Source organism: Mustela erminea, chromosome 1 (genome assembly GCF_009829155.1).
Source record: "Mustela erminea isolate mMusErm1 chromosome 1, mMusErm1.Pri, whole genome shotgun sequence".
Classification (NCBI taxonomy): domain Eukaryota; kingdom Metazoa; phylum Chordata; class Mammalia; order Carnivora; family Mustelidae; genus Mustela; species Mustela erminea.
Genome location: NC_045614.1, coordinates 5,028,734 through 5,135,097, shown reverse-complemented (window position 1 = coordinate 5,135,097; position 106,364 = coordinate 5,028,734). Strand labels below are relative to the sequence as shown.

General features: G+C 50.0%; 6 protein-coding genes and 1 long non-coding RNA gene across 26 annotated transcripts in view; 5 read left to right on the top strand and 2 right to left on the bottom strand.

Moving 5' to 3' along the window:
* LOC116571131 overlaps positions 1–1,195 on the top strand; it is a 12,924-nt gene extending 11,729 nt beyond the window's left edge. The window contains exon 5 of the long non-coding RNA XR_004277729.1: positions 642–1,195. This is a non-coding gene — a long non-coding RNA (uncharacterized LOC116571131). The remainder of the gene's footprint in view (positions 1–641) is intronic.
* ADAMTS10 (ADAM metallopeptidase with thrombospondin type 1 motif 10) overlaps positions 1–3,437 on the bottom strand; it is a 19,252-nt gene extending 15,815 nt beyond the window's left edge. For 4 of the 10 annotated variants that reach the window (XM_032308618.1, XM_032308598.1, XM_032308608.1 and 1 more), the window contains exon 1: positions 1–642. This exon is cut by the window's left edge. The gene's annotated coding sequence lies outside the window, so the exon portion shown is untranslated. Of the gene's footprint in view, positions 643–856; positions 949–3,238 lie in introns of those variants that run through there. The other 6 variants (XM_032308583.1, XM_032308623.1, XM_032308588.1 and 3 more) reach the window with 5 other exon arrangements.
* A 13,476-nt stretch (positions 3,438–16,913) lies between these two features.
* On the top strand, positions 16,914–18,940 carry LOC116567886. Its single transcript, XM_032303264.1, has 3 exons — positions 16,914–16,988; positions 17,181–17,270; positions 18,189–18,940. Exons 1-3 carry the CDS (start codon positions 16,914–16,916, stop codon positions 18,885–18,887), a joined length of 864 nt encoding a protein of 287 aa, XP_032159155.1. The 3' UTR covers positions 18,888–18,940.
* A 14,377-nt stretch (positions 18,941–33,317) lies between these two features.
* On the top strand, positions 33,318–63,964 carry LOC116570916 (nuclear factor interleukin-3-regulated protein). 6 transcript variants are annotated; one of them, XM_032308547.1, is made up of 5 exons: positions 33,863–34,060; positions 45,335–45,596; positions 49,414–49,511; positions 49,841–50,961; positions 63,954–63,964. In XM_032308547.1, the coding sequence occupies exon 4, from the start codon at positions 49,856–49,858 to the stop codon at positions 50,714–50,716; it is 861 nt and encodes a 286-aa protein (XP_032164438.1). In that variant the 5' UTR covers positions 33,863–34,060; positions 45,335–45,596; positions 49,414–49,511; positions 49,841–49,855; the 3' UTR covers positions 50,717–50,961; positions 63,954–63,964. The 6 variants fall into 6 exon arrangements, with proteins under 6 accessions (XP_032164448.1, XP_032164431.1, XP_032164438.1 ...); XM_032308557.1 differs by lacking the exons at positions 33,863–34,060; positions 45,335–45,596 and adding an exon at positions 33,318–33,437; XM_032308540.1 differs by lacking the exons at positions 33,863–34,060; positions 45,335–45,596 and adding an exon at positions 33,780–33,856.
* Positions 63,965–69,286: 5,322 nt separating this feature from the next.
* Positions 69,287–70,625, bottom strand: ACTL9 (actin like 9). Its single transcript, XM_032308462.1, has one exon. The coding sequence runs from the start codon at positions 70,599–70,601 to the stop codon at positions 69,351–69,353; it is 1,251 nt and encodes a 416-aa protein (XP_032164353.1). The 5' UTR covers positions 70,602–70,625; the 3' UTR covers positions 69,287–69,350.
* Positions 70,626–70,650: 25 nt separating this feature from the next.
* LOC116570885 (putative methyl-CpG-binding domain protein 3-like 5) lies at positions 70,651–105,995 on the top strand. Of its 6 annotated transcripts, none has more exons than XM_032308505.1 (5): positions 70,651–70,914; positions 71,186–71,319; positions 83,706–83,849; positions 100,202–100,312; positions 105,181–105,993. In XM_032308505.1, exons 3-5 carry the CDS (start codon positions 83,793–83,795, stop codon positions 105,748–105,750), a joined length of 738 nt encoding a protein of 245 aa, XP_032164396.1. In that variant the 5' UTR covers positions 70,651–70,914; positions 71,186–71,319; positions 83,706–83,792; the 3' UTR covers positions 105,751–105,993. The 6 variants fall into 6 exon arrangements, with proteins under 6 accessions (XP_032164396.1, XP_032164385.1, XP_032164403.1 ...); XM_032308494.1 differs by having other exon boundaries at positions 70,651–70,969; XM_032308512.1 differs by lacking the exon at positions 71,186–71,319.
* On the top strand, positions 90,810–91,849 carry LOC116570877 (olfactory receptor 2Z1). Its single transcript, XM_032308475.1, has one exon. It carries the CDS (start codon positions 90,872–90,874, stop codon positions 91,811–91,813), a length of 942 nt encoding a protein of 313 aa, XP_032164366.1. The 5' UTR covers positions 90,810–90,871; the 3' UTR covers positions 91,814–91,849.
* Positions 105,996–106,364: the final 369 nt, after the last annotated feature.

The window sequence follows — 106,364 nt, the reverse complement described above, 5'->3', positions numbered from 1 at the left end:
ACGGGGAGGCTCAGAAACTGAGGCCTGGAGGATGAGAAGAAACTCCTCACGAAGAGACAGGAGCAGGTGCCCGGGGAGAAGAGCAGCAGAGGCAAAGGCCCAGAGGCAGGGAGGACCTGGGTGTGGACCCAGGAGCACAAGGGCTAGTGTGGCTGGGCAGAGTGCCCGTGGGGAGGCAGGAGCGCAGCAAGGGGAGGCTGGAGTGGAACACATCTGAAGGCTGTGCTGGTCAGTGGGCATTTTCAGCCCAGATTAAGCCACAAGTGATTGGCTCCTCCTACCAACCCTGTCTGATTTAGGCGCTGCCATTGGGTCCCCGGCCACAGGGAGCATTATTCACACCTACAGGTGGCATCTGTCCCTCTGACCTCTCCTCCACCCTCTGTTTCCAGCCTCGCCCCTGGTTCGACTCCTTCGCCTTTCAGATTCTTCTTTCTGGAAGCTCTAGGGTTGTCCGGGAGAGCTCGGTTTCTCTGGCATCTGCCCCAGGCCAGCCTGCTGCGCACAGACACCACTTTGGGCCACTACCCTGTGCCAAACCCTCCTCCCCACTGCAGTCTCCACGCCCCTCCTCCTCCTCCTCCTCCTCCTCCCCTGTGCCGTTTCCCCCTTAATCACACACTGTCTTGTTTTCTTTGCAGCCTGGCCAAGTCTGAGAGTTGATCTCCAAACAGGGCAGTTCAGCACACGAGGGAGGGAGCCAGGTTTTCAACAAGATGCAGACTTAGAAGCTGACATTACCCGCTTCTGCTTGGACCCCTCCAGGGACGGGGAGCTCACTCCAAGACACTCTGTGACCCTACTGGTCCCTTCAGCTGGGCTAATGATTATCCCTTGTTTTTTGGTTTGTTTTTACCTTTTGGGGGTGGCAGTGGGCGGCCTGGGGTCGGACACCTGTGCGTGAGCCCCTCTGTGCCTCAGCCTCTGCGTTAGTGCCTAGACAGGGAGGGGCAGGGAGGAGGAGCTGGCCTGGGTCTGAAGTTCAGGGGCGGCTGAGAATACTCTGCCCTTCCCCCTGACCCTGACAAGCCTCCTCTTGGATTTCATCCTCCCTCAGCTCCTGGGCCCCCACCAAACTCCCTCCTCCCCCACTGCTCCTCCCCCTGCCCTGATCTCCTCTTGCCTCCTCTCCTGTATTCCATCCTGGAGACCTTGACCGGTTCTGATTAAACCCCTTCCTGGTCAGTTCCCCCGACCCTCCCCTGGCCTTAACCACCCTCCCCTCCCATGCCAAGGTGGCAACTTTCTCATTGCAGAGTGAGGCTGGAGCTCCCTTCCCCCAGTCCTGTCTCTCTCCTTCTTTCCTGCACGGCCAGGCCTGGTGCAGAATCTCCCCGCAGCGGTTCTGTGGCTCTGGTCCCCGCTGCAGTGTCTTTGAGTCTCTCTGCTCCGCACCCCTGAAGTCCTCACCACTGTCCTCTGAGGCTGGGCCCCTCGACCTCACAGCAGGGGTGGGGGGTGTGTGGAAGGAGCCACATAGGTGGGGGGGATGGAGGGAGGGCTGCAGGGAGGGGCAGGTGTCCCTCCAGGGCTGGGGGGGTGGGTGTGGGGGGGGCGGGGGGGGGAGGATCTGGGATAGTGGCCCCCCTGCAGGGTGGTAGCCAGGGGTGACCTGCCATGGGGGTACTGGGAACAGGTCAGTGGGTCTGGGGAGAAAGTGATACTGAGGGTAGGGAGGTTAGGGGGTTCCCGGGCTGAGCCCGGCTGGGGGCAGCCGCAGGGGTCTCCACTAGGATGTGTGCGGGACTGCATGTGTGTGACTCTGCGTGTCTCTGGGTGTGTGACTGTATAAGTAGACTGTATGTACGTAGGTAACTTTGTGTGTGGTGCGTGTGCCCATGTGACCCTGTGTGTGGCCCTGTGTGTGCCCGAGTGGCTTGTGTGCACGGGCGCGCACGCACGCACGAGCGCGCGTGCCCGGGCTTGGCCATAGCTCCCAGCCCCTCCTCCCAGAAGGCAGGAGGGAGGCGGCCAGCACCGGGACGGCGCCAGCGCCGGAGGAGGAAATGCCGCGGAAGCGGCCCGGAAACAGCGGAGGCTCCATCGCATCCCAGCGATCGGGACGGACCCGCCGCTCCACGCTCAGACCTCCTGGGCCGGGCCGGGGAGATCCGGCCGCTCCGTGGAGGCCAAGGCTCAGGCCGCCCGGGCAGAGGCCTTCTCCAGGCGCCGCACATCTGGCTGGGCGGGAGGCAGACTCTGCCGGGAGAGCAGACAAAGGCCCGCCCGCGGCCTGCGGGAGGAGCGGGAGGAGGGGGCCGGCGCCCCGGCGGGTCCCGCTCGACTACCACTAATTAAAGGCCCTGAGCCCGACGGCCTGGAGACACTTGAAGACAGACGGCTGTGGCCTCCGTGACCGACTCAAGGGAAGTGGGAGGTGCCACTCCCACACCCAGACACACAAACACACACTGGTAGCAAATGCACACACTCGAGGGTGACCACACCTGCGCCGCTGGGTACCCACAACTGGACACCGCAGACCCACAAAAGGCTCGCATCCCAACACACCGACACGCTCAGAACACACACATCGGGAGGCAAACGCAGGAGACACACAACCACACACTCCCCAGACCTATGTGCACACACACGTACACACTCAATTCACAGGAGACAACCTAGAGACCCACACTTGGGCCTACACACACGGACATGTACACACTCGTTCACACACTCCCACCAGACAACGGACAGAGTCCCGCAGAACTTGACATACACACCAGACGCACTCACATACAGGCATTTACACACTTGTTACACTCAGACACACCCGGAGACAGCGTAGAGACACGCACACACTCACCTAGACATCAACACACACAGCACTTAACTATGTCAGTTTACACTCACACCTATGCATACACACCCCACCCCACACGATGGCACACAAACACACCCAGACCCTCATGGACATGTTCCTGCGGACACACACAGGCAGCTGCACTCACACATACGTGGATGCCCACACGCACCCCGACACACATACACGCACGCAGCGAACACACCCAGACAGGCGCCCGCATGACCTCAGTGTCGCGCACACTCGGGGACATCACACACCGTCACAACCCCCGCCCCGCGGCTGGACGGTCCGACAGACCCGGGCCCGCGGCCGTCCCCGGCCGACGCGGACACACAAGGTCACCCGCGGCCGCCCGGCGCCGGCCGCCCCCCCCCCGCGGGCGCCCGCCGGCCCCGCCGAGCCCGCTCCCCGCCGCGCCGCCCGCGCCGTTACCTGCGGCCGCCCGCCCGCCCGGGGCCTCCGTCCGCCGTCTCCGCCGCCGTCTCGCCGCCCAGCGCAGGAAGGGAGGGAGCGAGCGCGGCGGCGTGGCCGGGGGAGGGGGCGCGGGGAAGGCACTTCCTGAGCCGCCTGCCAGGGTTATAAAAAAACCCCCAAACCGCGCGCGGCCAGAACCCCGCCCGCCGCCGCCGCCGCCGCCGCCGCCGCCGCCCGGCCTGGGCCGCGGGCTGGACCCGAGCCAGGGACCCGGGAACTCGGGCGGCCCCGCCCGGACCGGGCCCGCCGTGGGGGCTGGGTGGATGGGTGGGTTGGGGGGGGGAATGGCAGGCGAAGGAGGGGGGCGGGAGTAAGGTGGCAGGTGGGGGAGGGGAGGGAGGCAGGGTGGGGGGAGGGGAGGGAGGAAGAATTGGGTAGGGGTAAGGGGAAAAGGAGGGAGAGGAGTCGGGGTGGTGGGGGGAAGGGAGATGGACTGGAAAGAGGCGGGAGGAGGTGGGGGGTGGAGGAGGAGGCACCGTCGTGTGGGGAGGTGACGGGAAGGAATGGGGCGCGGAGGGGAGGAGGGAGCGGGGAGCGGGCGGAGGGTGGGGGAGGGGAGAGCCCACTCTCTCGCCGGCACCACCGCCAGCATCGACAACAGCTGTTATTTATTGAGGGCTAGTCCTGCTCAAACAAGCATTTATTGGGCGCCACCCGTGAATAAATCTCAGCCCGCCCCTGCCCTCCCGGAGCTCCCTTCTGGGGGCTTGACCTGCCAAGGGCCTGGTGGGTCCCATTTCACAGAAGAGAAAACCGAGGCTAGAGACGGGGAGAGTGACAGTTTCCTGAGCGCAGGGGCCTGGGGGTTTTATTTATTCCTGAGGGGGCGGTGGTTCTCAGTAGATGTGGCGCTAACACAAGGATGGGGCCGACCTGCATAGTCAGGGCAGGAGTGAAAATCCATCCCAAGGTGGCGGGTTGCGTCCTAGGCCCTGGGTGCGGGACTGTGACCCCCAACCTCACAGCCCCAGGCATTTTCCAGGCCTGACCCCCAGGGAACTAGGGTCACACCCTCTGGAGTCTCCCTGCAGGGTGGGTGATAACCTTACAGGCCGCTGTGGGGAGGGGTTCATTCAACAGCAAACATTTGTTCCTTTTGTCCTGAATTTGGAAAGTTAGGTCAGGGCCCAGGTATACAGCAGGTACTCTATAAATACCAGACTGCTCCTGGAGCGCCCACCACATTGTGGCCAGACCAGATGGACAGCCTGCCCTTGGGTGTGCTTACCCCCACCCTCCATTGCCCACATCCCCATTTGAGGAACAAGTCCAAGTAAGCCAGCGCTGGCCTCTGTCAGCAGTGCCTCCGTTTCACGGGGGCCCCCTGGGAGCCCACCCGGCCTTCCGTTTACCTCTTTCTCTAAAGAGCGGGCTGCCCTGGCATTCTCAATTTCCCTAATGATGAACCCTCCCACCTTTAGCCCAGGGGCTCCTATAGCCCCTGGGTCTTTAGCCTGATGCTAGGTGGCCACCAGGCATAGCTGGAAATTTCAGGGCTGCTTTGAGCCAGGAGCTCCCAGGCTCTGCCACTTCCTACTTTACTAACCTTCTTATAATCATTCTGTGAAACTGGCTCTTTGGATCCATTTCTCCTTCTTACCACCCTGCAACCCCCAGATGTCCCCTGGGGGTCTCCCTCTCCCCCTGGGGGTGTGGTCTGGGTAGTGCATGTGACTCAGCCTTAAGCCACTCCCACATACCCATCTCTGGGCCTCAAGGTTTGGCCGGGGGATGGGCATGTCCATGATTTGCAGGGAACTCTGGAAACCTTGGAAGCTAGAGTAGCATTTGCAGCAGAGTCCCCATAAAGGAAAGGCAACTTGTAAGAACAAAGCCACGAGGTGGAGGAGGGTTATGGCCCCAGGGCCATTGTTTAAGCCTTGAGCAAGCTGTTCCTGAAGCCCACAACTGGGATTTCATTCATGAAATCTTTTTTGAGTACCATTTTGTGCACCAGGTGCTGGTCCAGGTACTGGGGACATGGTCAGCATCAGCAACACAGCAACCCCATTGAGGTCACCACCCTGTCTCTTCCCCCTGATGTTGCCTTGACCACCCCACTTGTCCTTCAAGTTTCATCTCACACATCAACCCCCCTTCCCCCACTTCCAGATTACATCCACACACCTTCTCTCCCATTTCCTGATTTATTTTACTCTTAGCAGGAGTCACCACCTAACACTCTGGAATGCTTATTTTTGTTGGTTCTTTCTCCCTCACCACAATGGAAGCTCTGAGGGAAGAGGTTTCCATCTGTGTGGTCCACAGCAGTATCCCCAGTGCCTAGAACAGGGTCTGGCACGCGGGTGACAGTACGCAGTATTGAGTAACTAGGGAGCCAGCCAAAGGCTCCTGGGGACATGCCTCAACACTTGAATGTTAAGAAGGAGGGTGAAGATGTGAGAGCATTCTAGGGGAAAATCACAGCAAATGCAATGTCTGTTACGGCCATCACATTCTCTTTTGACTTAAAGAAGCTTGGACGGGCTTAAAAAGTTTTTTTGTTTTTTTTGTTTTTCTGTAACTTTGGAACTTTTAGAATCCAGAGTGATGCAGGGCGTGCCTGGACGGATGCAGTACTCAGTGCGGCCACAGGAGGGCAGAGGCACCCTCCCACCCCCACCCCGCCCCCCGCCCCCCGCCCCCCGGAATCCCGTTGCTGCCCCTGGGACGGTCCGGACTGAGGAAATCAGAGACAATGATAAGCACGTGACCCAATGATGGAGCACCTTTGAGGCGCGAGCTCATGACGGAGGCACCGTTATCATACTCATTTCCCAAATGAGAAAACCGAGGCACAGAGTGGCTGAGTAACTTGCTCAAGGAAGCTCAGCAGCAGGTGGCAGAATCAGAAAAGAACCACCAAGGCAAACCACTCAAAGGGAAGGCAGGTGAGCTTGAGGGTGAAGACATGGGATCATTGCACTGAAGTGTGGGGGGGACCCCCTTCCTCAGGGGCTGGAACCCCCACCTCCAGCCTCCATGCTTGATGTTTCCCCCTTAAATATTGAGATGAACCTTGCTTGTCCCAGGCCAGGTGAAATGGACAGCCCCCCCCCCCATCTCTCTCCAGTAGTGGTCAGGGAGGGCTCCTCCTTGGAAGGCACGTTTAATTACAGGTCTGAGGGATCGGTAGGAATCAGGCAGTGGGAGGGGTGAGGAAGGGTTTCATGGCACACGCGTGTGTGGAGTGAGTTTTGTCTCAAACTCCGCCAGGCACGGCAGAGGGGGACAGACAAACACTGTGTGGCGTGGCTTATATGGGGCATCTGATAGAGCCCAGCTCATGGAAACAGACGCTGGAATGGTGGTTACCGGGGGCTGCGGGGTTGGGGGAGGTGGGGAGATGTTGGTCAGAGGGTACCGACTTCCAGTAGGAGAGCGAGTTCTGCAGATCTCCTGGACAGCCAACAGCGTGGGGAGTGTAGTTAGCAATGCTGTATTGATACCTGCAAGCGGCCAAGAGAGCAGAACGTCAGTGTTCTCAGCACAGAGACTCGTGGCTTGAGGAGCAGGTGCTTGCTAATGGGACTGTGGTTAACATTTTGCCATGTATCAGTGCCCCAAATCAATATATTGCGTGCCTTAAATTTACAGCATGCTCTGCGTCAGTTCTAGCTCAATAAAGCTGGGGATCAAAGGTAAAACCAAAAAGCCCAACTCTGCCTGGCAAATACAACACAACCCTCCCACCTGCCCCCGGGTTCCAGAGCCCTGAAGATTCCTCCCTCCCGCAGCCATCCGCCAGTCCTCTCTTCCGGCACCCCTCCCCTCCCCAGCTTTGGGGCTAGGATGGCTTCTGGGCACATCACTCCGGATCTCAGAGTGATGATGGGATGGCTGGCCTCACAGTTTCTTTCCTGCTGCTGGGGCAGATGTGCTACATCTGCTACAACCCTGAGCGTGGGACCAGCCATTTCCCCCCAGCCCCATGCTTCGTGATACAGATTTTAGACGTGGCTCCTTTCTTGTCCTGCCCCACCTGGATCTCTGTGCTGCCCCTGGCACGTCCAGGCGAGTGGCCCAACCTCCCGTCTTCTCTTGTTCAGCCATGCTTGGTAGAGGATGAATAAAATCCCCCTCTCCTTCCAATGGGGGACCCCTGGGGGTGGTGACCTCCTTGCATCTTGCCCATGGGTGTGATGGGGTGGGGGTGGCGAGTGAGCGGGGCGGGGAGTGCTCTCAGGTTGGGAATGTGGCTTTGGCAAAGTCCAAGTTGGCTAAGAACAAGCTCTTAGCATTGGGGACCATCTCCCGTCACCAGGGTGGGGGGAGTCATGCCCAGATAGAGCAGCACGTCCCACCCCCTTCTTCAGGGTGGCCCAGGTCCAGCAGACGGGGGCCAGAGTGTTGCGCCGAGGGGGTAGCGTGCAGAGGACGCCTGGTTTCTGGGTTTCTGCTGGGCCCCATCAGGGCTGCAGCCTCAGTCCTGGGGAGCAGGGAGACCTCTAGAGAAAGCAAATGCGTGCTCTGGTTCTTAGACCCTGTGGACACCAGGACGCTTCAGCGGGACTGTGGATCTGAAGAACAGAATGCTGATGATCCCTGGCGGGGGCTCCCGAGGACGGGGGCGCTCTGAAGCCTCCTGACTCCTGCTTAATTGCTGTGTGTCCCTGGCAAGTTGCTTGGGCTCTCTGAGCCTCAATGTGAATGCAGATATGGGCGCTCAGTCTGGGCTTAGCGCCCGGCTGTCAGCTGAGAGGCTGGTACGGGTACTGCAGGTAGAATCTTGGCAGGGAGGTGAATAGCTCAAGACTAGTTTTGTTGCTCTTTTCTCGTCCAGGACGATGCAGCACAACTGTAAATGCCTAGTGAAAGCTTGCCAGGCTGTTAGGGCCCAAGACTCCTGGGATGGAGGGTCCTTAGGTGCCCCCTGCTGACTCAGAGCCTTTTTTCCTTTTCCAGCTTGTCCCCCAGCCTCAGCTGGGCGGCCCTGGTGGGGCCAGTGGGCAGGCAAACGTGGTGTTTAAGATCCTGAGATCTTGAGGTCACCACCGAGCCAAAACCAAGAGCCAGAGGCTCAACCGGCTGCGCCACGCGGGCATCCCCCAACACTGATTATTATTGCTAGCTTGGGTTTCAGGCTCCAGACTCTTCTGGGGGCTCCAGCAAGCAGACTTCTCCATGCGGATCACCCCCTGCCCCATCTGAGACTGTAGAGTCAAGGCAGCGTTTTCAACCAGGGGCACTTCTGACCCCCCTCTCCCCAGGGGACCTCTGGCAATGTCTGGGGACATTTTTGGTGATCATGCCCTGGGAAGATGGTACTGGCTTCTGGTGGGTAGAATTCGGGGTGTTACCAAACACCCTACAGGGCCCAGGAGCTTCCCCAACACCAAGATAATCTGGACCCAAAGGCAAAGAGTATGGAGGTGGAAAAACTTGGGGTTAAGAGCAGGCGCTCTGAGTCACATCTCCTACTGCCTGGCCCAGGGCAGGTGGCTCTCCCCTCTGAACCTGCTTCCCCATCTGTCTGATGGGGATCATAGATAGTATCGCTTGCACAGGACTCTTGGGATCGTAAGCGGGTTAGGGATGGAGGGGGTTTAGGACATGACCTGGGTCCTAGCACGTGTTCAGTTAGTGTGGGACAGTTGCCACCGATGAGTTATTATTAGTGACAGGAAGGATAATGGTGGCAGTGGCGGCCCATGTTGTCCACTGTTCTGACCTCTGATTTCTGAACTCCTGCCCGGAATAACCAGCCCCTGTTTGCCCGGACCCCGGTGACCCTACAGCCAAGCAGATTTACTTCTGATACCAGAACAGGAAGAGCTCAGCTTCCCACTGCTGGAGAGAATGTCCCGTCAGCACGTCCGCTCAGAGAGGCATGTGGATCTGAGCACTGGAGAAACAGAATTTGATATATATATATATATATATATTTTAAATTTTATTCTGACAGAAAGAGATCACAAGTAGGCAGAGAGGCAGGCAGAGAGAGAGAGGAGGAAGCAGGCTCCCCATGGAGCAGAGAACCCGATGCGGGGCTCGATCCCAGGACCCTGGGACTATGACCTAGAGCCGAAGGCAGAGGCTTTAACCCACTGAGCCACCCAGGCAGCCCCAGAATTTGATATTTCATAACCCATCTTAACCAGCCTTTACTTTGGGCCGTCATCCGGCTATGGGGGAGAGAAAGCGTGATCGGAAGGGGTTCAGGCTCCCCTCTCCCACCTCGGGGTTGGTGGGGGTGGGTGGGTTAGGAGACGGATCAGGAGTCAGGCAGCCTGGGTTAGAATCTGGCTTTGCCATTTTTACTGGCTGTGTGACCTTGGGACAGCTATTTAACCTTTCTGAACACAGGGACAATAATAGTACCCACCTTACAAAGAGATCGTTATGAGAATACAGTGGCCAACGTGTATAAAGCCCTGAGAGCAGGACTGAGTACCCTTTGAGTACACACGAAAGCCCATCGGTAAGATGGTGACGGTCCCTAGCGTGGCAGGTGACTGATCCAGGATCCCTCCCGCTTAGCGCTCCTGACATTTTGCTCTGGAGACGTCTTGGTTCTGGGGGGCTGTCCTATGCACTAGAGGGCGTTTAACGGCATCTCTGGCCTCTACCCGCCAGATGCCAGGAGCACCCCCAATTCTGAAAGCCAAAACCATCTCCAGATGTTGCCCAATGTCCCCTGAGTGTGGGGTAGGGGCAGAATTGGTTGGGCGACCGCGACCGGCCTGATCCCCGGCTGTCTTCTGCCCACACTGGCAGCCACCGGCACGCGCTGCCTCCCTCCCAGCCCCCACTGTTCCCTGACTTGCAACCCCCTCCCCCCCCTTTTTTTTTTAATGAGACAGTGTCTCTCGAAGACAGCAAAATTTAACTCACTGTCCTGGGCATGTACAGCTGCTTGGGGCTGATCCCTGATTCCAGTCCTCACCCATCTGTCCCCCACCTCGGGTCAGAAATAATACACAAGAGCGCCCATCACTGTCCACGGAGCGTCGCGTCGGTGAACTCCGGTCATTGGTCTTTCTGACGTCATCACATTGTGGGCTGACAATGCCCGTGATGTCCCTGTGATGGCTCCGTTGATGGGCCACAGTGGCTCCCCGGCATGGCCAGGGGGATGGAGCAGGGGCGGGGTGGGGTGGGGTTTGAGGTCTTGGGTGAAGGGTTGGGGGGTTTGGTCTGAGAGCCAGGAGTGGGGGCAAGGAGCGGTGGCAACAGAGAAGGCTGAATCCCCTTTCCAGGCTCTTGGGGACATTTCTGGTCCCTGAGGTGGCACGCGAGGTCCCCAGGCCCGGCTTGTGTCCCTCTTGTCTGTACCTTCCCTCCAGTCAAACTGACTCACTCCCTCTGCAGCTTGACCTCCCCCGTCGCCCCTCTGGGCTCTCACCGTGGGCATTTAATTGGGGCCTTGGATGCTCAGAGGACGTTCCGTGGAACCGTGGCCAGACCGGGGGATTAAGCAAAGCTCAGTGGGGTTGATCCGCGCAGGTCATCTCAGAGGTTTTCCTGTGCTCATGGGTTTTGCTCAGCTTTCCAGAATGTATCTGCCCCCTTGACATTTCTGGTCCTCTGAAGCCCTCTCGGGGTGCTCGGCTTCCTGGAAGAGATAAAGGAAACACCGCTTTAGCCCAAAGGGGAAATTGGAATGGAAGAATTTCAGGCCGAGGCTCTTGGCCAAGTATCAAAGCTTTCTTCCACCTCCTCTTCCCGGGACCTGGGCACTGAGAGCAAGGCTGGTGTCCCACGGCTCTCTCTGGGGTGGCCCAGTGGGGTTGCAAACTCTGGGCCGCCAAATTAGGAGCTCAGAATGAGGCTGGAAGGGGCCGGGCCGGGCGGGACTGGGGGCTGGGCTGGTGGGAGGAACGGACAGATGCGGGGCGGTGGAGAGGCAGGATTCCTGGGCCCGATAGTGTCCCTGGACCTCCGGGGGTTCTTGAGGTGGGCGTGGCTTCTGGGAAAGCTTGTGGAGTCCCCTGGGATGAAGCCCAGAGTTTAGCTCAGGAGAGAAACATCTGATCACCCCTGGGGCCCCAGTCCAGGGTCACAGTGGGAAGCTGAAGTTTGGCCCTGATCTTCCGACAGTAAACATGGGCCGCCGGCCTGGCTTCCCCTCGGTCTAGCTGCCCAGCCTTGGCCCAGCCCCCTCCTGCGGTCTCCCAGCTTCCACCTCCTCTGTCCCCCCCCCCCCCTTCCCGTTCCAGCCTCCCCCAGCGCCTCTGGTTGTGGTGACCCCGGGGATGTGGTCACTCCAGGCCTCGGCCCCTGGGTGTCCCTGATGGGCACAGGCTGTCAAGACCCAGGGAGGCGGAGGCAGATGGGGTCTGGCTGGCCTTGAGCTGGCTGCAGTGTGGTTGTTGTTATGACTGCTGTCCTTGGCATTGCCAGTGGGATGGGGAAACCAGGACAACATGGAGAAAGCAGAGGAAATGCATGGTCTCCAAGACACCTTGACCTCAGGCCCGTGACGGGGCTCCCAGGCTCGCCCCCTGCCATTCTCTCTCCTCATCCTCCTCCAGCTGCTCCAGCTGCACCTGCCTGTGCCATGGGGGGTCGGGGCGGGGTGGGGAGAGCGCTCCGAACTGCAGCCACTTCCATCTTCTCCGAACCACAGCTACTCCCCTCCCCTCGCTGTTCCTGGGACCAGCCCCCACTGCACTGCCTTGTCCTGGTCTCTGCGGGGAGTAGCTCTGCCAGTCTGAAGGGCAGGGCTGGAGGATTTGGGGGGACAGGAGTGGAGATGGTGCACCCAGGGGAGGGCACAGCGTGACAGAAGGGTGGAGGTGTGCCCGGAGGAAGGTGCCGAGCCCAGGCTGGCTGGTGCGGGGGGGGGGGGGGGGGAAGAGGAGGGTCGTGGCTTCAGGGAGGTCGGCAAGAGGGAGCCATGGCAGGTTCTTGTTCGGCTTTCAATTGTGGTAGAATTACATAACACAAAACTTACCATTTTAACCATTTTTTAGAAAAGATTTTATTTATTTATTTGACACAGATCACAAGTAGGCAGAGAGGCAGGCAGAGAGAGAGAGGAGGAAGCAGGCTTCCTGCTGAGCAGAGAGCCCGATGCGGGGCTCGATCCCAGGACCCCAGGATGCTGACCTGAGCTGAAGGCAGATGTTTAACCGACTGAGCCACCCGGGTGCACCCCCCCCAACCATTCTTAAGTGTATGGCTCTTAAGTGACATTGAGTCATTCACAATGTTGTGCAACCATGGCCGCTGTCTGTCTCCTGAACTTGTTCATCTTCCCAAACAGAAACTCTGTCCCCATGAAGCCCTGAGTCCCCAGCCCCCCTCCTCACCCCCAGCTCCCTCCATTTCCTCTCGGTCTCTGTGGACGGGACTCCTCTGGGAGCCTCCTGGGAGTGGGGTCCAGTGGGATGGGTCCTCCTGGGACCTGTCTGGCTTCTTTCACTTCACATATAATCCAGGTTCGTCCATGTCATAGCGTGCATCAGAGTGTTACTCTTTTTTCTCTCCCCCCAAAGATTTTTATTTATTTATTTGAGAGGGAAAGAGGGGAGGGGGAGGAGCCGAGGGAGAGGGGCAGGCCAGCTCCTCACTGAGCACAGAGCCTGGTGCGGGCTGGAGCCCGTGATCCGGTGACCTGAGCCGAAATCGCGTGTCGGATGCTTCACTGACGGAGCCCCCCAGGCGCCCCCCAGGCGCCCCCAGAGTGCCACTGGTTTTAAGGCTGGGTAGCAGACGTTCCCTCGTCTGGACAGACCACATTTCTTGGATCCGTTCACCCGTCAGTGGACACGGAGTTGTTGCCACCTTTTTGTGAAGGGTGTGCTGTGAACCACCGTGTACAGATACGTCTTGGACTACCTGTTGTGTACAAAAGTCCCCTTCGGGTAGATCCCCGGGCGTGGAGTGGCCGGGTCGTATGGTCGCTCCCAGCGCGGTGTTGGGGAGAACTGCCCAGCTGTTCTCTGCAACAGCTTCACTTCCCACCAGCCGTGCGCCGGGCTCCGGTTTCTCCACATCCTCCCCAACACCGGGCAGGTTCCTTTTTTTTTTTTTTCCTTTTTTCTTTCTTTCTTTTTTTTTTTTAAATAGCTCTCATAGTAGATGTGAAGTGGTTTGGGTTTGCATTTCCTTCATGATTTACAACGTTGTGCATCTTTTCATGTGCTCGTTGGCCATGTGCACATCGTCTTTGGACAAATTCAAGTCTTTGGTCAAGTTTTGGATGGATTTCGTTGCTGTTGGATTATAGTTTATTATATATTCTGGATATTAACCCCTTATCAGACACATGATTTGCAAATATGTTATCCCATTCTACAGGTTGTCTTTTTTCTCTTTCTTTCTTTCTCTCCCCCCTTCCTTCCTTCCTTCCTTTCCTTCCTTTCTTCCCCTTTTCTTTCTTTTTTTCAGCCTTTATTTATTTACTTTTCAGAGAGAGAGAGAGAGAGAGAGAGAGGGTACAGGCAGGGGGAGCGGCCGGCAGAGGGAGAGGGAGAAGCAGGCTCCTTGTTGCGCAGGGAGTCCGCTGAAGTGGGACTCGATCCCAGGACTCTGGGATCATGACCTGAGCCAAAGGAAGGCCCTTAACCAACTGAGCCACCCAGGTGTTCCTCTTTTTTTTTTTTTTTTTAAAGATTTATGTGTTTATTTTAGAGAGCACAAGCAGGAGGGGCAGAGGGAGAGGGAGAGGGAATCTTAAGCAGACTGAGCCTGATGCAGGGCTCAGTCTCACAATCTTGAGACCATGACCTGAGCCAAAAGCAAGGGATGCTTAGTGGACGGAGCTACCCAGGTGCCCTGATTAACTTATTCTAAGTAAGCTCTATGCAGGGCCTGAGCTCGCCACCTGAGATCAAGATCACATGCTCCACCGACTGACCTAGCCAGGCTCCTCTCTCTCTCTCTCTTTCTTTCTTTCTTTCTTTCTTTCTCCCCCATCCCTTTTGTAAAGATTTTATTTATATATATTCAGAGAGAGAGAGAGAGAGAGAGAGAGCGAGCATGTGCGGGAAGACGGGCAGAGGGAGAGGGAGGGGGACAAGCAGACTCTTGCTGAGTGCAGAGCCTGCCACGGGGCTCAATCTCAGGACCCTGAGATCATGACCTGAGCTGAAACCAGGAGTCGATCACTTAACGGACTGAGCCACCCAGGTGCCCCTTTCATAGTGTCTTTTTGATGCAAAAATTCTTAACCTGATGAAGTCCATTTTATCTATTTTGTGTTTTGTTGACTGTGCTTTTGATGTTAAATGCATGAAATCCTTGCCAAGTTCAATGTCATGAAGATTTCCCGTAATGTTTTAAGGGTCTTGTAGTTTTAGCTCTTAAGGCTAGGGTGGTTCTACCACCTCTTACCAGCTCGTTTGTTGAGGGGCATTTGAGTTGTTTCCAAAATTTGGAAATTATCAGTACAGCAGCTATAAACATCTGTATGCAGGTTTTTGTAGGAGCTTAGAGTTTTCATTTCTTCTGGATGAATATCTAGGAGTCCTGACTCTCGCCCCCGCCCCCAGCTTTGGAATATAATTTGCACACCATGTAATTCACCCACTTCAAGTGCACAATTCACACAGTTGGGCAACCATTCCCACTATCAAATTTTAGAGTATTTTCATCTCCATAAAGAGAAACCCCGTGCTTGTTAATAACTGCCTTCTATTCCCTGTCCCCTAGCTCTAGCTTTTCCATCTCTATAGATCTGCCTATTTTGAATATTTCATGTAAATGGAATCACAGGACATGTGACCTTCTGTGGCAGGCTTCTTCCACCACGCACAGCTTTTCGACGTTTATCAACGTGTTGTAATGTGTATCAGAGTCTTCTTTTCATGGTTGGGTAGTATTCTATTGTATGTCTGTAACACACTTTGTCCATTCATCCGTTGATGGTCTTTGGCTTGGTTCTACCTTTGGCTGCTGTGAATAGTGCTGCTGTGAACATTCCTGTACAAGTATTTTTTTTTTTTTTAATACTTGTTTTCAGTTCTTTTTGGTAGCTACCTAGGAGCAGAATTTCCAGGTCATATGGAAACTCTATGTTGAACACTTTGACACGGCCAAACAGGTTTGGGGCACCTGCAAACAGAGCTCACCACTTTGCATGTCCATCCGCAGTGTAGGAGGGTTATGACTTCTCCATATCCTTGGCAACACCTGCTATCGGACTTTTGGGCTCCAGCCATCCTAGTGGATGTAAAGTGCTGTCCCACTGAGCTTTTGATTTGCACTCTGAGGACTAGTGATGCTGAGCACCTTTTCATGATGGCTGTTTGTAGATCTTTGGAGAAGTGTCTGTTCAGGTCCTTTTCCCATTTTTTTTTTTTTTTTTAAATTTGTAGATCTGGCTAGAATGAAGATTCTGGTTCCTCTTCTAGCCATTCTGACCTAAACCTCATCTAATTCCAATTCCTTCTCTTCCCCACCCCCCTCCCCGCGTCCTAGCCCCCCCACCCCCGCATGTCCCTGTGCACCCAGGGGACCAGAGTCTACCTCAATCTATGAAGACTTCCTCATACTCCCATTGAACAGCAAAGAAAGACCTCGAGGACCCCTTCTCAACGCAGATCTGCACCCCGCTGGGCTCACCCTGGTAGACAAATAATGGGGGGCTAATGTGGGGACGCGAATGGTCTCAACATTACAACAACTTTCAAACATACAGAGGAATGGGAAGAATTGTGCACCGGGCAGCCCACCAGTGAGCGCGTTGCTGTGTTCACGTTATCACGAATCTCTCCCGCCATCCCTCCCTGCCCCTTTCCTTCCACCTGCCCGTCAGTGGTGTTTTCCATCAGTATCCGTCACCCCCAAACACTTCAGTATGCAACACTGCTACCTAGAGCTCAAGATTTTCTGTTTCTTTGTTATTGGGGAGGGGGTGAAATTTCCCTGCTAGAAACAGACACATCTTCAGTGTATTTCTCCCTGTATTTTGAGACACCTGTGTAACTCTGTCTAGATCTGTCTGTCTAGATCAAGACAGAGAACATCAGCAGGATGCCCAGAGAGCGGGAGGTAGGCAGTTTTCAGTTAGCGATCTTGCCAGGTTATCTACTTGGATGGCCAAGTGTGTTTGATCACCTCGCCCTCAGATGGGATCCTACAAGTTTCCTGTTGCTCTCCCGTGAGTAGATGAGGGCCTGTTTCCATGCCAGCCCTCAGTGTCACGTCTCACTCCAACCCGCTGTTGATGGACATTGAGTTTAGCTCATGGTTTCTAGAAACCTGGCCATCGTGGGGAAGGAGTAGGGCAAGGAAGAGGTTTTCAGGATGAGGGAATTTCTAAGGCCGAGGGGGAAGAAGGCACGGCCGTGGAGAGCAAAGCCCAGTGGTGGGCAAGGACTGCTCTCTGCCTGGTCCGCTCTCCCCTGGCTGTGTGAACGCCAGCTCCTCCATCCTTCTGATCAGAGCCCACATGCCGCCTCCTCAACAAGGTGACGGTCCCAGCCATAGGCGCCCGCCTTCTCTCTCACTGGTCTCTGTTTATTTCCTTTATAGCACTTACCTCCAACCGTCAGGATTACTTTTTGGCTCTAACTTGTGCCTCACACTCTGTTCTTCCACCTGAGGTGTTGCTTCCAGAGGACAGAGGCCGCGAGCACTTTCTCTCCGCCCCGCCACACCTCCCCAGCTTCAATACCGGGTCTAAAACACAGTGAGAGTTCAACAAGTGTCTGTGCAGGGAGCAGACGGTTCCGGGTGCTGGGGAATGGGGACCAGCACGGGTGTCCCGGAGCTCCGTACAAGCTCTCCAAATAGTCAGAGGGGAGCTTGCGAGTCTCGGGTCTGAGTCCAGCAGACCGCGGCTCTTCTCCAAATCCGCTCGGGCTTAAAGCAGGCTCTCCACCACCAGCTCGTTCAGCTCTGCTACTTCTGCTCCGGATGGACGGGGCTCAGGAGGGGGACCAGAGGGCTTCACGTACCCCATAGCCTCTACTCTCCCCTCAGGGGTCAGTGAGGCTCATACTGCGCGCAGGAAGGCGGCGGGGACGCGGGGCTCGCACCTGCTCTACTTCCTCCTCCGCATCTCGCGCGCGTGGAGGCCCAGAAGCACCTGAGCTGGCAGGTAAGGCCCGCCAGCTCTTCCCCAGAGATGCAGGCCCTCCAGGCGCGGGGCGGGGAGGTGCTCTTGGGCTTGCAGGGTGTGCGCTCCCAGCGCTTCCTAGTGGAGCGCCCGCTCAGCGGCACCGGCCGGCTTCTCCAGCCACCGGACCGTGCCAGCACCCTGAGCAAGGCGTGCACCCCAGTTTCCTGGGAGGCCAGCCGAGGGAGAGGTCTGGGTTGGGGCGGGGACTGGGAGGGTGGCCGAGAGGCTGAGGGGCTGAAGAGACCTACAGGGGCGCCAGGAACCCTGATGGCCCCGGGGAACCCGGCGTCTTCGCCAGTGGACGCCACGAGGCCGTGAGCCACCACGTGCCTGGTACTAGAAAACCCAAGAGGAGGCGGGTCCGGAGGGCGGGGCCTGGGCGGGCGTGGGGGCGGGGCGAGGTGGCGGAGGGGCCGTAGTGCGCCCTCCCAGGAGACAGGGGACCCCGCCTTCCAGGAGGCCTAGGAGGCGTGGGCTCCAGGGTTGGGGGTCCCCTCCCACCGCCTGGGCCATGTCTTGGTGCTGACTTTCTGCACCCGCCCAGGAAGCTGAGGGAGGCCCGGAGGGGGCGGGGCTCGGGCTGAGGGAGGAGCCTGAGGGTTCCCCCGGGGTTAAGGGAGATGGGAGGCAAAAGGGGGTGTGCGGTGAGGGGAGGCTGTGCTCTTCTGCAGCCTGAGCCGTGCCACGGTGCGCGGTACCTGGAAGCTGGAGAAGTGCGGGGTCGGGCTGGGGTGCAGGTGCCACTGGGTGGGGGAAGGGTCACGGAGACGGCGGGGACTGTCCCCAATAGTTGGCGCCACGCACCCTAGGGAGACTGAGAGCCGGGAGATGGGGAGGGGCTTCGCGTCGTTGTGCCCTTGGCCACGCCATCGACTCTCCCCAACCTTCCTTCCCCAGGGCTCCGCGCTGGACCTGGCCATCATCAGCCCAGACCCCAGGGCCCTCGAGCGGATACCCCGGTACCACCACAGCCCGACGCAAGAGAAGGATGAGCTCCCATTAGCCCAGGGTGCAGACCAAGGCCTGGTTCCTGCCTGGGGTCTGGGGGCCTGGCGGGGGAGGGCTGGGGCCAGGAGCTTGGGGGCTGTGTGTGCAGCAGAGGGACTGTGTGTGTCTGGGGCGAGTCTGCGCCCCTCCTTCTGGCTGCCGGGAATTGCCTGCGTTTACGAGTGTGTGCCCGTGTCCCAGTGGCTAGTCTCTGTGTGCGTTTGTCCCCCGATGTGTTCAGGGGAAAGGAGCAGGGTGGTCGGAAGGACTGCAGAGTCAGGATGCGCCGGCTGGGAGTCTGGCTTCTGCCACTTAAGACCCTGTGCCTTGGATGAGTTTCCCAGTTTTTTCCTGCCTCGGTGTCCTTGTTCCTGGTGGATGCATTCATCTACCAAATATTTATCGAGCATCTGCAGTATGCTAGGCACTAGCCCAGGCCTTGGAGGCCGCAGCAGTGAGCAAAAGTCGCAGATCCTGGCTCTGGTGAGCCAGGCCAACAATAAAGAAAGAATTGAGTACACAATATGTCACACGGTGGTGAGTGTGGTGTGTGTGTACATGGGAAGTTTTAGACTGAGAGGCCTTCCCAGGAAGGTGACCCTTGGATAGAGTCCTGTGAAGTGAGGAGCGAGGACTTAAGTGGAGGAAGAGCATCAGCCTGTGCAAAGGTCCCGGGGTAGGGTCAGGCCTGGCTTGATGGAGGCACAGGGAGGAGGCCTGGGGAGGTGTGTGGGGCTGGAGCACAGTGAGCTAGGGGGAGAGACAGAGGAGAGGGCAGGGAGGTGACTGGGCCAGAGCTGCAGGGCCTTATAGGCTGTGGGGCAGGGCTTGGCGGTTCCCCACGGAAGGGTGTGGAAGCAGCTCCCTCTAGCTTCATGGGGATTATAATAGCATTTACCCCAAGGATTTGTTATAGGAATTATATGAATTAATATGTGTAAAGTGATAATACAGTGTCTGGGGCTTACTAAACATACGTGACACAGTAGGTTATTATTATGTGTGGTAGACATGTGGAACTTGGGGTGTGTCCGAACTACAGCTGAGCAGGCTGGCTGCTAGCGGGGCGGCTGTTGTTGCGAAAGAGTCTCTCTAAAGCTATTTAAAAAACTCTGCTGGGTGTTTGAAAGCCCTGCTGGGGTTAGTGCTTTCTGGCTTGGACAGGCCCTTTTGTATAACAGATGTTATCCAGATGTCAGCTGGGGTCACTCGGGCCTCCGAGATTTGGCGCCTGCCTCTCTCCCACGACCTGCGGGAAGCCCAGTGCCCTCCCCGAGATGTCTGCAAATTCCCAGGGCCTCTGTTCCCATGGTTCCTTCTTGGCCTGAGCTGCTGCCCGATGAACCCTTGCTCTCACTCACCTAGCTTGGCCTGCCCTTTGGAGAAACTGTCCCGTGTTCCCGATTCCTCCAGACCACCGGCATGGGATCCTCGCCCACATACCCCACCGCCTGCAGGTCCTGTGCAAGGTGCTACGTCCTCCCTAAGATTCTGCTGTCCTGGCGGTTTTAATGTGGTCTGAGCTTCCGCGATGAGCTTTTGCAAGACGTTGCTCGACAAAAATTCCACCCTGCAAAGGAAAAGTTTGCATTCCTCTTGTCCAGCCCTGCAGAGTTTGCGACCAGCTGAAAGTGAACTGGGTTGTCATATGAAGCGGCATCTCAGACACCCAGAGCCATGCCTGGAGCAGCCATAGGTGTTTTTGGCATCCGGGTGGCTTGAAGACTTGGAGGCAGGTGGGAGAACCAGGGTTGGTTGCGGGAAGTCGAGGCAGGGGGAGATAGGAGCTGACGCAGAACCGACAGCGGGGCTGGTGGTGAGCAGTTGTGAAAGACAGTGACGCTTCCCTCCAGGGAAACTTCGAGACCAGAAACAGTTATGGTGATGAGCCAGACTCCTGGAAAACTGGGCCAGGGTTGCTCCAGACGGAATCTGCTGTGGTTGCTTCTGGCCGTTCCTGTAATAACCCCTGACTGTTCTTTCAGGCTGTGGATAGTCAGGGCTCAGGGGTCAAAGCTGAATCAGTAGAATCTCTCACAGGGCAGGGGTAAGAAGACCCTCCCGGGGCCGGTCACGACATGCTGGGAAAAGCCCAGAACTGGGCTAGGTCCAAGACTGGGGTGCAGGCTTGTCAGAAAGGTGCGTTCTGCTCAAGCCTGGAGTTGAGGTCAGGGTCCGGTTTAACTGTGACAATTCACTGTGGCTGTGACGTGGACCGAGTCAGACCCTGGGCTGTTCTCTGTGAGGCTCGCTTGGTTTCCGCGTAATTGTAATCGTCGCATTTGGTGTGGGCTTGAAGAGCAACTTGACCCTCGGAATGGGCTTTCAAAACCGAATGGTCTGGTATGTCTTCACCTCTCCTGGATCACAGACTCGTTGGGCAATCTAACAAAATTTACAGACCACCTCTGACTCAGGGCCTGCCCGCCCCCGGCCCCAAATATATTTCCCCAGATGATTTTTTGGCCAGTGGTACGGGCCCATGGTAGCCCGGTATGGTAGCACAGTACAGGTTGAGCATCTCTGATTTCACTCTGGGTCTCTCGTTTGATGTGAGGGGAAAAAGTTTCAATAGCATAGCTCCTTGCTCGGAGTGACGCAGGAGGTGATGGGGCTTGGCATCAGTCCAACATAGCAACTGACCATGGAGTCAGAACTGGATGCAAACTCTGGCTCCACCCCTTAACCAGCAAGAGATGTAATCGCCCTGTGCCTCAGTTTCCCCATCTTCAAAAATCGAGCTAATAATATATATATATATTTTAAAGATTTTATTGATTTATTTGACAAAGAGAGAGATCACAAGTAGGCAGAGAGGCAGGCAGAGAGAGAGGAGGAAGCAGGCTTCCTGCTGAGCAGAGAGCCTGATGCAGGGCTTGATCCCAGGACCCTGAGATGATGACTTGACCTGAAGGCAGAGGGTCAACCCACCAAGCCACCCAGGCGCCCCAATAATATATATTTTTAAAGGTTTGTTTCTTTATTTTGATGAGAAAGAGATAGTAGGGGGAACGGCAGAAGGAGAGGGAGAGCCAGAACCCCGAGCAGACTGCAGGCTGAGTGCGGAGCCTGATGTGGGGCTTGATCCCCTGATGCCAAGATCACAACCCAAGCTGAAATCAAGAGTGGGACACTCGGGCGCCTGGGTGGCTCAGTGGGTTAAGCCGCTGCCTTCGGCTCAGGTCATGATCTCAGGGTCCTGGGATTGAGGCCCGCATCGGGCTCTCTGGCTCAGCCGGGAGCCTGATTCCTTCTCTCTCTCTCTGCCTGCCTCTCTGCCTGCTTGTGATCTCTCTCTGTCAAATAAATAAATAAAATCTTTAAAAAAAAAAAAAAAAGAGTGGGACACTCAACGGGGTGAGCCACCCAGGTGTCCCAATAATAGTTTTTTTTCTAGGTGGAGGCACAGGTTGATTTCTTAGCCTGTACTTCTAGCTTATGTAGAAGTTTGAGCTAAAGAATTCTTGCCACCTAGTGCTTTTGTGACAAGTAAAGTAGACCTTGTGGCACTGAGCGCACCAGTGTCTGTCCGGGCGGTTATGGTTGGGGATCTCGTGGCTGTTCTTTCATGAGGGGGTGTGTCTCCTTCTAAAGAGACCGTGTTTGAACATTGTATCCGTTCGCCTTAGCTGGGTAACAAACCACCTAGAATGTAGTAGCTTAAAGCAATAAGCTTTTAGGAACACCTGATTCTGTGGGTTGGCAATTTGGGCTCTGCGGGGTGGTTCTTCTGCTGGGCGTGCCCGTGTTCCCTCAGGGGAGTGTGGCTAGCTGGGGGGTCAGCGGGGGCTGCACAGTCTTGGAGGCCTCATGCACCTGCCTGGCAGTCAGCAGGTTCTTGGCTGCGGCGCCATGTTCTCTGCTGCGTGGTCTCTCTAGCAGGTGAGCTCCGGCTTGTCCCCATGGCGACTGCAGAGTTGCCTGGAAAAGCAGAGAGTGCAACCTTGCATCTCAACCTTCCCCATGTGGCATGTTTGCTAATGTTTCATTGGCCAAAGCAAGTCACATGATCAAGCTCAGATTCAGAAAGCAGAAAACCAGAATCCGTTTCTTTCTTTCTTTTTTTTTTTTTTTTTAAATTTTTAAGATTTTATTTATTTATTTGACAGAGAGAAATCACAAGTAGACGGAGAGGCAGGTAGAGAGAGAGGAAGGGAAGCAGGCTCCCTGCTGAGCAGAGAGCCCGATGCGGGACTCGATCCCAGGACCCAGAGATCATGACCTGAGCTGAAGGCAGCGGCCCAACCCACTGAGCCACCCAGGTGCCCCAGAATCCGTTTCTTGATGGAGGAGCTGCCAAAGGTCATGGCTGGTTTTTTTTTGTTGTTGTTCTTTTTTTCTCATGGTGCCCCATACCTGTTTGCTGGTGAGTGGCTGGGTCTTGAGTTATCAACTTAAAACCTGGAGAATTTTGACCCTAATGGTTGTTTCTACGTCTCAAAAGAAGAGAACTTATAATCGGAGACTATAACCTCCAGGTTAGCCCACACCGGTCTAGTTAGGGAAAGTGACCTCTTCTGTATGGGACACTTGCATTTCTTTGTCATGGGGTTCCCTTCCCCCCCACTGGGATTCCCCCATCTTTCCTTTCCCCTTCCATGCCCTTCTACCTATCACCTTCTTCAGGTTCGAGCAGATGATTGTGGGTAGCCTGGGAACTGTAGAGTCTTTCCCTGTCCTGTTCTCAGTGAAAATGCTGTCTAGGGATGGATGGGATGGTCATGGCCACCCTCTTGTCCCCTGTCACGGCAATTTGGGTGATATTTCTCTGTCCTTTGGCTTAAGATAGGGCCCCCTGGAAAGACGGGCTCATACCTGTCTTGTCTCCCATTGGCCTTCATACAGTGCCTGGGATGGGCTAACCCTTGGTGGCTATTAGGGCAGAGGATGAACGTTTACAGGCAGAGCCCAAGGGCTGTTGGAGGTTTTGCATTCTGGGATTGTGTGCCTCTAAGTGGTTACTTCCTGTTGTCTACCGTCCACCAGCCTTCTGGAACCCTGAGTGTGACCCCTCAGTGACTGTGGCCAGCTGTCCACAAAGCCCCCAGACCCTCCCAGGGTGAGCTGTCCTTCTTCCTCTGCTGGACATCTTCCCTGAACCCTAGGCTTCAGCCTTGCACTAATGACTCAAAAGAAAACTCTCTGGTGGGAGACGGCCACTGGTTTCACTGCAGGACAGGAGGCCATAGGCGAGCGTCTCTAAGTCTGTCTGTGTGTGTGTTTTGGGCGAGGGTCCAAATTTTCTTTGCCCCAGGGCCCCATCTTTGAGGGGCTTCCTTCACATCTGAGACAGGGTGAATTTGTACATTTATTTTGATGAGGGTGGTCAAGGGTCTCATTCAAGTCAGTCTGCGCTGATGACTTCGAAGTGGACTGCAATGACAAGGTGACTGGTTCTGATTTGCATGGAGGTCCCCTGTGAGCTCGCCATGGGGCCCTGTCTGCCTTTGTGGTTTCCGTGTGTGTGTGTGTGGCAGCCAGAAAAAAAAACCAAACTGTGCATGGACTCCCCGGAAACTTGAATATGTTCCCCTCCATGTTCATGGCCAAAGGAATTCTGTATCTGTGATCACAGCTCTGCGTTCTGGGATGAGGGGGTGATCCTGAGTCATCTGGGTCTCAGTCTAACCGTCGGGACCTTTAAAATTGGAGAACCCTCCCCAGCTGGGAGAGAAGCGACACAGACGAAGGGGAGGGGAGGAGATTTGAAGGGTGACAGGGATTTGGCAAGCCGCTGTGGGCTTTGATGCTGAGGAAGGGGTCATGAGCCAAGAAACGCAGGTGCTTCTAAAAGCTGGGACTGGCTCTCCGGGGACAGTCAGCAAGGAAATGGGACCCGAGTCCCCACAACCGTAAGGAACTGAAATTTGCCAACAACCCTAATGAGCAGGGAAACGGATCCTTCCCCGGAGCCCCTGGAAAGGAGCACAGCCCCTAGACACCTCTCCAGCCTGGCGAGCCCTGGGAGGGACTTCTGCCATGTAGAACGGTCACAAATGGTCACAAGACACTGATGGTATGGAAATGACTCTCTCCCTTTCTCCAAGAGAGAGGTTTCAAGCCCGCCCAATGGAAGCGAGTGGCTCAGGGCCTGCCGTGGATGGCCAGTGACCACCGTGGACAAGCGAATGTTTGCCTGGGAGCACTGTCATTCCCTTGCCCCCCCCCCTTTTTCTCCACGTGTTACTTGGAGGTCTGGAGGCTGGATGGAGCCCCCCTGCTTCCCACAGTCCCTGTTGCTTGGTTCTGGTGTGTGGAACCCACAGCTGTGCTTGGGAAACTAAGGCCCAGAAGTGGGGTACCACAGGAGGGGGTCTAGGTGGCTGCAGGGGTTACATCCCCTCCCTTATTCCTCCACCCAGAAAGAGCAGGACGCGCCTGTGCTGCCCCTGGTCGATGGGGGAAAGCTCATCGAGGACCAGGTGGGCATGTAGTGGATTCCCGAGGGGCCACGTTGCCCACTGTCTCGTCTGTCCAGCGCTGGGGGAGGGGCGTGCTGTGATGGGAGGGCAGGAGCCCCTGTCCGACTCTCCTGCTCCCAGAAGGGCAAGGCCTGCCTGAGGATGGTGCCTCGGCCAATTCACGTGAGTAGCCAGGGGCTCGGTGAGGGAGACCCTGTTCCCCACACCAGTCACTGTCCCTTTTGTCTCCCCCAGGACTGCTCCTCTCAGACTCCTGGCTCTTCTCAGACTCTACAGTGGTCCCCATGGGTCTGGTGGGCATCTCAGAGGTGGGGGGTCCCAGATGGAACTGGGTGGCTGGGAGATGGAGCCTGAGCCCACAGGCACTGGGACGGAGGCGAGGGGTCCTCTGTGGAGCAGAAGAGGGCCTCTTCCCAGGGCCATCCCTTAGAGTTCTCCAAAGACTGTGGGTGTCATGGAGGCCACAGGGGGTCCCCTCAGCTGGGGCTTTGCTGACCCCTGACCTTTCGCTTCAGAGATGGATGGACAGCCTCAACTCAGATGAAAGATCCACTCCCCAACCAGGTGAGCTGGTGGAGGTGGGGCGTGGTGGGGCCCATGCCAGGACTGGAGTGGGGTCCTTGGGCACTGGGTCTGCATGGGGCTCGGCCTGGCCGGTGGCGGTTGACTTGATTTACTTCCGTGTGCGTGCCCTACCTGTAGGTAGACACACAGGTGTGTATCACTTTGCAAGCCCAGCACTGTGTGAGCTCATTGACTGGAAGGATCCCCACGGGACATGAGAAACTTGCTGGAGGTCCTACCTGGAGGGCAGGGGTGAAGGTGGGGTCTGATCCCAGGCAACGGGGTCTGTTGGAGACATGGGATGCACAGAGAGGAGCCGTCCCTGCCCTCCTAGGGCTGGCATTATAATGGCAGAGACAAACACTACCCAAATCAGTAAGTAATAAGTGGGAGATAGCGATCAGGGCCCTGAATTGACACAGAGCAAGATAAGAAGGAGAGAGAATGAATCAGAGGAGGGATGTGGTTATGTAGCTCGGGGGCCAGAGGAGGCCTTTCTGAGGAGTTGATGTTTGAGGAGCTATGAAGGAGGTGACAGAGGGAGCCTGCTGATTTCTGGGGGAACAGGGGTCCAGGCATGGGAACAGCCCGTGCAAAGGCCGTGGGGCAGTGCTGCGCCTGGAAGCTGGAGGAGCAACGGGGAGGTCCATGTGGCTGGAGCAGAGTGAGTGAAGGGGAGAGAGGGAGACAGGGAAGGGGTTAGAATTTGGGTTTTCATTGAATACCGCATCAATGAAGTACTCTACAGTGGCTAACTGAACAAAATTAAAAAAATCCGAAAAAAAGGTCCTTCAAAAAAAAAAAAAAAAAAAAAAGAAAGAAAGAAGGGAGGAAGGAAGGAGGAAAAAGAATTTGGGTTTTTAACTCTGAAAAAGTGGGAGCCCTGGAGGGCTGCGGACCTGGCGCTGGCGTTCACGGGCGCCCTCTGCTGGCCGATGCGGGGAGGACAGACTGCGGGGGCAAGGGTGGCCGAGAGGACCAGGACTGGTCCACGTAGACCATGATAGGATGGACCAGGGGCCAGTAAGGAGGAGAAAAGTGGGTTGATTCTGCCTCGGAGCTGAGGGTCTCGCTGTGCTCCTGGCGTGAGCGATTGAAGAATGGATGTGTCTTGAACGGAGCCGATGAAAACAGCCGCGTCACACACCTTTGAGACGTCTCCAGGGATCACCTAGGTTGTAAACAGGTGTCAGTGTGGGAATCATGGCCTAAGGGGATTTTTAAAAAAGTTTCAACTTGGTCTTAATAATTCCTCAGTCAGATTTCTCCCATTCTTCCAAATGCTCAAATAGTTCCAAGCTATAAACTGTGTCAAGCTAGTCAGTGCATTTAGTTTTTTTTTTTTTTCTGCAAACATCAGAAGTAACCTCTGCCAACGATTGTTAACAGTGTCATCGTTGTGACCATTAAATATTCCTTTGGCAGCTGTAGCAGGGGACACATTGAAGGGGGAAAAGTCTATCGCAAATACTTAGAGGTGTTGGAAAAGATCCTCAGCCCGACACAAAACTGTTTCAATATCAGAACGTGGTCCATCCCTTACTATCGTAGTTCAGGAAAGCACCTGAAACTGGTAGTCTTTTGCTAAACGCTGGGCTACATCACAGCGAATTTTTAAGTTGCATCCTTGGTAATTAATCATAAGATCCCATTTTGTCAATCAGAGTGAACGCTAAAGCCGTACCCAGAAATCTTATCATCCCTTTCTCCGAAAGGGACTCGGGCACTGCTTCCCAATAGCTTAGCTGGGAGTTCTTCACACTAGGCAAGTAGGTGATTCTGGGAGTAAGAAATTGTTATTATTATTATTTGAAGATTTAATTCATGTATTTGACAGAGAGAGGCACAGTGAGAGAGGGAACATAAGCAGGGGAAGTGGGAGAGGAAGAAGCAGGCTTCCCGCTGAGCAGGGAGCCAGATGGGAGGGCTCGAGCTCAGGACTCTGGGATCATGACCTGAGCCGAAGGCTCAGCTGCTTAACAACTGAGCCACCCAGGAGCTTCTATTATAATTACTTTTTTTATTAACATATAATGTATTATTAGTCCCAGGGGTACAGGTCTGTGAATCGCCAGGTTTACACTTCACAGCACTCACCATAGCACATACCTTCCCCAATGGCCATACCCAGCTACCTTCTCCCTACCCCCCTCCTCCCGGCAACCCTCAGTTCTATTATTATTATTTTTATTTTATTTTATTTTTTTTATAAATTTTTTTTAAATTTTATTTATTTATTTGACAGAGAGAGATGACAAGCAGGCAGAGAGGCAGGCAGAGAGAGAGGAGGAAGCAGGCTTCTTGCTGAGCAGAGAGCCCGATGTGGGGCTCGATCCCAGGACCCTGAGATCATGACCTGAGCCGAAGGCAGCGGCTTAACCCACTGAGCCACCCAGGTGCCCCTATTATTATTATTTTTAAAACATTTTTATTTCTTTGTTTATTTTGAGAGAGAGGGGCAGAAAGAGTGTGTGAGCGAGTGAGTGGGGGAGGGGCAGAGAGAGAGAGAAAGAAAATTCTGGGCAGACTCTGCACTGAGTACAGAGCCAAGGTGGGTCTCGATCCTATGACCCTGAGATCATGACCTGATCTGAAATCCGGAGTCGGAAGTTCAACCAACTGAGGTACTCAGGTGCCTCCAATTTATTTTTTTATTACAAATATTTTTTGGATGGATGGTTCAGTTTATTTAACCCACCAGCAACTCTTAGGCATTTACATTCCCCCCTGAATGTAATCTGTGCCCATTCTTTATCCCCTCAGCTTTGAAATCACTGACCTCTAATGTTGTGTAAGTTTAAGGTGTACAGTGGGAAGCTTGGAGACCCGTGTATGTTGCAGAATGATTTCCACGATCACCACCATAACATTTGTGGTGAAAACATCTAGAATTTACTCTCCTAGAAGTCCCAAGTGTCCTGCTTGTCATCCAGGCAATGCCAAGGTCATTCTGGCCTCTCCCAGGCACTGGGTGCTGACACAGGTGCACCTGTGTCCCATCCTAGCCACAACCCCCATCCCTGGGGAGGTGGAGATGGGCTGGTCCATTGGTGTGCACCAGAGTGCATGAACTGTCCCCCATTCTCCAGCCTTTGTGGCATTTGGACTTCTTGAGTCACCATAGGTGAGGTTTCCTTTATGGCTGGAAGCCCTACACAGCAGGCGAGGGCTGGGTGGGAAGGGTAGGTAAAGGTGTAGGTCCCAAACACTAACATTCATGGGCAGCTGCTGGGTCTACACATTGGGGAAAGGGGCTTGCTGAATCCACCCCCCGACCTGGGGCGGGAGGTCCAAGGCTACTCTCCCCAGTACCTGGTGCCCGATCCGTTCTTATGTCCATGCTCAACTCTGCAGCTCTCTGCTGGGCCAAGACCCACACACCCAAACTACGGGCACTTCCAGAACCTTGGTGTGCCAGCGTCTGTGGTCTTGGGCCCCCAAGAGCTGGCATCCAATATGTGGACCCCGCGGTACTCGGACAAGTCAGCATCCCGTTGTCCAACACATGGTGCCAACACTCGGGGCAGAGGAGAATGTTCTAGCATCTCAGACCCCACTTTCCCATCAGTCAGTGCCAATACCTCGTTACTCAGGCCAATACTGAAGCACCCCAACACTCAGTGCCTGCAGACTCCCCACCTCTGGCTGGTCAAAACCCAACATACGAGTGTCCCAACTGCTGTCAGCACCCCAACTTCTCTCAGGCAACAGGCTCTGTGCTCCCCCAAACAGGCCGCTGCGCTGTCCCTTTCATGTGACGTGCTCCCTTTCATGTCCCAGGTGCCGGCTGCCATTGAGGTCTGGCAGCCAAATACCAAAATGGTTCAACAAAGGGATACCCTGATGGACAGTATGCCCCTCGTCTAGCATCTGCCAACCAGCCACAGTCGGAAAACACCCGGCACACCGCAATACCCAGGGGGTCTGCCTCCAACACCCCGCATGGTTCATGGAGATCCACAGCCTGTTTCTTTAATCGCCGAGCTCCCCCCTGGCCAAGCTCGCTGAGCTTCCACCAGACAAGGGACAGGGCAGACCCGCACCCAGCCCTCCGTGTGTATTCTTGAGTCCAGCGCTCAGTGGCTCCCCCCGCCCCGCCACCGTGGGTGTTGCCCTGACACTGGTGAGTTCTGTTCCCCAGTCCTCACCAGCCAACATCCCACCATCTGTGTCAACAGCTGTACTTCTGCTACGTTGACAAAGCAACGCCCAGTGCTTTCACACCTAAGAGTCCCTTTGTCACCCAGTAACTCATACCCCCTACGGGCTGTGTTTGCTGACACCCTGCCTGTGGTTGGGTTCTGGGAGTGTGGACCGTGGCCTGACTTGACTGTCTTGCCCTCCACAGGTGGGGGGATCACTCAGACTTCCTGATGGTGGAGGGGTACTCCTTGGCCAGCGAGACCAAGGAGCCCAAGGGGCTTGGACAGGCGGCCAAGAGTGTCTGAGCTTCTGCCTGCCTGGGGCTGGAGACCTTCATGCCCCAGCTCTAACTTCTGCCTCCCCTTGATGCCCAGAGCCTTCAGGTTGGCTGGGGTCAACTCCTCCTCTCTCCCAAGCATGGCAGTGGTAAGGGAGATGGTCTCTCTATCAGTCAAGGCTCTCCAGGGAGGCAGAACCAACAGCATATGTGTGTGTGTGTGTGTGTGTGTATACATATATACGTACATATTCATATATATATACACACATATATATATGTATATATATATACACACACATATATATATATGTGTGTATATATATATATAAAACAAGATTTATTTTGAGCAATTGGCTGAAGCAGTTGTGGGGACTGGCAAGTCTGACATTTGCAGGGCAGGCTGGAAACTCCCGCAGGAGTTCATGCTGCAGTCTGGAGGCAGAGTTCCTCCTTCTCAGGGAAACCAGTTTTGGTTCCTAAGGCCTTCAACTGATTGGACGAGGCCCACTCACATAGCGAAGGGAATCTGCTTCGCTTAAAGTCAAGGGACTGAAAATGGGAACCACATTTACAAAATGCCTTCGCAGCAGCTCTTAGGTTAGCGTTGGAATGGCCCAGTACTTTAGCCTAGCCAAGTGGGCACGAAACTAGCCTTCGCGTCCCCTCTTCTGTCCTCTCTGCTTGAGGGAGGGGGGGTGTGGGTGGAGGAAGACCCGGAGAAGATGGGTCCTCTTAGACTCACACAGACTGCGTAGACTGGTCCCGTCCTGGTGTTTTCTCGTCCCTCTGGGGCTGAGGGCATGTTCCTTATTCTGACAAACCCCCTTCCTCTGGCTACTGAAGGAAGACCGTACAACCCCCGGACAGAAGTTCTCAATGCCAAAATAAACTCAGCTTCTGTCCTGCGTGAGTTGCCTCATTGTCCCCCCGGGGCAGGAAGGATGAGGGCGGAAAACGGGAAAGGGGGTGGGTCCTTGGGGGGTATCGAGAATAAATGCCCCAAAGTGGCCCCCCTCCCTGGGAGGGTGAGGCTGGTTCCCCCACTTCTCTGCTCTGGAATCAACCTGATGTGAAGTGTAGGGGCAGGAGGAGAGTGGGGAAACTGAGCCAAGTTGGGAGACTCTCCAGGACTCTAGCAGAGAACCCATCAGGGCAGGTGCAGTAGAGCTCGGACCCTGAATTTCTTTTCTGACCGTGCACCCTCCTCCCCTGCCCGCCCCCCCATTCTCCACTGTGATTGGCTCCAACCCCAGCTCCGGCCACTACCTCATCCTTCTGGCCACAGCGATTGGCTCAAGGGTGGGCATGTAACCCCTTCAGAGCCAATGAGAGGCTAGGAGACTTGCTGGGGATTCTGGGGCCTCAGGTTCCTCCCCCTCCTGCCTTTTTCTCCTTCTTTGTGTCAGGCAGAAGAGACCCTCAATCTGGCCCTAGACAGTGGTTTGAGGATGAGAGAAATGGCAGTGACCATGTTGTGGACCTCAGGGCTGGGAATGGAGCTTTAACTGCTGTGTGAAATCAGGACATAAAGCCCAGGCAGCCTGGGATAGCTGAGGGGAGACACCAGAGTCTTGAGGATAGCATGTGAGCACCTGGATCAAACCTCACCTGCAGCCATCAGACTTTCATCTTTACTGTGAAGAAGAAGATGAAGATAATGCTATGTGACCTTTACTACAGCCATCCTTATTCTAACCTCTTGATACGTGCTAACCTATTTAATTCTCCCAGCAACCCTCTGAGTTAAGTCCTGGTATTATCCCCGTTGCAGAGATGAGGAAACCAAAGCGGAGAAAGGGGAACACAATTCTCCCGAGGCCACATAGCTGGAGTGGCAGAGCCAGGATGTCTGGACCCCTCATCCTGTCTGAGATCCAGCCTCTCGCTCCTGTCACTTATACCCAAAGGGGCCCTGACTGATTCCGGGTGATGCTAGAGGGTTCACCGCTGGAGAATGGAAACCAGAGTCATTCCTTTCTTGGGCAGAGCCTTAGTGGGTCTCCGAGGCTCTACGCGAGGCAGCCCCTGTTGCTTTCTCTTCCTTATTTCAGCCTCTGCTGTCCCCACGTCACTCAGCTCCAGCCCCATAGGCTTCCCCTCTGTTCTTCCAAATCACTGAATTTACTCCCACTCTGCCCCCCCCGCCCCCCCGCGCTGTTCCCTTTGCCTGAAATCCTCATCTCCTCTTCTTCCTGGTTAACTGGATCGTGTCCCATGTCCTCGGGGCAGTGGTCCCTGACCACCCTCCTCCTGACTTCAGTCTAGGACAATAAAGCCCAAACTTCAAGAACACACGCCCTGCAGGCTCGTATCTTGGTCCAACCCTTCCAAAGCTGTGTGACCTTGAGCCATTATCTTGATCCCCTTGTGTTTCATTTTCCCCCTCTGTAAGTTGGGGTCATGATAGTACCTGCCTCACAGGTTTGGGTGAAGAATAAAGGTTATTATTTGTAAAGTGATTAGAACAGTGCAGAGCACTTAGTAATCACGCAGGCAGCACATAATAATAATAATAATAATAATAATAATAATAATTTTGTATTATTCTGTGACCACTTGGAGATTTTATTCATATTTATTAAAACAGCAAAGGATTGCAAACCATGAGACACAATATTTTTCATTGGCAAGTAAGTGTAAATATTATTTCATACATGAACTATAGTGCTGAGTTTGAGTGATGTCTTAGAAAGGGAAATTTAGGTTTTTTTTTTTTTAAAGATTTTATTTATTTATTTGACAGAGAGAGATTACAAGTAGGCAGAGAGGCAGGCAGAGAGAGAAAGGAGGAAGCAGGCTCCCTGCTGAGCAGAGAGCCCGATGCGGGACTCGATCCCTGGACCTTGAGATCATGACCTGAGCCAAAGGCAGCGGCTTAACCCACTGAGCCACCCAGGCGCCCGGAAATTTAGTTTTTTTACTTGTTTAATTTTTCAGCTTTATTGAGGTATAATTGACAAAATTCTAAGGTAAAGTGTAGAAAACTTATTTTTTTAATTGTTCTTTGTTTTAACGCTAATGAATGAATCAAGAAAGTAAAATGGTACTTCAGGGACACGACTTAGTGGCTTCCCGAACTACTGTCTGCTGTTTTGTTAAAATTCACTTAGTTACTGGCCGCTTTTTATGTAAAGTATTTTTCTACTGGACACCAAATTTTCACCAAATTTACACTTACTTGCCATTCTTCACCATCCGTATTCATTTTGTGGCTATTATAATTTTTTCACTTCATGATTCTTGCTGAAGGTGAGTTTATTCTACGGGAAGGGGGAGTTAAAAGATGACCCCATCTGGGTGTCAGATACCCCGGGAATGGGCCCCGGGTTTGCAGCACGGTCGGCAGAATGAACCCACGAAGGAGGGCGCAGTTCCACGCCGTGACCACCAGGTGCCGCTGTCCCCAAATCAAGGCCTGCTCAATCCCAACTCCGCGTCAATCTTCCTCAAATCCCGCGGGGGGAAGGGGTGGGATGCCGGTGGGGACCGGGGTGGGGGGGGGGCATAGCACATGAGGCGTGCCTCAGGCTCCTCCTCACCTCCAGCCCCCCATCCTGCCCGTGCAGGCTGTTCACGTCCAGGGACCAAGTGCGAGGGCTCTCCTCCAAGCAGCTCCGACCATCTCTCGCAGGATCCGCCTGAGCACATCCTTGCGGTTCTGACCTCCAAGCCTTTGCATGTGCTGTTCCCTCTGCCTGGAATACCTTCCATCCTCATTTCCTGATGTCCACTCAGAAAACTCATATTGCAGTTAAGGACTGGGCCTCACTTTCCCCTGTGTGCACATTCCAAAGTGCTCTGGGCTTGTTTCCTCTGCTGCGTAGACTGGGGAGAGAGGGTATGTCCAGGGCAAGGAATTAGAAAACCTGGAGGCAACGAGGAGCTACAGAAGGCGTCTGAGCAGGAGAGCATCCTCACGGGGAAGGGGAGAAAGGGACCCTTCCTTTTGCTCCTCTGATCTTTCCGGAAGGGCTTTAGTGGGATGGAATGAGATGTTCCAGCTTTGGCCACCCAGACCCCCCACCCCACCCCCGCGCCTTGCTGGGCCCCCAGTGGTGAGGCCAGCAGGTCCGCCTCCCTTTAAAACCTCCTGCTGGGGCTGTTTGCACCCCAGTGACCCCCTTGAGTTGGAGCCAGCCCACAGCACCTGCTCCCCGGGCAGACATCAGGTGTGTGTGTGTGTGGGGGACAGCTCTGCAGGGAAAGCCACGAACTACAGACTGGGGGCCGGGGTGTCGCTTCTGCGGAAGCGCTGGTGACTCCCTCCACCGCGGAGGCGTCTGGAGGCCCCGCGCAGCTGACGTGTGGCGGCTCGTGGCTCACGCAGGACTTACTGGGGAAACAGCGATCTGGGAAGTGAGCCCCGTGTGCAGGTAGAGGCCCGCCTGGGCTGCCCGACAGCCAGGGCTCCAGGGGACCCTCGGGGACCCTCGCCCAGACATCCACCCCCTCCCCCACCTGTCTCCCGTGTCCTTGTAGCTCTCACGCGGTCTCTGAGTCTTTTCTGCTCCCTCCAGCTTTCCTGCCCCAGCTCTCTCTGTGTGTCTCTCCCCGTGTCTCAGGGTCTCTGGCTCTCTTTGGGATTCTCTCTGTGTGTCTCCCTACCTGTGTGTCTCTTTGTCTCTGTCTGTCACATCTCTGTGGCCTCATCCAAGCTCCGGTCCGGGTTGGACGAGGGAGAACAGATCTCTGTCTGACTCGGAAGGGCCTGTCCTCTCCCCTCTTGGGCTCTGTCTCCTCGGACCCCCCTGCCCTGAGGGAGACCCCGCGTGGCCCTGGGGATGGGACAGGAAGGGCTGCGTACCGGGGTGGTGGCCAGGGTCAGTCTCACACAGCGGTGGGTGGGAGTATCTGGCTTCGGCCCCCAATGCCTGCATCTATTTTGGGGGCCCCTCCAGCAACTGCCTTCTCTCTGCAGCCCACTGCCTGCAAAGCCCACCTTCGCTGTGCACCCCAGCTCTGCTGCCTTCTCTCCTGGCTTCCGCCCTCCTCTCTGCTCCTTCTTTGGGTGTTGCGTCCGTACCTGGCCCCATCCCCTACATCAGGAGGCTGAGGACAACTGCTGTTGCCTGGTCAGCACTTAGGGGTGAAAAGCTCAGGCTTTCTGGAACCCGAAAATGGCCTTGATAGTGCCTGTCGTTATGGGTGACTACACTCACTGGGGGGTGTGTGTGTGGGGGGGCACTGGATGGAAGGCTGAGGTCTCAGAATAGGGTGCATGGGGACCTGGGCGGGTCTGCTGTGGTGTGGTCGTCTAGGGGTCTGTCTGTAGGGGAGGGCTGGGTTCGTCACGGGAGGGGGGTCCCACAGTGTTCCGGGATGTGGTGGTTAGATGGGTCCAGCAGCTGCGCAGACCTTGCGTGTTTGTCCTCAGGTCTGTGTGTTGTGGGGCCTGACTATTGTGGGGTGAACTGGAGGTAAAGATTTGGGGGTTGTTGGGATCCACTGTAAGTGCTGTGAGGTCCCAGGGGCCCTGAGGATGGGAGTGAGCATTTGCTGCAGACAGTGGTGGTTACAGACGCTGCCGTTCATGGGTTAGGGGCAATCTGCTCTCTCTCTCTCTCCCTCTGCTGGCCTCTCTCTCTCTCGTTCCCTGTCTGCTCTTCCTGCCTTTTCTGTTTCTGTCTGTATCTCTTTCTCTTCTCTGTCCCTCCAGAATGCACTTTTACTCATGTGTTTATTGAACAATTGCTTTGTGCCCACCATCTGGTGGCAGCAGGTGCCTGGGGGCCTCTGGGCCATGCTCAGATGGGAAGAGCAGGGGAGATACCCCAGTGTCTCAGAGACTACCCACTGTCTATGTCAGGCCTTGCTCCCCAAACTTCAAGTCTGATGTGGATTGGTTGGGTGGCTGCAAAAACTCTGTCTTTCATAGAGGCCGATGGTCATTGACAGAGGGGATCGGCCATGCAGATATTGAAATGGGAGAGCACATCCTGTGCAAAGGCCCTGGGGTAAGACTGGGTCAGGTGTGTTGGAGGAAGAATAAGGAGGCCCTTGTGGCCCAAGTGGAGTGAAGAGCGGGAGACAGGAAGGCAGGAGGGCAGGGAGGGAATGGGGCAGGTTGTGTAGGACCTTTTGGGTTTTGGGAAGGACTTGGGCTTTTACCCCATGGGAGACGGGGGCCCTGGTGGCCTGGACGTGTCTTGGGTTCTGCAGGCATGCCAGCCCATGCTTCAGACAGGGCCACTTGCACAGAGTTTTCTTTTTTCCACTTTGGTAAAATATACATAACATAAAATTTGCCATCTTAACCATGTTTGGGTATACAGCCCAGGGGTATTAAATACAGCCATAATGTTGTGTGACTGTCACCAGCATCTGTCTCCAGAACTTTCTCACCTTTCCAAACTGAATCTCTGTCCCCCTTAAATCCTAACTCCCAGTCCCCCCAAACCCCCAGCCCCTGGTGTCCACCATCTACCTTCTGTCCATGTCTCCACATTGGGGACCTCATATCAGCGGGTTTATACAGCATTTGTCTTTTTGTGGCTGGCTTATTTCACTGAGCAAAAGGTCCTCAAGGCCCATCTGTGTCGTAGCAGGTGTCAGAATGACCCTCCTTTTTAGGCTGAATGTTCCATTGTATAGACGGAGCACATTGTGTTGATCTGTTCATGTCCTGATGGATGCTGTGGCTGCTTCCATGCTGTAGCTGCTGTGAATCATTCTGCTGTGAACATGGGTGTGCCCACACCTCTTTGAGTCCCTGCTTTCCGGGACTTGTGTAGACCCACAAATGGAACTGCTGGATGATATGGTAGTTTCATTTTTAAGTTTTTGAGGAATCCCCATCCTGTTTTCCATAGTGAAGGGCTGTGCCATTTTATATTTCTGCCAACAGTGTGTGAAGATTCCAGTTTCACCACATGCTTGCCAGCATTGTTGATTTTCTGGTTTTGTTTTGTTTTTGCTTTTATTTTGTTTTTCCTTTTTTTTTTTTTTTGATAGTAATGTCCTCATGTGTGTGAGGCTGTATCTCATTGTACTGTTGATTCTTGAACACGGGGACTGGGGGCACAAACCCCTGCAAGTCAAAAATCTGCACATCACCTTTGGCTCTCCAAAACCTACGACCAGCCTGCTGTTGACCGGCAGCCTTCATGAGGACGTGAACCGTCGAGGAAAGACTATTTTGTGTGTTTACATGGATCATGGGCTGTTTTCTGACAGTGAGGTCAGCCAGAGAGAAGGCAGTGTTGTTAAGGAAATCACGAGGAAGAGAAAATGCACTGACTGTCCTGGATGGTGTTTATGAAGGAACCCGTGTGTGAGGGGGCCTGTATAGTCCAAACCTGCGCTGTTCGAGGGCCAGTTGTCCTCCCGAGTGATGAGTGATATTGAACCTCTTGTCATTGGTTTATTGGCTGATTAGATATCTTCTTTGGAGAATTGTCTGTTCAAGCTTTTCACTCAATTTTAATTAAGGTTTTCGTTTGTTTGTTTGTTTTTTTGGTCTTTATTGCTGAGCTGTAGGTATTTTTTATATATTCTGGATATTAATCCCTTATGAGATCTATGATTTGCTGATATTTTTTTCCATTCTGTTGGTCACCTTTTTGCTTTGTGGTTAGTGTCTTTTGATGGTGCCTTTTTTTTTTTTTTTTTTTTAATAGCTGAAACAGGGGCAGCTGGATCCAGGTGAAATCTAACATGGGATCTCATGTCACCGCACCCACTGATTCTGATTACAGGGCCCCCTGGGACCAGGCCTAGCTGGTCCTTATCAATCGGGCTAGGATGTGGGCACTTCTCCTAAAGCAGGGTTTCTCCTCTGCACGCTGGGTAATCCTTTGTTCCAGGCACTGGATGTGTGGGCAGCATCCCTGGGCTTTACCCACTAGATGCCAGTAATCTGCTCCCCTTGCCATGACAACTGAGTGTGTCCCCAAACATTAACAAACATCCGAACCAGTGCCCTAGGGCTGGAGGTGGGGTAGGAGGCTGGTTGGGGGACATCGGGGACAGGCAGTGCAGAACAGGAGTCGGGAGCTAGCCTCAGTTTCCTCACCTGTAGAATGGGAGACTGCGGGTGATATGAGATCCAAAACAACCATTCATTCAAACATTTATTGAGCATCTACTACGTGCCAGGCCCTGGCGTGGAACTATACTGGGGAGGAGAAACACAGGTCTTGGCCTCACTGGAGAAAGAGAGATGTTAGTCACTGAGTTACATGAGTGAATGTAAAATTTCTTGGTTAATAAATGCTCAGAAGTGGAAACACCTGATGTTCAGTAAGTGCAGAGTAGGGCACCTGGGGAGTTCTGGAGGGCTTCTCAGAGGAGTTGAAATCAGAGGATGAGAATGAGGAACCCAGGGGAGGGGGCAGGTCTGTAGGTACAAGGGCCCTGTGGTGAGTCCCAGTGGTTGGAGCACAGAGGGGACCAGACCTGTGGGAACTGTGCGGGGTGGGGGGCTCCATGAGTTGGGCAAAGGAGCATGGTCTTGATCTGCTGAGGGTTTGGGGCGGGAACGTGGCATAATCTATGTGGTGAAAAGATCCTTCTGGTAGATAGTGTCTGTAAAGTGCTTGGCACAGGCAGAGCTGGGAACCCAGAAGAGGTTTGGGTGAGGCCACTGGAGGTTTCAGGTCCCTAAAGAAATCACAGGGTCCAGGCCCTGCCTTGCTCCAGGAACCGTGGTATATTCCAGGAGTGGGGTGGGGGCAGGGAAAGTGGGATGTTTCTTTAAGTGCATTTCCGGGGGACGGAGGAGGGACAGCCACCCCTGGGGTGGAGGGCAGGGGTCCCACAGCCGGAAGCTCTTTCTCTCAGTGCCCTGGGCCTATTTCACGGAAAGAAGCCCGAGGCCCTGGGGCTCCCTGGGCGCAGAATCTGGAGCTGTGAGCTGTGTCCTGCTGTCCAGGTGCCTTTAAGACCTGGCCGTATCTCAGGTCTTCAGAGGGCAGACTCTGGGCCCAGCTGCCCAGGTTGTAAGCCCACCTGTGGCCAGCTGGGTGGTCAGCTGTGGGACCTCCCTGAGCCTCTGTGGCAAAAGGGGACGGACCTGCCTTCCAGGGAAGTTGTGAGAATTGACATTGTTCACATACATTTCTTCACTCGTTCACTCAATGAATAGTTATTAAGCACCTACTGTGTGTCAGGTACTGCTCTAGGCACGGGGGACACAGACAGCGGCTGTCCCTGCCCTCAGGGGCTAGCATTCTGGTAGCAGAGACAGCGTCAAGCAAACCAATCAGTCAGTCTCTAAAAAGTAAGGGGGTGGTACGTGTCCTGAATGAAACACTAAGCAGGGTCAGGAGAGACAATGGAGGGTTGTGTGTGTGGGTGGGGATTCAGCCTCCGGGTCAGGACAGACCTTGCCAAGGAGGAGAGACCTGGAGATGGTGAGGAAGGGACCAATCATACGTGAGTATCAGGAGGAACAGCATTCCATGGGGGTGGGAACAGCCTGTGCAAAAGCCAGAAGCTGGACCGTGTCTGGAGTGTTGGGAGGGCAGAGAGGAGATGCTTTGGGGACTCAGGTCCTTGGAAGAGAGACCCAGGGCCTGAGTGGGAATAGGGCCTGGCTGGGTCCTGGACTTGGCTGGATAGGGGACACCTCTGAACTGTTTTCCTTGGCGTGGGTGGTGGTTGGTGCCAGATGCTCTTACTCCTACCTGGTGACACTACCCCCAGACTGGTTAGGGGGCCTCGAATGTCCCCCAGGCAGTTGGGCCCCAGTCTGCCGGGGCTCCCAAGGATCTGAGGCTCTTCTCATTTGGGGGTTGTGCTGGTGTGGGCTGGATAGAGGGGGAGGTGGAGCCTGAGGGGTGTTCGTGGCCGGGAGCTGAGGACTTAAGGTTCCTGGAGATGAATTTTGTTCCTGGTCAGTTTCAGGAGGTCAATTTTCATTAGCTCAGGGAATTCAAGAACAAAACACCTGCTGTGTTTTGGGACTAAGCATGTACCTGGGCTCCTTACCGACCCAGGCTCCAATCTTGTACCTATTTGAAGATGGGAGAGCATCTGACCCCTGTCTAAGGTCATGCAGTGTGTCATTATCACAGCCGGGACGGTGGACAACCTGTGGCCTGCCGCACCCCCTTTCTGCCTATCAGTCTGAACCGGGATCTGGGACTCTAGCTGGGCTTGTGGGTTGGGCACAGAGGTACCAACGGCTTCCTCTCCATGGGCCCCGGGGCGGGGGCACGGCCTGCCACAGTCCCAGAGTGCCTTGCATTTTCCCCTTGAAATCTGAGTTCCCACAGAGGGTTCTCGGTTTTAGAGGTCGGTTTCACTGGGGCTTTTATGAGGCAGGGGTTTTCTCAGAGTGAGAGGGCCCGAAGCCTCCATCAGGCTCCCCCAGCCCCGTGAGAGTGTAGCCTCTTGGGACTCTGTGGCCTTTCTGAGGAATGGGCTGGGCTGTACCAGCTCCGTGGGAACAGCCTCTGTGGGTCCACAGACCTCACTGGGCAGTCTTCTGAGTCAGAAGAAAGCCACATAGAACAGCTTGGGGAGAAGGGCAACTTCTTTATCCCGGGCCCCCTGAATCTGGACAGAGAGGAGTGGAGAAGTCAGAGCAAGAGAAGTGGTTTCCAACCACCTTCTTGCACACCTCCTGTGATGGGCAGCTTATTACTTCATGAGGTGGTTTCTGCTGGGTTAGTGAGCTGGAATTCCTAGGAAATTCATTAGTATTAGTATTAGTATTCTGAGAGAGAGAGAGAGAGAGAGAGAGAACAAAAGAGCTCACAAGTAGGGGCGATGGGGCAGAGAGAGAGAGAGAGAGAGAATCCTAAGCAGGTTCCATGCTCAGCCTGGAGACTGATGTGGAGCTAATCTCATGGCCCCAAGATCATGACTTGAGTTGGACACCTAACCAACTAAGCCACCTAAGCAGCTCTAGAAAATTTCAGACCCTTACTACAACCTGCCTCTCTGTCCCCTAATCTGTGGTCCTGGCTCAACCTTCTGGGACCACACAGAGCACACCCTCTTCTTCAAATATTTCATTCCTGTTGTTCATCAAGTACCTATTTTGGAGATCTGTGGATGAGGGGACACAGATCCAGAGTGATCACTGAATTGATGGAGGAAACCCACAGGCTGCTGGAAGCCCAGAAGAGGCTCCTGGCCTAGCTGAGAGGGGTCAGTTTGGTGGGCTTGCTGTAGGAGGTAACATTTACACCCAGTCCTGAAGAATGAGTAAAATTTGGTTGGGGAAGGTGAGAGAAGAGGAAGAATCTTCAAGACAGAAGGGACAGCATGTGGAGGTGAGAGAACATCGCTTCAGGAAACAAAAGAGGCTGGAACGCTGTGTTTGAGGAGGGACACGGGGGCTCCTGAGGCCAGATTAACGAGATGGCTGGAACAATGATCCGGGTGGGAGAGAAGTGTGTTATTGTCATTCCTCAAACAAGGTGTGAGTCTAACTTTGTTTCATTTTGCCTAATTGCTTTTCCAGGAAGCAGTTTACACCTTCACCCTCTAGATACACAAGTGCCCATCTCACTGTATCCTTGCTAGCATTAGGTTTTATTATTTTTAAATCTTTGCCTATTTCAGCCAGAAAAAAATTTGTATCTCATTGTGTAGATGAAAACAAATGAGTATTTCTCTTGTCAGCGAAGGGGGTGAACACTTTTTCCAGATGTGCATTGACCACACAAATGTCATCTCTTGCCTGTGAGTATTAAGAAGCCTTACACCCACTGGAGAGTTTGTGGTCATTTTTAGTTCTCCTCATAGCACAGAGCAAAGGGAAAGCTTGTGGGCTGCCCTCTGACCACGTAGGTGGGGGATTTGTAAGTCAGCCTACCCTCTCTCCTTTGATTCATCTTTTCTTCTCACCTTTTTTTTTTTTTGTCCTTTCAAAGTTTTAAGTTTCTCTCCTCTGTTTGTGGCTCAAGTGACTGGAGCTTTGTCCTCATGTGGGGTTTCTATGGGCTAAAAAAAAGTGTTGCTGAGCTCCAGGGAGATGTTCCTTGTGAGATCCCCTGGATATGCCAGGTGTCTTGTATGTACAACTTTCGATTTAATTCTCAGAACATCTGCATGTGACATGGGTCCTTGAGCCCATTCTATAGTCAAGGAACCTGAGGCTCAGAGACGTTAAGCCATCTGTCCAGCATCCCATGGCCAGTATTGGCTATTTCTCTCAGTTTTACTCAGTCAGCTCTTTTCCTTAACATTTAGATTCTGTTTAATTCTAATTTTGGAGGAGAACGCTGGCCAGTTCTCCATGCTTATTGTCCCACCTGACTAGTCAGGGGAGGAAAGCTCTGTTCTTTGTTAGGGAGACGCTATGTAGTCCAGCTCAGCAGTGACATTAAAATACAGGGGAAAAAGGAAAAAAAAAAACAAGGTGGGGAGAGGGAGGAATCACAGGACACATTTGAAGAGGGTTTTCACAAATGGCCCCAAGGGTCAGCTCCTGAGTTTGACTTTAGTTCTGGTCTTCTAAAATCTGGGTTCCATGTTCTGGGTCCATCACTGCCGATAAAATCCCCATTACCAGTTCTTGGTCTTGGTTTCTCCTTCTGGTAGACAACTCATTTCTTATGTTTTCTAACAACTATATTTTTCATATCTGAGTTCTGACTAGTTCTTTAAAAAAATCTATTTTTGTTTCATAACCCCTGCTCTTGTTTTATGGCTATTATTCCATCCTTTTTTTAAAAAAAGATTTTATTTATTTAATTGACAGAGAGATCACAAGTTGGCAGAGAGGCAGGCAGAGAGAGAGGAGGAAGCAGGCTCCCTGCTGAGCAGAGAGCCCGATGCGGGGCTTGTTCCCAGGGCCCTGAGATCATGACCTGAGCCGAAATCAGAGGCTCAACACACTGAGCCCATCAGGTGCCCCCCCCATCCTTTATCTTTTTGAGTCCCTCAATCTATTCATTGCAAAACTCCTTTCAGATTGTGCCAATGATCTCTATTTCCTCTGATGTAAATTCTCCCAGTTGGAGACTTTGTGGGAACTTCATGAATTCCTCATCTCTTTGGGTTATTTCTCATTAGTCAGAGTCTCTTAAGAATGTGTGCTTTTGATCTCAAATATTAGGGGCCCTGTATCTACATGGGTGGGCATACCCTTGTCATAGGGCACTTCTTTTTTCCCTCATTCAAGTTAGTATTTTCCTGTCATTTCTAAGTGCTTGAGGAGGAGTGGGAAGGTCTCAGTGTGTACTTGGTCCGCCATGTTGAAAGGAAGGAAGTCCACTTTTGTTATCTGTAAACTGATCAGTGTGTTGAGTGGTCTCCGAGGGTTCTCACAGGTATTTTCAACATAAATAATGATGGAAGCACCTCAGCAGAAGCCCTAGTGGAAGAGGGCTCTAATACAAAACCACCACCACCACCATCGAATAAAAAGTAGCCATGTGGCTCATTTACTATTATTATGTACTGGCTTTTAACACTCAGGATCTCACTTATTCTTTACACAACCAATGAAGTAGGTACTACTATTGCTTTCATTTTAGAGGAGGCAGTGGGAGCTCATAGAGGTGAATTGATGTGCCCAAACACACTTAGCTAGGAAGGAGGATTTGCACCCAGTTCAAGGAAGCTTAAGGTCTTAACTCGGTCCATCCATCGCATCATCCCAGCAGCCTGGGTGCTCATCTCAGCCCTGTCCCATTGTTCGCTGTGTGGTTCTCTGGATCCCTTTTTTCTTCTGTGGACACTGGTCAGAGGTACTAAATGAACTCAAAACTGTGTCTTTGGTGGAAGGAGTGGGGAAAGCGGGGAAGGTTTAACCTGGTGTGTTAGAAAGTTGTGAGCTCCAGAGCCCACTGTATCTGCATTCTTGGCCATGCTGACTCAGGTCAGTCTCTTGACTTCTCAGACTCTCTGTTTTTTCATCTGTCAAACGAGGGTGATGACCAAACTTTGTTCTCTGAGTGCTGATAAGTGCAAAGTGGGACACTGTTTGTGTCTGGCACATAGTAGGTACTGAACAGACATAGCTGCTTTCCTTTGAGGAAAGCAGACTGAAGTAGGGGTTGGGGGGATGTGAGCATCAACCCATCAACTTCTCAGAGCATTCCTGGGGCCAGGAACTTCTCCTCAAAGGGAGGAGTTTTTCACGAACAGAGGGGATAAATTCTAAGAAGGAAAGGTCTGCTGAAGGTGGGTATTAGCTCCATTCCAGGAAAACCTCATTCTTTAGAGTTCATGCAGCCCGGCAGTGCCTTGACTTACAGTGAATGAGCTCCCCGTCACTCCAGAAAACCAAGTAGAGCTTTGATGGCCAACGGTCAGGGAGGCTGTGGAGGCTGATGGGGCTGGTGTGGAACTGGCCAGGGCCGTCTCTGGGGGAGACCATTTTCCTGTTTCCTTATTTGCCGCTGCTGCGGGCTTTTGCATAGGAGTGCCCCTGACTTGCTGCTTTCCATTAAGTGCTTCCTCGGCGACCACAGGAAGACCCAGCCCAGCCCTCGCTGCCTCTTCTCTAAATAAATTCAGGCAACTGAGCTATCTACTGCCCCATCTCCATTTGGGTTCCTGTGGAGGTGGGGGGTCGTGGTTAGGGGGGGCTCAGGCCAAGCCACAGGGAGGGGGGACTCAGGAAGGGAGCTGCACAGTGAGACTAGCCCTCGTCTACTTGATTGGCTTGGCGCAAGAGCCCCCCTCCCCTCCTCTACCTGACCGCCAGCCCTTGCTGCCTTCTTTGGCCATCTGCTGGTTTTGGCTTAGTCTTAGAGGACCCCTGTGCTTTGTCCCCTCCCTTTCTAGCTCATTTGGCCCCTTCTCTTCTACCCTCTCTCCCTGAGCCAGGATGGTGCCTTTGGATGCTGGCCCCAGGACCCTGGGATGTGCTCCACAATGCACATCAACTCCTGGGCTCTTGCCAACATCCTTGAAGTTGGAACGGTGGTCAGGACACCATCTGGGGTCCCCTGGACAGGGCCAGGTGGGCAGCAGGAGGATGCTGTGACGGGTGGGACAAAGCACTCTGAGTGAGAGCCTGTCTAAGGTTTTGTCTTGATTGGGGCTCAGATGAGCTTTCTGGGCAGTGGAAGGCCCAGGCCCAGCCCTTTAGCAGATAGAGAGGATTTGATCAGGGTTACTGTACCCCTCTCAGGGCCCCTGACCCTCGAGCATTACTTCATCTGCTTACTCATTCATTCACTTGCATTTTACTCATTAATTTCTTCAGATACTCACTCATACATTCATCAGTTCATTCCAAAAAACATTCATGCATCGTCTTCCTCTGCTTACTCCCTGGCCCCAGGGTGGAGAAGGGGGTGAACCCAGGTGCACGTGGAGCACTGTTTTTAAGAATTCAAGATGCTGACACTTTCCTAAGCACACCCCAGAGATTTCCAAGCTGAGGATAAGTAGGGTTTTGAAAAGAGTCCTCTGGGCTGTTGGTGGGTTTGGAGAGACCAGGAGGTGAGTGGGGGGGGGTCAGGTGGGCTGGGAAATGCTTGGCCAGCAGCCAGGGCTGTGGAGAGCATGGAGAGGAAGCATGCACATGTGGGTGGGGAATTGGTGGGGGGGGGGCGCATGAATGGGGCCAGGAGAGGAGGATGCCGGGGGTGTCAGTAGTGGCTCTGGGGCTGGAGTCGGTGGTGGCCCTCACCTTGTTGGGAGGAAAGGATGGGAGGGAATGCCAGGCTTATGGGTGATATTGCTGAGTATCCTCAGGCCAGCTGTGTAAGCTCCTGAGCCTTGGTTTTCTTCTCCGTCAGCAGGATGATACGTTCCTGCTAGAAAGTGTGGTGGCCTAAGACGTCTGGAAGGGGTCAGTGAACTTGGCCTCCTGAACAAGGTTGTGTTAGTTCCTCTGGCTGCCAAGAACAAAGCCCAGGTGTGAGTAGTAGCCAGGTGTGAACTCAGGGCTGCTCCCCACCTGGCTCCTGTGGACCAGCGTCCACACATGGCAGATGCTTCTCTAGCCCATGTGAGATGGGCCAGTGTGGGGCTGTCCCCCACTGCAGCAAGCACCAGCAGGTAGGCAGGTGGTCCCAGATGCCTGTTGGGCTTCAGAGGGGCTCTTAGGTCTTGGTGCTGGAGTACCCCCAGGAACCAGGATTTCTCAGAGAGGGTTCAGGCACTGGCACAGGAGTCCCTCTAGTAACTAGGACTTCTTGGCTACTCAGGTGACTGCAGAACCCCACAAGGCCTTTTTCTCCAAGCCCAGCCAGGATTGCCAGACATAGCAATCCTTCAGAGCTGTAAACAGAATGGACCCACACATTAGATTGGGTTCAAATCCTTGTTCTGCCACTTAATTATTGTGTGACTTGGGCAGATAACAGACCCTCTCTGAGCCTGTATTTTCCATTATCATCTCACTCACATTTACCAAGAGACTATGGGCTTTGTGAAGTCAGGGGGTTGCTTGATTTTCCTCTATTGCTCTAGTAGCCATTGTAAGACCTGGCACTCTGTTGTACGAATGAGTGAATAAACATGCATCCCAAGGTATTATGTGAAATAAATATTTTGTGGGTAAAAAAATTTGAGAACCTTTAAATCAAACAAGGGTAAATACGTGGGTTTTTTTTTTTTTTTTGCAGGACTTCTCAGAGCCTTTAATTGTTCTTACAGAGGGAATAAAATATGCAGTATTTCTCACATGCATCGTATTTTTCTTTGTTCTTTTGGCAGAGAACCCTTGGCACTGGGGTTCCTCACAACATACTTTGGGAAATGTGCACTTAGAATCATGGTCAGAGTTCTGAGGAATTTTGTTTTTTGATGGTTTATGCCTCAGTTCTCTTTTATATGTGATCTGAATGACCTTATGCAGCCACAGACACTAAGCCCAGGCACTGTTAGCACAGAGCAAAAGACTAAATTCAAATAATAACACTGGAGAAGAAAAAGAAGGCTATTACAGTTTATCTTAAAACGGAGCGCTAAGTTTCTTGGTGGCCAGAGCAAAAGGGGAAATGTGATAGGTTTCACAGTTTTCAACTGGCAATTAAACGGACAGCCAAATATTCATTCCCTTCCTTCCTCCCCCTCCCTCCCTCTTTTTTTCCTTCTTTTCTTTTCTTTCTTCCTTTCTTTCTTTCTTTCTTTCTTTCTTTCTTTCTTTCTTTCTTTCTTTCTTTCTTTCTTTCTTTCTTTCAGAGGTAGAGGTAAGTTTAGTGATTCATCAGTTGCATGTAACAGCCAGTGCACATTACCTCAAGTGCCTTCCTTAATGCCCATCACCCAGTTACCCCATCTCCCCACCCACCTCCCCTCCAGCAACCCTCAGCTTGTTTCCTATGATCAAGAATCTCTTATGGTTTGTCTCCCTCTCTGATTTTGTCTTATTTTAGGAGGGCCAAATATTTTCTATCTGTGAACAAAGTCCTGTTTTCTTTTTTCTTCTTCTTCTTTTTTTAAGATTCTATTTATTTATTTGACAGACAGAGATCACAAGTAGGCAGAGAGACAGGCAGAGAGAGAGAGGGGGAAGCAGGCTCCCTGCTGAGCAGAGAGCCCGATGAGGGGCTCGATCCCAGGACCCTGAGATCATGACCTGAGCCGAAGGCAGAGGCTTAACCCACTGAGTCACCCAGTGGCCCCAAAGTCCTCTTTTTATTCATCTGTCCATTCATTCATTCATTCATTCATTCATTCATTCAACCGTGTTTATTTACTACTTATTGTCTATAAGCACAATGCTCGGCACCAGAGATACAGTGGTAGACAAAGACATATGTACATGCCCTCATGAAGGTTAGTCATAGGGTGCCATGTTCTCAATGTCTACTCTTTCTTGGAGCCTATCATGGCTCCTCAGGCAGAATCCCCTGATTGCTCTGGGGTTTCTTTTTTTCTCTCCACCTGTTTCGTATCAGGATCATGAAAGGTGAGGACATCCTAGGTTCAGGGAACTCAGGAGGTTGATAGAGCCTACACTGGGTTAGAATTTTCAGGAAAACCAATATGAGAAACTGAGCTGAGAGGCTAAGGAGGTGCTCCCCCATTCTTGGGGTATCCCTGGGACCCGAGGCGTCTTTTCTAGCTCCCAATCCCAGGAGCTTGGAGTCTCGTGTTTCTGATTCTTTTTTTCCACCACTGCTTTTCACGTTCTGGTTCTTCAGAACTAGGTACATGGCAAGTTCTCATGGACTGATCGTTGGTGTTTGGGTGGATGGATGGACCCATGGGTGAATATAGGGATGAATGAATGGACTTGTGAAAGGCTGGCTGGCAGGGGGTGCGGGAGAGTTACTGGATGGTTGAAGGAATGGATGAGTTGAGGGTGCAGGGAGGAGACCAATGAATGAATATATGGACGGCAAGATGCTTGGCACTCAGTAGAGTTACATTAGTATATTATTAAAAATTCTTATTGTGGTAAACTACACATAATAACATTTACCATTTTAACCATTTTTAAGTAGACAGTTCAGGGATTTTAAGTGCATTTTCATTGTTGTGCAACCCTCACTACTATCCATTCCCCATACACTTGTAAGCTGGAAACTCTGTACCCCTTGAATCATAGCTCCCCATTTTCCTCTGCCCTCAGCCCCCGGCATCCGCCGTTCTCCTTTCTGTCTCTATGATCTTGACTACTCCAAGTACCTCTTCTGAATGTCACCCGACAACATCTGTCTTTTTGTGTCTGGCTTATTTCACCGAGCCCATGTCCTCAAGGTCTATCCACACTGTAGCAGGTGTCAGAATGGCCTTCCTTTTTAAGGCGGAATCATGGTCCATTGTATGGATGGACCCTATTTTGCTTATTTATTCATCAGTCAATGGACACTTGGGTTGCTTCCATCTCTTGGGTATCATGGATAATTCTGCTATGAACAGAGGTGGACAAATACTTCCTTGAGATCCTGCTTTCAATTCTCTTGGCTATTCCTGCAATACCCAAGTGTGGAATTCCTAGATTATAGGGTAATTCTATTTTTGTTTTTTTTGGGGGAACCACCGTACTGTTTTCCACAATGGCTGTGCTGTTTTACATTTCTACCAACAGTGCACGAGGGTTCTGATTTTATCACTTCCTGGCCAACATCTGCTATTTTCTGTCTTGTTTTGATGGTAATCATCCGAATGGATGTGAGGTGGTATCTCATTGTAGTTTTGATTTGCATTTCCATAATGATAAGTGATGTTGAGGATCCTGTCTGCTTATGGACCTATTCCAGCTCTGTGACAATTTTAGAATTGAGGTGGTTTTTTTTTTTTTTTTTTTTTCTGAGTTGTAGGAGTTCTCTGTATGTTCTGGGATATTAATCCCTTACCAGACATATGATTTGCAAATATCTTCTCCCATTCTGTGGGTTATCTTTTTACCTTATGGGCAGTATCTTTTGATCCACAAAATTTAAGATTTTTTTTAATGGAGTCCAGTTTGTCTACTTTTTATTTGCTACATGTAGGCAAAATATTATTTTTCAAAATGAACCTACAGTGACTGGACAGTTAGGTGGATGAGCATGTGGACGGTAGATGTGTAGATGATTCTGTAATTGGATGGGGGACAGGTGGATGTTTGACTGAGTGGATGGATGGACAAACAAGATGGCGGATGGGTCGTTGAGTGGATAAATGGATGGATGGCGAGTTGGTTAAATAGGTGGGTAGAGGGACGAACAAATGGACAGTTGAGTGCGTGGACAGGTGAACAGATCACCTTCTGGACGCATGGGTAGGTGGACGGATGAATGGGCAGTGCAAAATTGTGGCCACATGTCAAGGAGATCTTGGGACATAACCTCAGCACAGTTCAGATGAATAGTGGCTTATTTTCTGACCCCAACTTGGCTCAGTTTAACTCCATGGACACCCTTTCTTTCTTTCTTTCTAGGTTTAGCCTTCTCTCTATCTCCCTTTGAATCTTCAAGGATCTTACCGTGGAACTCAGACTGAATTGAACCCTTGTCTTGTCAGCTGACTTTCTCAGCGGTAAGAACCCTGGGGGAAGGAGCTTGCATATTCCTGAGAATGGGGTGCCCTACTACTAGCTCTGCATAGACCGTGGTCTGCTCCTAAACCTTTTCCAGCCACGTGGCATCTCTGGCAGCCTCCACTGCTGCTCCCTCAGGCACCAAATCATCCCACCAGCTTCCCTTTCCACTACCTCCCTCTCGGCCTCCATCCCCGTCTCCACCCGGGTTCCCACTCCACGGTGCCCTCCCCCCGCAGTGGCAGTGGGGTCTCAGGATCAAGTAGGGGGGACAGTCATCCAGGTCAGCTTCCTGCCTCCTGTCCGAGACCTCTCTCCTGTTCCTTAGGACCCTCAGGCGGCCATGGACGTGGGTCTCTCAGGCCTTCCGGTTGTATCTCAGGGTCGCAGCGAGACCCTGCGGGGCAGGGGCCCGGTCGTGCGGCGGCAGCGTGAGTTCACGCCGGCAGAGAAGAAGGACACGGTTTACTGGGAGAAGCGGAGGAAGAACAATGAAGCGGCCAAGAGGTCCCGGGAGAAGAGGCGCCTCAACGACGCGGCCCTCGAGAGCAGGCTGGCCGCGCTGCTGGAGGAGAACGCTCTGCTCAGGGCTGAGCTGTGGGCGCTCAGGCATCGCTGTGGCCTTCTGCCCTCCATTGCCGGCTCCCGGACCCTGCCCCTGCAGGCGCTGCTGTGGGAGCCCCCCTGGACTGGAGAGCTGGGTTCGAGGGCTGAGCCACTCCCCTTCCTCCCCGGCTCCCATGGCTGCCTTTTGAGGCCATGCGCTTTGGACACTGGGGTTCCAGGATGCCGGGGCTGCCTGGTGGCTCACAAGTGGACTGGTCTGGCCTCTTCCCCCAGGTGCCCCCAGGACCCTGCTCCCCACCCCCCCAAGAGGATGGACATGGCCTTGCAGGCTGCCCTCCCGGCTACCTTGTTCAGCTGTCATCTCCTGGATGAGCATGGGGGGACCAGACCCGAGCTCAGGCCCTTCTGGGGGCTGTGGTCACCCATGGCCTCTGGCTACCAAGCCCCTGGGCCCTCCGATGTGCTGCTCCCTCCCACGGCCGATCCCACGCAGCTGCCTCCTGGGATGGCCTATCCTGTCCCAGGGAGCGATCCGGAGGGCCTTCCTCAGCCCTCCCTGCCCCACAAACTGCGCATCAAGTCCCAAGCCTTGGGCAGAGGACCTCCAGGGTGGGGGAGTGGCCGGGCCCCCCTCTGAGGGCTTCCCCCGGGCAGGGCCAGGCCTGCACAGGGGCGTTGGGACCAACCATGGGTGTGTCTGGGGAAGATGGCTTGCCCCTGAATCAGCCCCCAGGCTGGGCCAGGGCCTGGGAGGGGGTCCACGGCTCAGTGTCCCTCTGGGAGGAGGGGAAGGGCTTTCATCTTGGATCATAGCTTGGTACCCATCCTGCCTGAAATATGTGTTTGGGGTAGTACCTTTTCCGTCCTGCCCTCCCTCTCTCCGTTTCCTCCACCTCCTCCGCCGCGTTCCTCCTTCCTTGACTTCCAGCCGCCTGTCCCTCCTGCCGTCATTCATTCATTGACTCGCTCACTCCCATGCTCACCCGTCCTTCCGTTCATTCATTCCCTCACCCACTTACTTTCACAATTTACCTGCCCCTCCCCCCACCCACTCACCATCTTTGGACCCTCTCTCTGGGCTCAGCCCAAGACACACTCGTGGCTCGGCCGTTCCTGTGCTGGAGGCAGGAGTCGGGGTTTGGGGAGAGACGCGCTAAGGGTCCTGCCGAAGGAGGAGGCAATGTGTCAGGGTGTCTGGGGCTCTCCCGGCTGGTTTGGGAGTCGGTCTCCCCCAGGTCAGATGGTTTCCTCGGTGTCTTGGGTCGGGGTCTGGAACCACTGGAACAGGTCAGCCATGTCGGGAGTAGGGTGGGGGTGGGAGTCCATTTCTTCTCTCTCCCTGGCTGCCCGCAAGGGCCTCTCAGCCCCTTCTGAGGACAGAAGGGACCACTGTAGGGAAGCTCTCCCCGGGACCCTGGAGACCCCGAGCTCATCAAAGACCCCCCACTCCACAGTTTCTCACTCAGGCACCACTTTTTTAGAAAAAAAAAAAGAAAATCACGGTTTTTATTAGATTCTGGATAAAAAGCCCCCAACTCTGTCGGGAGAGCCGGGTGAGGAGGAGCACTCCTCTGGGCTGACGTAGTCTCTCAGCTCTGGCTGCCCCTGGCCAGCGGGGTCACTGGGTCTCAGGCACCCCCCCACCCCGGCAGCCTCAGGGGCTGGACTGTTCTTGGTGACCCTGGGTTTATCTCAGACACACACATGTACCAGCCAGGAGCACTGCTTCTACTGGGCAGCGCAGGGAACCCACACTTCACTGCTCAGCCCCTCTCTACCTGCTCACTCCTTGGTTCCAGTTCCAGACTGGGACTGGGCAAGGTTATCCCCTCCGCCCCAACACCTTCTGAGCGCTGGGCCTTCCAGTGGGAGCCAAGCACAAGGGCCCGGCTGGGCCTCCCATCTTGCTGGTCACAGCTATAACCAGGGGAGTCTTGGCCATCACTGCCCCTGGGCACAGGCCTTTGGCTTTGGCTCAGAGACTCTTGTCTCCCAAGAGTGTCCTGGGGAGGCGGAAGGAAGGCTTCCTGGAGGAAGAGGTTCTGGTCTGTTTCTCCCCAGCCGGTGCCCCTAGCTGGGAGGGTGGAGACTCGGTGTGCATAGGAGCTAACCTCCAACACAAACGTGCCATACAGCTGTGGCTAATTTGCACAAAGGCCTTTAAGGAAGCTCTGGCTCTGACCAGAGGGATATTAAAAATGCTTAAGGGAGAGGGCAGACGGAGGTTGGGTGGCCGTGTAGCTGCCCACTGCTGGGAGATGTGGGTGGCTTGGTGCTTGCTCTTGATAGTGCCACCTAGCTGGAGTCTGAGGTGTCTGGGACAACCTCACTCGTGTCCTATGGACACGGGGGCAGGGGCTGGCCATCTTTGGGTCACTCAGGCCCTCTTTAACCTTCCAGTCCCAGTTGGAAAAGCCCAGAGGTGAATCTGCTTAAAGCAAATCATCGACTTCCCACATCAGAAGGGAACCCCAGAGTCTCTTGGTGGGTCCTCATCCAGTCTTCTTGGATGCCTCTAGGGATGGAGACCTCTAGGGATAGAGTTCCTCTAACACTCATCACCACTCCTTTGCTAGAGTCGAAACCCCTGCTTCCCGCACATTTCCATCTGCTCTTATTCTTGCCACCGGGGGCCACTCAGAACCCCCTCCTGCTTCCCTCCTTCTGCTCGGAGGTAGCTGGCATCGTGGTTTTCTCTGTTTCCTCCTCTTCAAAAAAGAGACCACCACACCCCCCCCCCCAGAGAGTTTGAGAAGATTAAATCTCACGTATTGTGTGCAGAGCGCTTTATACACAGCAAGTGTTCAACAAATGTTAACTCCCCTCCCTTTTTTTCCTCTTTAGAAAGCTCTTATGTTCCCAGCCTGAGTAGAGCTCTCTTCAGGGGAAATATCTTCTCCTTCTTTAAAATTATTTCCCTTCCCTTCCCTGGTCTGGCTCTTTTTTTTTTTTTTTTTTGTCAATGCTATTTATATATGATAACTTTGGAACTGAATATGAAACATTTCTTCATTCATCAAATACATATTTTTTTCAACAAATATATTTTTCAGCTCCTACTCTGTGTCACACAGAAACTGGATGACAGAAATGGTGCTCTAGACTGAAGAGTCTGCAAGGGGAAACGTGCACGAACATCCAGAGCATTCCCCCAAGTCATGTTGATGACTCTCCTGTGCTAAGCTCTGGGACCACAGATGTGGCCTCTGACCTCCGAGAGGCCGTAGGCAGCTGGCAACCTTCCACGTGTCTTCCAGGGAGTTGCTGCCATAAGAACTTTAGTGCCACATCGCACCCTGGGGTGCTCACGGGCCCCTCAGTTTATGTCTGTTGTACTCATGGTTGACTTGGGGGCCAAATTTTAGGACATGGTACAGCTGCATATGTTTCCTCTTTTACCCATCCCTGAAGGCCAGGGGGATCTTTTTGGCTGTGAATGCATGAAATTCCCTTCCTGCTTCAGGCGTGTCTGACCCATGTAGAGTGTGTGCAATACACATTGAGTGAAAGTTTCTGCTTGCTTTTTTGTTGATTGCTGGAGGCAGAGCTCAAAGGAGCTGAAGACGATGATAAGGACACGTTTCTCTGTCTTGTCTATCAAGGAGTCACAGACACATCATGGCTGACCTCTGTGTCACCTGGATCCTTTCTACTCAAATCATGGCCCACGGGCCAGCAGCCCAGCTTGAACTGAGAGCTTGCTGGAAATGCAGACTCTCAGCTTCCACCCAGAACAGCTGAATCAAAACCTGCCTTTTAATGCAATCCCCAGGAGACCCACATGCACATTAAAGTTTGAGAACCATCGATCCGGAACAGAGGTTGGTGAATTTTCCTGTATGAGACCAGAGAGAAAATACTTTTGGGTTTGTGGGTCAGACAGCCACTGTGGTGTCTACTCTGTTCTGTCTTTGTAGCGTGAAAACAGCCATAGACAATATGTAAATGAGTGGGTGTAGCTGCGTTCTAATAAAACTTTACTTCCCAAAACAGGTGTGCCCAGATGTGGCCCATTGGCCATAGTTTGCTGATGGTATATCCCCAGGAGTAGAACAGTGGATCCTAGGGGTGCTTGTCCTCAACCTTGGTATTGCCAAAATTCGCTGCAGAATGACATTGCCAATTTACAATTCCTTGCCTGTAAAAGAAGTTTTCGTTCTGCCAACACTTGTTTTTTTTTTTTTTTTTTTTTTTTTTTAAGATTTTATTTATTTATTTGACAGACAGAGATCACAAGTAGGCGGAGAGGCGGGCAGAGAGAGAGGAGGAAGCAGGCTCCCCACCGAGCAGAGAGCCCAATGCGGGGCTCGATCCCAGAACCCTGGGATCATGACCTGAGCTGAAGGCAGAGACTTTAACCCACTGAGCCTCCCAGGTGCCCCCAATACTTGGTTTTGATGGGCAGTTTGATTTTTGCCTATTTGGAGGGTGTACAAAGGTTTAACTTTCGTTCCTCTGTTGAATGTCTTTGCTAAAATCGGTTGGCCTCTTGGATTTCCTCTTCTGTGAATTGTCTGTTCTGTCAGGACATTTACCTTTTTCTTACTAATTCCTCAGAGCTCTTCACATACTCCAGATCACAGATCACCTATGAACATCACAGGCTTTTCACCTGACTTGTTTTTTCATTTTATCAATGATGTGTTGTATTTCAACCAAAACTGGGAAATGGGATGTCTCCAAATTTATTGATGTTTTTGGATGGTTCGTACATTGCTTTGTCTTGTTGAAGAGTCCTCCCATGTCTCAAGGGCATAGACATAGTCTCTTAAATGTTCCTATACATGTTTTCCAGTTTTGTTTTTCGCATGGAAGTATTTAGACCAGCCCCTTTCTGTCTTTCTCTCATTCTTTGCACAAAGTGCACAAATTGCTATTATTCAAACTTGCCATTATTCAAACTTTGTGCAACTCTTGCAAAGTTGCACAAAGTGCCATTATGCAAACTTGCTCGCTCAGCAGAATCACCTAGAGGTGCTTGTTTAGTTATAGACCCCCCGCATCAGACTTTCCAGGAGAGAGGCTTTGGAATATGTGTTTTATAATCAGCACCTCGGTGATTCTTAGACCAGTTTGGGAGAAGGTGGCACAGGGGTGAGCAGATGGGTTTGGGGGCTGGGCAGCATCCTGTCCCAGCTGGGTGGTCTCTTGCATATCATCAGGCTTCCCCTGCTTATCTGTCAATGGGGATTCCAAATATGCTCACCCCACAGAGGCTTCTTATGGAGACTAAGTGAGAGGAAGTACCTCTGTGGCTTGGCACAGGGCCTTCCTCAGGAACCGGATTGTTTATCCACATAGAAACTGTAACTAATCCTGTTTCAGTTTTTGTTCTGGTCACCAGGGGTTTTGGGCCAAATTTCTGGCTCAACCATAACAACGGTTCATTCATTCATTCTAAAAATTAATTTACTCGGGGTGCCTGGGTAGCTCAGTCGGTTAAGTGCCCAACTGTTGATCTCAGCTCAGGTCTTGATCTCGGGGTTGTGAGTTCAAGCCTCATGTGGGTCTCCACGCTTGGTGTGGAATCTACTTAAAAAAAAATTGATTTACTCACTTAGCAAATGTTTATTGATCATATGTGATGCTCAAGGCACAGGAAAGAGCAGTGAACTAAACAATGTGGTTCCTGCCTCCATGGTGCTAGCAGCCTAGCTGGGGAGACAAATAAACAAGAAAAGTAGAAGAATCCTTGGTGGTAAGTACCATGGAGAAAAAAGAGGCGGAGGGCTTAGGCGATGGGGCAGCGGATGGGTTATAGTAATTGAAACAGGGAGGTGTCTCTTCTCTTGCCCAGAAGGTGACATTTGAGCAGAGGTTTAAAGGAGCCATGCATGTAATGGAGGAAGAGCTCTGCCTAAGTGAGAGAGAACAGTCCATGCAAAGGCCCTGGGGCAGGACTGTGCCTTGTGAGTTAGAGAAACATAGAAGGAGCCTGTGGGGGTGAAGCAAGAGTGAGCAAGTGGGAGAGAGGGGGAGGTAAGGATGGGAGGTGAGGGGGCAGCTCATGCAGATACTGTGGGTCGCGGCTTTTTCTGATGAGATGGGGGTGCTGGGGAGTTTCTGAGTATATTTCTGCTGTAACTGTTCCTCCTCCCACCCCACTCCATCCTGTGGCGTGTGAGGCTGAGAGAAAATAAATAAGCCCACCGCATAAGCACAGGGGAGCTGGCTCACTGTCTGAGAAAGGGGGTGACCGGCCACAGTGCGGTTTATCGCCCCACGGGCAGTCACGGGCCGCCTTCCCTTGGAACCAAGGTCTTCACCCCATCCCTGTTTCTGACCCTCTCTGAGACCTGAGGGGCAGGCAGGTAAAGCTGCTGCGTGAGGAGGAATCGTGCCGCCTTCCATTGTCACCATTTTGGATATACGTGAGAGGACAGGCAGTCGGGTGCATGCGGGGGACACCGGAAAGGCGAAGGGCCGCTGAGATGGGGGAGGTCAGCGAGGAAGCGACCAAAAGTAGCTGAGGTGGAGGGGTGTGTTCGGGTAAACCAGAAGATCTGGGGATAATCGGAGATTAGGTGGCTCTGACTGGCGACAGTGGGGAGGAAGGCAGGGCAAGGCCAGGAGGTGAGAAGGAGGTAGAGGTTTGCACCTGCTCCACCGTGACCATAATCCCAGGGGTCTGTCACCCAGAACAAGTGGGCTCATTTCCTGGCCACCTTGAATTTGTCTCTGCAAAAGCCTTCATTATTATTATCCTCATTAACGTATGGGGAAACTGAGGCTTGGAGCAGTTACACACCTTGCCTAATGTCATGCATGTGGTGGACAAAGGGCCATTTCACCCCTCATCACTGCTTATCACTGCGCCAGCATCCCAGCTAGCTTTCTCTTCCATGAGGTCCCTTTCTGCCTCAGATCTTAGCACTCACTGTTCCCTCTGCTCTAATGCTTTTCCCTGTGTCTTTGAATAACTCTCCCCTCCCATCTTCAGGTCTTTGCTCAAATGCTCCTTTCTCAGGAAAAGCTTTCCCTGAACACTTGCTCTAATATTCTCTGGTCATTCACACTGGCCCTACACAAGGCAGGTGCTCAAGGTGCATATTTGTTGAATGAATAAATAAATCAGTAGGGAACAGATGAGTCTCCTAGTGGCAACTTAGACGGCAGTAAAATCCTGTGTCACCAGGTGTGATGGCCTGCCTGGAGGACAAAGGCAGCCTGGGGATCCTGGGGATGGGGAGTCTCTCTTATGGTGTTCACTGCAGGATCCTTGGTATTCGGGACAGGGTAGGTGATAAATCCTGTCTAATTGAATTGGGGTTGGATAAGGAAGCTGGGGTCATGCCGTGGAGCAGGGGAGACAAGGAAGAAGGAGACTGTCATTTGGGTCATTCATCCCTCCGTTCATTCACTCAGGACTTTCCAGAGAATGAATCTAATTCCTGGCCCTTCGGCGCCTGCTCTTTTGAGAAGGTGTTGGACAAACTCTGAGTGAATGAGGATGAAGGAGACATACGGGTATGTCAGACGCTGCTGAGGGCTGTGAGCTGGGAGCAGGAGGCGGGGGCAGTCAGGGGCTTGAGGGGGTGGCCGGGAAAGCTCCCTGGGCGGATATCTGAACTGCGTTCTGGAAAACAGGAGTGAGAAGAGCCAGTCTCCAAAGGCCACACGTTGTGTGATTCCCTTTATACGAAATATCCGGAATAGGCAAATCTGCAGAGACCGAGGGCAGTTGGTGGCTGGGAGGGGCGGGGAGCGGGGAGCTGGTGGGGGCTGGGTGCTTGGTACGGCGTTTCCTCTGGGGCCATGACCATCTTAGGTGGTGTTCGCACAGCCCTGTGAATGCACCAGAGGCCACCGAGTTGGTCACCGTAAAATGGTGAATTTTATGTGGTGTGAATATCACCTCGATTTAAGATGGTGCCAGCGAGCCTGCCATGCCTGGAGGGGGCAGGACGGAGGACACGCAGGCATCTGCGAGGGCAGAGAGAGAGAGAGAGAGAGAGAGAGAGATAGATCAGGGACCTGTGCAGCATGCAGAGGGGTTCTAGGAGGAGGGGCCCCCAACGGACCCCAGCCTGGACACGGGGCCCTCGGGGAGCTGGGGGGAGGCAAGCGGGCCGCTCCAGCCTTGTGGGGTGCCCCGGTGACCAGAGTGAAATGCCTGGGCCTGCCCGGCTGGGATGACTCACGTGCACACGCTCCAGCCCGACGGTGCACGTGTGCGCTCGGGACCTGAGGGTAGCACACGTGTGCACACTTGGGCTAGAGGCTGGGTGTGCAGGAGTCCCTTCAAGTCTCCCCATATGTGGCAGAGGGTGGGGTGGGCTGAGAGCTCAGAGATGTGGGAGGAGGGGGGACAGGGAGGCCCCCTCCCCTAACGCCACAAGTGTGAGCCCCCGTTGCCCCCTCTCTCCCCGCTGCTGTGGGTCCTGGGGGGCTCCCCCAGCCTCCCCTCCCTTCCCTCTACTGTAAATTCTGAGAAATCCTGTCCGTGGTTTGGCCTGGCTCCTCCCCCGCCCTCTAGCAGGGCTGTCCTGGCCACTGTCTTCCTGTCTTGGGCCCGGGTGGGGGTTGTGATGGGGGCAAAGGCTAGGAACAGCCCCCCTCCCAGCCTGGGTCCCCAGACAGAGGGGAGAGGGCTCTGCACTGCTTCTGAGGCCTCGGGTTGCCTCTCTGGGCTCATTTTCCCCTTCCGTAGAATGGAGATGAGAGTGCTCACCTCAGAGGCAGGAGTGAAGCAGGTGAAACCTGACAGTGGTTAGAGCGGCGTCTGGCAGGTACGGAGGGCCTGCTCTGTGCTAGCTGCTTGTCATCCACTTCCTGCACCTTACTTTCCTGGCTCCAGCCTCTGCACGTTTACCTTCTCTGTCCCCCCACGGACAATGCCCTCGCTTTTGTCCCCCTGTTCAAACCCAGGGGTCATTCGAATCCCAGTTCCACAGCAAACAGGGAGAGCAGTGGGACCATTTGGGGCTGGGAGGCAGGGAACCTGGGTTCGAATCCCGGCTCTACTATGGGTGGGTGCTGGTTGGCCTCTGATGGGTCGCTGCGTGGCCCCGTGCCTCAGTTTCCCCAGTCTGATGCTCTGTTTCTGAGCCTTCCTGATGAACAACCTTCCTGGGAACCCTCACTCTGCACCTTCTGTCCCCAGATTACGCTACTCCTCTGCACGCTGAGCCACCTTCCTTGGCTGTTACAGCCACAAACTCTTCAAATTTATGGTGCTGGAGGTTTTGGGACCTCCACAGACCTGCGTCTAACTCATGCTCTGCCCACTCATCCCCTAAAATGCAGCTTGAATCTGCTGACGTCCCAACCTGGCCACTAGCTCACACCTCCTCAGGTGGCCCTGATGGGTCCTGCCCCAGCTCTCAGTCCTCCCATGGCTCCCTGTGGCTCCTAGACAGAAAACCCAAGGCCTTTTCTGCAGCTGTCAATGGAACACAAATCTGGGTTTGGGTGGGAGAGCCTTTACTCAAAGGACAAGGGAGAGGAAAAGGAGTGAGTGCTCAGACCACGAGGTCTGCAAGCCTCTCAAGACATAGGCACTTTGTTTTCTTTTATAGAGAGGAGTGAACAAGGCCAGCAAGAGCCAGGTGTGGGGAGGTGGGATGGAAAGCCAGCCTGATGGGAGAGCGGACCAGAGGGTGTCCCCAGGGGGTTGGGGCTTTGAAGGGGCCGTCTGCTGGCTTGGGCAGAGACCACCTAAGTTCAGGGCTCTGGGGAGAAGGAAAGGGGCTGAACCAAAGTTTGGTTAACAAGCATTAACCCTCTGATGGATCAGAGGGGACAAGCACTTCGGCTGATCACTTCTGAGGCAAAGCAGGAATTTGGAGGGTCTCGGTCTGTCCTTGTCCTAGGTAAACGAGGAAATTTGCGCTGGGGTTCTCCAGAGAGACAGGAACAATAGGATGTAACATGATGATGTATGTATGTATGTGTCTGTCTGTGGTTCCGTTCTTCTATCTCTCCTGGTGTCTATCTCTCTATATATCTGTAATCTATTTAATATTTATATAATATGCCTATCTATAGATCTATAGAGATAGATCTAGATCTATAGAAATTTACATGGATCTTTATACATTATATGTCTTTAATGTCTCTGTGTGTATGTGTGTATACACACACATATATATTTTACCTATTAGAGATCTCTAAGTAGATATAGGTAAATATCTGTATGCCAGGCTACAGATAACTATCTAGATAGATCTATAGACAAACAGTTATATCTGTCTGCCTATCTAGAGATATATCTATAACATGGTATATATCTTTATTATAAGGAATTAGTTCATGTGATTACACTGGCTGTCAAGACTTGAGATCTGCTGGGTGAATCAGCAGGCTTGAGATCCAGGAGGCGCTGGGTCTTAGTTCAAGTCCAAAGGCTAAAACAAAGCCACTAAGCCAGTCTGAGGCTATCAGGAAGGTAGAGCTCTCTCTTATTCTGAGGAGTGTCATGGTTTTGTTCTATTCAGACCCTCAACTGATTGGATGAGGCCCACCCACTTTCAGGAGGGCAATCTGCTTTACTCAGTCTACTGATTTAAATGTTGATCTCATCCCCAAACACCCTCACCCTCACAGACACAACCAGAATAATATTTGGCCATATCTGGATAGCCTGTGGCCCAGCCAAGTTGAGATATTAAAAAAAAAAAAAAACCATCACAAGGAGCATCTGGGAATCTAATAATCAAAGTCATACGGGAGGGTGTTCCTTGCAGTAATCAGTTTCCTGGAACACAAAAGGTGGGGGGATTCCCTAACCTTCTCTGCTTTCTTTTCTTTCTTTCTTTTTTTTTTTTTTTTCTGGAGAATTACCTTCTCTGTTTTCTAAGATCATAAAACTTGGGTAAAGTTCAATATTGTCGCAGCCTATAAGGTCCTCACCATGTGCCCGGTCCTCTCCCCGCTCGTCCCTCCTCCCCTCCCCTCTTCACTTTCTCACTGTGTTCTTCAAACATACCAAGCCTGTCCTGCCTCCCACCCTTTGCCCTTGCGGTTCCCGCTGCCTGGAATGCTCTTGCCTCATCTTCTCAGATCCTCTGTGATCACCAGTCCCATTGCCCTGTTGCATTTTCTTCCGAGTGTTTTTCACAATCTGAAATTCTTGTTTCTGTTTGCGTTTATTGTCTGTCTCTTCTGCTGGGCAGAAAGTTCTGAAACCACCAAAAGGTAAGTGTGGGTTGAGAACCTACTGCATGCCAGTTCCAGTTATTTCCTGGAATCATAGTCTTCTGGGAGAGGCCAAGATGGGTTGGGTCACACATGCAGATAGAACGGATAAGCCTGATAAATGTTAGGTTGGACTGAAGCCTGGTACTGGTGGGCCGGACCCAGTGGGTGGTCACACAGGGTTTCCCAGAGCTGAGATATGAAGCAGGTATAGGCATCAACTAAGGAAAGAGGAGGAAAGAAAATGTTCTGGGTGGAGGGGGCAGTTCATGCAAAGGCCCTGAGGTGGGTGAGAAAGGGCCGAGGCATGCAAGAATGAAATGCACTGGGGAGTGTAGTGAGGAGCCCCGAGGGTTTCATAGGGCTTTGGTCCAGTTGTCAGTGGGGCTCTAGGAAAATTCTTTAGCTCCAGGGCTATGGGGAACCAGCAAAGGATATTGGGCGTGAGAGGGTCATGGTTAGATTTGTTTCTGGTAGAAGAGATTCCTGAGGATCGAGGTAGGGGAGCAGATTTGAAGGGGAGAGTACAGGAAGGGAGTGAGGCGGAAGTAGCGACCTGGCCTGCGTGGGAGGCGCGGCCCGGGGGAAAGGAGGCGGAGAACAAGGCCCAGGAGGTGAGACGAGTGCCCTTTGGGGTGACTGTCAACCGACCGGGCCGGCTCCATCTTTTCCACTCACTGCCCAGTGGCTTACTTAGCCAGGCATCAGTTGCATTTTGGGGGAATCAATAAGCACCTTACCTTTTTTTTTTTTTTTTTAAAGATTTTATTTATTTGACACAGAGAGATCACAAGTAGGCAGAGAGGCAGGCAGAGAGGAAGGAGGAAGCAGGCTCCCCGCCGAGCAGAGAGCACGACGCGGGGCTCGATCCCAGAACCCTGAGATCATGACCTGAGCTGAAGGCAGAGGCTTAACCCACTGAGCCACCCAGGCGCCCCAAGCACCTTATCTTGAACCCTGCCGCCCAGCCCAGCCCTTCTTCCCCACATCTGGCACCCCCGTCTATACGTGCCAAGTTTCAGGATGCCCCAGGTGACAGCTGAGGGTGAGGATATAGGGGTAAGTGTGTTTGAAAATGTTCTGCTCAAGCCAGACGTCCCTGTCTATTGGAGAATTACACTTTCCCTCCCCCAGGACTGGGTGTAATTCTTCTGTGCCAGGGTGACGGTGGGCCCAGCAGCTGCAGGTGCCCCACGGTGGGTGGGGGCAGAGGTGTGGGTGATTTCCTGGTTTCCGTGGGAAGCAGGCTCTGTGGCCGTGGTCTTGAGGAGACCAACCTTCCGGTCTCTCCTTCCTGGGCCAGCCTCACACAAGAAAACAGGCAGTCTCAACCCCTCGCCATCTCTGTGGTGTCTCCAAGGCTAAGATTAGGGCATGGCAAGGGAGGCATTCCTCTGAGCAAAATGTAAGGGGGCGCCCGGATTCTCAGTAATCAAAGTACATAATGCTTCTTATTTATTTTAACCGACATATAACATTGTGTAAATTTAAGGCATACCACATATGATACATTTATATATTGTAATATGATTGCCTTTGTAGCTCTAATCAACATCTCCCTTTGGTTCCATAATTATCATTTCTTTTTGGTGGTTTTCTAGTCTCTCAGTAAGCATGATGATTATGATACAGTATTGCTCTCTGCATTCACGGTGCTGTGTGCTAGATCCCTAGGACTTATAATGTAAATCATCGTTCAAAGCAGTGTTTTCCATCGAGATCATCTCCCTTACCCTAAGGTTCACCTTTTGGAAATGTAGAGATCAGTGGTAGTTAGTACAGTCTCAAGGCTGTGCAACCATCGCCACTATCTTGTTCCAGAACATTCCATCACCCCAAAATGAACGATACCCCTAAGACACTCCCCATTCTTCCCTCCCCCAGTCCCCTGGAATCAGTGCAATTTTTAACAGATATTTTATTTATTTTATTTCAGAGAGAGAGAGAGAGAGAGAGAGAGTGCACAAGCAGGGGGAGGGGCAGAGGGAGATGGGGGAATCTCAACCAGACTCCATGCTGAGCTTGGTGCCTGCCATGGGGCTCGATCCCTTGACCTTGAGATCATGACCTGAGTCGAATCCAAGAGTCAGATGCTTAACCGACTGAGCCACCCAGGCACCCCTCGATGCAATATTAAATAAGAATAAAAATTCATGCAAAACAATCCCCTGATGAACCAAGCTGTCACATTTTAAAACACCAACAACCACTGATGTTGTCCTTTGGCACTGTGTCCCTTGCCTGTCTCCCCCTAATCCCACCCCGTCTGTGCCTTGCCTGGTGGGCTGACCCCACCTCCTCCAAATATGTTCTCCTCTGGGTCCCCCAAAGAACAGAGGGTCTGGATCTGGGGTGAGGCCCTGGCAGTGACTGGGTGGATCCTGCTTTTGCTCAGACCCTTGGAAGAGGGTCTCCGGGCTCTCAGTGGCCAGCTGGCTGGCTGGCTGGCAGACTTGGGGTCTATCTTTGGCACACTCTAGTTGAAACAGCAGACATCTATTTGGCCCCTACTGTGTCCTGAGCATGTTAAGTTCATTCGAAGCATTACTCGAAATGGTTTTAAGCAATTGTTTTTATGGGGGTGTTCTCACTGTAGAACATTCTAATGATACATTAATGCCTACAGTAAACGTGAAACAGCCCTAAGACAACGGCAGTTTCAGAGGTGACCTTCCATACTCCCTAGAGCACTGCGTCCTGCTTAATCCTTATAAAGCTCCCCTCTGAAGTGAGCACAGCTCTCACCCTCACTTTATAGGTGTGTTGAGTGAGGCTCAGAAATGTCTGGTTACTTGTCTGTGGTCACATAGCATGGGGGGAAGCATGAGTGGAATTGACGTCGGTCTGACTCTGATGCCAGAGAATAAGAGGGAGGGATCCCTACGTAAGATTCCCGAAAGCTCTGCTGAAATCCTGGCTCATTCACTGAGTCATTCAACAGACATCTCCGGGACTCGATTGAATGCTGGGTGCACGACACACGTGGGGCCTGGAGCTCACGGTCCCAGCACGTGATGCCATCAATGAACAAGGAGCAAACAAAGCAGATGATCATTGCTGGTGTTGCCTGAGTGGATGTCAGAGGAACTTAAAGGAAAAAATTCATATTTAAAAGAACATAATCGCATGATTCAAAATTCTTACTTCAAAAAGGTGGGCAGTGGGAAGTCCCCCTCTGGTCTTGATGTCCAGGTTACCCTCCCACGAGCATTAACCCTCAGTGGAGGTGACGTTGTCCCCAAGGGGGTAAAAATTAGTTGGAGGTGTGTGGGAGAAAATGTGTTTTCATGTGTAAGACACAGATACACATAGAAATACAGATACACATAGAAATACAGATACACAGTTGACCTTTCGTGGGGGACAGGAAAAAACGTCTGAAAGTGATTGCCCCTTAGAATGGGACGTTGAGAAAAGTCTTTTCTAGAAGCAACCACCGCTCAGTTTTCTCGTGAAATCTTCATAGATGTTCTGCGTACTTTCAAGCAAATCTCCACATACTCACTTATTTCTGTTTTCTTCTTTTCCACAAATGGTCGTAACATAGCCTTGTGGGCCCTCTTTTCTCTCAAAATACATGTTAGTAATCCCCTCATGTCGGTGAACACAGCTTGCTGGGCTTCCTTTTTGGCAGTTGTGCAGTATTCCTCTATGTTCAAGGGTGATTTATTTGACCTGTTCTGGATGGTCGCACAACATCAGAAACACAGAATGCTGTTTCCTACGTGTTGCCACCTTTAAGTGCTGCAGTGCACGAGGGATAAAGGCATTTACGTCATTTTGCACCCAAGTGATTGTATCTGAAGGAGAAATTCTTGGTAGTGCTATAGCTGGGCCAGAAGGTGTGGGCACTTGTCATTTAAGTAGTTACTGAGACTTGTCCTACGCTGGGGTTGTGCTAGCTTCCTTCCTCACCATCAAGGTAAGAGAAGGCCAGTTTCCCCACAGCCTTGCCAGTATGGGTGTTATGAAGCTTTTTGATCTTTGCCAATCTGATGGATTAAAAATGATATCACAGTATAATTATCATATTCATTTCCCTTATGAGACTGCGTATATTCTCTTGGGTCAAAGAACCCCTTGTCTTTCTTTCTCTGCGAACTTAAGGTTCATATCCTTTGCTAACTGTTGTAGTATTTTTCTTATTGATTCTTTCCAAGAGCTCTTTACATATTGTGGACATGCTCCCTAATGTTATGAGTTGTAGTTTTCTCCATTTGTCATTTAAAAATTATGTATTATTTGCTTTTCTAAAAAATTATCGTTTGTCTTGACTTTGTTTAGGGTGATTTTTACTTTGCAGATTTTTCTTTTTTTGATGTTTACATGAAGTCAACTGCCTTCATCATTCCCTTTATGGATCCTGGGCTCTGTGTCATGCTGAGAAAGGGGCTACCTTTGATAAGCTGAGAAGTGAGAAGGAGCACTCTGAGTTCAGGGAATAGCAAGTACAAAAGTCCTGAGGAAGGAAGGGGGCTTGGCATATCTCTTAGGATTCTCCAGAGAAACACAACCAAGAAGATGCATATATAGTGAAAGACAGGTTTATTTTAAGGGGTGAGCCATGGGATTGTGGAGGCTGACACAAAATCTGTAGAGTAGGCTGGAAGGTTGGGGACCCAGGAAGAGTTGCAGTTTGAACCCGAAGGTAGTCTGCTGGCAAAATTCCTTCTTTCTTGAGGAGAACTTAGTTTTTGTTCTCTTAAGGCCTTCAACTGGTTAGATGAAGCCCACCCACACTATGAGGGGGTAATGTTTTACTCAAAGTCTATTGATTTAAATCTTAATCTCATCTTAAAAAATACCTCTACTGGGGTGCCTGAGTGGTTCAGTCAGCTAAGCAACCTACTCTTGATCTGGTTCAGGTCATGATGTCAGGGTTGTGGAACAGAACCCTGCATCAGGCTTCAAGTTCAGTGTGGAATCTACTTGAGATTCTCTCTCCCACCCACCCCTCTCTCAAATAAATAAATCTTTTAAAAATACCTTCACAGCAACATTTAGAACGGTGTTTAGTCAAACATCTGGGTACCATTGCCTAGCCAAGCTGACACACAAAATTAACCATCACAGGCTCACCTCATGTCACCTGGATACACACATATCTCCTTAAACCCTACTTTTGCTGTACATGATACAGAGCCCCAGCTGCCTGTATGGCTGTCATGGGACCCAGGACAGGAATGCACACAGTCTGTGCCAGGATGGGGCCCCTGATCCACACGGAAGAGCAGACTCCAGGGATGTGTGTGGGCACAGGGAGGATCAGGGTCTCTGGTGCTCTCAGCCCTCCACTGGGGGGTGGTGGCAGGCAGAGAATGCAGAGGTTTACCTCCCACTCCAGGGAGGAGGTGAGATTTCTAACAGCAGGCTTGAGGTAATGTGCTTCCTATCCCTGGGAGTGTGCAAAAGGGAGGGGCACATGTCACAAGGGCTCTAGAGAAAATTTCTGCAACAGGGAAGGTTGGGAGTTGGGGGAGCTCCGTCTGATCTCAATGAGAGTCCACCCAGCTGCCCAGAAGTGGTGGGGGTTCTGCATCCTCCTCAGTTCCTGTAGCATCAGAGACCCAGCCTGTCCCACATCCCTTCTATGAGTGTGGCTGGCAATGCCCTGCACCGCTGTGTGGGGTGGGTCTCTCTTGAGGTGTGGGGAGGAGCGGTTTGCTGCTATCTTTGTGGTTCTAAAGGTGACGCCATTTGCAGTGCCGGGAGCTTGGAGGTGGTGCCCCCTTGTGGGAAGAACGAGGAGTTTCTCCTCATTACCTGTAACCTCCTGGGGGCTCCCGCGTAGGCTACAGATTAAGGCTGCCTGCCTGGTGAGGAGGTGAGGCAGGCAAGGGGCCCAACATCCAGCGTTTGTGATCTGGAGATCCTGGCCTGACTAGGGGGCTGTCCCCCCAGCTGAGGACCACTCATGGGCCAGGAATGGGACCGGAGCCCCTGCCTAGTCCCTAGTCCCTTGTGGGACATGGTGGGTGCGGCTAACCAGGGCCCTCATTCATTGAGGCCCTCATCATTGTCTGATAGCAGATGCAGGGGTGGAGAGGGGGGTGGTGGTCTCAGAGCTCCACAAAGAAATGAGCGTCCACTCCTGAAAATTCCTGCACAAGAAGAGTGCTGGCAGGTGAGTCAGACTGGGGGGGGCGGGGGATAAGAGAGGGGAAAGAGACAGGGAGAGAAAGAGGTATCCAAGGGAGCAAATAAAAACCAAAAATAGAGTCAGAGAGATTCAGGGAGATAGAGACAGAGAAGCTCAGTAAATACGGAGTGATCGGATGTACGAATGAACGCCTCCTTGGACTGAGGGAGGTGAGGCCGCAGTGTGAACGTGGATGAGCTCCGGCAGCTTGTGCTTATTTCAGAGGTGAGCTGGGAAGATGTGTCCAGGCTGCAGGCTGGCATTCCTGACATTCTTTTTTTTTTTTTTTTAATATTTTATTTATTTATTTGACAGAGAGAGAGAAGGGGGAGCAGGCTCCCCGCTGAGCAGGGGGCCTGCTGCGAGGCTCGATCCCAGGACCCTGAGATCATGACCCGAGCTGAAGGCAGAGGCTTACCCCACTGAGCCACCCAGGCTCCCCGATTCCTGACATTCCTTAGGTTGTGCTGGATGGTATGAAGGCAAAGCGTCCTGCCTCCTGCAGGGGCTCGGGGTAGCCAAGGACAAGGTTGCAGGGAGGACAGAGGACCCGGGATGACTTGTGGGGAGAATGCCCACCCTCCGTGGGAGGACAGTCTGGGACAGTTGGTCCCTGGGGACCTGTGTGGGGGGCAAGAGGGAACCAATGTCCAGGAGGAGCCCCCTGGGGTATCTGCCCCAGGGTCATTGTAGGCTGGGCATTCCTCAAGAATGTTGCTGGCTGTTGGTGTCTCAACTAATGGGATGGCGCCCTGGGGGGCTGGTTTCTGGAGAGTCTGAAAAACCTGGAGTAGAATGTCCTGGGTGTCCATCATGGGGCCATACTAGGAGAGTGTCTTTGGGGAGGGAGTTGGGGGGGGTTCAGGACACAGGAGAGGGCCTGGGGCATTAGTGGGGTGATCATGGGATGGTGCTGGGGACTGGAACCTTCCTAGGAGGACTTGAAGGGATGAGGAAAGGGAATAAGAGGTACATTGCAAGGCAGGCCATGTGGGAGACACAGAGCAAGGAGGTGAGCTGAGAGCAGTGGTGCTGTCCTGAGGGTCTGGGGATTCAGAGCATGCTGTTCTTTGCGGGGAGGGTATGGATAGGGGCGTGGGTGTGGGATGGAAAGAATGACTCTGGGAGAACAAATCATGCAGGGAGGGCAGAGTTACGGGGTGGAATTTGGAGAATGGGCTTTGGACACTGGAGAATCCTTTAGGGAGTCATTGTAGGAGACACCCTTGAGGATCAGAACATGGGTCTTTGTGGTGGGTATGGAGTTTTGACACTTGTTGGGGGGATGCTCAGAATATCAGGGTACAGGAGAACTTTGGATAACCAGGCAGGGAAAACCACTGAAGGGTGGATTTGAGGTGCTTGAACTAGGGGTATCTTGGCAAGTGGCTCTTGGGGGTATGTTTGGGGGATTAGAAATGGGGGAAGTCTTAGGGGTTGGGACATTTATGGAGGTTGGAACACCTTGTACAGGTTCCTTGGGGGAGGAACAGGTCATGGAGATGGGCTGGGGGTCCTTGCAAGACATAGGGACTGAATCGTGGGCTTACAGCCCAGGGGAAACTTGGGGGGAGATTTATATAAAAGGAATAGATCATTGGGGTGAGATTAGGGGATGAGAGACTAGGGAGGTCCTGGGGATAGCCTTGGCAAGTGGTCCCAGCCTGAGAGTGCTTTTGGGGAGGGATCAGGGGAGGTGGGTTTGACAGGGTTAGGACAAGGTGGTGTGTTGTGAGTTGATCACGAGGAAGGTGGGTTTTGGGAGTCAGAGCTGGGTGTGTCTGGGGTTGGATCATGGCAGATGAGTTAGGGCAGGACAGAACCAGGATGTCTGGGAGGTGGATCTCGGTGAGGTCAGAACCCGAGGAGAGTCTGGGTGGGTCAGGAGTGGACCAGGCTGGGGCCCTGCAGTAAGGCGGAAGGGAGTTGGCCGGGTATGGGAAGCTTTACTGCCTCCCCCCACCCAACTCCCCACCCGCAACTCCGCCGCCTGGAGTCAGTAGCATTTGCGGTACACGATGTGGGGCCCTTGCTCCTCGTACTGCTCCCGCAGGACCCAGCAGGACTGGAAGGCGCGCAGCGAAGCCAGGATGGAGCCCCCGATCCACACCGAGAAGTTTCTGGTGGGCTGCGCCGCCACCACCACGTGGGCCTCCGGGGGCTGACTGCGCAGCAGCTCGGCCCGGAAGCGGCCCTCGAACCCCTGGAAGAGTGAGGAGCCCCCGCAGAGCAGCACGTTCTGGGCCACGTCGGCCCGCACCTCCAGGGGCACCTTGTGAAGGCTCTGTTTGGCCATGGCGGGGATACCCACGGGCACCAGCCCCGGCATCTCGGGAGGGCTGAATAGCAGCTCGGGGCACTGGAACAGCTCCTTGCCCAGCGTGACGGTCCGCCCGTCGGGCAGCTGCAGGGTCTGCTGGTACTCCTGCTCCGGCCGGGCCTGCTCCTTGAGGAAGTCGGGGGCCACGTAGCAGTAGCGGTGTTTGATGTTCTCCACCGTGTCCAGGTCCTGCTGGCCCAGCGTCAAGCCCGAGCTGAGCAGCATCTCCGCCAGAAAGGCGGTCAGGTGCGTGCCCGCCAGGTCCAGGCGCTCGGTGGCGTGGGGCAGGTTGTAGCCCTGAAAGACGGGCACCGTGCAGGTGACCCCATGGCCGGTGTCCACCACCAGCGCGCTGATCCTCCCGTGCGCATAGACGGACAGCACCGACTGGGAAGCCACGTACATGGCAGGGGAGCAGAGCGACTCGAAGGCCACCTCCACCAGCTTCTCGCGGTTGGTGGTGGGGCTGAAGGGCGGGTCGGAGAACAGCAGGGGGTGGTCCTGGGGGGCCACGCGGAGGTCGTGCTCCAGCAGGTGGCGCCAGATGAGCTCGGCCGCGTCCCAGTCCACCACGATGCCGTTCCGCACGGGCTGCACCAGGGTCAGCTCTGGGCGCCTGCGGGCGGCCTCGCCGATGAAAGTCTCCAGGACCTGCTGCTCATTGGTGGCCGGCTTCTTGGGCTGGTAGCCCACGACGGTGGTCACGGTGTAAGTGGGCCGGGCCTGCCCTGCGAAGCCCATCTTACAGGTACCCGTGCCCATGTCAATGACCACCGCGCCGGTCCTTGGGGGCAACCTGTCACCCACCATGCTGGGGGGCTCCTGCTGCGGGGTCGTCTTCGCCAGGATTGAGTTGGGGTTCACGCCAGGCCTGGAGGCCTCTGGGGAAGGCTGGGGCTTCCTGCAGCTGGACTGATTGGCTTCCATGGCTGCAGGGAAGCTGGTCAGCTGCTTGGAGAGGCTGATCCTACCCTCTGGAGTGCAGGGGTGTGAGGAGAAAAGGCTCAGGCTGACCAGGGGCAGGCAGAGGCAGGGAGAGGGGCCTGGTCAGTGGTCTATGACATCACCTTGCCTGCTGCTGCCTTCAGAAGATTTCACAATGCAAGGGAGGAGATGAGGATGCGCTCCTCCCTGCCCCAGAAAGCTCCCAGAATACTCACCTGTTCTGGATTCCCCCAAAGAGGAGGCTAGAGGGTGCCCGAGGAGAGATCTCTGATCCAGCTCCCTGACCCAGAGCCCAGTAAGACCCAAGAATCCTTCTCTTGCTGCTTCCCTTGGAAGCTCTTTATAGCACGGTAAGGGAGAGCTAGTCACAGCCCTCCTTAGAATTTAGTCTTAAAATCAATTTAAAATACTAACCCTTAGAATATTAATCAGAAGCTGGTCGCCTAGCTGGTGTGGCTTTTCTGGTTTCCTAAAGGAAACAGAAGCCTGTCTGGGGTGGGCGGTGAGGTAAGGAGAGACACAGACATTCCTCTACTGTTCTTTGACCCTGCTCTGCCTGATACCAGGAACCAGTCTCTCGGCCCCATTTGTCTCTTCTGATCTCGGCAAGACATCACCTCCTCTTGAAAGCCTTCCCTGATTTCTCTTCCTTCTCTCTACCACATGGTGGTGGCCATGAAGGGGGATGTCTGCCTTCCTGGTAGGGATTTCTTCTGCTTCCTTTTGGTTGGGCAGGGGTCTCTACGGGATCCAAAAAGGAGCTTTCAGTAAGATAAAAGGGACAAGGCAGAACCTTTTTAAGGCTAAATAATATTCCATTGCATGCATACACAACATTTTGCTTACCCATTCATCTGTTGAGGGACACTCGGATTGCTTCCATATTTCAGCTATTGTGAATAATGCTGCTGTGAACTTGGTTGTGCAAATACCTCTCCAAGTCCCTGCTTTCAATTCTCTTGGGTTTATATCCAGAATTGGCATTGCCAGATTATATGATAATTCTATTTTTAAAAAATATTTTATTTATTTATTTGAGAGAAAGAGCACGGGCAGGGAGAAGGGCAGAGGGAGAAGCATGCTCCCTGCTGAGCCGAACTCAGGGCTTGATTCCAGGACCCGGGGATCATAACTTGAGCCAAAGGCAGACGTTTAACAGACTGAGCCACCCAGGTGCCCCTGGTAATTCTATTTTCAATGCTAATCGGTTTACAATATACAGGTGCATCAAATCAACACACTGCACACCTTAAACTCACACAGTGTTAAATGTCAATTATATCTCAATAAAGAGGGGTGTGGGGAAGTTCACGGCCTGTCATTAATAGCTGAGTAAGTGAACATTTCAAAAAACGTGTATGAGATCGCACACAAAATTGGTTAAAAACTCTGGCCGGGATTAAATCTGGACACAACTGGGAAATGAAGCCTTCTTACTTCCATATTCCTGTGACCTATTCCGCACTAATCCTGGCAATTTCTATCTCCACACACACACACACACACGGGCATGCACACATTTAATTTATTTGTTTTAACTAACAGGTGATACTTAACACCACTAGAAGTGGATTTTTTAAAATTAATTTATTTTTTTCAACGTAACAGTATTCATTGTTTTTGCACCACACCCAGTGCTCCATGCAATCCATGCCCTCTCTAATGCCCACCACCTGGTTCCCTCTCACCACCCACCCCTTCAAAAACCTCAGGTTGTTTTTCAGAGTCCATAGTCTCTCATGGTTCACCTCCCCTTCCAATTTCCCCCAACTCCCTTCTCCTCTCTAACTCCCCATGTCCTCCATGCTATTTGTTATGCTCCACAAATAAGTGAAACCATATGAAAATTGACTCTCTCTGCTTGACTTATTTCACTCAGCATAATCTCTTCCAGTCCCATCCATGTTGCTACAAAAGTTGGGTATTCATCCTTTCTGATGGAGGCATAATACTCCATAGTGTATATGGACCACATCTTCCTTATCCATTCATCCGTTGAAGGGCATCTTGGTTCTTTCCACAGTTTGGCGACCGTGGCCATTGCTGCTATAAACATTGGGGTACAGATGGCCCTTCTTTTCACGACATCTATATCCTTGGGGTAAATACCCAGGAGTGCAATGGCAGGGTCATAGGGAAGCTCTATTTTTAATTTCTTGAGGAATCTCCACACTGTTCTCCAAAGTGGCTGCACCAACTTGCATTCCCACCAACAGTGTAAGAGGGTTCCCCTTTCTCCACATCCTCTCCAACACATGTTGTTTCCTGTCTTGCTAATTTTGGCCATTCTAACTGGTGTAAGGTGGTATCTCAATGTAGTTTTAATTTGAATCTCCCTGAGGGCTAGTGATGATGAACATTTTTTCATGTGTCTGATAGCCATTTGTATGTCTTCATTGGAGAAGTGTCTGTTCATATCTTCTGCCCATTTTTTTATATGATTGTCTGTTTTGTGTGTGTTGAGTTTGAGGAGTTCTTTATAGATCCTGGATATCACCCTTTTGTCTGTACTGTCATTTGCAAATATCTTCTCCCATTCCGTGGGTTGCCTCTTTGTTTTGTTGACTGTTTCCTTTGCTGTGCAGAAGCTTTTGATCTTGATAAAGTCCCAAAAGTTCATCTTCGCTTTTGTTTCCTTTGCCTTTGGAGACATATCTTGAAAGAACATAGGCAGTGACCTCTTCGATATCAGCCACAGCAACTTCTTTCAAGAACTGGATTTTTTAAAAAAGATTTTGTTTATTTATTTGACAGAGGGCAGAAAGGCAGGCAGAGACAGAGGAAGGCAGAGAGAAAGGAAGGGAAGCAGGCTCCCTGCTGAGCAGGAACCCTGATGTGGGGCTCGATCCCAGGACCCAGGGATCATGACCCGAGCCGAAGGCAGAGGCTTAACCCACTGAGCCACTCAGGTGCCCCTAGAAGTGGATTTTGAGGCAATCCTCCCGATCTGCCGTGGAGCTTGCTGTCCTTAGTTGAGACAATTCCTTCCTCTCAAATACACCCCCTTTTGCATGATGTGGGTGTAAGAAATGAATTCTGTCCCCATGAAACACCAAATCCCATCTCCTCCCCCAGCCCCTGGCTCTCACCATCTTTCTTAGATGGGCGCCTCTGCCTTCGGCTCAGGTCATGATCCCAGAGTCCTGGGATCGAGCCCTGCATTGGGCTCTCTGCTCAGCAGGGAGCCTGCTCCCCACCCCCCCCCCCGCCTGCTTCTCTGCCTATTTGTGATCTCTCTTTCTCAAATAAATAAATAAAAATCTTAAAAAAATGGGAATATTTTGAGAGACCATCACGTTCTTCTCCATAGTGGTTGCACCATTTGACACTCCCATTAGCAAGATAGAAGTTTCTAGTTCCTCCGCATTCTTAACACTTGTTTTGCCTCCCCCTTTTTCCTTGTTATTTATTTATTTTTAAAGATTTTATTTTTTATTAGAGAGAGAGAAAGAGCAGGAGTGAGGAGAGAGACGCAGACTCTCGCTGAGCAGGAAGCCTGACAATGGGGCTTGATCCCAGGACCCTGAGATCATGAGCTGAGCCTGAATGGAAGGCAGATGCTTAACTGTCTGAGCCACCCAGGTGCCCCCTTTTTTTCTTTTTAGTTATAGCTATTGTAATGAGTGTGGGGTTCTGATAGAGTTTGAAGCATCATCATGTAAGGAAAACATGTTTAGTTCAGACAGACTGTTACATAAAGAATTGAATAGATGCTGTTCAGAGCCCAGACTTTGGTATCACTAGTGATGCGGCTGCGTGCAGAAGGGGAGGCACTTTCCATTATTCCCCCTCGTTCAACACATCTTCAAGGATGGACCCCTGACCTCCTGGAAGAGTATTTTGGTGAATTTAGGTTACAGCCATTTAGGAAAAAAATAAACACTTTTCCCCTTTTACAGAATCATCATGGCAAGTGAGAGGGATGGTTGATGATAATTCGGGTTGGGGGTCACGTAAATTCTCACTGGATCTTGAGGGTATTATGTTCATTTCTTCTGATGGGGGAAATAAAGGCTCAGAGAGGTGAAGTAATCTGCCCGATGTCACACAGCTGGGATGACACATGAGCAGGTTTTGAACCCAGATCTCTGCTCCCACTTTTACAGTGAGGTAAATATTGAATCTCTCTGTGCCTCAGCTTCCCTGTTAGCTAGAGGTAATAATAGTACTGGCTTCAAGGGGCAGCTAGATGGATGGACGAGTTATCTGAGAAGTGTTTAGGTCAGTGGCTGGTATATCTTGCTTTGTGAAGATTTATACAAAACTGCAGATACTGTGAACTTTGTTGTGTGTGTGAGCAACCAGTAAGTGGAAACATCTCAACCCCAGCTCTGCAGTGGAATTAGGGATTTAGAATTAGAAATTAGGAATTAGGCATTTCTCTTGAAAGGGCTCCCCCCGCCCCCCACGCACACATCATCCAGATTGCAGATCTGTGCACTGGGCATATCTGAAACCTGCCTGGGCGGTGCCTTCTTCCACCTGCGTCTGTGGTCGCCGCGTCGAGTTGTACAGCTTCCTGCCAAGGGAGGGCGCCCAAGACCACCAGCTTCTTGGACAGCTAAGTCCTTGCTCACTTGTTCAGGGATTCCTACCTTTGGCTGCAGCTTAGGCTTACCAGAGGAACTTAAAAAAGAATCCCTGTGTTCTGGCTGCACCCCAGACTTGAATCCCTATGAAGAAGTCACTTTAAGATGGAAAAACAGGGGCACCTGGGTGGCTCAGTGGGTTGAGCCTCTGCCTTCGGCTCAGGTCATGATCTCAGGGTCCTGGGATGGAGCCCCGCATTGGGCTTTCTGCTCAGCAGGGAGCCTGCCTCCCCGCCACCGCCCCCCTCCAACCTGCCTCTCTGCCTACTTGCGATCTCTATCAAATAAATAAATAAAATCTTTGAAAAAAGAAAAAGAATCTCTAGGAGGGCTTGCTAAAACACAGAGTTCTAGTCTTGCCCAGAGGTTCTGATTCAGCAGGTCCAGAGCCCTGCAGAGAATCTGGATTCCTAAAGAGCTCCCACGTGGGTGGCCGATTTCACTTTGAGAAGCATTGTCTGGAACCCTGTGGACATCTGGGAGATGAAAGACTTCTCACTGTACAAATATAGAAATGTTATCCAGCCATGAGAAAGAAGGCACTCCCGCCATTTGTGCAACACAGATGACACTTGAGGACATTATTCTAAATGAGTAAGACGGGGAAAGACGAACCCTGTGATCTCACTTATATATGGACTCTAACAAAGCTGAATTTGCAGAAACAGAGAGTAGAACGGTGGTTACCAATGAGGTGTTGGTCAAAGGGTACAAACTTCCAGTTATGAGTAAGTTCTGGAGAATCGAATGAGTAAGTTCTGGTGATTTAATGTACAGAAGTGACTATAGTTGACAATACTGTATATATAGTTCAAAGCTGCTAAGAGAGTCAATCTCCAAATTTCTCACCACAAAAATAGTGATTATGAGATGGGAAACATCTGGTGGTAATTATTTTGCAGTATGTCAGAGTATCTACCATGGTACACCTTGACCTAACACAATGTTGCATGTCAGTTTTATCTCCATAAAGCTGGAAAAACACTGAATAAAAGACATGACTCATACAGTTCTCCTATTTGTCTTCCGGGGTTTATGGCAAGACTGCTCAGGTAATCAGTGGTCGAGTTTCTTTACTGCCGTTGGTATGGTTTACAAAGTTGAACGTGTTACAACATTTTCTTCAACCATTCAAGACATAACTCTGTGATTCTGTTTAGAGACACAGTTAATATATATCATTGATCTTACTAACACTGAACTCACAACCTAGGTTGCTACACCTCACACCTGAATGAGGCTTGTCTAGCACGCACATTTTCTCGGCAAGGCACCCCAAAGTCATCTTGTGTGTGGGAAACCTAGGCAGCAGTGTGGCACAAGGCTTCTGGCCAATTTAAACAGTGAAACCACAGGCAGAACTGACAAAACTGTGAAACCCGGGGCACTAAACAGATCACGAAAAGGACACTTGCTTATGGTATGAGAACACAACAAGAAGGCAGAGTGTTGTCTTGTTGGCTCTCAGCTGGGAGGGAGCAGGTAGGCAACTCTGTGCGTGTCTGGAAATGACCACGAGAGTCCCAGCAGTACTGAGTTTGTGATTCCAAATAAATTTAAGTAGTTGAATTCTCAAATATGGACTCTGCGAATAATGGGGATTGACTGTACATGCATACACACAGAGAGAATCACACACACACACGCGTGCACGCACACACACACCCACATACACACAATCTCAAGTGCCTGTGTGTGCTTACCATCCAACATAAGCAATGAAAACAACAAACTCACTGTAGCCCTCTGTGGACCTCCCTCCCTAAGAGAGGACCATGTTGTTGAATTGGGGGTGTTTTTCACATGGCGAAATGTCACTTTTGCAGGGACACATCAGCAGCTGCGTTCATTCTTCAGCTCGGAGGTCCGACTCCCCAGCAATGCTGACTCACTTGACCCGCAGTGTGGCCTGAGCATCACGTTTTTAAAAAGCTCGTGGGTGAGTGTACCGTGTGTTCAGTGCCGAGCATCACTGATTACCTGAGAAGCCTTGCCATAAACCCTGGAGAACAAATAGGAACGTTGTATTGATCACGCCTTTTTTATCTATATTTTTGATGCTTTGACATCTCTGCCCCACCCCGCCTCCCACCAGGGCTAGCTGATTCCTAGAGATAGTACACACCTCACTGTTCAATGCATGTTCAATGCACCTTTCACGGCCAAACCGACGAATCCATAGCCCAGACTCCCTACCTCTTCCTCTGTGGGGCTTTCACACTTTGCACTGTCTCCCTCTGCTGATCCCAGACAACAAGGGACAGCCCCTGTGTCCTAGAGCCCACTGAAATTATTCAAACTAACCAGTCCTAAACCTGGATGCTCTGCATTGCCCACATTTCCCCCTCGCTCCTTCTGTCTCCTGCCTGACCCTGCAGTCTCTCTGAGGGGCTCCCAAGAGCATCCCGCAATCCCTCCTCTTGGGAGCTGTAACAAGCTGACTTTTCAATGGTAGTGTTCTCCTAACCTGTTGGCCTCACCTGCTCAGATCATAGTAAACCTGTATCTTCAAACAGACTCCTTTGCTCATCTTTCTACTTGGAATACTTAGTGGTGTTTGGATGGCCCTGCCCAGCACCTCTCGGTTAACCACGAAGTGTTCCCTCCACCATTCCTGTGGTCCATTAAGAGCTGAAGTTCATTGTTTTCTCATGCTCTCCTGGGACAAATTTGAGATGCAGGGCACCTGATTCCACTGCCATTCTCTTCCATAGAAAGGAGAAGCAGAAGAAGCTTTTGATGTAATACCTTCCCCCAGAACCTCCATCCCCTGATGGTTAGTTATGTCACCATTGCTTGGATGGAGAAAGAGCTGGTGGGCTCCCCAATTATGACACATTCTAGGAATGTGTCATTCCGGGAAGGTTTATCAGGAGTCACTGCGAGACAAGGAGAGCTATGGGTGCGTGTCTCTAGCTCAGTGGACTTCAGAGCGAGGTAGGGAAGGAACCAGCGGAGATGTGTCCTTCACCTGTGTCTTGTGAAAACTGGATGCATAGCACTATGAAGGTTCGGGGCCCATTTTCCCAGCCTGCAGACCAAGCACCTGGATATTTGCCATCATCTTTGTGGGTTAAGTCCACGACACTGTGTGGTTTTTGGTGAGGTAGCCTCTCCAGTTATGACGGAGCCAGTCCCACTATCTGTGTGTCCTCACACAGACTTTTATGCAGGTGTTGTTGCTGTATCAGCAGGCGACTTTTGGCCAGGAATGTTGGTAAGAAACAATCTTTTTCTGTTTTGGAGGGTTTTTTTTTTTTTTAATCTTAAACTTTCACATTTATGTAAATAGCCTCTCAAAACTTTCAAACACCTAAAATGTTCTACCAGTTTAATCTCGAAGAAACCTCTTTTGGAGGTTGACTCGCTTCTGGCCGAGCTGTCAGCCAGGATCTCCCCCTCACCATCACTCTAGGGATTCTCTTTCAGGTTGAATCGTCTCTTTCTTCTCTTTAGGTTGATGCTTATTTAGGTGGCACACATGCTCCCTGAGTAAGTGCAGAGGAGACAGATTGGAAGAAAAACTCTTCAGGTCTAAAAAAAAAATGCTATTTTATTCTTATACTTACATGGTTGTTTGACCAGCTATAGAATTCTAGGTTGCAATTATTTTTCCCAGAGCATTTTAAAAGATCACTGCATTGCATTCTAGCATAACAGTGTTCCTGTTGAAAAGTTCAAGGCCACCCTAGAGGGGCGGGCACCTGGGCAGCTCCGTCAGTTAAGTGTCTGCCTTCGGCTCAGGTTATAATTCTGAAGTCCTGGGATTGAGCCCCACACTGGGCTCCCTGCTCAGTGGGAAGTCTGCTTCACTCTCTCCCTCTGCCTGCCCCTCCCCCTGCTTGTGTCTCGCTCTCTCAAATAAATAAAACCTTTACAACAAAAACAACAAAAAACTTAAAAAAAAAGAGAAGTTCAAGGCCATTCTCATTCTTGACTTTTGTAGGAAACCTGTTTTCTCTCTCTGTGAGCATATAGGGTACTTCCTTTTTGTTTACTCTGATGAGCAATTTTCAATCTTGAAATTCACAACTTTCGTTCAGGGAAATTTTCTTGCCCCATATTTCCATACTTCTGAAATGCCCATTTTATTTATTTATTACATTTTTAAATTCTTTAAATTTAGTTTTATTTTTATTTATTTATTTTCTTTTCAGTACTTGTTTTATTTAAATTCACTTTAGTTAACAGACAGTGCATTTCAGTTTCAGAGGCCGAGTTTAACGACTCCTCAACTGCATGTGACTCCACTCCACCTCCACTGCCCACCACATCATGGGCCTCCTTGGTGCCGGTCACTGGGCTAACCCATCCCCCACCCCTCGGTGCATTTCCTAGAGTTAGAGTCGCTCATGGTTTGCCTCCCTCTCTGATTTTTATTTTATCCTCTCTTCCCCTATGATACTGTTTTGTTTCTTAAACTCCACACAAGTGAGATCATATGATAACCATCTTTCTCTGATTGACTTATTTCACCTGCATAATACCCTCTAGTTCCATCCACGTCGCAAATGGCAAGGTTGGGGGTGGTGATGGCTGCATAGTATTCCACTGTATCTGTGGACCACATCTCCTTTATCTGTTCGTCTGCTGAACAGCATCTCAGCTCTTTCCATAGCCTGGCTATTGTGGACGTTGCTGCTAGGAACACTCAGGTGCACGTGCCCCTTCAGATCACTACATCTGAATCTCTGGGATAAATACCCCCTAGTGCGATTGCCAGGTCCTCTATTTTTAACTTCTTGAGGAAACTCCACACCGTTTTCCAGAGGGGCTGCACCAGCTTGCATTCCCACCAACAGGGTAGGAGGTTCCCCTTTCTCCGCATCCTCGCCAGCATCTGTCATTTCCTGACTGGTTAATTTTAGCCATTCTGACTGGTGTGAGGTGGCATCTCATCGTGGTTTTGATCTGTATTTCCCTGACGCCGAGTGATGTGGGGCACTTTTTCATGTGTCTGTTGGCCATCCGGACATCTTCCTTGCAGAAATGTCTGTTCATGTCCTCTGCCCATTTCTTGATTGAATTACTTGTCCTTTGGGTGTTGAATTTGATAAGTTCTTTATAGATTTTGGATACTAGCCCTTTATGTGATAAAACATTTGCAAATATCCTCTTGCATTCTGTTGGGGTTTTTTTTTTTTGTTTTGTCCACTGTTTCCTTTGCTGTGCAAAAGCTTTTGATCTTGATGAAGTTCCAATGGTTCATTTACTGGGCAATGAAGTCCTTCTCCAGCTCCCCCTCAGGCTTCTCGGGGTCTCCCGCGGCCGGCTCGCACGGCTCCTGGAGGCCGTAGTTCTGGGACAGGATCTCCACGAGGTTGAACTGATGGTCCACAGAGCCCATGGACACCACTGCCGCTGTCTGCAGGCTGGGCTCCCCGGGGCACAGGCTGTGAGTGAGGCAGGAGGCCACACCAGGGCTCTGCCTTTCCAGTGAGGAGGCCTCCGCCATGGCCATGTGTGCCTAGTTTTATTTTTTCGGTGTTCCAATATTCATTGTTTATGTACCACATCCAGTGCTCTATGCAATCCGTGCCCTCCTTAATACCACCACCAGGCTCACCCATACCCCATCCCCCTCCCCTCCAAAACCCTCAGTTTATTTCTCAGAGTCCAGAGTCTCTCATGATTCATCTCCCCCTCCGATTTCCTCCAACTCACGTCTCTCCTTCTCCCCATGTCCTCCGTGTTATTCCTTATGCTCTACAAGAGAAACCATATGATAAATGAAATGCCCATAAAAAAAAAAGATTTATTTACTTGTTTGACAGAGAAGACAAGTAGGCAGTGAGGCAGGCAGAGAGAGAGGATGAAGCAGGCTCCCCACTGAGCAGAGAGCCTGATGTGGGGCTCGATCCCAGGATCCTGAGATCATGACCTGAGCCAAAGGCAGAGGCTTAACCCACTGAGCCACCCAGGTGCCCCTGAAATGCCTATTGTTTTGATGTTGGGCTATCTGAAATTAATTCTCTGATTTATTTACCATTTCTCCACTATTTTTCTGTGTGCCTTTTGTAGTTTTGTGATGTCTTCTTACATTTTATATTTTAATCCTATTATTTTTCATTTCTCCTATCATTAAAAAAATTCTAGTAATTTTTTGTTCTTTAAAGGAAAATCTTTTTCTTGCTTCACAGATACTGTCTTTTTATTTATACCTCTGAGTTCTAGGCAGTTACAGCTCTAATGTTACTAAGAGTTTCTTTTCGATTTCTTCTTCCCTCAGCCCGTTCTCCAAAGTGCTTTCATTTTCAGTACGACTGTTGTGGTCTCTGTCCCTTGTGTGAGATGTTGTTTGGTTAATTGGGTAAAAAGACGATTGGAAGCTCTGTCGACATGAGTTAGTCTCATTGATACTTTGGTTTTCTATTGAGGGTGATCTGGCGGAGCTGTTTCCTTGGGACTTCCTTAATGGTAGTTTTTGTTTGGTTTTATTTTGTTGTTATTGCTTGTGCTTATCTTTTTTCTGTTTGTTTGTTTTGTTTTTTCTTTTCTTTTTTTTTTTTGGTCTGGTTGATTCCCCAAAAAAGACTCTCTCACAGAAGCCAGTCTTTTGGATAGCTACCCCGAATGTTGGATGAATGTTCTAATTCTTTCTCTCCAGAGGAAACCAGGGTTTGGGCTTTGTGCCCCACTTGCTCTGTGGCCAGTGAGAGCATGCTTTCCAAATCATCACCTTTGTTCTCAGGGGCTCCCAATCTGAAGCACTTTTCCATCAGTGGTCAGACTCAGGCAAGACAGAAAACAGTCGCTCAGGCAGCTCCTCAGGACTTTAGAACTTAGGACCACAGTCCAGTCCTCTCCTTCCCTTCTCAGGGACAAAGCAGGAGCTGGGGGCTTCCTCCAGATTGTGTGTTGCTGTCATGCAGGAGGCATGATGGGAAGAAAGTGCCATCCACTTTCCTATTGGCTTTGAGGCAGCTGGTCTCACGCTTGACTGTAGTGCAGGAGCCCTTCAACTAGTCTCTGAATTTTGCGCAAAGGGAACCAATCCTTGCTGTTGAATCAGTGTGTCCATGCCGGAAAGGAAGTCTGGGTCTTCCCTGTCCACCATTTTGTTGAAGTTGTGGCTAATCTCCTCTGAGCATAAGGACCCCAGTCATATTGGATTAGAGTCAACCCTAATGACATCATTTCAACTTAATTACTCCTTGAAGGACCCTATCTCTAACGACAGTCATGTTGGGGCATTAGAATGTCAACATATGAATTTTAAGGGGATTCAGCCCATAACCATGCTACAACATGAATGGACCTCTAAAACGTCATGCTAAGTAAAGGAATTCAGACACAAAAGATCACATATTATAGGATTCTATTTATATGAAATAGGTAAAACTTGTGGGTACAGACCGCAGATTGGTGGTTGCTAGAGCCTGGGATGATGGGAGCCACTGCTTCCTGAACAGGGAGTCTCCTTGGGAGGACAAAAATGTTTGAGAACTAGATCGAGGTGATGGGTATATGACACTGCGAATGTACTAAACTCCACCAAATTGCACCCTTCAAAATGGTTAACTTTTTGTGAACTCCGTCTCAATAAAGAAGTGTGTGTTTGTGTGTTTATGTGCATATAAAGAGATAAAGCAATGTCATTGAAGAGTAACAATCAGTGAAGGGTATATGGATGTTCCTTCCACTTTTCTGTAGATTTAAAATTTTTTGAGTAAAAAGTCAGAAAAACCAAGAAAAGACTTGCTGTTTTATTATTAGTTTATAGCTATTTCCATAATTTTAGCCTTTTGTTCTCCAAAGACAAAAGGTGATGATGGCTTGTTAGCAAAAAAGAGGAAATTAAGTCAATTCAAAAAACAATGTAAAGTGAGTTGATTCAAGAAAAATGCAGGAATGTTCTGTGTAATATCTATCAGACCACTTGCTTAATCTTTACCCAGCAGAATGTAAATGTTAATGCCCAGACTTCATAAAAGAAGGGCCTTCTGTACCCCAATGTTTATAGCAGCAATGGCCATGGTCGCCAAACTGTGGAAAGAACCAAGATGCCCTTCAACGGACGAATGGATAAGGAAGATGTGGTCCATATACACTATGGAGTATTATGCCTCCATAATACTCCATAGTGTAAGGATGAATGCCCAACTTTTGTAGCAGCATGGGAGGGACTGGAAGAGATTCTGTTGAGTGAAATAAGTCAAGCAGAGAGAGTCAATTTTCATATGGTTTCACTTATTTGTGGAGCATAACAAATAGCATGGAGGACATGGGGAGTTAGAGAGGAGAAGGGAGTTGGGGGAAATTGGAAGGGGAGGTGAACCATGAGAGACTATGGATTCTGAAAAACAATCTGAGGGTTTTGAAGGGGTAGGGGGTGGGAGGTTGGGGTACCAGGTGGTGGGTATTAGAGAGGGCACAGATTGCATGGAGCACTGGGTGTGGTGCAAAAATGATGAATACTGTTATGCTGAAAATAAAAAATAAATTAAAAAAAGTATGCATCTCTCAGTATAATGTTTTCTGGCTTATGGTTACACAGGGGAAGTTTATATTTACATCAAGTGAAATGCAAGATTTCGAAGAAAACAACGTATAGAGAAAGTGTGCCAACTGATAACCGGGGAGAATGTGCATCTCATGTATTGCCAATGCTAAGAGAGGTTATCAGGACATCTTCCTCAATGTGAGTCATTCTCTGCTGTTGTATGCTTGTGCTGAACTTGCTTCCCCTGCACTTTCTATATTTTGGCAAAAGCGAAGGTCAGTGTCCTATAGTGAGTCTTCAGGGAATTGAGGGAGTGAAAGAAATCTTGGAAGAGGAAGCGATAGAGAAACATGACTTCATACCAAACAGCTGTAAACAAATAGGTTCATGTTGCAGTCAACAGGAAGCAATGTTTCAAGTATTTAATATCCTAACACAAGGGGTTTTTAGCTACAGTTCAGGGAACTGAAAGTTTGTGGTTGATGTAAAATATGACATTTCCCATTTATGATAATAGAAAGTAGAGTCCCAGTTGACAGTTTTATGTTCATCTCATTCTCAGGAATGGATAAGTAATGTTATACAGGAGACACCTGTTAAAACAAGATGGCACATAGAGATGGCAAAAAATAAGGTGGTGTGCAAAGGATTAATGTTTGAGGCACACGTCTAGAGTGATAACGATTTCTTTGCCATCTTTCCCCCTTCCTCTGTTCTTTAGAACAACCTGGCTCAGCTGTAAATAACTTTAAGCATGGCTTGTTCCATCCCTCCCTCCCTCCATCCATCCATCCATGTGAGATGCTGAGGATTCAAGACCCACTCTCTACTACTCCATATCTTGATTTCTTTTTCCCAACTCCTCTCTGCTCCAGACTTTCCTGTTCAATAAACATCCACGTGTCCATGTGCTTTGGGTACCAGTGATACAGAAATGAATAATAGCAGGAACCTTGCTGCAAAGGAACTCATGGCCTATGGCAGTGTTACTCCAGTGTACTCCATGAACTGGTATTGGCCTTTGAGGAAAAAAGGACCTTGAAACAGACTATAAATTAACAATATCACCTAAACTTTAGTTCAGCTGACATTTCTTCCAGAGCAAGACTTTCTCAATGAAGGAAGCAGTGTGTTGAGTAACTTTCTGGGGCAATCTTCTTATCTCCATGCAGACTGTCACAATTGCTTTGAGTCCTGGTCTAGAATCTGCTTGAAAAGATGTCATGGTGAATGTCAAACTCAATTTGTAAGGTCCAGCTGTATGGTGAGCTGAGTTGAGAAGCTCCACCCGGGCTCAGAGGTAGAAAGCCATGAGACCAATGATCAATGTCTGTTATGGGCTTGGGAGTAGAGTGTGGTGGCGTGGCTCAAGGAATTTGGTGGTAGTTGCCTACTACATATCAAGTCCTTAACATATGTCACTATTCCTACTTCCATTCTGGCTTCACTGGGTTGCCACCTGCCTGACTCAGCTTTGGTTTCAACAACACTCTTGGTAATTCACTCAGCCTTGGGAGGCTTGCCTGTGATTTCCTGCAGTGGGCATTCCCGCTTAGGGTAGCCTGGCTTTCTGTTCTCTGCCCTCTCCCCTGTGATACTGGTGATACTGTGAGACTGATCTGGCTGTGATACATAACATGTTCACAGGCACTAGACCATCTACCTTTGGACCTTTGCATCTTCCAAGTTTTGGAGGCCCCTAAAGAATGGAGTCTAGAGGAAGAAATATCACAACTTAGGGAAGCTGCCTCCTGTTTTATCACCATCCCTGCTTCATTATTCATTATTTAACTCAGAAGAAATCTCCTGGACATTTTATTTTTTTGAGCAAGGGATCCATGTGTAGCAATGGATTCCCTCATCTCCTCCTCCTAATTAGATCCAAACAAAAAGACTTGGACATCTGTCACATTCATTTATTTTCATCAGTGCTGCTCACCCTTCCTGTCGTTGAGAGACAAGTAAATGTTTCCCCACAAGATCCAGAGACAAAATACCAGGGGCTCTAGGCTCCCATTGCAACTAATTTTCTCCCTTGAAGAAAGGGAGACTCAGAGGGGTTTCTTGTGCAACAGGTCTCCCTGGAGCCCCCATCCCCAGATGATGACATGTATCCCTGCATAGACAGAGGCAGCAGTGGTTAAACCCTTGGTGCTGGAATCCAGAGAGGTTTTTATTAGGGATGATCCTAGAATGAGGGGTGTTGAGAAAGCTCCTTCCCTCTACCCACAGACGCTGTGGAGTGGGGACAAGAACTCGTGGGGATATTAGGGGTCCAGGCATGATTTAGAGATTAGATATTAGTGGCAGGATGGATCTGAAGACCTGCTGGTGTTGTTTGCCGTGGACAAGGTAGGTGGACAGGTATTGAATGGAAGGACAAATTCTTGTCCACCTCTTTTGACATTTGCCAGCTTCCAGGCAGTTGTCTTGTTTTAAACTGGATGCTTATTCTTTCCTTGTCTGTCTTCACTGCTGTGAACCCACGATGGCCAGGCCTCTAGATAGAAGGTCATCCTTATTGAAGGTCATCTCATGTTGACCTACCCTAAAAGCATTTGGAAGCAGCCATGCCTGGGCACTTGAGGTTGGTCATGGGTATCAGAACAACCTATCTGGCAGGGTTCGGGGCACCTTCAGCTTCCCTCCTGAGGACTGGCCATCCACAGCTGTAATCCCCTCAGAGGAGTTCTCAGTTCTGATCTCCTGGACCCAGGAGTTGAGCACTGACTACAAGAGAGAGGCAGCATCCGGGGATGTGTTGTTTCCAAATCCTAGCCTATCTTCTCAGTAGCTGTGCGGGTTTAGGTTAAGTCACATACCCTTCCTCAGCCCGTTTGCCAATAACACTAGTTCCAACCAAAATATCGCTCCCCTTACTTAACAGAATATATTCACTTGGCAACTATTTCCCAAGTAAGCTCTGCTGTGGATCCTTGAGCTGGTGTGATTGGAGACGAGGATTAATGAAACAATATAAGTGACCGTGTCCTGCAGACCGTCTTCTGATTAGTTAGGTAACCAAGGGCCCAGATCACGCCTGGTCATGGTGGAGAAATATGAAATTTGTATGGGTGACAGGAAGTGAATAATGCCAGTGTCTTTTCCCTGGTCACTCAGCAACAGCAAAGGCAACCCCCCCGGCCCGGTCCCAAATTTGGCATTACTGAGGACAACGGGAAAGGAAGTGGTAAAATCGCATGTTGGAAACTTGCCAGAGGGGCTTCTGTTCAACCCAGACCCAAAACCAGGTGTTTGTATAACAGGGGGTACACCTGGGTGCCCTGGAAGGAAAGGTGAATTTGGGGGCATATAGGACTGAGTATGTGAACATGTGCAACAAATCCTCAAATGTCTGTTACAGTTGTGGGGGAGGTGTGTGTCGAATGTCAAGGGAAAAACAGGGACTTGGGAATCAGATTCCTATTTTGTTCAAATTATGGCTGTTACTTCTTTGCTGGGTGGTGCTGGACAAGTCACTACACTTCTCTGAACCTGTCTATGTCTTCTCATCCAAAAAATGCAGATAAATAATGCCTACCCCTAGATTTTTTTTATTGTGATAAAATATATAGAACAAAATTTACAATTTTTACTACTTTTATGTGTACTGTTCATGGCATTAAGTATATTCCCATTGTTGTGTGACTATCTCCACCACCCATCTCCAGGAGTTGGACATTAAAGTGTTAAGCATGTAACACTTAGTCAGATGTCTTCTACACAGTCAGAACCCACCTGGTGTCAGCTTCTTCATGGTGAGGATGTGTGAGTGGACAGAGGAAGACCACGTTTATTTGGACACTTAAATTGGTTGTCTATAAGATGGCAGGAAATTGCAAGAGATATTATTTTTTTTTCCTGTATGGAGACATAGGAATTGTAAGATACTCCCAGGATTAATGCCGGGTCTGAGCTCAATCCAATTTAAGAATATACGTCTGGTAGATGAATTGAGTAAAATCTGTGCAGTCTGCAGTTGTCCTATCTCTAAGCCAGAGGTTCTCTGCTGGGGGCGATTCCACTTCACTAGGCACATCTGGCCACATGTGGAGCCGGTTTTGGTTTCCCTGATGAGAGGTGGTGGTTAGCCGGCATCTAGTGGGTCGAAGCCGGAGGTATTGCTAAGCTTTATACAATGCGAAGGACAGTTGTCCATGACAAAAAATTATCCGTCCTCAAATAATGCCACAGTGGAAAAACCCATTAGTGAGACAACAGAGCTGAGGATGAGTGGAGTTTTAAAGACTCTGCTGACGGATCTTAGACGCCAGAAGAAAAGCAGGTGGGTTTCTACACAGCACGGATGAGGGTATCACAGAGCAGCACTAGAGAGGATGACAGAGCTGGACAGGGTCAGGCTTGGCCGTGGAAGGGGCCACCATGTTGAATAACAACAACAGCAACAAACACTGACAGGAATGTTTTATGTGCCTGGCACTGTGCTAAGCACCCTTCAGCCAGCGACCTCTAATGCCTTTCCTATCTAGAGAATTAGTAATAATTCTATAACTTATAGATATTGTGCATAATTAATTATATAATTATATGAATTATATTTATTATATATAATAATTTACAATTCACTGAGCACTTGCTACATGTCAGCTCTTAACAGTCATCCTTTTTTTAAAAAAATTTCTTTTTAGCGTAGCAGAATTCATCGTTTTTGCACCACACTCAGTGCTCCACACAATACCTGCCCTCCTTAATACCCACCACCTGGCTCCCCCAACCTCCTATCCCCAACCCCTTCAAACCCCTCAGATTGTTTTTCAGAGTCCATAGTCTCTCATGGTTCTCCTCCCCTTCCCATTTCCTTCAACTCCCTTCTCCTCTCTAACACCCCTTGTCCTCCATGTTATTTGTTATGCTCCACAAATAAGTGAGACCATATGATAATTGACTGTTTCTTCTTGACTTATTTCACTCACCATAATCTCTTCCAGTCCTGTCCATGTTAAAAAAATATTTATTTATTTGAGAGAGTGAGTGAGCCCAAGTGGGAGGAGAGGCAGAGGAAGAGGGAGAGAGACAATCTCAAGAAGACCCTGTGCTGAGTGCTGAGCCTGATGCCAGGCCCCATCCCAGGACCCTGAGATCATGACCTGAGTTGAAACCAAGAGCTAGATGCTCATCTGGCCGAACCACCCAGGTGCCTCAACATTCATCTTTTTTAATCTTCACAACTATGCCTTGACATATATTTCTGCCACCCGCTTTATGGATGAAGAAACTGAAGTTAAGTAGCTATACAAGGTCAAGCTGCTACAAAGTAGTTGAGCTGGGATCCAAGCTCATTTTAATCTGACCCCTGGGAATACTCTCTTATTTTATTTTTTTAAATTTTGTTTATTTTTATTTTATTATTTTTTTCTGGTGTGTGTGGGGGAACACTCTCTTAATCACAAATCACATGTGCTCTATTTCTTCAGCCTGGAACAACTTTCCTTCTTCTTGCTGCCTGTAAAACTCCTACTTGATCTTCAAAACCCAGCTCCAATGCCTCCTTCTCTCTGAAGCCCTTTCTGATCTCATTCTGTCCCTTGGGTACCTACAGCATTGTGCATGTGTCTCTTATATTTCTGAGTAGATTATTCTGAAATGATTTGATCGAGGCTGCTTTCCCTCTCAAACTCTAACTTCTATAACCACAGGACTAGTCTCTTATTTCCTAACACCATTGACTGACTTTAGAAAATGCTGCCAATGAGGCAGCCCATTTCATTTTTCATTGAATTTCACGGTTAGAAAGTTCTTTGTTAGGGTGAACCACCCAGCTGGCCTCACTAGCATTCACTTCCCAGTAGCATGAGGCAGTTGATTCTAGTGCATCCCTCTCACAGAAGCTCTTCAGATACTGAGGACATGGGTCATCGGTCCCAAGAGCTTCTCTATGTGCCATGCCATCCCCAGCCATTTCCTACAGGACATCTTATTCACTTCCGTCACTGCACTCTCCCTCTGTCACAAAGATCTTGTCCATGTATCTCCTCATCTGTCATCAATATCCTGATGGAGAGTGTGGGATACAGGGAGTAGGGACCTTGCCTAGGGTGATTCACCTCTGAATGTCTTACGCCCAGACCAGCTTGTGACTAATTTTATTGAATGCATGGCCGAATGGTACGTTGGGAGCTAAGATGTGATAGGAAAATCAGGATGTGGATAATCAAACAGACTTGAAGGTCTTCTGAGTGAGGACGGCAATCTTAGGACAAAGAGCTCCAGTGGGGCCCTCAGTAGAATCCACTTGCCCTTAAATGGCCGGTCTTTTGGCTTCTCTAACCACCAGCCGTTGGGAACTTTTGGTCTTACATTGTCCACTGTTGGAGTTGTGGATGGTGCATGGTATTCCAGGGTAAACTGGATTTCCCAGGGACCTTGGAAGGTGCCAAGAGAATCAAGAATTCCCAAATTTAAGTGTGTCGCTCCCTCTGGCCCATGGTCATCTTTCTTAACATCCTCATTCACCCAGGCAATATTTATTAGAGATAGTCTTCTAGGCTTGGTACCTTACTTGAAACTGAGTCTGGCTGCTCACAGGTCACTACTCTTCACCCAATGGAACAAAGTCACCAATAATCACTGAGCTTGGTGATGACTCTTGTCCCCCACCTAACCCCAGGCCACTTCATCCCCAACCTGCTGTCACCAATAGTCACCCTCTATGGCTCACACTTCCTAGATTCATACCCTCACTATGACCCAGGGCAGGCTCATAATTGCTTTCTCTTTCCTTGAGATTCTCATCCAGGTGCTTGGACCTAGGCCCTTCTCTGTTTTCTTCCTTGATTTATTGCTTCATCTCCATTTTGCTCTAGTTCACCTCCCAGCCTTTTTGGACTTTCATCCCTGCTTTCGACCCAGGACCATTAGGAGAGGTACTGAAATATTCTACTGGAGCTAAGTTACTGTCTTTGACTGGGACTCCAATGTTTGGACCTCAAGAGTTGGTGGGTAGCTCTTCAGTGGTGTGTGGCCAAGTGTCTCATTTGGGGATGCAAGCTACTGCTCTCCCATTCAATGCCTGTGACAGATATCACTAATGGACCATGGCATTTCCAACTGCTGATTCTAGCTGTGACCTCATAATACTTCTCCAGGCGGCCACTACCAAGTGATGGCCATTGGCATGTGGGTCAAAGCTCACTTGCAATTGGTCTCTTTCCTTCTTGCGTTTGGTCTCCTTCCTGCAGCGAAATCATGTTGTGTAAAACATGGGGAATGTGAATCAATTGGTGACCTCTGACTTCATTCTGGTGGGCCTTTTCAGTCACTCAGGGTCACATCAGCTGCTCTCCTCTTTGATGGCTGCCACGTTTACCTTGGGCCTCCTGGGCAACACCATTCTGCTCTTCCTGACCCACCTGGACTCCAGGCTCCACACACCCATGTACTTTCTGCTCAGCCAGCTCTCTCTGTTTGATATTGTCTTCCCCCTGGTCATCATCCCCAAGATGGCATCCCACTTCCTGCAGGGAGAAGGTTCCATCTCCTTTGGGGGTTGCGCAGCTCAAATATTCTTCCTGACCCTGATGGGCGTGGCTGAGAGCATCTTGTTGGCCTTCACATCCTACGACCGCTATGTTGCTATGTGTCACCCTCTGCAGTATCCTGTGCTCATGAGGCGCCAGGTGTGTCTGCTCATGGTGGGCTCCTCCTGGCTGGCAGGGGTGCTCAACGCCTCCATCCAGACCTCCGTCACTCTGCACTTCCCCTACTGTGCCTACTGCATCGTGGATCACTTCTTCTGCGAGGTGCCAGCCCTGTTGAACCTTTCCTGTGAAGACACTTCTGCCTACGAGTTGGCGCTGTCCACCTCGGGGGTGCTGATCCTTGTGCTTACCCTTTCCCTCATAGCCATCTCCTACGGCCACGTGTTGGGGGCCGTTATGCGCATGCGCTCAGAGGAGGCCTGGAACAAGGCCTTCACCACCTGCTCCTCGCACATCACAGTAGTGGGACTCGTCTATGGCGCAGCTGTGTTCATGTACATGGTGCCAGTTGCGTACCACAGCCCACACCAGGACAACGTGGTGTCCCTATTCTACAGTCTGGTCACCCCCACGCTCAACCCTCTTATCTACAATCTGAGGAACTGGGAGGTGCAAATGGCTTTGGCCAAAGTGCTCAGCAGAGCTGGGCTCAGGCCAAAGTGATGACCACACAGGGGGTTTCTGGAGTGATCCTAGTGGTCCTTCATCCCCTCCATTTCCCCAGAGCACCAATTTATGGTGTGACTATTAAAGCCTTATATTCAAGGCTAAGCACCTGCCCAGCTTCTTCAGATCCCATGACTAGCTGGGTTAGGGTTTTCTCCCACAGACTTGTACGGAAGGCCCTGCTTTGTGGAGTGGAGATCTCCTTGTTGAATTGATAATTTACTAGGAATAATGAGCACTTGTTGACCATTTTACCTGCTAAGTGAATGTTATTTTGTCCTCACCATGGCTTTGGAGATGTAGGGACTATCATGATATTTATATATAAGAAATAAACAAGACTCAAAAAGGAAAATAACTTAAAAATGGTCACACTTCCCGAAAGTGGTACAGCTGGGACTTGAACCCATGGTGCTTGGAGGACAAAGACAGCCCCCAAAGCACTGTGCTGTGTGACCCCTAAACAGTGATCTCCTAACTGTTGTAGGGTGTGTGTGTGTGTGTGTGTGTGTGTGTGTGTGTGTGCTGGGATGGTGGTTGGGCCAGATAATATCTGGAAAACCACCAGATTCTTGAAAATATGAGTTACTGCTTTGAATGGTTATGGGGATAATAAAATTTAACAGTATTTATAAAATATTTGTTAATTTTGAGCTTTATTAAGACGCTTTATTAAGACTATTGACCAGGGTCTGGATATTTTATTAGTAAGCACTTCATATTTTGGGAGAGTGGTGCTTATTTTAATTTCTTTTGGATAAATATCCAGCCATGAGGCGAAATTCAACTTTAAAAAAATCTTTTAACAGTTTTATTGAGGTAAAATTGACATTCAATGAACGTACACATTTGAAGTCTAAAATTTGATGAGTTTTGACTTATGTATATGTCTGCACAACAAAAACCAATCTTTTTTTTAAAGATTTTATTTATTTGACAGACAGATCACAAGTAGGCAGAGAAGCAGGCAGAGAAAGAAAAAGGGAAGCAGGATTCCTGCTGAGCAGAGAGCCCAGCTGATCATGACCTGAGCTGAAGGCAGAGGCTTTAACCCACTGAGCCACCCAGGTGCCCCACGAAAACCAATCTTAAGACAGAAACTTATGCAAAAGTTTCCTTCTGCTTGTTTGTCACTCCATTCCCCATCCTCTCCAAGGAGTCACCGACCCACTTTCGGTCACCATAAATTAGTTTGCATTTTCTAGATTTTTTTTTTTACAAACGGAATTGCAGAGTATATACTTTTTTTTTTTTTTTAAGATTTAAAGACAGAGATCACAAGTAGGCAGAGAAGCAGGCAGAGAGATAAGGTGGGGAAGCAGGCTCCCTGCCGAGCAAAGAGCCTGATGCGGGGCTTGATCTCAGGACCCTGGCATCATAACCTGAGCCAAAAGCAGAGGCTTTAACCCACTGAGCCACCCAGGTGCCCCTATACTGTTTTTATATAGCTTCTCTTACCCAGCATCATTTTGAGATTTATTCTTGTTGTAGGTACTTAAAACTTATTCTCATCAAGTAGCATTCTACTGTGTGGATACATCACATTAACTCTTAAATACACTTTCTCTTTTGTTGATGGAGCTTTTGAAGCTTTCTTTGGACTAGTATTAGTATGGCATACTTTGTTTCATAATTTGACCTGTTTATGTCTATATCCAAAGTACATTTATTGTAGCTGTATCATAGAACTGGGTCTTGTTTTTTTCAGAAGTAATGACATATCATTTTCCTTGAGTGGTTGTCCCATTTTGCATTCCCACAAGGAATGGGCCACAGTTCCAACTGCCGTATCTTCCCCAGTCCTCTTTAGGGTCACAACATTCATTGCAGTCACCCTAAGAACTGGGTTCTTGTATCTCAGAGTGGATTTCATTTGCATTGCCTTCTGGTGGAGTGATGTCCCTTAGCTTTTCAACTGCTTTTCCTGATGCAATGTCTGTTGAAGTTTTTCCTCTATTTTCCCTCTGGGTCTCCCTCCCCCACCACTGAGAGCTATTAGGAGATTTTCTCTATTCTATGAATTAGTCCTTTGTGATAAATGAGATTTGCAATATTTCCCCCCCAAACTTGAGGTTGTCTCTTTTGTCTCACAAGGGCATCTGTTAGCAGAGCAAATTGGGTGAAAGCCCCCAGCCTCTCCGTTTGTGGGGTTGCTAAGTGTGGGTGACATAGGGTCATGTAGACCAACCCTAGAAGAAGCAGGTGTCCACCATTTCTGAATGGCATGTGCCACTTCTTGACAGAGGGGTGGGCACTTGGGGACAATTCCCTTGGAAGAATTGCCTGCAGGCCTGGGAGGGTGGTCTGCGATGGGCCACACAGCAGGCTCTGGGCCCCAGACTCCAGAAGAGAAGCAGAGATCTGAGCCTGGAGCTGGGCCAGGCCCTCAGCCTCTGGTGGGTGCATCCTCTGACTGAGGGTGGGCAGCTGGTGGCAGCCAGAGAGAGGATTGAGGACCAAAGTACTGAAGCAAGAGGGACTAGTCCCCCAGACAGGTTGGCTGAGGATGCCCACGGGGAGTTGGGACTGGTGGCTCTGGGAAGCCTCTCCTTCCTCATCTGCAAGGGGGACGCACATGTGCTCTGCTTTCTGGGCTGAGAGGGATACTTCTCCAATATTGATTCCCCACGTGCATTGGCCTGAAGGGATGGAGCCACCAGGCCTGGGCAAAGAACTGGTAACCCTCGGTGACTTCGAGTCGGGCACAGAGACGACCACCAGGGTCCAGTTGCTGAGCATGAGCTGCGCAGGGACTACCTGTCCCAGGGCAGCTGGAGGTGATCACGTGCACGCGGAGACTCTGCCATCTCAGGGGAGAAAAGCTGAATCCTTGGCCTCCAGGGGAGGCTCAAAGCAGAGGCGGGGGGTGGGGGTGGGGGTGTGGGGAAGTTGCGGGTCAAGTCACCCTCCCCAGCCAACCCTGGGAGAGACCACCTGGCTGCTGCGGTGATTCTGACAACCAGCTGGCGCCACAGCTCTGGAAGTCAAAGGGTCTGGGTGTTGGGCTCCAGGGTCCCCCTCGTCACTCTGTAAGGACCCAGGGGCTTTGCTGCGTAGTCCCGGAGCAGATGTCAATCACCATGGCAGCTTGCTGTCTTGGGCTGTTTCCGTGGGTATGTGGTTCCCCATAACATTTGCGAGATCCATTCTTAATCTTTGTAGTTTTGTGAATTCTTGTCGCCAGGTTGAGTTCCCCTGGTTTGTATAACATCTACCAGATGCTGGTTCTACACATTTAGATTCTCACTGGCCATGCGAGAATGATCTGACTGCTTTCCCTTCATTTCAGCTAATGTCTGTGTTATAGTATCTCATTGTGACTTTTCCTAGCATTTCCCTGAAACAAAAGAAGTTAATATTTTTTTTACATGTTAACTGAGTATTTGTTTAAGCTTTTTTATGGTGTCCCTATTTTAGAATTTTGAGCCGCTTTTCTAGTGGATTTTCAGATTGATTGATTGATTTATCTTTATTTTCTTTTTTTCAGCGTTCCAAGATTCATTGTTTATTCATCACACCCAGTGCTCCATGCAATAGGTGCCCTCCTTAATACCCACACCCAGGCTCACCCAGTTTTATTTTTTATTTCACAGAATTCTTTACATAAGTTGGCTTGATGCACTTTACCAGATGTGTGTGATGTCAGTTTCTTCTCTCACCCAGATTGTCCACCCCCTCTGTCTTACTAGTGAATTTTATTTTATTTTATTTTAAGATTTTATTTATTTACTTGAGAGCGAGACAGAGAGGGAGGGAAACAAGCAGGGGAGGGGACAGAGGGAGAAGCAGGCTTCCCACTGAGCAGGGAGTCCACTTCTGGGACTCAATTCCAGGACCTGCAGATCATGACCTGAGCCCAAGACAGATGCTTAACTGACTGAGCTTCCCAGGAGCCCCTAACTAGTGAATTTTAATGAATAGTGGCTTCTCATAATCTTATTTTGATTCAAGTTATAATTTTTTTCCCGATCAATTTGAGTTTTGTTGTATCAAAAGGAAAACATCTGGAGCACTGGGGGGGACTCAGTTGTTAAGCATCTGCCTTTGGTTCGGGTCATGATCCCAGCACCCTGGGATCAAGCCCTATATCATGCTCCCTGTGCAGAAGGTAGCCTGCTTCTCCCTCTCCCACTCCCCCTGCCTGTGTTCCCGCTCTCTTGCTGTGTCTTACTCTGTCAAATAAATAAATAAAATCTTTTAAAGAAGAAGTGTCTGTTTATGTGTTCTGCCCATTTTTCAACGTGATTATCGTTTTGGGCGTTGCGTTTGAGGAATTCTTTATACAGTGTTGGAGAGGATGTGGAGATAGGGGAACCCTCTTACACTGTTGGTGGGAGTGCAAATTGGTGCAGCCACTTTGGAAAACAGTGTGGAGATTCCTCAAAAAATTAAAAATAGAGCTTCCCTATGACCCTGCAATTGCACTACTGGGTATTTACCCCAAAGATACAGATGTAGTGAAAAGAAGGGCCATCTGTACCCCAATGTCATAGCAGCAATGTCCACAATCACCAAACTGTGGAAAGAGCCAAGATGCCCTTCAACAGATGAATGGATAAAGAAGATGTGGTCCATATATACAATGGAATATCACTCAGCCATCAGAAAGGATGAAGACCCAACTTTTTAAAAAAAGATTTTATTTATTTATTAGAGAGAGAGAGAGAATGAGAGGTCAGTGGGAGAAGCAGACTCCCTGCTGAACAGGGAGCCTGATGCAGGACTCAATCCTGGGACTCCAGGATCATGACCTGAACTGAAGGCAGTCGCCCAACCAACTGAGCCACCCAGGCGCCCCTGAATACCCAACTTTTGCATCAACATCGATGGGACTGGAGGAGATTATGCTGAGTGAAATAAGTCAAGCAGAGAGAGTCAATTATCATATGGTTTCACTTACTTGTGGAGCGTAAGGAATAATATGGAGGACATTAGGAGAAGGAAAGAAAAGTGAATTGAGGGAAATTGGAGGAGGAGATGAATCACGAGAGACTATAGACTCCGAGAAACAAACTGAGAGTTTTGGAAGGGAGGGGAGTGGGAGGATGGGTGAGCCTGGTGGTGAGTATTAAAGAGGGCATGTATTTCATGGAGCACTGGGTGTAGTGCATGAACAATGAATCTTGGAACACTGAAAAAAATAAAATAAAATAAAGATGTTAATAAAAAAAGAAGGAAAACATTTCATTGTGAAACTCCTCTGCTATCTTTTTATTTATTTATTAAAAGATTTTATTTAATTATTTGAGAGAGAGAGAGAGAGTGAGCACAGTGGGGCCCAGGCGTGGAGGAAGAAGCAAACTCTCCATTGAGCTGGGAGCCCTATGTGGGGCTTCTTCCCACGAGCCTGGGATCATGATCTGAGCTGAAAGCAGATGCTTAACCAACTGAGCCACCCAGATGCCCTTCCCTGCTATCTTTATAAAGTTATGCATTACATTTATGGTAGAACCAAAATAAAAATCTAAGTATTTAAGAAGGGACTGATTCCAAAGGGCTGAGTTCCTAAGCCAGAAGACAATTCAAGAGCAAATATCCTAACAAAACTATAGGGTGAACACTATTAGTAAACTCAGGCCAGGGTTAAAGAAAAGTGAGATCAAAAGAGGAGCTGAGATGAAATAAGGCAGTCAGAGAAAGACAATTACCATGTGATTTCACTCATAGGCAGAATTTAAGAAAAAAATAGATGAACATGGGGGAAAGGAAGGAAAACTAGAATAAGATAAAAACAGAGAGGGAGGCAAACTGTAAGAGATTCTTAACTCTAGGAAACAAATTGAGGGCTGCTGGAGGGGGGGTGAGTGAGTGGATGGGGTAATTGGATGATGGGCATTAAGGAGGACACTTGATGTAATGAGAGCTGGGTGTTGTATGCAACTGATGAATCACTAAATTCTACCTTTGAAGCTAATACTGCAGTATATGTTAATTAAATTGAATTTGAATAAAAAATAATAAAAAAGAACAGCTGTGAGATCATGGGGAAGAATGATGTCTGAAGTAAAAATACACAATCTGTTCAACATTGATGAAAGACACCAACCCACAGATGTAATTAAATCACCACCCCCTAAACAAAGTCAGGACACAGGAGACAATAGGGAGATACACCATTGTCTAAAAAACCAAAGTTAAGGTGACAGATTTTGGAGAATGCAGAGGCCAGATAAATAAGAAAAAGGTTAACTAGTGGTATTAAAGCAAATATTAAATAAGTTTGGTATTAACTGAGTGCAATTTTTAAAATGTTAGAAGAAATGTCGTATCAAAACCAGAATTCTATACCAACAACAATATTGCCCACAATAAGAACAACTTAAAATGAAGCATTTCATTGTAAGCAGATTTGATTTAGAAAACAAATACTAGACTAGTTCTTCAACCAAAGAACTAAAGAACTAAGAACTAAAGGAATAGACTCTCAGATTGAAAATCAGGAATGCAAGACTGTTGGTGGGAATACAAGTTTGGTGCAGCCACTTTGGAATACAGTGTGGAGGCTCATCAAAAAGTTAAAAATAGAGCTTCCGTATGACCCTGCAATTATACTGTTGGGTATTTACCGGAAGATACAGATGTAATGAAAAGAAGGGCCATATGCACCCCAATGTTTGTAGCAGCAATGTCAACAATAGCCAAATGGTGGAAGGGCCTGAGATGCCCTTCAACAGATGAATGCATAAAGAAGATGTGGTTCATATATACAATGGAATATTACTCAGCCATCAGAAAGGATGAATACCCAATACTTGCATCAACATGGATGGAAATGGTGGAGATTATGCTGAATGAAATAAGTCAGGCAGAGAAAGATAATTATATGGCTTCACTTATTTGTGGAACATAGGGAATAGCATGGAGGACATTAGGAGAAGGAAGGGAAAAATGAAGGGGGAAAATCAGAAGGAGAGACAAACCATGAGAAACTATGGACTCTGGGAATCAAACTGAGGGTTGTAGAGTGGAGGAGGTGGGGGGATGGGTGAGCCCGGTGAGGGTAGTAAGGAGGTCACGTATTGCATGGAGCACTGGGTGTTAAATGCAAACAACGAATCATGGAACACTACCTCAAAAACTAATGATGTCCTGTCTGGTGACTAATATTACATAATTTAAAAAAAATTAAAAAAAAGAGACTTTCAAGTTTCTGGGATCCATCTCAAAGTCTGAGAATAGAGCTACCCCATTAAGTGCAGGGCCTGAAAATGACCTGAAAACACTGAACCATGAATCACGCTGGTTTGAGAGGAGTTCTATCCCTGGGCTGTGTAGCTACATGAAATAAATTCCTTTTTTGGCTTAAGCAAAAAAAAAAAAAAAAAAAAAAATCAGGAATTCAGGAAGGAATGAAGAGAAGGAAAGGAAAATTTACAATTACAAATGAATTTTTTTTGCTTTTTATATTAACATATAATGTATTATTTGCCTCATTGAATCATCAGGCTTCTACATTTCACAGCACTCACCATAGCACATACCCTCCCCCATGTCCGTAACCCAGCCACCCTATCCCTACCCCCAACCCCTGAATTTTTTTTTTTATGAGACAATTCTAGAAATCTCTCTTAGAGATTAAAATACATGTAGAATTGAAATGCATGAGAAGAGTAAAGCAGAAAAGTTAAAAATGTAGTTGGAAGTGTTTGAATGTATTAACATTTGGGGAAGGTGGTAAAAGTAGTTGCATTAGACTACGTTAAGTAAAGGACGCATTAAGTAGGCTCCACACGCAGTGTGGAGCACAAGGCGGGGCTTGAACTCCCCACCCTAAGATCAAGACTGAGCTGAAATCAAGAGTGAGATGCTTAATGGACTGAGCCACCAGGAGCCCCTCATCAGCTACATGGAGATTTGTATATGACTGCAACTGATAAGTTTATTGAGGGAACAATAGAATAATAAAAGATGGGCACCTGGGTGGCTCATTTGTGAAGCGTCTTTGGCTCATGTTATGATCTCAGGGGTCCCCTGTCAGGTTCCCTGCTCAGTGGGGAGCCTGCTTCTCCTCTCCCTTTGCTTGCCACTCCCCCTGCTTGTGCTCTCTTTCTCTCTGTCAAATAAATAATAAATAAAATCTTAAAAAAACCCCAATATAGCTCACCTACAAATGTATTCAACGATTTCATCTACAACAGTATCTGACAGTGTCAAAATCTCCACATATTTGTGTTTTTAAAAAAGTTTGTTTATTTAAGTCATCTCTACAGCCAAAGAGGCAACCCAATGTGGAGTTCAAATTCACAACCCTGAGCCAGCCAGGTGCCCCAATTTTTGTGTCTTTGTATAAAGATTTAGGAACGTTCAAATCCCATTAATATAAGACAGGGTATTTTTGCCGGATTATCGGCTGATTGGGTTATCCTCTCCCTTCCTCCATAAAAGGGGAGTCAGAAGCAGAAATCTCACACTTTCCAGCAAGCCACCAGCTCTCACATCAGGAGTGCAGCCATGGTAGGACCTGCATCCACGCGTTCTTCCAACCAGCCTGCTTTGGTGAGTGTGGAGTGCATACTGATGGAACCAGGGCCCTTTGGTATACTTAGCCTTATGTGAAACTTCTTTTAAGTGAGAAGACACGAGATTTAAAAATGAGGAGAGATCTTACTGAAAGCTGCTTCTTAGGTGTTAATGTTTTTTGAAGTGATGTTTAAGGTATTGTACTATTTTGCATGTGAAGGTTTTTTGGGCTAATAGGCTAGATATTTTTGCTTTGTGGTTTTGTTTCAAACAACAATATCACCAGGACATGGATGTAGCCTGTGGTCCTGCACTGTTTAAATCATTCCCCTCTCTGGAAAATTCCTTAATTTGCAATGTTCTTGGTCTTTTTTTTTTTTTTTAAATTCAGTTCTTAGTCCTCCCCTAATCTCTTCATCATCAATAACTGTAATTAATTTCTTTGTTCCGTTATCCCTCCCCACTATCTTCCTCCATTCCTCCTTCTTCCTCTCTCTATCAACCTTACTGTTTGTCACAGCCATTAATTATACCCGGCATGATATTAGACGTTCATTACTCTTTGTATTAAGTCTTTTGTCTCACCAAGATTAAAATAAACACTGGCAGTAACTTTGTTAAGTTAAATTCTGGATCATGGGTTTTAGTGCACAACTTGGCATGTAATAGGTGTTCTAGAAATGGGAGGATCAAGTAGTTTTCCATCCAAACTAGGACTCTTGAGTATTGAAAGGGTCATTATTAATAATTATGGTAGGAGGGGCACCTGAGTGGCTCAGTTGGTTAAACGCCTGCCTTTGGCTCAGGTCATGATCCCAGGGTCCTGGGGTTAAACCCCATGTCGGGCTCCCTGTATATTCAGTGGGGAGTCTGCCTCTCTCTCCCCGAAATAAATGAATAAAACTTAAAAAAAATTATGTAAGGATGAATACCCAACTTTTTGTATCAACATGGATGGGACTGGAGGAAATTATGCTAAGTGAAATAAGTCAAGCAGAGAGAGTCAATTATCATATGGTTTCACTTACTTGTGGAGCATAAGGAATAACACAGAGGACACTCAGTGTCCCAGTGGGGAGATGGAGGGGAGAAGTGAGTTGGGAAAAATCAGAGGGGGAGATGAACCAGGAGAGACTGTGGACTCTGAGAAACAAACTGAGGGTTTTGGAGGGATGGAGGGGGGGATGGGTGAGCCTGGTGGTGGGTAATAATGAGGGGCACGTACTGCATGGAGCACTGGGTGTGGTGCATACACAATGAATCTTGGAACTCTGAAAAAATAAAACAGAATTTTAAAAAAGGAAATAAATAATTATGTCAGGACAACTGGAATGATATGGGATTTATGGCTTCCCTTAAAAAAAAAAAAGATAAAAATGGTTGGTTTAAAAAGAAAGGCACACTGATTAAGTTTGCATTTTAAACAGCTTATTGTGATTAGAATCTTCTACATATCCCTCATGGTGACATGTTCTAAGACCCTCAGTGGATACCTGAAACCATGGATAGTAGTTAACCCTATGTATATCCTATATATTTTTTCCCTATACATACATACTTATGTAAAGTTTAATTTAGAAATCGGGCACAGCAAGAAGTTAACAACAATAATAAAGTAGAATTAAGTATAACCATATATTATAATAATTTATGTGAATGTAGTCTCTCTTGAAATATTTTTTAAGTTTTTTTTTTAAGATTTTATTTATTTTATTTATTTGACAGAAAGAGATCACAAGTAGGCAGAGAGGCAGGCAGAGAGAGAGAGAGGAGGAAGCAGACTCCCTGCTGAGCAGAGAGCCCGATGCGGGACTCGATCCCAGGACCCTGAGATCATGACCTGAGCCGAAGGCAGCGGCTTAACCCACTGAGCCACCCAGGCACCCTCTCTTGAAATATTTTATTGTACTCCCCTTCTTCTCATGATGATGTGAGATAACAAAATGCCTACGTGATGAGATGGAGTCGGGTGAATGACATAGGCACTGTGATGTAGGGTCAGGGTACACTCCTAACCATTCTATCTGGACCTCAGACCACAGTTGACCTTGGTTAACTGAACCTGTGGATAAAGGGAATGCTACAGTGAATTCCAGGGAGAAAGGATAAAAAAAAAAAATCTTAGGCAGTGATCATTTAGTGCAGTCTGGCACCATAGAGATGATCTTGCTGTATAATAGTGGTTGAGTGAATTTATTTGAAAAATCTAGAAAGTTTTTTTTTTTTTTTAGTTTGAATAATTTCTTTCAGTAAATATAACTTAGTGCCTTCTAAGGCAAAACAAGTGGATACTGGTATAAAACATTAAGGTCACATTAATCATCTCTTCACTGAATATCCATTTATAGAAAAACAATACGAGGGGCACCTGGGTGGCTCATTTGAGCGTCTGCCCTCTGCTCAGGTCATGATCTAAGGGTCCTGGGATTGAGCTCTGAATTGGGCTTCCTGCTCAGCCGGGAGCCTGCTTCTCCCTTTCCCTTCCCCTGGTTTGTCTCTCTCTCTCACGTTTTCCTCTCAATAAATGAGTAAAATCTTAAAAAAAAAAAAAAAGAAAAACTATATGAAAGAGATAATACATGTACTAGTGAACATTGAAAAAATTAACACAGAAAATGTAATTCTGATGGCTGGGTCAGAAAGATCACTGGAGAAATGGTGTTTTGTGGGGAAACTGAAATATGCTCAAGAATTATTCAGAAGTTGAGAGTTTTATTATTTATTTGATTTTTAAAATTTTTATTTAAATTCAATTTAGTTAATATATAGTATATTATTAATTTCAGGGGTAGAATTCAGAGATTCATCAGTTGCGTGTAACACCCAGTGCTCATTACATCAAGTGCCCTCCTTAATGCCCATCACGCAATTACCCCACCCCCACCTCCCCTCCAGCAACCCTTGGTTCAGTTTTCTAGAGTTAAGAGTCTCTTATGGCTTGCCTCCCTCTCTGTTTTTCTCTTATTTTTCCTTCCATTCCTACATGTTCATCTGTTTTGTTTCTTAAATCCCACATATGAGTGAGAGCATATGGTATTTATCTTTCTCTTGACTGGCTTATTTTGCTTATCATAATGCCCTCTAGTTTTATCCACATTGTTACAAATGGTAAGATTTCATTCTTTTTGATGGCTGAGTAATATTCCATTATAGCATTTTTATCCATTCATCTGTTGATGGACACCTGGGCTCTTCCCATAGTTTGGCTGTTGTGGACATTGCTGCTATAAACATTGGGGTGCATGTGCCCCTTCGAATCACTAAACAATGATTATCCTTCGGATAGTGATATATCCTTTGGATAAGTGATTTATCCAAAGTTATATATCCTTTGGATAAATACCTAGTAGTCAATTGCTGAGTCATAGGGTAGTTCTATTTTTAACTTTTTGAGAAATCTCCATTCTCCAGAGTGGCTGCACCAGTTTGCATTCCCACCAACAGTGCTAGAGGGTTCCCTTTTCTCTATATCCACACCAACATCTGTTTCCTGAGTTGTTAATTTTAGCCATTCTGACCAGTGTCAGGTGGAATCTCATGTGGTTTTGATGTCTATTTCCCTGATGCCAAGTGATTTTGAGCAGTTTTTCATGTGTCTGTTGTTCATTTGTATGTCTTTTTTGGAGAAATGTCTGTTTATGTCTTCTCCCCATTTCTTGACTGGATTTTTTTTTGTTTGTTTTTTTGGTTTTTTTTGGGTGTTGAGTTTGTTAGATGGATTCAGGACTCATTATTATGAGTGTGAGGTGGCCGGTGGCCGGAATGACACTCAGGTTTAGACAGGACATTGTACTAGCAGCGGGTTTGGGGACACTTTGATGAAAATGAATTATTTGGGGGAATTGGTTGGTTCAACTTGGGATCTGGTCACTGTGAGTGGAGTCATCAGTATTATCACCGGAGAGGTGAGTGCGAGGATGGCGCTGGGTATCAGGGTTGGAGTTAGATCTGTGCTGATTCTGTGAGCATTTCTAGTTCTATGGGCTAATGGTATTTGAAATCAAGGAAATGGAAGGATGGCCTATACAGGGGTGTGGATGAACAAATGTGAAAGCAGGGCTGATTTCTAAGAAGCATCAATCATTGTGTTAAGTCAGAGGAACTGGCATTAACAGGGAGGAGAACAGAAGGAAGAATATCAGGGAGAATGTGTTGCACCGGAGCCTTGAAAAGTGGTTTACAATAGAGATATTTGTACAAAAAAAAAAAAAAAAGTGGAACTGTGTGATGGGACTATGGTGTTTTTGAGTTACTTATTTATGAACAGGAAGATAGTTGAGTGAATATGGGATTTCGGTGTGCAAGTCAAAGAAATTGAGTATCTCAGGGTTGGGAGGGACATAATACCACTGAAGATGAGGCACGAAAGCTGAGAATTCCAGGAGGTAGCATAGTAAACTGAAAACCTGAAGTCTCGGGATGCAAAGAAATCTATGATCCTTGTGCCCAAATAATGGTGGGTCAGGGGGTACCAGCATGTGTGTGGTTGACACTGACACGGGTGGGAAGAGAGAAACATCCTCTAGGGAACATGGTGGAGGAGAAGGGGTCTGGAGTTGGCACTGGGTAATGACCTCAAACTTTCTGTCCTTGACTTATGTCTGCTTGATGGTGTCCCAGAACTAATTGTCAGTGTGTGGTACCCGCACCCGCAGCATCAGCACCACCTGGGAACCCTTGGAAATGTAGATTCCTGGCCCCACCCCAGACCTACTTGGCTTGAGGTCCAGAAACCTACATTTTAGCAACTCCCTGGATGATTGCGATGCCCAGTGCAATTCAAGACATATTTCCCCGTGGAGAGAGGAGGGTGGAAAATCCAAATGGGCGGAGAACGTTCTTTGTGGCTGGTGGTCCTTATCTCTCATTTTATTCACATATCATACTTCTTTTTGTTTTCAAAGAGCAAGCTCAAAAGAAACATGATGCTCCAGACCATAGAGAAGAAAAGACAAGTCCATTTAACCAAGGCCAAGAAAAGACATCATGAGAGAACTGCACCTCCTACAAGGCTGACCAGTTGCATTTTTAAAAGACCAGTCACAAGCATAACTTCTCATCCTGGCAATGAGGTCAGGTATAATCAATGGGACAGGACCTTGGAGAAGCCCCAGCAAATCTCTGCATACAGCAGACTGCAGGGACTCCAAGCCCACAGCAGTGAAGGAGAACTTTTAAGTACTTTGGACTTCATAAGTACCTCACAAGTCATTGCACTAGGCAGTGCGGATGTAGGGTCTCTACCTAGTGGCCCTGGGCCCAGCATGGTACCATTTTGGGCAGGGATGGTCCCAGGAGCGGGTCTCCATCTCCCACCACCCATCTGCAGACAGCAAGTAACACCTGGAGATATCCGGAGGCAGACTTGGAAAGTGAAAAAATCAAGAGAGAGACTGGCTAAGGCCTTGAGGGCAGACAGGCTTGCCAGGGAGGTGGAGAGAGCCAGAAGCCAAGAGGAACGTTCTGACAACTAGAGGAAATGTTGGAAAAGGTTGTGTGTGGGAAGGATCCAGTAAGGCACTTCACTGTGAGACGGCCCCCAGTTTCACTTCCCGTCACGATGTCAATCTTGTCTCTTGCTCTATACCACTGTGCTTTGTTACATCAAAATGGTACTTCATTAAACTCTTGAGAGACAAGGTTGTGAAAGAGTAGAGTGGTGGTTTTGTGGGTAAGAGATTGGATTTCATGTGGAATAAGTCAGAGAAACAGAGATTATACGGTTTCATTTATATGTGGAACATAAGGAATAATGCAGAGGACAGTAGGGGTTGGGGGAAAACTGAATGCGAAGAAATCAGAGAGGGAGACGGACCAGATGAGACTCTTGACACCAGGAAACAAAACTGAGGGTTGTGGAAAAGGAGGAGGGTAGGGAGATGGGGTAACTGGGTGATGGGTATTAAGGGGAGGGCGTGTGGTGTGATGAGCAATGGGTGTTATACTGAACTGATGAATCCTTGAACATTCTATCAAAACCCAATGATGTATGATATCCTGGCTAATTGAATTTAAATAAAAAAAGAAATAAGAAAGAAAAAAAAAAAGAAAGAATCCTTGCTAGCAGGCTCACTGCCTTCGCCCCGAA

Excerpts from the sequence above, each read along its gene's own strand:
- LOC116567886 (XM_032303264.1), top strand. The coding sequence starts at position 16,914 with ATGGGGACCAGCACGGGTGTCCCGGAGCTCCGTACAAGCTCTCCAAAT. Across the intron at positions 16,989-17,180 it reads GGGGAGCTTGCGAGTCTCGG|GAAGGCGGCGGGGACGCGGG; the intron begins GTCTGAGTCCAG and ends TACTGCGCGCAG. Across the intron at positions 17,271-18,188 it reads AGAAGCACCTGAGCTGGCAG|GGCTCCGCGCTGGACCTGGC; the intron begins GTAAGGCCCGCC and ends TTCCTTCCCCAG.
- LOC116570916 (XM_032308557.1), top strand. The coding sequence starts at position 49,856 with ATGGACGTGGGTCTCTCAGGCCTTCCGGTTGTATCTCAGGGTCGCAGC.
- ACTL9 (XM_032308462.1), bottom strand. The coding sequence starts at position 70,601 with ATGGAAGCCAATCAGTCCAGCTGCAGGAAGCCCCAGCCTTCCCCAGAG.
- LOC116570885 (XM_032308512.1), top strand. The coding sequence starts at position 83,793 with ATGTGCATCTCATGTATTGCCAATGCTAAGAGAGGTTATCAGGACATC. Across the intron at positions 83,850-100,201 it reads ATCAGGACATCTTCCTCAAT|GGGAGTCAGAAGCAGAAATC; the intron begins GTGAGTCATTCT and ends CCTCCATAAAAG. Across the intron at positions 100,313-105,180 it reads CTTCCAACCAGCCTGCTTTG|AGCAAGCTCAAAAGAAACAT; the intron begins GTGAGTGTGGAG and ends TTGTTTTCAAAG.
- LOC116570877 (XM_032308475.1), top strand. The coding sequence starts at position 90,872 with ATGGGGAATGTGAATCAATTGGTGACCTCTGACTTCATTCTGGTGGGC.